The sequence below is a fragment of the Choloepus didactylus genome, chromosome 7 (assembly GCF_015220235.1).
Source record: "Choloepus didactylus isolate mChoDid1 chromosome 7, mChoDid1.pri, whole genome shotgun sequence".
Taxonomy (NCBI): domain Eukaryota; kingdom Metazoa; phylum Chordata; class Mammalia; order Pilosa; family Megalonychidae; genus Choloepus; species Choloepus didactylus.
In genome coordinates this window covers 15,057,181-15,201,359 of record NC_051313.1, presented here as the reverse complement: position 1 = coordinate 15,201,359, position 144,179 = coordinate 15,057,181, and the positions used below count along the sequence as shown (strand labels likewise).

The 144,179-nt window shown below is 38.0% G+C and overlaps 1 protein-coding gene across 1 annotated transcript; it reads right to left on the bottom strand.

Annotated features, from left to right (window-relative positions):
• Positions 1–28,635: 28,635 nt before the first annotated feature.
• On the bottom strand, positions 28,636–130,454 carry MOXD1 (monooxygenase DBH like 1). The gene is made up of 12 exons (XM_037843504.1): positions 130,191–130,454; positions 96,396–96,542; positions 94,609–94,776; positions 93,713–93,796; positions 57,533–57,712; positions 57,155–57,257; positions 53,852–54,018; positions 52,681–52,872; positions 50,485–50,544; positions 45,551–45,693; positions 29,547–29,715; positions 28,636–29,127 (listed from the first exon to the last, which is right to left on the bottom strand). Exons 1-12 carry the CDS (start codon positions 130,452–130,454, stop codon positions 28,963–28,965), a joined length of 1,842 nt encoding a protein of 613 aa, XP_037699432.1. The 3' UTR covers positions 28,636–28,962.
• Between the last annotated feature and the right edge of the window lie 13,725 nt (positions 130,455–144,179).

Below are 144,179 nucleotides of genomic sequence, written 5' to 3'. Positions count from 1 at the left end.
CGTCTTGAGAGAATCTCCCTCCAGAGCAGCCTCTCCTTATTCAGCCCAGGGTGATCTGCATAAATTGTTTTAGCAGCCAGGCTCCAAAAGCAAATATTGGCCTTTCTTCTTCCCGTCTTCCTGAGCTCTCCCTTGAGCCAAGTGCACCTGGTGACTCACCAAAGATGGAGGTGTGGCCTCCGTTGCTTTTAGAGCTCATTGCAGGTCAACACAGCTGATGCGCAACCAGCAGTCCAGCCCCCTGCCTTCCCCTTCCCAAGCGCAGGGTCCAGCTGACGACCCGAAGACCATGCCACAGAGATGTCGGGCAGCAAGTGCAGGACCTGTCAGACCTCCGAAAACAGAGGAAACATGCTTTACTATTACTCCTTTGTCACTTTTCATAGTTCCTAACACAAGCTTTACATTTTTTGCTTCTTGAACAGTTAACAGAAAGATGGAAAGTGACAATGGTTCCTTTTAGTCTTCTAATGATGATGCACGCTTGTGCACACACACATAAATACATGCACACTCACACATATACTCACACACATATACTCACACACAAGCGCACACAGACTCACACGTACAAATATACACACATACACTTAAATGCACACACAGTCACACATACATGCATACACTCACACACATGTGCACATAACTAAAGGCAACACACATGCAGTCTGACCCAAATGGCAGTTACTTGTGTTTCCGTGTTTGGAATGGGAAAGAGAAAGTAGGAGAGGAAGTTGCTTTAAGCCAAAAAAAAAAAAAAAAAAAAAAAAAAAAAAAGTGCATTAACTTGCAAAGATAGTATGGTATCAAAACAATTGGATAAAGTCATGTTTTCCTAAAAGATACATTTCTAATACAAGTGAAGTACAAGTAAAGGTGGTCAATCAGAAACAAACTTAAGCTGCTCTCTACAGCAATGTTAGTTCAGAAAAAACAGATTTTGGATGTAACATTTGCCACCAATTAGGGATAAGTAACTACCTACCTCATGCAACCAGTTTACCTGACATTCAGAAGCCAATCTAAAATAGTAGAGGAAATACTATTGATAGAAATATTTTTCCATTTTGACTAAACTGGAAGCTCTAATACATATATAAAACTTCCCAGTCACTAAGTAACATATAGCTGCGAATAAAATGTATGCATGTAAATGCTTTTGAATAAAATTTTGAATGAAATTCATACTATGCTAGTTTCTGAAAAACTTCATTGGATCATCTTTTCTTTTTCATATATCACATGGACACAAATTTCAACATTGTCCTCTCCTGTTTCTATTTCTTCTTCTAAGAATTTGCTGTGAACGTGTCATCAGGGCCATCCATTTATTTGAGCGCTCAGAGCCCATTTCTGTGATCTCAAAGTCTAGCCAAGCAGTGGGAAAGGCCTCTTCTCCATGGGTCAATGTAAGAGTAGGGTGCCAGTAAGCACAGCTGACATCACTCCACTAGCGTGATAGCCAGAGCAGATGTCATTAATTAAGGAAGCACTTTTCCTGAAGTATAGACAAGACTCAGAACCCTACAGAACACCAAGCTGCAGACAGATGGGGAGACCTATTTCTAGGCCTGGCTGTAGAGAGGGAGCAAGTTAATTCAGTCCACCAAAATCCCTGTCAATGTGTTAGAGTTGGGTTCTCCACTCTATCATGATCACCCTGGGAGTTCATAATGGCCATTTGAGACGCACAGCCATGGCATGATTACCTGCTGCTTCTCTGCAATTCCATAATAGAGAGAAAAACGTTTTGGACCGCACTGGTTTTATGATTCATAGAAATTTCCGGATTATTAGTAGTACTGGAAAAGACCCTGATCCTGCAATGGTTAGGGCACAATAGGAGGGTACAGTAGCAGAAGCAGCAGCACATTCTGTTCCTTTTCTTCATTGGCGAGCCAGACTAAATACGAGTGGAGCCCCTTCAGCCGTGTTTCAGCAGGGACTGGAGAGTTACACCCCCCCACACACACACACACACACAGTGTTTCCTACTCAGAAACGTGCTAAAATTAACCAGAAGTTCCTCCAGTCCTGGTGGAGAGTTACCTCACAGTCAGCATGACCCATTTTCCTCCCCAGCACACTGTTTTCCTTGCTATCTCTGGAGCAAGTTTTCCTTGGCATTTTGGAGGATTTATAATTGTCATGTCTTAAACTAATAACACTCTCTCTAGTAATGAACAAATCATGGAAATTTCAGGGAACAGAGCTTCTCTCTGTACTAATTCCAGGCATGAACTACAGACAGAAAGATTCCTTCTGTGGATTTTTCTTGTACAGACCCCTGGGTAAACTAAGGCAGAATTAGAACCTCCCAATGTTCGTGTATGCTATGGATTGGGCCCCCACCCAACACTTACTCTTTTCTATGAAGGTGCCTTCCTTTCTAATACACCATCTAGAAAAAAAAGATATTTAGCTTGCTTGCAGTCTAAATTGTATTTATTGCAAATCAGTTCTATAACATGAGAAGTTACTATGACTCAAAGCATAAATACACAAACACAATATACAACCCAAAACTGATGTATAGCATTCAGATTTGAAGCAAAAGGGAGTGTTCATTCACACACACAGTAGCTTGAGATTGGATGGATCTGGTTATTTCAGTGTAAGTTTCTAAAGATGGGGAAAAAATGACTGGCTGTCAAGACTACTGTGGCCATATTAGATCCGGGAATAATGAAGCATCAGCGTGTGACCATGCAAACAAAAACTTCATGGGGTGTCTATTTTTAAAAAGGTTTCTGTGCATTGAGACAGTAGTAAAAGATATACTTTCCAGAATCAAGCCGACTTTCGGCTAGGACTAAGTTCTAACTATCTAAAAATATTAACTGGTACAGGAAGTGTTCTAAATGTGGCTATTCTGATTCATAAAGTTAAAAAAAAATATTTACCAAAAGAGTATAAAAGTTTTTGCAGATTTAATGCAGGATAGGTTCCAGTCTTCACTTCCCAAATACTGGATTTACATTATTTTTGGCTCCCTCACATATGCCTTTTAAATTTCAAAACTTGTCAATTTTACTTTCAAAACAGATCACTTATTAAATTGTAAAAAGTATTCAACATGTGCAGAAACCAAAAAGAGAAGCATTTTAAAATTGGTTGAGGTCAATGCAGTTCTACCTCTTTGGAATCAGTTTAGCTAAATGAATCTGGAGCTGTTGGTGGATAGAAATGTGATGGGAAATGCCTGCCATTTGGTTTTATAAGTGTGTTTGCAATGTTTATTCACTGTGCTTGCATTGAGGGGTAGATTCCAATACATTATTGCACTGGCACATGGTAATTACTACAGAAAAAGTTAAATACAACGTCAAATCGAAAGCCTCAGAACTGAGTTCAGTTCCCAAGAGAACATAGCTAAACAATGTAAAACTTTTATCTAGAGTTTATAAGCATTAAATTAGTACTGGTGAAACAATACATGGAGAATTTACAGTAACATCTGGAGGCTCCTTCTAATGTACCTATAAATAGAAGCATGGAAGTTTTTATATTATCTAATCATATCATAGCTCTCTCTACTTAATGTACCAAATGAAAACTGAATCTCCATTCCATACCCCATTGTTTCTCTCTGGAAAAGATATAATCTATTTGTTTTTCAAGGGAGAGTTTACAGTATCCATATTTCTTAAGTCATATTTAAGGAAATCGTCTCTTCATTTTGGATGTTGTTTCTCTTCACCTTCTACATGAAACTCCAGCAGATTTAACATTGGCATTCATCATCTGGTTGAATCCTTTACATGTTCTTCAAACCAGTCAAATTTGGGATTTTCTCAACATTTTCTGCATTGGTCAGGTATGGAACCAGTAGATTCGATCAAGACCCATTTTCTCCCTGCCACACTGGACTTCAGATGCCATTTGGATGAGTTCAGAAGATGGGGAAGCAGAGATGTTTCTTGACCTGGGTCTCCTCACAGTAGAGATGTGAAAGGGAGAGCAAGACCATGAGGAGGCTGGCTGTAGACGGCAGGGCACCACAGCTGGACTTGGGGCAGCCAAGGTATTCTGGAAGGAGGTATTTGAAAGTGTTTTGATAGTTGTTGGATCTGAGTAAATCTGCATGAAGAGCAGCAGCTTTGCCCATGTCCTCTCCGTCGACACACTGCGCGTCTCGCTGGATGCCGGGTGCAGAACTGCTGGCTGGGGAAGGATATAGGAAAGGTTCTATTTTATTTTTAAGCAATTAAGAGGGAGTGGGTTGAGAAGCCTGATTCTCTGATTCTCTGAGACCAGTTTAGAGGCACCACACGTAGCTTACATAGCCGAGCCGGTGGGCAGGAAGCCTCCTCCCTCTGAAAGCAGCCGAGGTTCTGCCAGCACCCCAAGCTTTCTGAGGTCAATGTCTCTTTGCCTCCTAAGGGAGGTCCTCAAGGTCACATTGGGTTGCTGAGGCATTTTTCTCCCCTACACCGGCTGACTCCAAGCCCCAACACAAATCTTCAGTTTTGCACCATCTCACCTCACCTCCACCTGCTCCAGCTCTCGCCCTCAGCCCTCAGCCATGGTGCCCTCACCCCACCATGACTAGCCTCTCCTCTACATCCCTCCCACACCCACAGCCCTGCCTTCCTGCTGACAAAATGTACCTGTGCTCTCTGACCTTTTCTCTCCACATCGCTAGGGTTTCTCTGAAACATTTCAAGCAGAAATTCTACTTCCTAAAAAGCAGGAAGTGGGGCCAAAACCCAAAGAATGGCTGCTAGAGGAGAGGAGTGAGTGCTGGGTTAGAGCGTGGCTGGGGAGAGCTGCGGGTCACTTACTGTCCTGTCTTTATGCAAGCTCTTACCCTCCCTGACCCTTTGCTTCTTCATCCTACTAAGGCCAGAGAACTAACAGCCAAAGACGAATTAAATATTCTATTTGAAGTAGTTAGTCCTGGGCTGCCATTTCACACTCCTCAATATTCGTTTTTATTATCATAGTGGCCACAGTGGGTTCAATTGTATCCCCCCAAAAGACATGTTCAAGTGCTAACCCTGGTTACCTGTAAACATGACCTTATTTGGAAATAGAGTCTTTGCAGATGGGATCAAGTGAAGACGAGGCCACACTGGCTTAGGGTGGGCCCTAAATCCAACACCGAGAGGGACATTGGGACACAGACACAGAGGAGACACTCAGGGGAGACGGCCAGGCAGCGTGACGACAGAGGCCAGGGTGGGACTGACGCAGCTACAAGCCAAGCATTGCCAAGGATTGTGGCCACCACCAGAAGCTGGAAGAGGTAGGAAAGTTTATTCCCTGGAGCCTTCAGAGGGAGCACAGCCTGCCATCACCTTGATGTTAGACATCTGGCCTCCAGAACCGAGGGAGTAAATTTCTGTTATTTTAAGCCCCCCAGTCTGTGTTTGTTACAGCAGCCCTAGGAAACACCAACATTTATCAAATCTGTCCTGAATAAACTAATTTCATGCTTTGCAATATCAAAAAGGGTTCCAAGTTCAAATATTCCTGGGGAATGATGTGAACTGAAGCTTGCGCAGGAGCCCATGGAGATTGGTCATGTGCAGAGGCAGTGCTTCCCCACAGGAGCCTGGACGAGTTACTCAACCACGCCAAGTCTCCAATTTCTCATCCATAAAATGGCGCGTATCATAGCTTCTTCCTCTTGTTATTTTTGTGGGCACTAAATTAGATGCCATATATTACATGCTACCAAAATACCTGGTATATGGTATGTGCTCAATAAATGTTAGCTATTATTATTATAATTACTACTACGTTGATTACTTATTGACATTGAGACTTCCTGAAATAAAAGGAAAGACAAAAACCTTTTTAACGTTGCTGAACCAAGTGTTTCTCAAACTATGTGACCTTGGACATCCTTTCTGGAGAGAAACTCTGGCCAGAACATCAAATTCCTCAGAGACGTGTGGTGTTCAACAAGAAGCTCCTGGAAATGTTGTTTCTTAGCCCAAAGAACTTGTCAGGCTATAGCCGTGCTCACTGAACCCTCCTTGGCATGTATGGCCCATGCTCTGGGAGAAAAACCATTGAAGAGAACCCTGTAATGACGACGAGATGGGCTTCAGAGCCTAGACATAAGAGCATCACAGCAGGTTGCTGAGAGTAAAGGGTTACAACTCTGACGGAACTGAGTCTTAACTCCTCATGGAGCAATTCAATAAAAATAACTTTTGGGGAGTGAAGGGGAATTATTTAACCTCCCTAAACTTTGGTTTTCTCATCTACAAAATGAGGACGATTATGCTGACTTCATAGGATGGTTGTATGTATAGTATAGTAAATGACATATAGTTGAAACTCAAGAAATGATATCTCCTAGTTATTTTGAATGTAACATTATTATTATCTTTGTGATTATTACCTAACTACTATTTGACCTTTGGCATGATACACTTTTATCCCTGAAAATTCCTCATGGACTTTCAAGGATTGAATGAGCAAGTGCGCATAAGAGAGTGGTACTGAGAAGTTACTCAATGTAACTCCAGTGCCTTCCCCAGCCTGTACCCCACTATGACTTTGATTGTATTCCACTTTATACTCTTCCCCATTGTTTCTTATACTGAGACTTTTCCCTGATCAGACCATAAATTCCTGAAAAGCAGATTGTAAATTGTCTCCCTTCACTCTACCATATTCCAAGAACCTAGAATGAGCTAAGCATATAGGATTTGTTGTGTGAAAGGAATAGTGGAATATCGACTATAATAGCAGACAGTGTGGGAGATATTTTCAACCAAGCATCTTTCTGGAACCCTTCAAATGAAGACCCAAGAGAAAAACACATAAATAAATGCTCTTTTCGGTCTTGAGCTCCATAGAGTGAACAGGCACTGCCTCTCCTGAGGAAAAGGGCAAGCCTAAGTCTTGGCCTGCTTTATGCTACCTGTTAAAGAACTATGATGTCAGGTGAGCTCTAAGTTCAGTTGTAAAGCCCCCAAGTTGAGGAATCAAAAGCCCATGGGTATTTTATTCTGCAGAATCCAATCTTCCCAGAATTAGTCTGCTCATCTCCAGAACTTAAGAAGTCCCTTCCAGAAAGCTGTAGAATGGTTAACCTCAGCCCTTGAGGCAGAAGTCAAGGTCACCTACTTTGTTCTGAAGATTTTATGTTAAGTATAATTATATCAAGAAACGCTGCAAACAGTTTTGTGTTGTCAAAATTTCATTTATACTCTCTTTACTTCAGAAAGTTTAGATACAGAAAATTTATTCATAGAGGTATACCTCTGTTTGGGAAAAAAAACTAAATCAATTTGTAGTTTTTGTTTTTTTTTTTTTAGACAAGTCTACTTTGTTAACCACCAGACTCATTTTTAAAAAAATAAAATATAGCAGGTAATTTGCTTCATCAGTCAGGATGCTCACTGAAAGCAAGGATTTTGTCTTTTCTCTCTATTCATCCTATAGGCAAGACAGTATCTGATGTACAGTATGTGATAAATAATTCTATTAATATAATATGCTCTCCTCAAGTCTTCTTAAAATATAATAATTAATTTACACAGCTTTCATTATCTAATCCATCTATTTCAGGAGAAGGATCATATCTGAAGTCTAGCAGACGGGTAATATAATGTGACACTTTCTATTCATTCAACAAAATTCAATGCAAATGTGTTCATATTATGGCAACCATCTGCTAAACATCCAAGTTCTTGAGATAAAAGAAAACTAATAAATTTCTCACAAGCGGACATTGACAATAAATTTGGGGGATGTTTGTTTAAATTTCTATTCGAAGTGTATAGAAACATGGGGCCAGGTTATTATTTATGATCAATTCTACTCATGTACTCCATGGGTTCAAACCCAATACTTCATAACAAGCTTGCTTTAAAAGACTGTATTTTTTAAAGACCTCATTAAGAATAACTTTCTTGTCCATCTTCTGTAATACTAATAGGAAATATTGAATTATATTAATATTGTGCTCAAGATTTCCATGCAGATCCGTGAATGCCCTCTCAACCATATGTCAGGATGTAAGTCTGTATATTCTTCATTTGGATTCTATCAAGAAATTTAATTTTGCAAAGTGATAATACCACAAGAGGGCACTATGCTTCCTAACACACTCAAAAGCTAAAATATGCATCTGTTGCAGAAACAACAACCCAGAAAATTTTAGCTGTTTCGAAACAAATGTTTGCACCTGGCTATTGTATAGGATGGAGATGAAACTGAGAAGCCATTATGAGCTTAACAGCTCCAAAGGCAAGAAAACACACATAGTGAGCAGTATTGGTTTGTCAGCACTTTTCACCTGCACCACAAAACGGCGCTCTTCTTCAAGCATAGCCACCAACTGTCAATTTTTTCAAAAAAATTGTGGACCAACAATCAACACTGTCTTTTTTTCAAAATAATATTTATCAGAAGACTAAGAAACTTAATGAATCTTGTAACTGTTAGTTTTTGTTTCTGTTCTGGGTAGACTTGTGAAAACTTGCTATTTTTAGAGAGCATATTTCTGTTGAAGAAGATCAAACGTTAGAACAATGAAATGGAGAATTATTTTCACTGTATCTGAGGGATTTTCATCAGTCCCTGAGCATCAGCTCCATTCATTATAGATAATGCTGAGTTTTGCAGTGTCACTAGTTTCCAGTAGTAAGCTAAATCTCTCTCAAAAAAATGGGCAGAAATTCTTATTTTAAATAATCAATCAATAAAGTTTTCATCCATCCAAACCATGAAAAAAATATTTTTTTGAAGAATATGATTTCAATGCAGGGTGTTATGATTACATGTTTAGTTTGCTAAGCTTATTTGCTCTCATTTGGCTTTTTGACTTGCACAGTCCATTGTTAGAGTTCTCCAGCCTGAGGCATTTCTGGGTTGTATTACAGCACCCTGAAATGTGTTCTCTTGCTCACATAAGCGTGGTGCTTTCTCCTCTTTAGGGAGAGGAGACAGAGCAGCCTGATAGTGAATGGGTTTATACAAAGAATACAGGCTGATGTCTTGTAACAATAGGGATATTGATAACAAAAAAAATTCACCATTGCTCTAGGTAAGAAATTGCAAGTGTTCTAGACCCATCTCCAAAGATTAGTCTTCCTAAGCTATTAAGTGGGTCCTGGAAACATTTATTTTTGCAAATAATTTTTTTAAATGCCCCAGGTGATTCAGATACACAGCTAGGTTTTAGAATCACTGACAAGGAAACTATGGCAAAAGACCAGATGAGATAAGAAATAATAAGAACATAAATTAAACTCACATCAATGAGGATGCAAGAAAGGGAGAGAATATTTAAGGGACTAAAAACTGTAAGACATAGAGACAAACTAAAATCTTTAAGACATAAGAATGTGTAGATTAAAGAAACAGGTGAAATCTGATGAATCCAAATTTCTGTTTAGGTGAAAAATTCACTAGAAGAGAAAATACATAAGGCATAGAGGTTTTTGAGCAAGATGAGTTCTATTTGGGATATAACAAATTTGAAATAAGTACTTATATCCAAGTTGGCATGCCTAGTGTAGTATGTCTGGAGGTCAGCAATTATCAGAATGCAGAGACTGCTGGGTAAGAAGACAAGCCTTGGAAGGCACAAACACTTAAGCCTGGAAGCTGCTGGATCATGTAATACATTTTGCATAGCCTGCTCAGTACTTTTGAATTCAAAAATAACTGAAAATTTTATTTGAGAATTAGATTCTCCAATTTTGCCAGAAACTCCTTCTTTCTAAATTTTTAAAAAAATAAAACCAACAAGAATGTTTCTTTACATTACCTACCTAACCTCCATAGTTCCTGAGCTTTCCAGTTCAGCTATAAAGGGTGGGAAGGATTTAAGAAAGGATGAGAGATTGGGTAATAATGAAGGGAGAATTGCAGTGCATTGCCAAGAGGAAAGCATGAAGAAGAAAGAAGAAGACAGTGATCATCTGCGTTAAATGCAATAGAGAAGTTAGATGAGATTGGTCTCAGAAACACACTCATTTTTCTTCCAATAATTCATGAAAGAATGCATATATTCAACAAATATTTATTGAACACCCTCTTGGTACCTGGTGCTATGCTAGGAGTAAATGCTACAACAATAAGCAACAGAGATATAATTCTTGTCTTCATGGAATTTATAAGCCAGAGGATATAGAACAATATACAGGGAATATGGAGTAATAATCCTATGAAAAAGGGACTACATGATCATGTTGGATAAAATAAGTGGAAACTTCCTGCTCCTGTCCCTATCCCATCACCAGGTAGATAGGCATTTCCCCTCCCCTGTGTGAAAAGGAAGAATTCAAGCAGAAACCAACTTATTTCAGACATCAACCCATGATGGTATTTGTTGACAATTAGGTTATCAACTTCCTGAGTATTTGTCTAGTCAGTGGCTGCTTTCTATTGGTATCAAAGATACCCAGTAGTCTCTTTGAGTTAAGGAGACAGAGCTGGGATTATGGGGAAGCCAAGGCAGCTAGGGATACAGAGAAGAATATGAGAGAGGAGAGAGATACAGAGAGAGAGAGCTCTGGGAATCTGTAGGGTGTTTCTGTTAAGTATTCAGTTGATAACTGATCATCTCATGCAATTGGAAGCAGCTACCTGAGAGCAGGAATAGAAACACCTGAAAGAATTACAGAAAACAGTGACTGGAGGTCACACAGTGCTGGGAATAATGCTAGTTCTTGCTTCCAAAAGTCAGAGTGGAAAAATATCACAATTTGTGGGACATCAGTTAGAGTCCTAAGAAGGATCTTAAGTTAGTGTAGGGAAAAATCAAATCTAAAATAATGTTGCTCTGTTCCCATCAACAAAGCTCAAAACAAGATCTGAGGATCAAACTGTTTCCAAATCACTTAACAGTATTTCAGATCAAAGCTCAAGAATATTTATTGGAATGCAAAAATACCCAGCAACCAAGGTAAATTTCATAATGCCTGGCATCCAATAAAAAATTACCAGGCATGCAAAGAAGCAAGAGAATATGGCCCATATGAAGAGAAAAATCAATCAGTTGAAACTAACCTAGAGACATCAAGATGAGAGAATTAATAGACAAGGAAATTAAAACCATTATTATAATTGTATTACATATGTTAAAGAAGCAAGAGGAAAGGTTGAGCATATTAAGTAAAAACATGGAAGATGTAAAAAAAAATTCAAATGAAAATTCTGGAGGTGAAAACTACAATGCCTTTGATGAAAAATAGTCTGGATCAAAATAACAGTGTACAAGACATTGCTGAAGAAAAGATTAGTAAACTGAAGATATAGCAATAGAAATGATCTGAAATAAAATACAGGAAAAAAAGTGAAAATAATGAAGAGTTAACTGTAGGACAACTGTGAACTGTGAGATAAATTCAAAGGGCCAAATATACAGCTTAGCTGGAGTCTTGAGGAGATGGGGTGATAGAAAAATTTTTGGAAGAAATAATGGCCAAAAATTTTCCTCATTAATAAAACTATAAACCCTCAAATCCAAGAACCTCAACAAAAGCCAATTTACATTAAGGCACAGCATAATCAAATTGTTCAAAGCCCTTGTTAAAGAGAAAGCAATCAGAGCAAAAAACCATTCCATATAGAGGAATAAAGCTAAGGATGGCAGCTTATTTCTCATGAACAACTCTTTAAAATATTGGGAAAAAACCTGTTGATTTAGCATTCCTTACCCAGAGAGTATTAGTCAGGGTCTCCAGAGAAGCAGAATTGACAAGATGTGTTTGTGTGTGTACATTTTCAGAGATTAATTACACGGGTTGGCTCATGCAACCACAGAAGGGTGGGAAGTCGGAAATGCTGATGAAGGTGCGGTTGAATTCCCCAGGAGAAGCCGGCCGTTTGAAGTAGAGACAGAAATTCTTTTTTCTGACTTCTGAAATCCTCAGTTCTGACTTAGGAACATCCAACTGATTGGATGAGGAGACACCTCTCATTGCTGAGGGCAATCTCCCTGGTTGATTGTAGATCAACCTATACACGTGATCAACCAGCTGTTCATGCAAATTCATCTATGAAATATCCTCCCAATAACCATCAGGTCAGAGCTTGCTTGACCAAACAACTGAACACCTTAACCTAGCCAAGCTAACATATGTAATCAACAATCACACAGTGAAAATCTATCAAAAATGAAGGCAGAATAAAGACTTTATCAGCATAAAGAATTTAGTATGAGCAGACAGCAGACTTGTGCTGTGAAAAATGTTAAAGAGAGTCTAACAAATAGAAGGAGAATGAAACCAGATGAAAAACCTGTATCTACACAAAGGAATGAAGATCACTGGAAATTGTATTTACATGATTTTTGAAAAAAAAACAAAAAACTTTTTTCTTATTATTTAAATCTTGTTTAAAATTAAAATAATCATGTATCATGGGGTTTATAACACATGTAGAAGCAAAAATATATGACAATAATGACAAAAATGTCTGAAGGGAAGGAATGAAAGTACACTATTACAGTATTCTTATATTATCTGTGAAATAGGGAAGTATCACTTAAATGAAGATAGACTGTGATAAGTGCAAATCATATACTCTAAACAATTTAGTAACCAATAAAATAAGACAACAAGGAGTTAAAGCTAATAAGCCAACAAAGGATATAAAATGGAATAAACAGCACTCAATTCAAAGTAAGGCAGAAAATAAGGAAAGAGGGAATAAAGAACAATGTAACAAATAGAAAACATAAAAAAGATGGATTTAAAACCAACCATATCATATCAAATGTAATTGGCCTAAACACCCCAATTAAAAGACATATGTTATCAATTCAGATAAAAAAGCAAGATCCAACTATATTCTGTCTACAAGAAAATCACTTTAAGTAGAAAGATACAAATTGATTAAAAGTAAAAGGATGGAAAAATATATATTACATTAAACACTAATCAATATCCACCCCTTCATAAAAATTGTTTTGCTATGAGCAGTGTCAGCCTCTTGAGGAAATTTAGTTATACAAAAAGCAATACCAAGCATCAGTAATTATTTTTAAAATATCTTCTAGCTGTTAGGCACTTTGTGAAGTATTTGTCCTTTAAACATAATGTTTGTGTATTTCATAACTGTAGAACAGATGAAAGGAAAACTTTTTGTTAGGATGTAGTTACATTTTATAGCATGTATTAAAGGACAAGCTATTAAATGGGAGAGCAGACCTCAGCAACAGTGTTTGTATTGTTAATGTCCAGACATCATGAAGAGAAAACCGCATTGTTATTTTGTCCCAGTACATACTCTCTTAGCTTTCTAGGGATGCTGTTAACAAACTACCACAAATTGGGTAGCTTGAATGGATTGTCTCACAGTTCTGGAGGCCAAAAGTTTAACGTGTTGGCAGTGCCATGCTTCCCTCAAAGTCTGTGGGATCTGGAGGTGGCTTGCAGACAATCCATAGCATTCTTTGGCTTGTGGCATAACAATCTTTTTCTCTGCCATGTGGTTGTCTTCTCTGTCCATCTGTGTCCAAATTTCCACTCCTTGTAAGGACACCAGCCACATTGGATGACAGCCCACCCTAATCCAGTTTGACCTCATCTTTAATAACATCTCCAAGCATCCTATTTCCAAACAGGAGTACATTCACAGGACTGGAGCTTAGGACTTGAACATATCTTTTGGGGGACATAATTCTATCCACAACATGCACTGACATGTTTTTTAAAAATAATGTTTAAGTTGGTAATGGTGTTTGAAAAAGAAAAGACTATTTCTACAGAAAGTGAGAAGTTCTGGCCTTTTATTGGAAAAATTTTCATTAACGGTCACATCAACCCTAGCAGTAAAAATGAGATGTGGATCCAGACTCAAAGGCTCTGAGTGACCCCCACAAGTACACCCAAGGTGAGTCAAGGCATGAAGGCAGCACAAAGAGCTTCAACTGCAAAAATGGGAACTACAGTTTCTCTCTGAAGGGTAACTGCATCTGGTCCCAAACTGGAGCAGAGCAGATGTCCCAGATTCCTAGCTCCCACACTGAAATTAAACACCCTTGTAGCACCCTGCACTCTTCCATTAAAGTCATATCATAATTGCAATAGTTTATTTATTGGTGTAATTTTTTCAGCAAATACATACTGAATTGTTTTGGGTTCTACTATTTTTAAAATTTTCTTTTGTGCTTTTTATTTTGGAGTAGTTTAAGACTCACAGGAAGTTGCAAAACTAGTAGGTAGTTCCCTGGTTCCCTTCATGCTGCTTCCCCCAGTGATAACATCCTATATTAGTATAGTCCATTGTCAGAACCAGTAAATTGACTCCCATGCAATGCCATTTTTCATGTTCTTTTTTGGGGGTATATAATTCTATTAAATTTTATCATGTTTATAAATTCCTGTAACGATCTCCACAATCAGGATATAGGATTGTTCCATCACCACAAAGAAACTTTCCCACGTTACCCCTATATAGTTAAACACTATCCCAACTCTTATTCCTGGCAACCACTGATCTGTCATCACCATAATTGTATCACTTTGATGACATTATATAAATGGAGTCATACATTATGTAACCATCTGAGTTTGTCTTTATCACTCAGCATAATGCTGTTGAGAGCCATCCTAGTTGTTGTATGAATCAGTAGCTCATTCCTTTTTATGGCTGAGTACCATTTCATTGGTGGCATGTACCACAGTTTGTTTATCCACTTGTCTGTTGAAACACGTTTACCTTGTTTCTAATGTGTAGCTATTATAAACTAAGCTGCTATAAACATTCATGTACAGGATTTTGTGTGAACATGAGTTTTCATTTCTCTAGTTTAAATACCCAGGAGTGTGATGACTGGGTTGTAATGTAAATGTTTAACATTACAAGAACTGCAAGCTTTTCCAATGTGTCTACCCTTTTACATTCCCAGCAGCAATGCCTGAGAGATTTATTCATTATTGTTTTCCACCCTTGTTAGCACTTTTCCATTTTTTTTTTATTCTGGTCAATCTAATAAGTGTGTGGTTGCATTTGTGTGATTATTGAACATTGCATTTCTCTCCCACTAGACTGTCAATTCTAGAAGGTCAGGAAATGTGCCTTTATGGTCTGACAAAAGGTTAGTGCACTGAAAAAAATGCAAGAAACACAAAGAAAGGAAGGCAGAGATGGGGGGTATAAAGGAGGGAGGGGAGAAAACAAGGGAAAAAGGAGGAAGGAGAGAAGACCCTGTGGGGTCATGTTTGCTCAAACTCCAGACTGCTTCTCCACCTGCGACAGCTGACATCAGAACCCTCCAGGAGCGAACACCTTTCTGCAGCCATGGGCTTCTGCCCCAAAGTAGCCCCCACGTCCATTAAAACAAATGAGGACCACAGTGATGCACCCCCACCCCTCTTCTGTTCTTGGTAAGTTCTCACCTACCTACAAAAGGGGAGGGAGAACACCTCTTTTCCCGACCTCCCACCCCATAACCCTGTTCTTGACTAATCGAGTCCATTTCTACTTGCAGAAGATTGGAGGGAAATCTTTCTGTAGCGTACAGGGGTTTCCATTTTAGACTTTGCATTAGATTTTCCCTCTTTAATTTGTTAAACCACGGACTCCTGTTTTACACTGGAACAAATATTATGATACTTTTGTGGATGACAGGGTAGAATACAATAAATACAAATTATATTTAAAAATGTTGAGTGTATAGTTTATGCATAGAGGCCTAACTAATGACATTGGAGAGAAGGTTGTCTAAGACTCCCTTTTGCAGGTACTCTTGTTCACTCTTTCACCTTAAGACTGCACCCAGTTCATCTCCTCCAACTTTCTTACGTCGGCCACATTTTCATTAAATCTGGTTTCAAATTTCTTCTCTTTTAGGGAGGAGTAACAATAAGATTTTATATGTTATCTTACCTATTACCAAGTGACAATGATCTATTTTTGGAATTTTAGGCAGCAGCCACCTGGGCAGGGTTTTTTCATCCATCCTATCAGCTTCTGGATTCATGAAGCTAGATCACGTGCATGGTTATCCATTTTGCCTATTAACAAAGCAAACCCTGCCTATGAGACATGCCTTAAGCTGGTCTTATACTACTGTTCACCGTGTTTTTCTACCAATAACAGAATATCCCATGAAAGAATTTTGTATGGAAAAGCTTGATTTATTTAGTCTGACATTACATGCTCTATGGCACATTGGTACAAAACACTCTAAATTCAGATTTTTAAGTCTTTTAAATTCTAAACATATTTAGCCTATTGGGATGTGGCAGCCTATTAAAAAAACATTTAAAAAAGCATCTTGGGACAATCTAATACTACACATTTCAGAATGATTCAACTGATATTTATAATTAAATTACTACATACAATTCACTGTGCTAAATGCTCTGGGGATTCTGAAGAGAAATGATGAAATTGTTTCATTTAATTCATATAACACAGTCTAATGGAAATGGATGTTTAAATAATTATTTCAGGAGGATTTTAAAAATTCATTTATTGTCACCTTTTCATTGTCCTTGGGCCAAAATTAAAACAATCTTTTCTTCATAGCCATGAAGTAAAGCAAAGATTTAAGTTCAATTCCTCAAATCAGAATAGATACTAAAAGCTACACTCCCCTGGAAACCAAGCATTGCATGACAATTCCAAGTAAAAATGTTTTACTATAGATATGGAATATTAACCAAAGTGCAAAAACAGGCTCTCCTCCTCTGCAGGCCCTCTCCTTACTTCCCATCCTCTCAGTGCCCTCCTCACTCCTGCAGGTAGGGTGCCAAAAGTATAATTTGCAAATTAGATAGAATTGAATGGCCCCATATATACATTCTTATTGTAGGTACAGACATATTTTTCCTAAGTAAAGATCATTTAAACTGCTGAATTTAAATAAATTCATTTATAGAGGAAATAAGTAATAGATTAAAAAAGCCATTAACATTTTGAGCAAATGCAATCCTAGCTGAACACAATATATGTAAAAATATTATGGCACATAAATAGGTAGAAAGAAACTGTCTATGATCATCAAAATTAATGTTATATTAGCTATGCAAAGAGGATTCAAAAATAAGAGATTTTTAAAAATCATAGCTAGAATCTCTGTTTTCCTTCCCTAGATTTTAGCTTTGACTCTCTTATTCAGCACTGGATTTCCAGTATATAGCAGAGTGTCTTCCTCAAGGATGAATGACTGATTACAATTGAAAATTTGTTAAGACTGCATGCAGACTTCCTGCAAGGCCCTCTGTACAACTGCATCTCAAATAAGCAAAGGAGAAAAGGACAGAGTGCAGGAAATCTTTGTTAGCCATAGAAATGGGAGATATTAAAAGGAGGAAAGAGAAAATTTCTCTAGTGGCCAAAAGAAAATTGACAACCCAGGAGTATGCTTGGTATGCCACATTTTCTCAGTTCTTCCAGTACGCTGGTCATAGATAGCTCCCAGATGGGGGGACGTCATGGTCATAGTTTACCCTAAGTGGTGGTTTTCTAATTGGAGACTATGGAGGTGTAAAACAGACAGCTCTTCACATGAAGACCACCTGGTTTGCAGAAAACGACACAGTTTCTTGCAAATCCAGTGTACTGTGTGTGCAATGGGGTTTATGACTCCATTGTAGGATTAGCAAATGACTCTCCTAAATCTTTTAAGCAAATCCATTGGAGAATTATCCCCATCTCTCCCTGGACATTCTGTTGATGTAGCTGTAGAAACTTCTGGGGGGAGTGGGGGCGGGGTGGAATTCCTCCATTCTTCCTGAATTACAAGGTGTGTTCTCATCACTGCTCATGATTCTATGGAAGTGCTTCCTCAAGCTGTTATTATAGTAAAGAAGTATTTGTTAAACAGAGAACCAGTGGGCTAAATAATAAATAAACTGGTAAGTAATGATTAAGGTAATTAGTTCAGAATTAAAAGTAGAAATTAAATTGTGGGGGGAAAAAAAACGTGAGGGATAACAGAAGCAAGATTTAAAGCTAGATATAAAAAATTCCCAAAGTCAAAGTTGGGACAATTTCGAGTTGGGCCAAAATGAAAGACAATTTATGGAATAATCATTCAAGATGAGGCAAAGAGAAGTTAATAAAATGTGAAAGAAAAAGTCTCATAAAGCAACAAAATAAAAAGCAAAAATTTCCTTTCTCAGAATGTTTAAAGGGAAGGAAAAGAACTATTTACACCACATATAAAAGAAGAAACATGAATTAGATCATTTTAACTCTGAAGTTTCATTAGTTCCAATAAGAACAGATTATTTCCAAGAGGAAAAAGAAGAGGAAAATATGGATGCCATCCCTGTTCAGAAACATGAGACATAAACATTATTTTTTTGAGGGATTACCAAATTCACTGAGACCTAAGATTTCTATAAGTAGTAGTCACCCAACAAAACTGGTTCAGTTGAAGCCAAACTTCAATTAATTATGGCTGAAAGGCATTGTAGAAAATAGGGCCAGGTATTGTGCACCAGAAATGTAGGATCTTGCAAAGTAAGGAAGAAAATTGATGGAGCTCCATGTGCCAACTGCAATATCTTCATTATCATATTTAATCCCCAAGAAAATCTATAAGGTTAGACATTATTACTCCTACTTTATTGATGGGGAAACTGATGCTCAATAAACCTAAGCAATTTAGATCTATTTTATACACTTATAATTGGTAAAGCAACTGGAACTTAGGTCTCCCATGATTGTTGCAATACAATATACTGTCTACTCAGCATTTATGAACACAAGCATTCACTCGTAAAAGCAGCTGTAAGCATTAGAGGAGAAATGTGTGGAAGCACTTTGCAAATTCCAAAGCTGTATACAAACGTATGGCCTTATTTTGGTTGTCTATATTTAATAGGGTTATTTAAAAAGATCAAACGGGAAATGGGCCCAATTCAGGCTTGCATCCTACATTTCTAGATTATTTTCTCCCACTTCGAAGCTTTTTCACATTACATCAATTCCACAACATATATTTAAAAAATGGGATACAAATACCTTCACTAAATAAACCTTAGTTTGGAGCTTAGAGTCCTCATGCCATTGTTCAAAGGATGATGAATGGAACTCCAACAAATCAACTTTCATTTAGAGCTACGTTTTAGCATAAGGTCTCCCTGGTAGAAAAGCAATTCAGCTTCATGGTAATAACCAGACAAAGAACTGCAAATATTTTTCTCAGTGATAGAAGACATATAGAAGGTGAAAATTAGAAGCAACTCATGAAAGAATCACTTATAATTCATCTAATGACATTCGCCCCACTGTTGGCAGATAAGGCATCTTATATCTGTAAGTCTGAAAGTACCTATAAGTCTAAGACTTTCCAAAGGTATACAGTCTTATTTCCCAATATTTCTCAAATATTCATGCCATGAAGTTCATTTTAGTATATTTTTAAAGGTAATTTCCCTTCTCTTTTCTTTCTGTAAATGGTAACATTCTAGATTAACAAAAATTAGAATGCTTATTTGTTTGTTAGCAAAATAGAGCAGCAAGTAAGGAATGGACTGTGAACCCAAGTGGAAGGTCTCTGTCTATTGGGCTGCTGTGCAATTGCCCATGAGCAGCTTAAAAGCTCCAGAAAACTTGGTATAGAAACCTGGACATGCTCTGCTGGAAGAGATTTGTGCTCCACCCTCTAGGCTCATGTTTCCCAAAGTTTGTTCCTTGGGTTATGTTTCTCCGCCACATACGGTACAGGGGTCAATGAGTTTGGGAAATGTTTCATACTATATAACTTCTTTTGGACTTTCAAATGCCCATTCATATCAAAGACTGTGCAAAGTTCTGCAGTAAGCCTATTTAACTTTGTGACAATTTTCCATGACACTATATTTTTCATGGAACACAGGTATGGCCAGGGGAATAGTGGTTGCTACCATTAGACTATTCAACTCACTACTTGCTGCTCAAGAAGTGTGTGTTGTGATGATACATGATTTGGATACAACTGTTAATCAAGGTCTTACAGAGATAAGATCATCACAAATATTTGAACTAGGTTAAGGATCCAAATAGTCTATGGAGAAGTGATGGTCCATGGTGATGAGGAAAGCTTTTCATAGAACTAAATTTATTCAGTTGAAGGACTGACATTTATTATGAGTTCTTCCATTTTTCAAATGAAATGTTGGTGACAGATTTTAGTGTATCAGACAAGGAGCTTCATCACGAAACTATAATTTCTAACATGGCAGAGACAATATGTTTTTGCTCACAATTATAAGCCCAATACTCTAGTAAAGAGCCTGTCTCCAAGTAGGTATTCAATAAAATTTGCTAAATAAATAAATAGTAATTATTTTGTTTAATGCCCTAACAGACAAAATATATAGTTGGCAACACTATTTTCATCTAATAATTGTTTCTGAAACTCAAAATGTTGGAATCACTAGACTAGATGTCAATTTTGCTAAAAATCTATATTATAACAGAGATGGCTTCCTTTCTGTGGCATTGTCATCAGAAGGCAATTACACAAAGATTCATTCCCAGCCCTCTTGCACTTAGATGAGGCCATGTGAATAATTTATCCAACAGAGTGGAAGTAGAAGTGATTCATACCACTTCTAGGTCAGGCCTGAATTAGCTGCCAGAAGGCAGAGGATTCTCAGGCTCTAGGGATGGAGGAGCCACGGGTTTCTGGGTCCCTGAATCACCACAAGAAGAGAAGTCAATTACCGAGTGAAACACGTACATTCAACTATTAAATGAACACAAAATAAACTTTACTGTGCTAAATCACTGATATTTTGGGATTTGTTTCAGAAGTGAGGTTTACCTAACTAATATCTATATCCATGTCTTCTCTATATATGTATATACACACACACACACATACATTATAAAGTTTACTAGAGTTATATATATGCACCTGTTAAGAATAGTGTTCTCTGGGGGACAAGATGAACAGATTTTATTGCTTACTTTTTCCTAAATTACCACATTATCTAAATTTTCTTCAGTGACCAGGCATTATGTTCATAAACTCATAATAAATGTTATATTTTTTTTTAATGAGTCCCAGATGCAAGACTGCTTCGTTTTTTGGAGGAATCCACTCTCTGGATCCTTCAAACCCTTCGCTTGGTCGGGACCTCATTTTTCAGTCAGAGCTGGCAAACTGACAGTCATGCCTCCCCTCCCCTGGGCAGCTTCAGGTCTCAGCAGAAAGTCTTCAGTAGTATCTTAGCAGAAACGAGGTCTACCCCAAATGGGAAAATTTTATAAAATAAACATATCAAATTAATCCAAGTTAATCTATAGAGGTGATGCAATTCCCCTGGAATTTTAACTGGATATATTTGGAACTTAATGATGTGACTCTAAAGTTCATCTGCAAGAACAAATGTGTGAAACAGTTTGAACATTTTTGAAAAAAAAGTGATGAGGAAGTTTGGGATTATCAGAGATTCCAATTTATAACAATTATTCACTAAGACAGTATAATATTGGCCAGTTCATTGAATAAAAATAGAAGAAAGGGATTCAGAAATTGCACATGTGATACATTGGTATGCCATGAATAAATAATTCAGCAAATGTGTTGAGAATAACTAAGCTAACCATTTGGACAAAACACATTCATGTCCTTGACACTTACCACACGTAGCATTAAAGGCAATGGATCTCCAGAAAAAGACATAAAATTTCAGTATGGCAAAATATGTCATATGTTAAGAGAGAAAAAAAGTTAAGAGAGAAAAAAGTTATAAATTATGAATAAGAATTAATATCCTTAATATATATAATTTCAATTCAATAGTTGAAAAATAACTTTTTTAAATGGCTAAGGACATGAGCAGACAATCCTCCAGGAAATAAAAAAAAATTAAGAATATAAAAAAGAGGACACGACTTGTTTAGTAATCCAAAAGGTGTAAAATAACCGGTTATTTTCTGCTATGGAATTGATAAAGATTGGAAGATAAAAGATAAGTAAGAAGAGTTTGGTTAAGCAAGCTGTGCAGGGCTCTTTGCCACCCATTCTTGGCCTCCCGTAGCCATTGGGATAAAGCTCTCTGCTCTTACTATGGCCTGAGAGCCCTGCACTGTCTGCATCCTGCTTTCCTCTGCTGCATCATCTCTTTGCTCTCCCTGCACTCAGAGTGCCCCAGCCAAATTCCTCTTTCAGATTCTCAAATGTGTGGTGGTCTGAGCAGAGACAGTCTTCTGTGTTAAGCTGCCAGGACTAAGGGCCATTCCTTCCACCTAGACCAGTTTCCCTGCTGTCTTCGCCTACCTAAGGCCTCCTATTCATGCTTCTGATTACAGCCCAAGGGTCATCTCCCAGGGAAGTTTTCCTTGAAATAGCTGCCTAGAAGTAAGCCTTTGGGAAATGCTGGCCCAGGCTCATATAAGATGCTCCTTTTCCTTCACAGCACTCAACCTGGGTGGTGTTTTCACACTTCTCTGTGTTCCTCCCTGTGGGCTGCATCACTCTTATCACTGCCAGCATTCCCTTGGTCTTACCTGAGACACTTCAGAGGAGACAGTCTCCCAAGATGCCCTCTAGCTCACAGGGCCTTGAGGAATGCTGGCTTCATCTGCTCTGTCCCCCACCCTCCAGGGACATGGGGACTCCATCTCCCCCAGACCTCAGGACAACCTCCGATGGCCTGGGAAGCACGCAATGCTACCTGATCCGGAGCAGCCACAAAAACATTTCAACACTGAGCCATTCGGGAAGGTCTGCCCAGTGTCAGTCAGAGAGAACTAACCTAGAATATAATCAGAATTCTTCAGAATTTTCAATAGAAAATCTATCCTAATTTTAAATAAAGGATGAGTCAATTCCCCCAAACTATATATACGTATATGTGTGTGTGTGTGTGTATGTATATATATATATATATATTTATTTTTTCCCCCATGAGAATTCCTAGGAGCAGAAGAATGTCAACTTTCATCTTTGTAACAATCAACTGGAAAAATAAATTCTCCTGATTCTACAAATTTCCACAGGCTCCCAAAAGCTGTTTATCCTTTCTAGACCAAATGTTCACTTTCCATACCAAGAATAATGAAAACAAATCTAATACTACAAAATTTCCAAAGGAAATCATTTGACTTTGATATCTCAGATTCAGGAATTCTTGGGTAAAAATAAACATGAGATTTCAAATAGAGAGTATTTGGGATCACCATATTTCTCACACAGATATTTTGATAGAAAAATCATAGAATCTGATTTAGCAATTATAGAGTAAAAAAGAAAGGTTAACTATAAAATATGCCTCATGAATACCGAAAATATTTAATTAAATGGACAAATTCTAAAATTCCAGAGGGAAAACATGCCAAAACATAATATTATTTAAAAGATGTTCTATTCTATATTGAAGACATTGTCTACAGGGGAGAAAGGGCTTTAAAATGGAATAGAAAATGCAACACACTTAATTGATTTACCTGGCAACTTCGTACCTGAATCACTTGATTCTCTCGAGGAATGAACAAGCTACCACACACACACACAAATTGATTTCGTTTATTAATGTGATTCAAACAGAATGAGCTTAAGAAATGACGAAAGAACACAAAAGTGTTGGCTGAGCTATATACAAAGAGAACAACAAAAAGGTGACAGCATGTTTAATTGGTGACAATTTTATTATGGAAAGTCAGGTTAGTAGGTAATATAAAAATAAATCTACAGAGAGGACTGTGGGAAGATGGCAGAGTAGGAAGTTCCAGGTATCAGTCCCGCCACCTAAACAACTACTGAACTGGCAGGAACTGTCTCAATCAACTACTTTGAAACTCCGGAGTCTAGTGGAACACTGGGCAGCATCCAGGGACGAGTGGGAGGAAGAGTCTGGAAAACTGCAATAAATATCTAAACACACTACTTCAATCCCTGGGGGCAGGCCCTGAGGGCAGACGTTGTCCCAGCCCCTCTCAGGCAGAGGTGGCAGAAGAATCTTAAAGACAGCAAGCTTCCTCAAAACTATGGAAAAGAGTTAAAGGGCTGCATCAACCCGGCAAGTGCTGAACCAAGAAAATGCAGCTTTAAGAGCCTTGGAAGAAGCTCCCGGAACCCTTGCTGGCTCCCCCCCCACTCCCTCTACCACGCAGGGTGGAGCCAGTTTTCACTCCCATTTTGGGTCCCTGGCCCTGTGCCAGAGGGAGCAGAGTGGCCCCTGTGTGTACACTGGGTGCATGCATGTCAGTGCCAATCGATCAACTGGAAGTCTGAGAGACTGTGCAGGGGAACTTGTCCTGGGCTAGCCCTCCCAGAGTCTGCCCTGAGGACAGAGAAGCAGCTTGCACATAGCTGGGACAATGTGAGAAACAATTAAGTTTAAGTGACCTGAGGCAAAGACTACCTGCGTTAACCCACTCCAATGACTCAGGCTGAGGAACAGAAAGAAAAGTGAATAAAAAAAGAATGAACAGAGCCTAAGAGACCTGTGGGACATCATCAAGCATACCAATATATGGGAGTCCCAGAAGGAGAATGAGAGAAAGAGGCAAAAGGAATATTCAAAGAAATGATGGCAGAAAACTTCCCAAACTTAACAAAAGACAAGACTGTGCACATTCAAGAAGCCCAACAAACTCCAAATAGGATAAACTCAGAGAACCATGTCCAGTCACACCGTAACCAAATTGTCCAATGCCAAGGACAAGGAGAGAGTTCTGAAAGCTACAAGAGAAAAGCAATGAATTATGTTCATCCTAAGATTAGATGGTGATTTCTCATCAGAAACCATAGATGCAGGAAGGAAGTGGTACAAAATATTTAAAGTGCAGAAAGAAAACAATCATCAACCAAGAACTTTATATCCAGCAAGACTTTGTTTCAAAAACGAGGGGGAGACTGAGGCATTTCCAGATAAACAAAAGCTGAGGGAGTTCATTTTCAGGAGACCTGCCCTATGAGAAATGCTAAAGGGAGTTCTTTAGACTGAAGGGAAAGGACACTAGACAGTGGATCAAAGCAGCATAAAGAGACAAGGATCCCCAGCAAAGGTAGCCATATGGATAAGTATAAATGCCAGTACTGTTGTATCATACTTTTTATTATGTAGCTACACTCCTTACTCCTTACTTATGCTAAAATGCAAATACATAAGAAGTAATGATAAACCCATGGTTTTGACATACAATTTACAAAAATATAATTTGTAACAAGTACAAAAGAATGGTTAGGGGACAGGGGGTACAGAACAATGTATGTACATGCTATTGAATATAAGTTGGTATCAAATAAAATATGATTGTTACAGATTTAGGATGCTCAATTTTAACTCCATGGTAACCACAAAGAAAATACATGAGAAATACACTCAGAGAGAAATGAGAAGGGACACAAAAGGGCACAATACCAAAAAACTCAAATAAATATGGAAGAAGACATTAAAGGAAGAATTGAGGGACAAAAAAGGTTTTAGACTTACAAATTCAATACAGCAAAATGGCATAAAAAAAGTACTGCATCATCAGGAGTTACTTTAAATATAAATGAATTAAACTCTAGTCAAAACACAGATATTGGCAGAATGGATAAAAAAGCATGAACCAACTACATGCTCTTTACAATTCAAAAATATAACTAGATTGAAAGTGAAAGGATGGAAAAAATATATACCATGCAAGTAGTAACAAAAAGAAGGCTGGGATAGCTATACTAATATCAGATAAAATAGACTTTAAGTCAAAAACTGTTACAAGAGACAAAGAAGGTCATTATATACTGACAAAGGCGTCAATTCAATAAAAAGACCTAACAATTATAGATATACAAGCACCCAAGAGTAGAATATATGAAGCAAATATTGACAGATTTGAAGGGAGAAATAGATGGTTCTGTATTGATAGTAGGAGACTTCAATAGAGCACTTTTTCAGGATCTTCTGTATATAAGATCCTACCATCTGCAATAGGGAAAGTTTTACTTCCTCCTTTCCAATTTGGATGTCTTTTCTTTCTTTCTCTTGCCTAACTGCAGATGACATGATACTATATACAGTAAATCCTGAAACCTGCACAACTCCTGGACCTACTAAACTAATTCAGCAAAGTGATGGGATACAAGATAAACATGCAAAAATCAGTAGTGTTTCTATATACTAGTAATGAACAACTGGAAGAAGAAACCAAGAAAAAGAATTCCATTTACAAAAGCAGCTAAAATAATCAAATATCTAGGAATAAGCCTAACAAGGATGTAAAGGACTTATATAAAAAAAAAAAACTACAAAACATTGCTAAAAGAAATCAAAGAAAAGCTATATAAATGGAAGGACATTCCATGTTCATGGATTGGAAGGCTAAATATTGTTAATATGTCAATTATACTCAAAGCAATTTACAGATTCAATGCAATCCTAATAAAAATTCCAACAGCCTTCTTTGCAGAAATGGAAAAGCCAATTATCAAATTTATATGAAGGGTAAGTGGTCCAAATAGCCAAAGCCATGTTGGAAAAGAACAAAGTTGGAAAACTCACTTTTTCCCTTCTTAAAACATATTACAAAGCCACAGTAATCAAAATAGCATGGTGGTGGCAGAAAGATACATATAGATCAATAGAATCAAACTGAGAGTTCAGAAATCAACCCTGTCACTTATGGCCAAGTCCACTCAATTGAGAAAGAAGAGTCTCTTCAACAAATGTTGCTGGGAGAACTGGATGTCCATATGAAAAGAATGAAGGTGGACCCCTATCTCACACCATATACAGGAATCAACTCAAAATGGATCAAAGACCTAAATAGAAGAAACAGAACTATAAAACTCTTAGAAGAAAACATAAGGAAGAATCTTCAGGACCTTGTGTTATTCAATGGTTTCTGAGACTTTACATGCAAAGCACAAGCAACAAAAGAAAAAAATAGAAAAATGGGACCTCATCAAAATTAAAAACTTTTGTGCATCAAAGGATTCTATCATGAAAGTAAAAAGACAACGTACTCAGTGGGAGAAAATACTTGGAAACCACATATCTAATAAGGGTTTAATATACTGAATATATAAAGAAATCCTATAACTCAACAATAAAAAGACAAACAACCCAATTTTAAAAATGGACAAAAGACTTGAATAGACATTTCTCCAAAGAAAATATACAAAGGCCAAAAAGCACTCCATCAGCTTTCAGGGAATGCAAATCAAAATCTCAATGAGATACCACTTCAGACCCACCAGAATGGCTGCTATTTTAAAAAGCGCAGAAAATTACAAGTGTTGGACAGGATGTGGAGAAATAGGAACACTCATTCAATGTAAAATGGCGCAGCCCCGTGGAAGATGATTTAGTGTTTCCTCAGAAAGTTAAGTATAGAATTACCATATGACCCAAAAGATTTGAAAGTAGGGCCACAAACAGGTATTTGCACATTGATGTTCATAGTGGCATTGTTCACAATTAGCAAAAGATGGAAGCAATGATGAAAGTGTCCATCAACCGAAGAATGGATAAATAAAATGTGGTATATACATACAATGGAATATTATTCAACCATAACAAGGAATGAAGTTCTGATACATGCAACAACATGGATGAACCTTGACGACATCACATTGAGGAAAATAAGTCAGACGCAAAAGGCCAAATATTTTATGATCACACTGATATGAAATAATTAGAATAAGCAAATTCAAAGAGTCCAAAACTAGAATATAGGTTACCAAGGACTGGGACAGTGGTAGGGAATAGGGAATTAATGCTCAAATTGTACAGAGTTTGTATTTGATTTGATAGAAAAGTTTTGGTAATGGATGGTGGTAATGGTAGCACGACACTGTGAAATTAAAAAACAGCACGGAATTACATATTTGAATGTGGTTAAAAGGGGGAATTTTAGGTTGTATATATGTTACTAAAATACATTTTTTAAAAAAAACAACAAAAAACATAGGACTGTACAACATAAACAGGGAACCCTAATATAAACAATGGTCTATAGTTAATAGTACAATTATAAAAATGTTCTTTCATGAAATGTAACAAATGTACCACACTAATGCAATGTGTTAATAAAAAGGTGGTATACAGGGATTCTGTATTTTCTGCATGGTTTTTCTGTAAACCTACAACTTCCTTAAAAATAAAATAAATCTACAAGAGAAACTGTGGCTCCAATTGAGTCAGAATGCAGCATGGGTGGCACCTGCCCAGACTGCCCACTGTCTGACCTTTGACCTGGGCAGCATGGGTGGCACCTGCCCAGACTGCCCACTGTCTGACCTTTGACCTGGGCAGCACGGGTGGCACCTGCCCAAACCATCCACTGTCTGACCTTTGACCTGGGCTTGATGAAGGACCCCACACAGCCGAGGCCACCACATTTGCTCCTCAGCCTGCAATCAGCCCCTGTCCTATCTCTGTGTTCCCCTTCACCTCTTTCTTTTCAGGTAGTGAGAGAGCTCAGGAAAAACCTCACCTGGCCGGTGCTGAGTAGGGAAGGAAAACAGTGCACTCTGAGATAGATTTGGGGTAGTTTAGGGGAACTGAGAGACTCAGGTAATGAGGAGACTAGAGTGAGCATCACAGGCACTGAGGTAAAGTACCAGGATCATTCTCGGGAAAGGGAACTGGGTGACGCAGAAAGACGAGAGAGGACTCTACCCTTGAGAAATCACACCCAAAGAACAACAGAAGAAGGGAATTGGGATGGAGAGGGTTTCCTTTTATATTCTTTAAGATGAAAGCATTTTTTAAAAGGAATATAGAAGCCAAGGCAAAAAAAAAAAAAAAAAAAAAAAGTAAAAAGTAAAAGAGTAACAATGAATGTTTAAATAAAGCAATGTGGAAGGAAATTATCATTTCACTTCCTCTTGATCTTGTCCAATTTTCGTAAAAGGTGATGTCAAGCCAGGCCAGTTTTGCTTGATTGGCCATCCGTACATTACATCAGACATTCCTGAGGGAAAGAAGAGAGCTGATGGACATCTCTGGGGTAGACAAGAGGGAAGTAAGGAGAAGGGGGAGGGAGTGTGCGAAAGGAAAACCTCAACTCCCTTCAAGCCTGAAGTGGACACAGCCACTTAGCACTTTAAGTGATAAGTTCAGGTTCCAGAAAACATCATCACTCTGTACAACAGGAGCAGGATCACAAGCGCTTGCTGCTCAGCAGGCAACTGAGCCCCACAGTGCACACCAGCAACTTGAGGGAGAAGTTTCTGTGCAGAAAGGAGGCAGAGGATGTGCCGCACACCAGAGGCTCTGCTTTATATGGTCTTCCCACGTCTGGAGGCAAGCCTGTCATTCCCTGGATCTGAAAAGGCAAGAGCAGACAGTGCAAATGAGCAAGTGAGTTAAGCGCTGGGTGATGGCCAAGTTTGCTCAGCCCCCTACCCTTCAAGATGGGACAGAGGGGCAGAGAGCTGGCTGGGGAAGGACTCACACATCAGGGGAATCAGCAAGCTCAGGGTTTAAGGGGCAAGCAGAGAGGAGGAACTGAACTCCCTTTGGAAAAGAAAAAATACAAACGAGAGTCCATTGCTTTTTGAAACTCTATTTACATCCTCTTCCTGTTTCAACCCAACTTTAGTTTTAGAACAAATTTCCCTCTTCAAAGATAGTGGAATCACTCAGATTTATGGACATTTGTCTGCTCCTTAGATTTTCCTGTTGTGGATTCAGAAGAAAAGTGACCTCTGGGTTCTCGGGAGGTTAAAGCAAAGCAGAGCTTACCGACCACTCCGCATTGTCAGTCTTGGAACATCTCACGTTCACGGGCAGCCCAAGGACAAGCTTATTGAAGGCGAGACCTTCCTTTTTAGTCCATTTAAACTTATTCATTGCATCCATGAAAGAAAGGTTTTTATACTGCTTGGGGCTTTTGATTATGAAAGGCCAGGTCCTGAATTTAAAACAAATAACCACAATTAGTCATATTCAGAACAAAAGCATTACATGCTTCCTTTATTTTCAGCTTTCTAAAATAAACCTATTTGTTCAGTTTTACACACATAAATAACCAAATGAAAAAGCACTGCTGAATTCACTAAAAGAAACAAGTACCAAAGAAGGAGTCTTTTTAAATGATAATCTCTGTTTTAACAGCAGAAGAGTATTACTTGTAGATGAAAAAAATTGGCTGGGAAAGCTTCTCCAGAACTTCACATTGCTTCACTCATTTATTTGGGCCATTTAAACAATATAACTGGGCATTATTCATTTCTGAAAAGTCTGATGTTAACGGTGTGATAAAGAAACTTGTAGATTATATAAAATGTACGGAAACATGTAAAATTCAAATCCATAAAGTTGAAAAGCCTGACCCCTTCTGGCTGCCTTGTTTCAGTTTGCCTAAGAAGTGAGAAGATAAATACAAAAGATTTGAATTTGAACGAGGGCTGAACATTTTTTCTGAGAATTAAAAAAATACTCTGCAGTTGATATACTGTGCTTCCACTTGCCATGCAAAAAAAAAATGCCACACAAGGAAGGAAAGAAGAAATGATGTGCTTGAAAAGGTACTCTCAGCTGATGTCTTTCATTAAGTAAAAGTTTTTATAGTTAAGTCCTTAAAAAAAAAAAGAAAGAAAGGAAGGAAGGAAAAATATTGGCACATCACAAAAGTTTGCATTAAAGAAATTAATCCATGGACTTTTCTGGAGATTATCATGAGTTACCAATGGGTAGATGGTTCCCACGGCACCCCAAGAGAACGTTCTAGTGAGAGCAGCTCATTCCTTACCCTGAGAAAGAACACAAATGAGCAGAGAGAGGGAACCCCAGCCACACAGGAAGGAAAGGGGGCTACTCAGACGTGAGGCTTATAAGTACATTGTCCATCAAGGGAAGGAACATTTCTTCTGACTTGTCCTAAACCGTTCGTTCTCAAATTTCAAAGGGAGTGTACTTTTGACTTAATATTGTGACATTTGCTGAGAAATTCTTATTTTTTTTCATCCTCACCATTAAAATAATAAAAATTTAAAAAGAACAAACCTCAATTTATTATTATGCGGTCCATTTTTGGTGTTTCCTGAATATCATTTTACACTAATTTAGACTTAATCTTATTTTTCTGTTCACATAGCTGATAGCATAACTCTCTTGGCCCCTTTTATAAAAAATAATTCCTAATATCACAGTTTTTTATTATTTCTTATATTAAATCATATTTTAATATTATTGTTGTCCCTCACGTAATTGACAATGCCCTTTTCAGGTATCTCATCCCCATCCTTGTAGAATTTATCCAACCAGGCTAGTGAAGGAATAAAATTGTGGCTCTTCTATGTCTAAATTGTAAATTGCAACACATTTTGAAATTAATTGTGTGTGTGAAGTCATCAACGTTAGTTTCAACTCTTGGACAACCTCTGCATTTGTAATTAAGACAGTAATGGAATATTTCTAAAACTCAGAATGTGTGACACTTAAGATTACACTTTTTTCCAGGTCTCATTTTTAGGCCCTTTCTGCTCTGATAATTTTATATTATAGGCATTTTATTTTTTCTGCCTCAGAGTTCATATTTTTTATTACTACAGAAACAGAACATTTTTGTCAAAGCCCATCCTGCAGAGATTTTATTCATGATGAAATAAAAAAATCAGAAAACCCATATTCTTTCATTGGCCTTGACTAAAATTTTTATCTGAAGCTTCAGTTATCTGTTTAAATCTGGAATCTTGAAAAGAATGTTAACAAAATTGCTTTGAAAATACAATGCAACCAGTTAGCAATCTCACCTTGTTTAGCTAAGAGAGAAGATTGGGGCATATCTATAATCAGTTAGCAATATTTAAATCAAATCTACATTTTTTACCTGAGTTTTAATCAAAATCTATTTACAAAGGATACAAAAAACTCTTTCTTGTAATATTAATAGATTTGTTTTCTTAATTCCAAAAACTGTTGATTTTATTTTTGAGACCATAAATGTCTGCTATTGCAACCTACAACTGGAGTACAATATTGTGCTTATTTAATGTTGTAAACTATATTTGTTACGGAGGTTGATTTTTACCAGTTCATTGACTACTCCATAACTTCACTAATACGTAATTAATGCTTGACTTCACTTAATGTGCAGAAATCATGAAGGCCCCCTGTCTTGACTTTCTCCTTAAAAGACTGCTTGTTAATAAACCTTGAGATGCACAACATACTCATCTCTAAAAAGCAACATGGCCTAGAGTTTTCCTTTATACCATACTCCTGTTCAGAAAAAAGTGAACTATATACTTAATCTACACAAAATATAGACCATCTGATAATTCAGAACCCTAAAATGCATTTTATTTTACTGGTGTCTTTTCACAATATAATATAAATTAAAAATATTTGATACCTACATTATAATATAAATGACAATAACAATGATAATAATAGTTAATTTCAACTGAGCATTGTCCATATACTCGGCACTGTGCTAACCCCAACAAAATAGTATCTTATTCAGTCTACATGATAACTCTGTGAGGAAGGCTTGTATAATTATTTTCCCTATTTATATAAAATGAGGAAACAGATCTAGGGAGGTTGTGACTTGCCCAGGTCACACAGCTAATAAGTGGCAGAGCAAGGATTTGAACCCAGGAAGGTCTGACTCCATTTCCAAAGTGTTAACAAGTATTCTGTCTCTCAATTCCTAGGCAAAAGTTTTGTTAAAATATAATTTTTCTGCCTTTTAAAAATTGTTCTTTTTTTACTTAAAAATTTTTTATGTTAATGTATATATAACATGTATATAGCCTCCCATTTTTACCACATTTTTCACAATTCAGTGGTATTAATTTCATTCACAATATTGTACTACCACCACCACTGTCCATTATCAAAACACTTTCATCATCCCAAACACAAACTCTGTAACAATCTTTCTTACTTAAACAGTAAGTGTCTTCTTTCTGATGAGAAAATTGGTAGATATTGAGCTTGACGAGGCTGATCATTATACATTTCATGGAGATATCAAACTCATAACTAAAATGTTCAGCACAAACTCATATTCCTGAAATAATTAGATCAAAATAATCCATAGTTAAAAAGTCTATCTAAATCAGAGTTAAGGTGAGAGGAAAGGAAAAACTAATTTTCAATTTAACAAAAACAAAGAAGGGAACTCAGCATTCCTCCCTCAACAAGATCTGAGCTCACTCACTAAAGAACAGGATCCCCAGCATCGGAGCGTCCCCTCCCCTCTCTTACACCCCATATTCTTCCTCATATGCAGGCTCATTTTCTCTCTTTCACAAACACACAGAGAAGGAATGCATTCACTTTTGAAAGGAAAGAAAACTTTGTTTTTTTGGAGACTGTCTCCTGAGCTTTGACAGATAAGCTGACCCTGGCCAATACTTAAGGCAAAATGCTTAGTCTGTGGACGTTCAATAGCCTCTCAAACAAAGGTAACTTGGAAGGTATCACAACTTGTGATGTTCCTGTAAAGGATGAACCAAGATGGTGTCTCTCAAATAATTCCCCTGCCCAAATAGAAGACTAAAGAGGTCACTTTCCTGGAGATGGGAAGAGATGTAAGGGGTGTGAAGGAAGGCGAGTAAGGTAGTATCTGCAAGCACAAATTCCTTTTTCTATATTCTATATTCTGAAATTTGCTGACATAGATACAGAGTTCTGTTATTTTTACCTGTGCATATAAAACTTGTATTTAATTGCGTTATATACCACTGAAGAACTTAAAAAATCAAATGATATTTCCCCCAAATCTTTGAGAAAAGATGACACTCCAAGCCAATGCACCATATTTTTCCTGAGTCCTCATGTACCACCTGTCACCTGGTAAGTCAGGAGCCCCACAGGCATGTTTAGCTCTGACTGAGATACACAAAACTGAGCTCAGGAATAAATATCACCCAATTTCTTTTGCATGATGTAATGAGAGAAGTGTTTTTATAGCAATGGGGAACTCTAAGCATAAATAATCTGTGAAATTTGCTAGTTCCTAATTAATACCTGGGTAGAAAATAAAGGTAAAGTTAAATTAGTAATATTAGAAACTTTGAGGCTGTCTTCCCTTAATGACTAATTAACCTCCAGCTAAGGAATTTACATTTTTTAGTATCTAATCTTCACAATTTCTTTATTTACTTATGCCAATGTATATACTCTGTCTCTCCTACACACATACCCCACAGAGACATGAAATATTATCTTTTTAAGCAAATAAATTGAACATCCTTTATTATTTTATGTAGTTATAAACATAACTTTTTACGTCTAAGTTAAAATTAGGTAACCCATACTCTAATAAGTGAGACATGAGAAAAACAATGGGAAATATATGATACGGTCCTTTATATTCTTCAAACCTGACTGCCTTTTTAAAGTATATGTTAAAGTAAATATCTCTTTGTTGACTTTTAAATGCCTTATTTTATACAGACCTAAAGTTAAGTATAATAAAATAAGAGTAATCAACATCAAACTAAATTAAATCTATCTAACAATGACGTAAATTCTCTACAGTGTTTTAAGATTAAAGATGTGAGGACATGTAGAGATACAATGTAGAATTAGTATAAAACAAAACTTTACTTGAAAGAGGTCTATTATATATATATATATATATATATATATATATATATATATATATACACACACACACACACTAAAGCCTTTAAATATACTGAAAGCTACAGCTAGGTTTTATTAAAATTAAAATAATTTTAAAATCAAATATTAAAAATCAAATTTATTTTTCAAAAAGATAAGGTGCCAGTTTTGAAAAAAAGAAAATCAGCTTTATAACAAGGGAAATGCTTGAGGGGGAAATCATCAACCTGTAACCATTTAAAGTACCACAAGGTGGTGCTCGAATCTCTACTTCGGGAAGTGGAATGACTAAATTTTCTGCAGCCCTGCCGGTAATAGTGAATGGTGTAATCATTGTAAGAGAAGAAATCTTAAAAAGCTTTGCTGCTATATAAGTCAGTATATTTGCATTTATTGAGATTGCACAGTGTAAAGCGACAGAAGAGGTGTAACCACATTTGTTAACTTACTATCGATAAGTGGAGAAAAGGTATAGATGAAATCAAATCCAAGGATTCACATATAGGAGACAGAAACGCCTGCAGCTGGGGAACCTAGGGGCGTGCTCTCCATCTCTTTAAGACGGCATCTTTAATGTCTCATATTTCTTTCCCTTTCCATTCCTACTGACTGTGTTCAGGTCCCTACCCTAGAATAATACCACACCAAGAAACTTCCTTCTTGTCATCTCTACCCTCTCCAACCTAGCCTAAGTCATACTTCAGATTACACATGGTGAAAAAAAGGAGAACACAGAAAGGATAAAGCCTGAAACAGTGAATATTTATCCTGAGCATTTTTCTTAAAGAGACTAAGCTTTAACCCAGAAATAGGTAACTTTGAAGGAGAAACTTTTGCTATCACTGGGATTGGAGGTTACTACGAAATATTGAGAAATTTATTAGAAATTGAAACTACACTTCTACACATATGACATATGGTGTGAAAATGTCTACCCAGATACACAAGTAAGTAAAAGACATCATTTATATAACACTGTAGTTCATAAAAATAAATAGGGTTATATTATGATTTTATATTGATATAAAATTTATATTGAGTAATTTTCCTTTATAAATCCAATCTAAATTCAGAGATGTATTTTCCTAAAAGGTAGCAAAGGTTACTGCAATATACAATCATAGAGTACATTTCAATTTTCCAACAAAAATAAAGAAATTTATATTTGTAAGTTCAGACTGATCAATGGAAAGTTTAAAAAGTTCAATGATATTTATTCCTGGCCCTGCTGCTCTATAAAAATTGAAAAATGTGGCCACATTTCTTTTCTGAGCTTTCCTGAAAGTCCCACTCCATTTTAAAAGTCTTATTGCTAGTGTCTTGCTTGGGAGTAAACAGGGAAAGGGAAGGAAGAGAGAGATATGAAAGACTTAACAAAAAGAAACAGTGGCTAGATAAGCTACATCACAGATCCTCCCTCTACCAATAAAATAAGTTTATGATCAAAAATAAAAACTAGTAAAACCCAAAAAATTACCAGACTTCCACTTCTGACTATGTTGGAGTAACTGACACAAGATTTACCCTCATACCATAAATAACTCAAACACTTGACAAGCTATATGAAAGAGCCATGTGTGGACACTGGAAAAGAGACAGCATGGAACTATGACCCAAAAGAAAGGAAACAAATGAGGCAAACTCCATGTTCATCCTGGATTTCTGCTTGGAGGAACTTTCTGGACCATGATGCAGGAAGGGACATTCTCAAACAAGAACAGCCATCTTATGAGTTAAGGAGACAAAGTTCACAGTTGAGAGAGCCTGCGGCAGCTGAAATTTTCAAGGCACAGCACTAAAGAGGAAAAACTATGCAGAGAAGGCATATATAAGGATCCCCTAAATCTGTAACTGGGTAATAAGCCAACAATACACAGGGAGAAACTCCATGAATCTGAGCAAAGCAGAACCAAGAACCTGCAAGCCAAACAATTTCCAGAGCTCATGGAGAGCTGCCCCATTCAAGCATCAACAAGCCAGAACAGAGAGTTTGTGTTGAATACCTAGGCATTCAGTACGGACTGGAAAATAAGTCAGGCCTTAGCAGTAGAGCTAAAACAGGCCCAGAGTTAATGGCTATTTTAGATGCAACCTAACAAGGCTCTTTAAAGAAATAAAAACAATCTAGTATGCATGAACATAAAATTCACAATGTCCAGTATCCAGGTCTAAACAAAACTTACTAGTCATGTGAATAAACATTTAAATGTGACCCTTAACAAAGAGAAAAATTACTCAATACTCAGAGATCTGGAAATGACAAAGAATTAGAAGACAATATTAAAACAGAAACAAGAAATATTGTTAACAAAACAAGCACAAAACTTCTATACTAACACTACAAAACAGTACTGAGGAAAATTAAAGAATACCTAAATAAATGAAGATACATAGCATGTTCATGGATTAGAAGACTCAATATTGTCAGTTCTCACAAATTGATTCAATTAAAGAATACCTAAATAAATGAAGATATATACCATGTTCATGGATTAGAAGACTCAATATTGTCAGTTCTCACAAATTGATTCAGAGATTCAGCAAAATTCCAATCAAATCCCAACAGATTGCTTTTCTAAGAAATTTGCAAGGTGATTTTAAAATATATAAATACATATGGAAGTGGAATGAACCTAGAATAGACAAAACAATTAAGAAAAAAAAAAAAAAAGAATGACCAAGTTTGGGGACTATACCCTCTTATTTCAAGACTTACTATAAAACCCTAATAATCAAGTGATGGTAATAATCAAATGTGAGGCTAAACGTGTAGAGTAATAGAAGAGAATATTGGGTCCAGAAATAGTCAATACATGGTTAACTAATTGTCAACAAAGGCTCCAAGGTTATTCAATAGGAAAAGGACATACCTTTTCCATCAAATGATTCTTGAAGAAATTGATATCTGGATAAAAGAACCAACAAACCTCAACATTCACCTCAAACAAACAAACACAAATTAATTCAAAATGAATTATCAGCCTAAATTTAAAAGCTAAACTTTTAGGGAAAATATAGGAGAAAATCTTCACAACTTTGGGTAGGCAAAGATTTCTTAGGAGACCAAACATGAGCTTCAAAGAACACAGTTAAGAAAATGAAAGTCAAGACATAGACTGGGAGAAATTATTGACAAAAGGACATATCTAAAATATAAAGAACTCTTACAAAATACAAAGAATTCCTGCAACTCCATAATAAGACAGCAAATAGCTCAATTAAAGAATGGACAAAAATTTGAACCATTTAAAATGGAACATATATAAAGGACCAGTAAGTATGTGAAAAGATGCTCAACATCATTGGTCTTAAGAGAAATAGAAATTAAAACCACAATGAAATTCCATTATATACCCACTACAATGAATAAAATTTAAAAGATTAAAAATACAAACCATCAGCAAGAACGTGGAGCAACAGGAACTCTTATACATTAGTGGTGGGAATATAAACAGATACAACCAGTTTGCAAGACATTTTGGGAATCTTATAAAGTAAACATAAACTTAGTTCACAACCCAGTGAACTATACCACTAGGTTATCACCACTAGGTGTTAACCAAGAGAAATGAATGCATATGTCCATATAAAGACTAATATGAATGTTCACAGAAGCTTTCTTCAAATAGCTGGAAACTGGAAACAACCCACATGTCCTCCAGCTGGCAAATCTATAAAGAAATTGTGGTGTACACATAAAAGGGACCACTACTCAGCAATAACAATGGAATGGACTTTTGATATATGCACCAGCATAGACAAATCTCAGAAACATTATTCTGAGTAAAAGAAGCCAGACCAACAAGAATGCATACTATACAATCCCATTTATGTAAAATTCTAGAAAAGATCAAATTAATATATAGTGACAGAAAGCAAATCTGCAGTTTTCCGGGCTGGTTGTGTGTGGGAAGCGGGATTATCTCCAGATAGGCCTAGGAGAACTTTTTGGAGTGATGGAAATGTTTTCTTTCTTTTCTGTGATAGGGTTAAATAGGTGTGTGCATTTGACAAAACTCTTCCAGCAGTATGCTTAAAAGAGGTGCATTTTATTGTACGTAAATTGTATCAAACAATTTGACTTAACATGCATATACACACAAATAACAGAACTAAGAACGTATGTTCAACAAGCAGACAAATGAAAGAACACAACAGAATGCCATACACTTTGCAATCTAATTGCTCAAGAAGGAAACTAGGAAATGTGCTCAACATGGCACAACTCCCAATTCCCTTCATACTCCCTGACTAAGGAAATGAATGCTGGAGAATTCACAGTAAAGTTGAATCTCCCTAGAAGCAGAGGCTCCATGGCTGCCACAGACTGGATGACATGATATAAAGCCTGGGTCATCCCTCCCTGGAAAGGAATTCAGACCTGTTGAAGGTCGAGTCACATCCCCCATAAAGACACAGTCAAGTCTTAACTTCCCAGGACTGAGGGTATGAACCTACTTGAAATTAGGGCCTCTTTAGATGTTATTGTTAAAGTGTGGACTCATTTGTGAATAGGATCTTCGAAGATCCTTTTTGGATGAGGACAGATTGAATCAGGGTTGGCCTTTAATCCATATGACTGAAGTACTTATAAGCCAAGGAAATTGCACACAGAAGTAGAAGTCAGAAATCAGTGGAAATCAGAGAAGACGTAAGGAAAGAGACATCTCCACTTAAAGGAGAACTGTGGGAAAGCTACAGACTGGCAGAAAGCAGCCCTGCCGATTCCTGATGTTGGACAGAATTCCAGCCTCCGAAATCAAGAGACAATCAATTCCTGTTGTTAGGCCAACACATTGTGTGGTATTTTTCATAAGATCCCTGGCAAACTAAGACAAGCCCCAACCAGTTAGAAATCTTCCTCAAACAGGCATTTAATAACATCTCAAGCATTTTAATATAGAGTCCCACCCTTACACCTACAAGCCTTTATCCTCAAAACACACATAAAATAAATCATCCAATCCTCAAACTGTGATGTGGAGAGAAAGAAAACTAGTGTCAGATATGCTTGGAAGAAGTCAAGAATTCACCTACACTGTTCAGAGCAGAAAACAAGTTTTGGACAGAAGTGCCTCAGCATAAACAAAGATCACATAATCATGCAAAGATGGGGAAGAAAATAAATTATGTCACATTGCCTGTAAAGAGACAGAGAAACACTGATCCTGGAAGAAAATATAAACCAATTATTTGGGAGAGAATTCCACACATATAAGAACATGACTTCAGTTAAATAAGAGCTCAAATACAAGATAAAAGCAAGAGAATGAGATGAAAAGGGAGCCTGCAGTCCAAAAGAAATAAATTTAAGATGAAATAAATTGAGTACCAAATTAAGTTAGAAACAGCAAGAAGCAGATGAGAACCCCTAAAAAGTTAAAATTCTAAAGGAAATGCTTGAGAAAAATCCCAAATAGGTTTTTAACTCTTTGTAGATATAATACAAGAAAATTTCCCTGATACGAAAAACAGATGAATATATGTACTGAGAGGTCACCTTTTATTTCAGGAAAACTTGTTTCAGAATGCTAAACATTGAAATATGTTTGACTTAACTTATGAAACCTACAGGTAAAGGAAGAAATCTTCCATTCATCTAGGGAGATTTCCCTAGGGGAGGAAATATGGAAGGAAATGGAAATAGGACCCCAAAATATTATAGCCACCAAAATGTTGTACAAATATAAATGTGGAAATTCTTAAACACAAAAGAACTCAGGGCACAAAGCACCCAGCAGCCCCTTTTAATTAACTTGAAGATAAAATCCTGATGAATCAAATTAAAGAACTCAGAAATGCAGAAATCATATAAAAATTAGGAGTCATTGCTGAATCTACTTAAATATAAAAGTTGAATTAAATAGTATGGAAATTATGGTTTCAAAATTAAATGTAAATATTAAAAATATTGAAAATTCAAAATTATAATAAAAGTAATAAATATTTGGAGGCATAGAGACAATGTGAAAGTAGTGATGCCCTCATCTTTCATGACTCAGTATTGAAACATGTATTTAAAAAAAAAATTAAGTCCAAATTTTAGTCATTTATTACTTCTTTACTCAACACTTGAGAGCCCCTTTATAGAATAGTTAAAAACAACATTTACTTGAAGTTCAACAATTGCTTCAGTTTTACTTTACTTTATTTTTCTTCTGATACATCAAAGCAAAATTAAAATTCAGTGTTTTTGATCAAAACAGTCACACATATTATAATATTTATAATATTTAGTCTATTCATCTTTGTATCTATACCTATATACCTAGAAAGATATTTATAATAACATTTGATTAATATTAGCAATGTTTATTTCTAAGTAATGGAATTTTAGGTGATTGCTCTTGCCTTCACAATCTAATTTAAAATTTTCTGTAAGACCTGAATATTTAAAATAAATGTGTGATTTTTATACAATATGAAAACAAAGTGATTTTTCCTGCAAAGAAAAAGGAAACACCTTGCTTGCTTTTTCTTCAGAAATATAATAAATAATACAGGAACTTTGCATCACATAAATTGCACGTGAGCTGCATAGACAGAGTATTGAAGCTTGGTGCCACAGAGAGTGCACATTTATCTAAACTCACTATCTCTTCTGTTTTCCGATCTTTGTGAGTTTTTGTTTTTTCTTAAGCCTCACTAGATCTGGAGGAGGCAGAGAAAAATTGCACTCCCCAGAACAGACAATGAAATTGAGACAGGATGCGGTTGTCTTTATTTTTCTACCAACACATCCACTAATCCTAGGATTGCTACAGGATGTTTACAATAAAACACAGCACCTCATTTATCACTATACTGAAAGCACAGGATAGAAGATTTGGGGTCATACCCTATATATTTCTTTTTAGTACTGTACCCTGAAGCCAAAGTAGTAATATCTTTTTTTTTAATGCAATTTAGTTGAGATATATTCACACACCATATAATCCATCCAAAGTATACAATCAGTGGATCACAGTGTCATTATACAGTTGTGTACTCATCACTAAAATCAATTTTTTGAACATTTTCTTTACTCTCTCCAAAAAATAATTAAAAAGAAAAAGAAAAATGACACCCCAAATATCCCATACCACTTCTCCTCCCTATTATTTATATATATATTTTGTCTTTATTTTATTACTCATCTGCCCATACAGTGGATAAAGGGAGTGTTAGAAAACAAGCTTTTCACAATCACATGGTCACATGATAAAAATTACATAGTTATACAATCACCATCGAGAATCAAGGCTACTGCATTACAATTCAACAGTTTCAGTTATTTCCTTCTAGCTATTCTAATACACTAGAAACTAAAGAGGAATATCTGTATACTGCATTCGAATAACCTCCAGAATGACCTCTCAACTCTATTTGAAATCTCTTAGCCACTGAAACTTTATTTTGTTTCATTACTTTTATCCCTTTTGGTCAAGAAGACATTCTGAATCTCACAATGCCAGGGCCAGGCTCATCCCTGGGATCACGTCCCACATTGCCAAGGAGATTTATACCCCTGGGAGTCATGTCCCACGAAGAACGGAAGGTAGTGAATTAATTTGCAGAGTTGTCTTAGAGATACAGCCACATCTGAGCAACAAAAGAAGTTTTCTGGGGTTGGCTCTTAGGCATAGTTGTAAGTAGGCTTAGCTTTGCCATTGGAGAGATAAGCCTCTAGATAGAGGGTTTGGCTTATTAAATTGGGAACCCCTATTGCTTAAGAGAATAGCAGGAATTCTCCAGGTAGGGGAGTTTAATAGTTCCACATTTTTCCTGGTCCCTCAAGGGGATTTTGAAAATACTTTTTTATTTTCTGCCCAAAATATTCTGGGATGTACTGGGGTATTACATTAGCCTGTACAGAATAAGAACTCATCCCATATTCTAGGTTCCATGTAATTACATTGTTTAAATAAACTGACCAGACAAGTTAAATTAGATAGTGTGCTACAGAAAATACAAATTTTGTACCAAATAAATCTCTTTTCCTTTGGTCTCAACAGAAGTTGGAGTTTTAAAATACAGTCCATATCATCCTTTGTCCTGTATTTCAAGTTACCTTAGTCTTAACCAAGTCCATTTCATTCATATATCTAATTATAGTCTAATCCCTTTTTCATATTCTTTAACAGTTGCTATATGGAGTAATGCTGACTTACAGAGCTGCTGAACTCTAATTCTGAGTCTCAAGTGTCATACAGATACCCAAATTTCCAGCGAACTACCAGGTTATACACAAAGAATTTAGAAAAAACAGTTATAACTCAGGAATAGATGTGACTGCTGTAAGAGTTTACAATCTAGGAACCTTTGCAATAAGCCTTATTGAACATTCTGTGTCCTTCATCATTGATTGCTCAATCTCTGACCCCATTCTATCCCCAGATAACCTGTGTTCTCGAATTCAATTCTCAGTGTTTGCTCATTATGGTTAGTTTATATTAGTCAGGCCTTACAATATTTGTTCCTTCATTTTTGGCTTATTTCACTCAACATAATGTCCTCAAGATTCATTCACCTGGTTGCATGCCTCACAAAGCAATATCCTTTGGAGTAAGACAGAAAAAAAGCACCCCAACCATTTTCTGTCTTTCTGATCTTTTAGCCAGTACCTTGTTGGTTTGGCCTCCCACATCATTTATGTCACCATAATGATGAATGAGACTTGAAAGTCTGATTTAGAGTCTAACCATGTGTTTTAAAATAGAGGTTCCTTTTTACTTGTATTTTTGAAGAATAAATAAATTTAACCATGAAGTTAAATGGCTTATGTGGGCAAAGACATTTCAAAACTGGCCTTGTTCCACAGAGCAATTTTCCCTGTCTTTCCAAGGGATGAAAAATGCAACTTCCATGTCTTCCGGGGGAGACCAAAGGTTTGGACACTGGCAGAGTTTGCTGGGAAACGGGAACTGAGCATTTTAGAGGCTTCACATGGGCTAGAAAACAAAAGAAAATAATTGGGCCATAGAATGCATTTCATTTATCATGTAAACATATGGCTTTGTCCATTTGTTTTCAACATTTTTCAAATTAACCTTTGATGAGGAAAAGTTTCTATCAGTATGTAAAAAATAGTCCAAAAGAAAAAAAATAGCCACTTATGTATCAGTAAGGAATGATATAATATCAATATGTTAAAAACAAGGCTATATCTTAGTCTTATAGATTGACATTTTTAAGTATGGAGCTTTAATTTGCATTAATATTTTATTTATTTGTTTGCATATGTAATTATTTATTTTGTATTAAAAAAGCAGTACAATACGTGTATAATTCAGGAGATTAGAATATGAAGCACAGCTTCCCTATGTACTATGTGATTTTGAATAGTTTCTTAATCTAGTTTTTCTTTCGTCCTCTACAAAACTGGGGTTGCATGTATTGCTGTACCTACCACAGTTGTGTAAAAATAAACTAAATTTAATCATGCATGTGAAAATATCCAGTAAACCACAAGCTGGCCTTGTTCTGCAAAGCAATTCTCTCTGTCTTTCCAAAGGATGAAAAATGCCACTTCCATGACTTCTGAGGCAGATCGACGGTCTGGACACTTGCAGAGTTTGCTGGGAAATGGGAACTGAGCATTTTAGAGGCTTCACATGGGTTAGAAAACAAAAGAACATAATTGGGCCGTAGAATGCATTTCATTCATCAAAAAATCCTTTTTCTACATCAATCTTAATATCTCAATTTCTAGTTTAAACATGTTCATGTAACACCATTCATACATCACCACTGAACTTTTATTCTTCTCTTTCCCTCACCACCTCCCTGAGATGCAGTCAATCAACAAGTCCTGTGAGCACTACCTGCAAAAGGTAACCTGGATGTTATCAGCTGACAAACTCCTATGCCATCACCTTAGTCTGAGACATCATCACCTCTCAACCCAACAACCACAAGAGTCTCCTGATTGACATCCTTCTTTCCAATCTTCCCCTCCTAGAGTCCTGTCTCAAAACAGTAGCCAATTTTACTTTGATTATACCATATAATGGGTTCTCCTTGCACTCAAAACCCAAAGTCCTTAACTTGCCTGTAAAGCCCTACGTGATCCACTTGCTCTCTGACCTCCTCGCTTATTCTCTACCTCACATACTCTGCTCCAGCCAAACCCACCTTCTCATTATTCCTTGAACATGCCAGGTTCATGCCCAGCTTAGGGCCATTACACTGGCTTTTCTCTCTGCATAGAATATACTTGTGTATCTTTCCATAGCTGGCTCCTCATCATTTAGGTCTCCATGCATCACCTCCCCCAAGAGGCCTTCACCACTGTTATCAACAATAGCTGCACACTTCTTTCCCTGTCTTGATTGTCTTCATGATATCTACCACCATCTAAATTTTTTAAATTTATATGTATTTGTTTACCTCTCCACCCCTCTAGTGATATAATCTCAAGGACTACTACTTATCTTTTTTATTATTTTATCCTGAGTAGTTTTTATGACAAGGAACCATGTAGAAAAGAGTTAAGATAATAGGGCTGCAACAGTTAACCTTGGAAATGCCTGGTTCAAAGTTGACCTTTGGCTGACATCTGGAAACCTGACTAGCAAAAAGTTGCCTACACAGATACAAAACTTTCCATAAAAATGGCTCACTGTGCCTAGACTTTTGTACAAACAACATGGTTTATACTGAACACCTGCTTTCCTTCTGAGAAGCTGGAATTCCCATATGTGCAAGGCAGAGGGTACCTATGTGACCACACCCCAATAAAAATTCTAGGCACTGAGTCTTCAATGAGTTGCCCCAGAAAACACTTCACTCGTGTTGTCACAATCCAATGCTGGTGGAATTACATGTGAACTGTTTGACTCCACTGAGAGATGAATCTTGGAAGCTTGCACCTGTTTTCCCCTGGAATTTGCTGCATGTGCCTTTTACTTCTGTTTATTTTGCCTTGAATACTTTTACTGTAATAAATATTAGCCATGAGCACAACTATATACTGAGTCCTGTGGGTCCTCCTGGTGAATCACTGAACCTGAGACTGGTCTTGGGAACATTCAACACAGCAATCAAGAAGCTTACCTAGTCTCCCCAACTGAAAATAATCAAATAGAACAAAATCGCACAACATGCTAATGAACTCAGTATTAAAAATAAGGCCCATCCTTCTCTGAAGTGTATTACCCATACCATGAAATCCATCTACTACTTACGTGACTGGCCTGTAGATCTCCTTAACACCAATGAACTGAAGTTGTTCCATAATGTCTGGAATACTTGCACATCGAGTAAGATTAATTCTTGGATAATAAAGAAGGTATGAGAGACACATTTCATTCCTGGTGCTTAGTCCTCCCTGAAAATGGAGATATTTTATTCTAAAAGTATATGTTCCACTGACTATGACACTTCTAACATACAAGCCACCAATGTCACAAATTGAACATATGAATATTGATTCACAATAAATCTTAAAGCTGAAGAGTATTAATCTAAATGACAATCTGGTTTTTAAAGGGTAGCAACACATTTAACATTAATAAAATAATTTCTATCTCTGAAAAAAGTTACCTTTCTTAACTAACCTAATAATCTCCTTAAGCTTCTGTTAAAATTGTCAACACAGTGAATATTTCAGAGGATCATCATGGGAATGTTTGGTTAACATGATACCAATAAGTCTAGCAAGTTGACTCTAGATAAGTTAATTACCTACTAAAAAAAATAGACCCTCCCTCAGAAGAACAAAATCCAGAGTTGCTGCAACATATTATTTCAATGTCCAATTTTTAAGCAAAAATTACTGGACATTAAAAGAAACAGGAAACTATGACCTAAACTCAGGAGAAAAATATGTTGGTCAATATAAACTGTTTGTGAGAAGATCCAGATGCTGAATTTAGCAGGTAAAGAATTAAAAGGTAGATATAAATATATTCCAAGAGTTAAAGAAAACATGTTTAAATATTTAAAGGCAAATATGTTTAAAATGAGTGAACAAATAGGGAATGCCACCAGAGAAAAGAAAGCATACAAAAGATTCAAACAAAAATTCTAGAGCTGAAAAGTTCCATAATTGAATAAAAAAATTCATGAGATGAGATCATCAGATTTGAAATGGCAGAGGAAAGAATAAATGAACTTGAAGATATATCAATAGAAATTATCCACTCCATAAAACAGAGATACAAATATTGAAGAACAGTGAAAACATCTCAGAGTTCTGTAGGTCAATGTTAAATGTTCCAGTATATGCAACAGAAGTCCCAAAATGGGCAGGAAAAGAAAAGGGGGTAGAAAAAAAAAATTGTAGAAATAATGGCTGAAATCTTCACAAATTTAGTAAAAATCATTAATTTATAGATCCAAGAATCTCAACTAACCCCAAGATAAATACAAAGAGCCATACCTAGATACATCATAGTCATATTGCTGAAAGCCAAAGAAAAAGAGAAAATCTTGAAAGCAGCAAGAGAAAAACGACACATCACATAAAGGGGTACAATGATACAACTGACAATTAACATCTCATCCTAAATGATGGAAGTAATAAAACACAACAGAACTACATATTCAAGGGCTGAAAGGAAAAATAAACTATCAACCAAAAATTCTATAAACAGCCAATCTATCCTTCAAACACGAAGGTGAAAACTTAATAGAATTGTTCATAGCTATAAATTAATGTAGGCTAATATGTATTTATTTTACAAATTGCAAAAACATAATGTCTTGCACTTGATGATCAAGGCAGAATAGGGCAAAGGGAGATGCTGATACACAAATGAGGGTGCAACTGACGTCTAAGTAAATATCGTATTTAATCCTAGCACTGGGGAGGTCATTAGAGTTGTACCAAATTGTAGGGAGGGAACTGGGCCTTTGTATCCCAACACCATCCAGTAATCGGGTGCTGAATACCCTCTGGGAGGAATATAATTGCAGGTGAGGGATTTCCTGCTGTAAAGGGCAATCCCCAGTGAGGGACACAGTTGTGAGTGGCTATCATCGGACATTCCCAGCAGCTGGGTTTTGGCTCTGTTGGCCCTGAAAAGGGTGTCTCGGCAGAATTTCAAAATATCCACTACAATAGTAGTTAGTTTATTATGTCTTTAGTAAAATATTTCATGCAAACAAAAATTATATATAAGGCATGAGAAAAAATAAAACCAGCATCACTGTACTGACTACCCCACATTTGCCCATCCTCAATCCTTCTTCCTTACGCCAATCAAAGAAGATGACTATCTTGAGATTTTCTTTACCATTCTATTGCTTTTTCTTGAGGTTTTTATTCAATTTATATAAGTATGTCTCCTTAATGATACATTGATTAGTTTTGTATGGTTTTCAAACTTTTCAAACATGATATCATCCCATATTTTCTGCTATAAACTTGCTCTTTTCAATCAACATTATGTTCCTCAGATACATTCATGTTAATATATGTAGCTTTAGGTCATTAATTTTCATAACTGTATATTATTTCATTATCCAAATCTTTTATAATGGATTTACCTATTCTCATTTTGATGGATAACTGAGCTGTTCCCAGTTTTTTGTGTTTTTTTTCCTGTGTTGTTATATGTTACTATAAATACTTTTATTTATTTTTCTCCTGGAACACATTTTGCAAAAGCACTCCAGGTTTAAACATACATAGGAATAGAACTGGGTAGAGCATATCTGAATCTCCAACTTTACTAGATTGTGCCAATTTTTTTCCCAAAATGGTTTTAAAAATTTACATCCCCATTAGGAGGGTCTGAAGGTTTCAGTTTTAGTACATTGTAATTAACCTCTTAAATACTGCCACAGTGGTGGGTATAAAACATCTCATGCTTCCCATTGCATGTCCCTGGTTTAAATGAAACTGTGCATTTTTCATATGCTTATTATGTATTTTGGTTTGTATTTCTGTGAAATGTTTCTGCTCTTTTTCTATTGTATATTTGTCTTTTGTTACCAATATACGGAATTTCTTTTACATGCTGCATGCTAACGCCTTGTCAATCTATGTATTGCAAATATTTTCCCAATTTAAAGCTTGCCTTTTAACTTTTTAACAGTGCATTTTGGTGAACAAAAGCTTTAAGACAGCCAAATTCATCAATATTTTCCTTTATAATTTGTGCTTTTTATTTTTTGTTTAGGAAATCTTTTTCTACCTTCAGGTCATAAAGATATATTCAAATATTTTTCTTCTAAAGGATTTAAAATTTTTCTTTTCACATTTAAATTTTTAATCTACCTGGATTAGATTTTTGTGCTCTGTGTGAGATAATGACCCAATTTTTTTTCTGTCATGTGCATATCCAATTGTGCCAGCATCCTTTAATGAAAAGTCTATCCTTTCCTAATATATCCGAATGCCACATCTATAATAAACCAAGTATCCATCTATATTTTTTGTAGGTCCATTTCTGAGATCCCCCTTTGGTTCATTTGGTCTAATTCTTGACCCAAACCATACTGTGTTTACCACAGCTTTAAAATAAGTTTCCAAATCTGGTAGCTTGTTTACCATCTTGTTTTTTTCTTTTTAATTCTGTCTTGCCTAGTCTTACTTCTTTGCTCTTCCATGTAGATTTATAATCAACTTGCCCTGTGTAACCATCAAACTGTAACATTTTTAGAAAAAAAAACAAAGGATGGGAGGAAATATTTGCAAACTTGCCCCATGTAACCATCAAACTGTAACATTTTTAGAAAAAAAAAACAAAGGATGGGAGAAAATATTTGCAATCTTGGGTAGGTAGACAGATATTTCTTGGATAGGAGACCAAAAGCCTGAATCATAAAATCTCTTGAATTTTTTATTGGAATTACATCAAGCTTATAGATCAATTTGAATAGAAGTAATATTTTTATTTTTCTGTGCCCTGCTATCTATGAACATGGCATCTCTTAATCTCTTTAGGTGTGCTTTGATATCTTTGAATAAATATTTACAATTGTCCAACAGAGATCAAACATATGTTAAATTTTATTTGTGTAAACTTATAATTTTAAGTTACATTTTCTTGTAGATAGTTGCTTCTGCACTAAAATGCAATTTGTTCTATGTTATCAATTAGAGGAAGGGTTTTGATGTAGAAAAATCACAGTATCTGTGAATAATGTGTTTTGTTTCTCCCTCTCTGAATCCTTATATCTTGTTTTATTTTTCCTTTTCCATGAAAATGCTGAATAGAAGCAATGATAATAAATATCTTTTTCTGCTAACAAATAAATGTTTCTAAAAAGGAAGCATGCTTCTAATAAAGAAATGCTTTTAAAATTTCATTAAGCTTGATACTTGTTATATGTTGTTCATAGCTAAACTTTATTGGATTAAGGCAATTCCTTTCTATTTCCGGTTTGCTAAATGTCTTTTCTTTGTCTATGAATGACTTAAGCTTTATGAATGCTTTTTCTGCCCCTATTGAGATGACTGTATGTCTTTTTTCTTTATTTTTTTAAGTAGAATAGCATTAATATATTTTCTAATATAAAACCATTTTACCATCCTCAGCTAAATACAAATTGTTCCTGACATCACAATTTTAAATAATGCAAGATTTGGTTCATGACTATTTGTCTATTTTTCAAAGATAGTTCCATTGAGGTGCCTCTCTCATACTGTCCTTATCAAATTTTAGTATTAAGATTATGTTAGCTTCAAAGAATGAGTTGGTGGAAGGTACTTCCTCTTTCTGTATTCCTTGGAAGAGACTGAATTATCCATTACTTGAATGTTTGGCAGAAATCTCCAATAAATCTGTTGGGAACAGATTTCTCTTTGGGTCAGATGCCCCAAAAGTCATGGAACAAAATACAGTTTGTTCTTCCTTTAGAAGTCTTGATTTATCTAAGTCCAGTTTCAAAGTAGATGATCAGTTAATGACCCATGTCATTTGGTGAGAAAAAGACTAAAAACCAAAGAATAGTTTTTCATGAAAGAGTCAATGAATTGCACTTCAAATATTACCATGGTGTGCTCAGTTAATTTGAAGTCTGATAAAATTTTCTAAAAGAGCTGATTTCACTTCTATGGTGTTTCATGCTCAAGAATTTCATAAATTATTTTTACTTTTTTAAATCTAAATCAAGGTTTATTCCCCATACTCTGCAGTAAATTTTAATAAAAATAAAATATGTTTCTTACCCAAGTCATCCGTGCTCTATCTTTTGTGTTGTAGCGACACTCAGTAATTAAGTTATCTCCCTAAAACATAAAAGTAAAAGCTTTCAGATTAAAACTTCATGCTGTTTTATTCATCTAATACATTTGTAGGCCAACAATTAATATTTTCTGTATGAATGGATGCATCAGGTAATTGGATTCAAGAGAAAGCCTTTGATGTATTTAATCCAAGGATTGCGAGTGTAGTAAGAAAGTAAACAAACAAATAAAGCTCTCTGAGTTCAGGCCGGACTCCACCACTTGCTAACTGCATGATCTCAGGTAAGGAGCTGAACCATGAGGGTACAATGTGTTCATCTAAACGTTGATAAAAATAGCACCTACTTTGCACAGCTGTTGTGAGGAAGTTAAATGGTATAACACACATTTAGTCCTAAGCACAGATGAAGCACTTAATAAATGTTAGTAGTAGATACTAGTTTTTGTGGTTACCTCTTCATTTGTGTTATGTCCTTTAAAGCTCTTTAGTCATGCATTAGTCATGTCTTTGTTTTCTTACAACAGACTCATAAGACAAATTGATAGTCATTTGTGGTGCCAGTGTTTTCCCACCTTTTGAACATAACAGCACACATAGATAAGATAACACACTATGCAAGTGAATAGAGGAGGCTAGAGGCAGCAGCCCTGGGGTGCTAGTTACCTTAGCATTCACCCTTCTGGCCCACAGTATCTCCACTGATCTCCTGGCACACAAATAGGAATCTCTGAGACAACACAATACAACTGGTTGAAACACCCTGAGATAACACAGTAACAGAGAGGGGCCCTTAAGAATCTTGACAAGCTCAGTGTTTCAAAAACTGCATCTTTCCCCACTCTGTGTGTGTCAAAGAGTTTCAGAACAGAGTGTACATACTGAGGTGTGGATTTAAGGGACAATCCTGGGGGGGAAAGAAGGATCCTCTCTTCTTCCTAATCCTCTTTTGCTTTTTCACCTCCTCCCCTTCCACCATGTTGTAATATACCTTCTCCCTGCCAGGTCACCCCATCTAAAAATCCCATCCCTACCCTAGCATTTTGTAAAAAAGATAATGCTATGACTCTCATTTCACAAATAGTTTAAGAATCTGACTCTTAGGAGTGGAGTTGTGATGGTATCAACTTGGCTAGGATGGTGCCCTGTTGTTTGATCAAACACTGGCCAAGATGTTGCTGTGGATGTATTTATGTAGATGAAATCAGCATTTAAAATTAGTTGACTTTAAATAAAAGCAGTTACCCTCGGTAATGCTGATGGGCCTCATCCAATCAGTTGGACGCTTTAAAGACCTGAGGGTTCCAGAAAGAAGAAGAAATGCTGCCTCAAGACTGTACTATTTCTCTCTGAGATTCTAGCAGGATAGTTTCCCCTGCGGACACGGGACTCAAGCGTGCAGCACATTCTCACCAGACCTTCCAACATGCTGGCTGCCCTACAGCTGTCAGCCCCACAATCCTGCAAGCCAACCCCCTAGAATTAATCTATGTATACATATAGGTATAGATATAGGTATATCCTGATGGTTCTGTTTCTCTGGAAAACCATGACTGATACAGGGTTAAAGGTAGGAAATTGTTTGACTATTTATCTTGTATCATCATGGAATAAAAAATTTGACAAAATGATGTATCATAAAATTAAAGAAAAAAAGTCATTATTGTAAAACATCAGATTCTTTCTATCTACCATAACCCTAAGGACTGTTGCAAGTTAGATTACACAGTATAGTATAATTAACTATGCTGAATGCCTAGATCAAATGAATGAATTATCCTTACATTCATTTTTACTGAAATGAAACTTCTAAAAATTATTCTCATCTATTCAAGATGTATAAGAAAACATCTGATCTTTACTATTACTGGAAGTGCAACCAAAAGGATTCCTAATTGGAGAGTCCAATAGGAAGAGAACAATATCTAATGCTCAGAATCCGAGTCTATTTTTTTAAAAACAACTTGATTTGCCCCTGGGAACATGAAGAAAAACAAGTTTCAATTTTTGGAAAACAGATCAAACGCATTCCTTCTGGGTTGTGCAACATGCACAGTGGGTGGCTGTAAGACTGGAGACAAAGAGCAACTCCTTTCCCTAGTAGAAACCTTACTAAATCTTAGCAGATAAAGTCTTGTGACTTCTAACAGCCACTTAAAGGAAAACAATAAAATTCATACTGGTAAAATTGTTTGTTCTTCCTTCAGATACTGGAACTCCTGGAAATTGAAGTCAAAGTCATCATCATAGGCCAGCAATTTCATCTCTTCCCCTTTGCGAAAGTGCCGCAGCCGGATGCCTCTGCCTGCCAGGTGAGCGTGGAGAAGGACAGCAAACACGCGGATGCCACTGGGCTTCTCAGCTTCCAGGGCCTGCGGGGGACACCCAGGAAGACCCGATTAGCCCAAGCAAGTGCGTGTTCAGACAGTGTTGCTTAGAACATACTTGGAGCAACAACTGAGAAGGAGACCAAAAGAAATTGACGAGAACTCCTGAGCTGCCAAACATTTGGAATTTGGATTTTTCCTGATGTCCTAACAACATTATCTTTGTGGTGCAATATTTACTGGGAGACCAAAATAAAAGGAGTTGGGGGAACTCATTACTGGAGACCTAGCACACCACTTCCTAGGCGTTATCTTTCTTATTTCTTCTGTTAGGAGGTAAGACGGTCATCAAAACTCCTGGCAAAGGGATCCCAGTATACTAATAACCTGCAAATCCCAACTTGAATTGTGGTCTAAATAACTCAGAAGAGCATAATCTTTCCACTTCACCAGTTGACCATACTCTCTACACCACAGTATATTGTTACTCGTGGAGTATTACCATGTTGAAATAAGAAAAAAACTATAAATGGAAGCAGTCATTATTAAATACTTGTATATGATTTTCTCTTAACCAATATGTATTTTTATATTAGCTACTCTTGTTCTTTGGTTAAAGAATGGTAGAAAACTTTAAAGCAAAGGAAAAGGGAAAAAATGAAAATGAAGGAAGGAAAAAATGAATATGGGCAAAAGGTAAAGAAGGAAAAAGGGAAAAAAGTCTACACAAAGAAAGGCAGAAATTGTAAAAGTTACAGTGTCCAATACAGAGTAAACAAAGGAGGTAGGAGTAGGAAAGAAAGCACCCCAAAAAGTTACCCTCGTCTTCAGAATTCCACTCCTGCAGACTTCCATACTTAAAAAGGCAATCAGATGTCCAGCTAAAATTATAACAATGGTTTTGCAATGTGCCGAGAAGAAAAGGATCAACTATAAACAAGAACAAAGTTTTTTTCATAGCACAGTTTTCTAAAAACATGGATTAATCTGTAAATAGCAACTCATAGACTCGGACTCCGCATACCTCTTCCAGGCACTCCAGGGTGCAGTGGCCCTCAGACCGGAACTCAGGCATCCCTGGGGGGATGGTATGGAAGAGGCTGACCCAGAGGCCAGCCTCAATCACCCCGGCATCGTATTTCCTCAAATCGGTCGTGTGAAATAACCTCAGTCCAGAATTATCGATCAAGCCTGGGACAAGAGCACATCATTAAAAGTGATTTTGAGTTGTTAAAAAAAAAAAAAATAAATTAGTTATCTATAGCCAGTTGAAATGGGTTTATTAATTTTCCGTAAAATCTCACAAAAGTAAGAAATAGAAATCAAAGATTAATGGAAAAACGCAGCTTCACAAAAAGGAATTAAAAGGCAAATCGCCATGTTATGTGCAGCCATTTTTTATTCACACAACCTACCAAGGGCAAAGGGTTTGAGTTATCTAGCTATTATGTTCTATAAATTCTCTAACATGAAGACAGAATGAAAATTCTAAAGTCATTCATTTGAATAGAGAATAACTCAACACCATTTTTATTTTTATTGCTTTGAGATGAAGTCCAATAGCATGTATTTAGAGGTGAAAAACCCTTGGACTAGAAAACCACTTGTTGATGGAGAAAACTTCTTAAAGATTAACTTTCTCTCTTTATAGTTTGTCACCATTTCGTATTCATTCAGCAAACAGTCATTCAATCAACAAACAGTTGTTAAGAATCTAATATGTGAGCAGTACCACTTGAGGGGCTGTGGGGATAAAAGGTGAATAGGGCACACTCTTTGCTATCACATAAATTATCATAAGGAGGTAGAGTATGAGTCTCAAATACTTCATTAATCCATTGCACTTACTTTGAAATTACTGATTCCCTTCTGCTGTGGACTTTACCTACCTACAAATTGTCTTTGCCCCTCATCCCTCATTTTGCTTTTTCATCTCCTTTACCTCTGTTTGCTCAATCATGTCAATCACTCATAAACACCAAGACCCTTATACTGAATATTTCTTATTTTATGTTATATGCCCCCCTCGTTATACACACACACACATTTAGAAAATATCCATTACTTTGAATATTTTAGGGCACAATGAGTTGTTTTTATTGAGTATCCCAATAGTTATCCCAGGAAATATTTCTCTCTCAACCTCCTTGGCAGCCCTGAAAACTACAAGCTTCCTTTCCTGCCTAGCGAGTTTGTGATTCTCAACAGACGGTAATTTAGTGTGTGTTTGTGGACTCGGGTTTGCTCAGGCCTTCAGGATCACCACAAGGAAGCATCTGGTGGGACAATTAAGAACACAGGCTCTGGAGCTGACTGCCCCAGCTGCATGTCCCAGCTCTGCTCCTCTGGTTGGGTGATCTTGAGCAAGTTACCTAGTCCCTCTGTGCTCCAGGTTCCCAGTCTCTAGAATGGCCACAACAGTAGTATGGATGAGGTGAGGCTCAAATGCCAAGTGCTTAAAACAGTGTTTGGCACAAATTAAGGACACAGTAATAGCTGCTAGTCCACAAGCTTCTTGGGGCCAAGGGAAGTGTCTTTTTATCTCTGTATCTCTATTGTCCAGTGGTCAGACATCTATCAGGGACTCAATCACTTGGTAAACAAATAAATCATGACAATCAATTCTAATTTTAGATTATTACTGGTGCATACACAAATGTAAATAACAATGGGAAATAACAATGGGGAACATCTAAAGTGACCCAAGAATTCTCTTTGGACTTATCTTGGAGAATTTTCTTTTGTATTTTGTGTTTTGTGATCTTCATCCTTCTTAGAACAGTTAGAGGAGAAAAGATAAGAATTCCAGTTGGGTTTTACTGTAGTTATATTCACTCATTGCATTAGTTATTAGACCACTGATAGATCTTCTAATGAAACAAAGTAATACTAAGACATACTTACGAGTTATCCCTATTAGCATTACCACAAATAATAATCTATTTAAGTTTTATAGATGGGTACATTTTCATGGGAAATCTTTTATAATTGGTAAATATTTTATTTTTCAAATATTTCTTTGGTCTTACTATGTTTTTAACTTTAATTCTTATAGAGTCATGGTACAGAGTAAGGAACATGATTTATGGATGAAAAATTAAAGTGAATCCAGAGAAAGTATTTCTATTTGAACTACGTTAGGCAGAAGAAATAATTTACTGGCTTGCAAAGTAGCTTGACACCTACTTTTATTTTAGAGACACATCCTGCTTTAAAAATCGCACCATAAAATCCCTCTTCACAATTTATTTTTCAAGCTGCAACAGAACAGCAGTCTTTCAAAACACAAATCTCAATATTTGACGCCACTTTATCAAATTCTCCAATTGCTTCCCACTGCGTTTGGGATGAAGAACAAATCCTTACCACAGCCTGTAAGACGTTAGGTGGCCTGGTTCTACCTTCACCTCTGGGCTCCTGGGCTCCTTTCTTTCCTGGGGGTACAGTCCAGTCACCCAGATAAATAGTTTGCCTCCTCAAGGAAGACTTTCTGGACCACCCCAATGCACACATATCTAATTAGATCACCTACTTCATAGTCTCACAGTGCCAGGCGCCTCTACCTAGATCAGTTAGCTTATACGTTTTGCATTAATTGTTGTGATTATCTGACTGTTTTCTTCCCCACTAGAGTATAATTTCCATGATTGTGGGAACACTACCTGTTTTTCACTCACATTATAGCCTCAATCACACACTAGGCACATAGTTGATGTTCAATATTTGCTGAATAATTGCATAAATCAATGTAAAATAATAACTTTGATTTGCTTCAGTTTAACATTTCCTATTGAAGCAATCCAACTTTTGGGTTGTAGAATATTACATAAGCAACTTCAGAAATCAACTGTACATACCTCTTTACTTCAATGTTGTATTACACAGTGTTACTCCATAAATCTCTCTTGAGTATATTTATGGTTTGCCCATCACACAAGAAAATGCTTACTATTTTTAATGTGACAAATGGTAGCTTGTTCATCTGTTCCCTTGAAAGGGGAATGTTCCATAAGCACCATGTATTGGGGACTAATTTTTATCACAAAGGAAAAATCTGTTCCTACATCATGAGATATCATAGGCAAATGTTTTTAAAGATTAGTGACCACACATGCCCATTTGCCTGGTTCAGAGCTGCTTAATGTCTGTTGTGCCAGTGTAATTACTAATAGTATCCTCTTTCTCTCTAAAAAGTTTCCTATTTTGGATGATGAATGTATAGGTTAACTCTTCCTAACAAGGGGTGCTGTTTTGTTTCAACAGCGTTAAGATGAGGGTTACAAAACTTTTTAAAATCATAGGTAGACTATATGAAGAATAAACTCACCTTCCTTATAGTTTGGATTGTCATAATGGACTTCCAGGAGCACATAGCAAGGATCTAACGGAGTTCCGAAGGATAATCCCACATGAGCTGGATAGGAAAAACCCTAAATGTGGAGAATTCCATAAGTCAGTGTCTTATGAATGCCCTTGAGAGCCATACCCCACTCAAACACTAACCCTTCTTAAAGACATTTCAACATCCTGGAACTCAGTAAATCTATAACTGATAAAATGAAATGGCTTTGGGAGAGAATCACCTCCTATGAAAGAGAAGCCACCTTCATATACATATATTATGTGTATAGTTCTACTTGCAAGCATTTGTGGGGAAAGTCCTGATCATATAATTGTGCTACACTGCAGTAGTCGTTAGCCCCACCTCTCCACCGATGGCCCAGGCAAAAATAACGGTTTCGCAGGTGAGGAACGCGTCGGGCATGTTTGGGTGGTAGCACTCGTGGCCATAGTCCAGGACGCTGTCGTTAAAGCTGCTGCTGCACTGGTAGAGCAGGATGTGATGGATCAGACTCTCGTGGCCTCTCTGGATCACCGGCTCAACCTACACAAACACCCATGAGAGGGAGGATGCGATAAATAAAACCATCACACAACATCCCATAGCAGGCACCAAATGAGCATAAATGATTCTCGTTTTCTCAAAGGAATATTCTTCTCAAGTAGGTAAAAGTTATGGAGTTCAAGAATAATTTGTTCTGCACCCAGATATGAATAAAGCCTTTTCCTCTATCTCCCCAAACACCTGGAGACACCTTTCTCAAGTGTCACCTAGTTCTTGAAGAAAACAGGAGGTATCAAATTACTGAAGTGCTCCAAACCTGTTACATGTTAACTAAAATGATTAACTCCCTTTGTCTCCGATGGGTTTAGCCAATTAAAAAATCACTGGGAGATTGCCCCAAACCTCCCAGATATCTAAAGCCTTTTGTCCATCACTCTTGTTGCATGTTAATTAAACGATTCTCTCTGTCTCTGAACGTGGGTATAAAAACCAATCGAAGAAACACTTCAGGGAGGCAGATTTGGGAAATCTTCCCCTGTCCTCCCACCAGTGTAAATAATCTTTTCATCTTCAAAAAAAAAATAATAATAATAATTTGTTCTGGAGATGGAGATGATGATGATGACAATAGCAATAACGACAAAGACGATGACAAGCATCTAATCTACTTAGAAAATCATAGGATTTCACTAATCTATTGGAAATCATAGGATTTCACTAATCTATTGGAGGTATTTTTTAATCCCCTTTTGATTCCCTTACCTATTTTGCAAAGCAGTTTTTTGCAAACTTGCTTGCTCTCTTCTGGGCTTCACCTTGCCCTTGCTTCCCTTTTTTTTCCCACTAGAACAAAAAGTAAGGTTATAGACCCATACTCTCTGTCTCCTTCTCTTCTGCCTCAAAATGTTATTACCTTCACCCATCCTTACTGGAAGCAACAGACTATGTCTGATTCATTTTTATATACCTGGTGCTGAGCATATTGCTGGGCATAGAGTAAGACTCAGTAGTGGATTTTTTTTTATTTTATTTCAGGGATTAGGATTGAATTCTATTAACAATTTTGCTACTGGAATCTGGAAAAGAAAAAACAATGTAATGATGTGCTCCTATGACATTGCTCAAGTTAAAAGAAGCAGACTTGAAACCAGTTGATAGAATGGGCCCTGAAGTTGACATTGAAATTGGAAGCACATCCATGTGAACATGCTCTTTCCATCATCCCCTGTGCCAGTTCCCTTCACAGCACTTGCCCACTTCAGTCCAGGCACCTGGAAGCCACTTCAAATGAGCTAAGCACATCCTAGCATTCCAGAGAGCCTATATACAGAGGAAATAGGCGCTGTGTCCTTAGCCAAGATGGGCTGTGGGTGTTTCCATCAGTTACAGGGTCCTTTGAACATTCTGTTCAGCTGATACAGAAGCCCTAGTGCACCCCAACATTTCCAAGAGTTCAGCTGCCTTAGAGCTCATCCACATTTCTGCTTTGGACCCTAACTTCTGTTTTCAGACCTTGCAGTTTGAAATCCTGGCTGTCCTCTCTAGTCTTGACAAGTACATTAAGATGAAGAATTTTCAGCTCCATTCTCCTAGGGCTTTCCATTTCCCATTTTCTCCATGGATTTTCCTTTTGGTACACAGGAAAATCGAAGCAGCCCAAAGGGGGTGGGGTACATAGCAGATAGAGGTCTGAACGGACACACATGGGATCTGACTTTTTAAATCCATTCTTCCTTCATAAGTCACGCCACACCCAGCCCACATGCACATTTTTAATTTCATGTTCACTGAAATGGCATCACACATGGTTTAGTTTGCACTTGTCCTGTCTCTAAAAGGCTGTGTGCCCTGAAGGCAGAAGAGATTTTCCATTTTACTTGAAAATGGCATAGTTATTGTTCAAGCACTGTTGCATAACAAACAATTAGTGTTCAGAAGCATAACCCAGAATCTCTACTGGGGTTTAGCTTCTACATCTATTTAGAGGTTCTTGTGTAACTTGAATTTTGTGAGTACCTCAGTACTTTAAGGGGTGAGGGCAAGGCAATGCTCAAGTGTCAACAGTAAAATATTCAGGCAAAATATGGGATTTTGCGAAATCCCCTATAAATTCAGAAAGAACCTGCAGGTTCCATTGATCTCTACAAGGTCAGATCTGGAAAGGAGCCTTCAGGGCAAATGCAAGTTGGCTGTTGCCGGGGCAGCTGCAGAAACTAGGGGTCTTCACTAAGGCATAGCAGGAGGGAGCTGAGAGGTGGGTGCTGTGCAGGAGTGGCTGGGGGGGCCAGACATTGGGGATCTTCAAAAAAAAAAAGGAAACTTCAGAACAAGTGCTTTTTTTAATGGGCAGTGCTGAAAGTAACAGCAAGCTGCTAAGTTATCCAGGCATTCTAGGAATAATAATAGCACCAACTGCCTTTCATTTAGCAACTAATACCTGCCAGTCACTATTTTAGGTATTCTCCATATCTTGTTAACATTTACAACAAATCTATAAGGTAGATTTTATTGTCTCCATTTTACAGATAAGAAAACTGAGACTCAGAGATTTAGCAACGAGCCCAAAGTCCCACAGTTATTAAGTGGTAGATCAGGATTTGAAAGCAGGCTGGTCTGACCTCAGTCAGCATTCTTTTTAATTGCAATTCATTATTGCAAGAAGACGTGATGGAGATGCGCCATGGCCCCAGAAAGTTGTTGCCAGTGAAGAGGAGGAATGAAAAGGCTTCAACAAGGCAAGCTGCTGATAGCTGTCAGCAATCTCGGGGAACCTAAGGCCAGCCAGATGCTTTTGGGAACCCCAAAGAACACTGCCATTGGGGAGCAGTGCAGACTGGGGGCATTATGCCTGTGCTCCCCTGCCTTTCCCAGCCCAGTCCAAGCACTCCTAGATCTCTGGGAAGAAGAGGCAGACCTTTCACCTTCCAATGTGTTCCTCTCTAAGAAGGGCAAGTGGCAATGTATCTCTTCAAAACCCAGTGAGGACTTCTAGGAGAATGAAATTAATCTGACCTTCAGATAACAAATTGAAGTTACAGCCTAGAAAATGAGGATTTCATAAGAAAAAAAATACACTCATGAAACAATAAGAAACCTGTCTGCATGCAAAGCTGGGTACTGATCATAGGAGAAGCTAAGAAGGCTTGGAAGAAGCAAAGCCCTTGGCAAAATAGAAAGGACATGGAAGACGAGAGGGAAAAAGACAGAGAAGTATCTGGAAATTATATTTAAGGAGAATTCCTAAATGAAAGGGCCACTAATATGGGACAAAAATTACTGGTTTTAAAACTCCTGAAGAATAGAAGAATATCTGATGAGGGAATTTTAAAACCACCCTTCTGGATAAATCCAATAATATCCTTAAGGAGAGGCCATTGCTGCATGATGCCCCAATAGGACAGAATTTCCCACAACGCTTCATGCTCTCCCGGGCTGCAGCCATCTCACAAAGCCCTGAGGATACCAAGGCACTGTAGCCACCCCAAAAATGACCTCTGCTTGTTACCATCCAATTCCTAAGCCATTTCAAGCAGTCAAAACATGTGTGTTTCAAACCCTCTTGACATACTCTCCTGCTTGTTGGCTGAACGCAAGCACTGACCACTACTCTTTCCTGTGTGCTCAGTAACTGTCCATGGAAAGAGATTGTTCTTTTGAATCGCTGTATTGTTTGAAAGGACACTGGAGCTATGCATTTTTTGCATTTAAAATATTTCTGAGACAAACAAAGCTATAATGAATCAACGCTGTGAACCGCAACACTTAAAAAATATTTCCTATTTTGATTACTTTCCAGATGTCAAATTATTATCACCATCAAAATGGAAATGTCAAAAACTGCATCTGTTCAAAAAATATTAAATTACAGAAATGGCTAAAGAAGTTCATGGCAACACAAAGTCTATATAGATAACCTGGTATTTCTGAGACCAGAACGAAGATTTAATTTAATTTTGCTTTCAGTCTGGCTATGTGGTTGTGGCAAGAAGATATTAAAAGGACCATACAAAGTGGGTGGTGATGGCACAACATTGAGCTAAATCCACCTGATGACATTACAAAGAGCCATGGAATCACTCTGCCCTTGCACACAGGGGACCCAGAACAGATGACAGGCTCATAACCCATCTTCATGGGCAACCGAGGCCAGGCAAAGCTGGCCTGGTGGCTGTGGCTTATCTGTTAGCCTCGGTGCATAGGAAAGGAACAACGTGGGAACAAAAACACAGATGAGAAGGAGGGGGAAGGCATCGGTCTGGAGGATTCTTTTAAAGAAGAGTAAAATAATCCCTTCAGATAGATCAAGAAATCAGAGATTTGGAATATTCTAGAGAGTACTTAGAGAAAAGAAAAGAAAAGCCTGCTGATTAATGCCAAGACAGAGGTGGAAATGAAAATTGACCATACAGCTGAATCTCACAATTGAATAACCCCAAATATCCACACTGTTCCCCCGACCCCATCCTGTCCTCCTTCCCTCTTTAATCAGGTCAAATAGGCTGGCATAGCCCTCCCAACATACCCAGTGCTTCATAATCATTTATTGAATTGAAATGAAGTGAAACTATCCTTTCCACAAAGCCAACATCAATGAGGCTGATCAAATGTATCTGCCTCCTAGTTTCTTGGTTGCCTCAACTCAGGCCAACCCTGCACTGCACTTCAGCAAGCAAATCCCATCGTAACCTTGTAACCTCCCAGTTCGCTGCTCCCTCAGAAATGCTCTTTCTGCCCCTCTTTCCTGCTCTTCTAATTCTTTCACATCTTTCCAGTGACTAACTCAGCATTTTCACCTGGGAGACTACCAAACTACTTCCACACAAGCACCCTCACAACCGACCCAGAAGCTCATAATCCTGGAATCTGCCTTCTCATCCTCCACTTGGGCAGCTCAGAGTAATACTGAAGATACTTTCACAACATGCATATAGGACTGCTAAAGCCATAAATCATACTCAGCCTCTGCACATCGATCTGCCTTTATTTAGCACTGCATTCTGTTCCTGACCCTGAAGTGGCTATGCCAAACCTTTGCCAATCTATGCATAGCTCCTAATCAACTCTCAGCAAATGACTCAATTATTCGGTGAGAGAGGAAAGGATTTCTATCTACTCTGCAGTTGCATGAGTTGTGGGATGTAGAGCTTGATGCAAAGATTCAGTAGGATTGAAAAAATTTTAACTTCAACAACCCATTCTATATTTTCAGTTAAAAAAAAAGTATAAAGTACAGAAATGAGCCAAAGAATCTAAACTTGGTGTCATCTCATTTTAACCTGAATCACACAGAATGGGATGAAAAGCAGAGAACCAAGGACCAAGTGATTCAGTGCTAGGAGAAGACAAAGAAAATTCTAAGTGTCACAGAATTCCTGAGAACCTAGAATCAAGAAACTATTTCAGAACAGGAGGTAAGAAAATCTTAGGGGAAATGTCTCTCATTGTTCTGTCATTGAAAGGTTTATTAGTTTCCTCCGACTGCTGTACTGAATTACTATAAACTTGGTCGTTTAAAACAACAGAAATGTCTTCTCTCACAGCTCCCGAGGCTGGAAGTCTGAAATCAAGTTGTCAACTGGGCCACGCTCTACGAAGTCTCTAGGTGAGAATCCTCCCTGGCTCTTTCAGCTTCTGGTGGCCCACGTGTCCCCTGGCTGTGGCAGCACCCCTCCATTCTCTGCCTCCATCTTCACATGGCACCTTCTCCCTGTGTGCCTCCAACTTCACATGGCATTCTCCCCTCCATGCCTCTTCTCCTCATCTTATAAGGACACCCCTGCACTGTTAGATCAGGGCCCACCCTATTTCAGTCTGGCCTCATCTTAACTTATTCCAGCTGCAATGACCCTATCTCCAAACAAAGTCACAAGGGGGGACAAGAATCCATGCATGGCAGAAGGGGATACTTGACAAAACTGTGATGTGCCTGTCTGCTGGTCTCCTATCACCAACACCTACTGTGAAAACAGATAAGTTCAAGAGGGACTTCTCTTGAAAGCCATTGGGCATCAAAAAAACTGAGGATCTGCATGCTTTTGCAGATTCCAATAGCCATTCACCTTACAATAATACTCGCCAAAAGAAACATTTTTTTTTTTTTTGGCTAATTCCCCCACCCTTACTTTTCTATAATAAACTAACAATATGTAGATTTGTACATTTAGATCTAGGTCATGCTTGTCCCTGCATAACATGATTTTATCACAAATATGCATGTCCCCTTAACATGAAGGTTAAGTAGGTTTCATTATCTGTAGTGAATATTGGTGTATCTTGCTTTAATTGTGAATTTTTTGAGATAAAAAGGGAGAAAGTGCCCTTCTTGACTTGTCTAAGTGTACTGAGCTCTGTGTGAAAAAATAGGGAGGTTATTAGAGTACTTATGAGCAATTTTCCCATACTCATTTGCTCAAGTCTCCCCACTTGCTTGTTGAGACATGAGTGGAACCTGGCTCTCCAAAAACAACTTTCAACTCAATAAATTAAAATTTAAAACAAAAGGAGGGAGGTGAAGGGTGGGATCTGTAATGAGCTGGAAATTTTGTAAAAACCCCACTCCCTCCCCCACTTTTCCTCCTGCCCTTTCTTGTTCTTGGCACTCTGCTTCCTCTAACCGCCCCCCCCACTCAGGCTGCTGTCCAGGTGAAAGCACGTAAACAAACTCTGACAAAGTGACCCAAAGGTCAGCTGACTTAGAAGGTGATGCTTCCTTTGTATGCAACCATTTCCTCCAGAACTAGCAGCTTAAACATGATGATACGATCCTGCTGGGTGAATGGCCTGTTCTTTCTTTCTCTCCTCATCCTCACCCTAATGAGACGGGCTCTTTTAGCGCAACAATTTATCCAAATTATGAGAGGCAACCAAATTTAGCAAGAGAATGGTATCTTTGTCCTCAGGTACTTCACTCTGAAAACCATCAGGGTTCAGAGCAAAACCTGATTTGCTGATGTGCCTCTGAAAAGAGGCAGCACAGATGGACTTGCAGGCTGAGGCACAGGAGGTGACGGCACGAGGAGGTCAATGGGAGAGAGATGCAGAGAAGGAACGAAGGAAAGAGAAGAACTGAGAGGTGACTGTGGGGAAATAGTTCAACCCTTACTGCTGGGGAAGTCAGGGACACACCTAAAAAAAAACCCCAGCCCTCACCTAACCCCAGCTAACCCTGCCTCCTTTTCTATTGTGTGCATTTGTTTCCATAGGTTTTCATTCCGCAGCCCCAGCCCAGGGGAGATGCTAGGTTTAATGAAAAGGCCTGACCATATCTTAAACCCAGAAACCTGGAACTAGGAGTTCCAGCTGCTGATCAGGCCCCGAACTCTCCCCCTGGGTTGTATAAATACCTGCCCTTGGGCAACACAGATTGCTCTATCCTCTTCACCATGATGTGGGGGGAGCAGAGCTGCCATCCAACGACCCTGCATAACCAGTTGCCTCCCCATGCACTATTTAAACCTCTGTGCTGGGTAAGTAATAAAGTGGTCATTTCCTGGAAGTTTCTGTTGTGCCGAAGCTTGTGTTCCCGTAGCTCACCATACACCACACCATACACCAACTTGCTCCACTCCCTCTGCAACCCTGAATTCTCATCGGAGCTGCCATCTTCATCCGTGACTTTGCCCTGCCAGCCATAATTGATCTGTTCGGAGACGGGTGGGCACAGGATAGGCCAACAGTCTTTTCTTGAGATTTTTACAACTATGAAAATGAGTCAGTCCCCCATAAGAAGTTGGAGACTGAGGTTCCACAGCACCCATGGGTGGTGATTTTCAGCGCATAGACCAAACCAGTGTGCAGAGATATTCCATAAAACCCACACACAGAGATATACCAAAGATAAGGCAGCACAGCCTGCGGGGCACTGCATGCAACTAAAGGCACTCCTGGAACCAGCTGCATCTCTGCCATTCTGTGGTTTACTTAGTCAACCTTTCCTTTTATTTCATGAGCTGCTACATTCCTCTCTTTTTCCTAAGCTGGTTCAAGTTGGGTTTCTGTTATTTGCAATGAAGCATCCTGTTTAATAAACAAACATGTGACTATATATCATCAATTCATCAATGTATATATATTATTCATGCATGTACAACCTGAAATTCTTTTTTTTTCAGAACCTCGCTGCCAAAACTGCTTTGCTTCTTTGCTTTTGTTTTACTCTCGGTTGATTTATTATTCTTAACTGGATCGGAATAAGTAAGAGTTACTTCAGAGAAAAAAAAAATCATCCTTTCTAATATTCAAGAATGTCTTCTTTGCTCGTTTACTGATTCCTGAAATTCCCATAGGCATTTTGCATTTAGACTCTTACTCGATCAATATGCAAGTACTCTTGAGAGTGGTAGCACATTATGATTTACAGTCAATTATTTCTGAATGTGAATTTAGTAGATCCTTTTGCCAAACACCTCAAGAATATAAAAACAAAGCAAAACAGAAAATTACCTTTACAAAAGTTTATAATGTAGCATGCTTAGTGTATATATAGTTGTTTGACTTTTTAATAGACAATTCATGAACTCTAAGTAACTTCCAGCCCTGTATTAAATATATATGTTAATTTTCAGATAATGAGGATATTCAATAAACCAGAGACCACCTAACCTACTCTAACAAATTTTAAATTAACACATACAGGAGTAGAAGAGAGTAGTTGAAAGACACTGATCTGGAGGTCAAAAGGCCAAGTTCACTTCCTGGCTGTGCCACTAACCAGCTGTGTGACATGATCGAAGCGAGTCAGTGCCCACAAGAAGTGTCACTTTCTTCATCCAGAAAATGCATCTGGATCCAGAGTACAGACCCTGGAGTACAGTCCCCTAACCCTCCCCACCGACAGACCCGTGCATGTGTTGAGGGGTGATGACTGCACAGGGTTAATGCTCCACCAAGGTCCCTTCTGCTCCCTTTAACCATTCCTGTGCACCCCTCACCCAGGTTCAGGGCACCTCATTTCTAATAACTTGCACCTGTGACTTTCCCCAGGCGACTGCTCTTGGGCTCACTTTGAAGAGAGCAGGAAGTGCTGGAAAATGTACATTCCTCGGGGGCAGGTCCTAAACAAAAGTAAGGGAGTAGGAACGTCCAGCAGCCTTACTCCAAGGAGTAATTTTCGCTCCAGGGTCCCTAGGATTAAGTTGAGGCTGGGACTACAACACTATTCTGCCTGGCTGGGCTTCTTCCCCTTCCCTGGCCTCACTTCATCTCCGCCAGTACTTTCTCCTAGAACTTCCTTAATAAATTATTTGCACATAAATCTTTGTCTCAAGGCACTTGCATCTGGGAACCCCATCTAAGACAAGCTGCGTAACAGAAGAGCATTTTTGGAGCACATTTTCTTGAGTTTGAATTTTTCTTCATTACTTTCTATCTCTGTTTCCTAGATGCTTAGGAAACTTCTATCTCAATTTCCTTATCAGTAAATCATAGATAATGAAGCTTATTTATAAAGTTACTTGAGAAGTGGCTGACACCTGGAAAGCAGCACTCCTTGACGGTGCTCAGTGAATGCTGCCAGTATTATAAGTTGGATCCTGGGTTCTTAAATAAATTTTTAACTTTGTCCTACATAGACACCAAGCAAATCTACACAAGTAATCCATTCGCAATTTCCAGTATTTCAAAATCCATTTGTAAGCCTTGTATGTGACAAATATTCAGGCAAAAAAATATTGGCAAGGTCAAATGTTTTATGGCAAACATATATCTAATGAAATATCTATTTGTGTCTGTGCCATCTCATTTTATTTAGGATTTGATCTTTTAATTTGTATGTATAAAATTGGGTTGTATTTTCTTTACAGAGATATTTTCCTGAAATATGACCTCCCTCCTTTCTCCACATTATCACTTCCTATGTGTGTTTATGAATATTTGGGGGGGGGGGGGACTTTCCCTTACCATTTTTATCTAAAAATCTATTCTCTCAAGAAATGCCCCTAACTCATTCATTCATTCATTCATTCATGCATTCAACTAACCAACAAAATCCCTCCCCTAGATCCACCTACCATGTGCTCCTTGTTAGGTCAAGGGAAGAAACAAAGATAAATCACATATGAATCTGACAATCATATGGTTCATATGTTCTAGAACAGTAAAGAAGCTAAGATCAGGGAATGAGAATTGTTAGTTGTCTTTCAGCATTGATTCTCCCGTAAGACTCTCCTACAAGACCCTGAATTTCTTAGCTATCTGCCACTTGGCTAGGAGTGACCCCACCTCCCTGGGTGGCCTAAACTCATCTGTGTGACCCCATCCTTGACAGGAGCCTAAATTGCTCTCATCACAGGCAGTCCCAGGACACTTGTTTGGGAGCTGACAGAAAAGCTACTCTCTTCCCTTCCCATGGATGTGAAAGCCCTCAGGAGAGTGGGCTGCCTGGTAGGGAAGAAAGCAGCCTAAGGGTGAAGACAGTACAATGTACACGGCAGAGCCACAAAATGACGCTGCAGTTCTCGCAAGGTCATTTGCTTGAAATAAAGCCAAGCAACCATTTCAAATTCGGAGTTTGACCCAGATAGCAATTATCAATAATAATAGTTTTCTTCAATCACCTTTTGTTGGCTTCCTTCCTCTTTTCAGGCAAGCAGTGAAAGTGGAGATGACTACCCGTATCTGGATTAAGTTGGAAGATCTGTTAATTAAGACTTCTGAAAAGAGTTCTCAAGATAGCTAACAGCTGAGCCTGTTTCTAGAATGTTTTTGAAAACCATTTTTTTTTTCTTTTTTCCAGAAGAACCCTGAATATTTAGACCAGACCAAAGAAATATGACTCCTCCTATTTCCTACTTCTCATCTTCAAAATGTCCTTCAAGCTGCTTTCCGGTCTCAGCAATTGGTCTAGCCCATTCCTTGTGTCTCTCCTGCCCGGCTCACTTCAGTAGACCCCTACTTAGACGTTGAGGATCTTGCCTCCTGGTCAACACTGCATATTCCAGTCAGACAGATCTTCCCGCATCACAGTACTTTTCACCTTATCAATCTGACCAGTCATACTCAATGGCTCCACACCACGGATGCTGTAGCTGATCACGCCCCTCCTTTTCTACATTCAGGTCCCTTTGGGTCAGCAGCACCTGGCACACAAGTCCCACATGCAGGAAGTCCAGGTCACAGGGGCCCCTTCCCTTTATACGCCACGTTCATTCTCACTCCATGATTTCATCCATGTTGTTTGCCTGTCCTAAGTCCCATTTTTCAACTCTCTTATTTAAATCCTATTGATCCTTGGCAGACCGGTTTTTGTTTTTCCTGGATACCTTCTCTGATTATTTTGGCCCACACTTGTCTTGTTTCTCTGAACTTCTTTCAAGATGCAGTATTACTTGATGGCTTGAAGCCAAAGACCTGGTTGGAATCCAAGGTCTGCCACTTCGCTGTGTGACCTGAGCCAAATTATTTAATCTCACTGAAACTCAGTTTTCTTATTTGTAAAATGGAAACACAAATAAACTTTTAATCTATTTAAAATATTATAGAGGAAAATATGTCTAACATATTAGTAACCATTAGTTCAAAATTGTACTCAGGTCGGTACAATCTAGTACTTTTTATTGAATGCAATTATTTCATGGATGAATTTCTTCCCTTTTTTGGAGTAGCGACTGTTTTACCATTTGTTGCCAGTTCATTACATGGAGCAGACTTTTTCAAAATCTTTATTATATGTCTGTGTGTGTGTAATTATGAAAGCATAACATCAAGGCTAGAGCTTGCTAATTATTCCTTCACATGTTACTGCTTGTATCTTTTAAATGTGAGCTGTTTGTAAATGATAAACTGGAATGTGTTTTTAGGTTAACCTGCATTTTAAATTCTGGCTATTTATAAATGCACGCAGCTCATGGAAAGTAGATTTGACTTTGCTACTGCATACAGAATGTTTCAAAGAAATTTTCCAGCAGTTTTATTGGTCAACACATGCCCTTCAACATAGCAGTACCTCAAAGGGTTGAGTATATCTGGATTTCTGCCAATCCTACAAAAGCTAGGTAGATAAATGTGAACCAACATGTTTTACAGAGGATGAAAACAGAAGTGGGGAGCATCTTATAGGAAGACAGCTCCACATCACAGAATGACAAGAAAAAGAACTGCAATAAAATGTGTGGATACTCCAACTTCATTTCATGTGATGTATCTTTCCATCCTGCAGAAGAGACTTAATGGTTAATAGAGTCAAGAATTTGAAGCAACACTCAGCTGAGTAGAGACAGATGAATATTACCGAAACAATGGAGAAAATATGTGCAACATTTGTGTCAGGAAATGGCCTAAATCTCTTAAAATAAAAAAGCTTTGATAGAGAAAAAGAAAAACAACCTATGTTGAAAACAGGCAAAGCACATAAACAAAAACTTCATAGCAATGAGAAACAAGTGGTTACAAAATAGAGAAAAGAATGTTAGAACTCACAACCAAATAAATGAATAAATGGAAATTAAAACAACAATGGCATACTCTTTCCACCTATGAGATTGGCAACATTTTAAAGTTCATTAATAGGCAATGTTGGAGAGAATGTATTGGAAATAATTTAATGTTGCTGTTAATTAAATTATATTAAATTCAGATAATGGATATGACATAGTCATAAAAAAAGTAAGATAGATCTATGCATACTGGATTATGCATTTTCCAAGAGACACTGTTAAGTGTGAAAAGCAAGTGTCAAAAGGTATAGAGTAATTCTATCTGGGTCTAAAATAAAACCAATAAAAAACAGAGAGAGAAAGGTTAAAATGGAAAAAGAAATCGACATTTAGATTTGCATAGATAATTTCGAGAACACTCAAGAACATATTAATGATGGCTTATTATGAGAAATGGAGCTTGAGTTAGGGTCATTTACTTTTCATTTTACAGGTTTCTGTATTTGAATATTTTACAGTGAACAAATACTAATTTTAAAATATATTTTTAAAATTTGGTTTTATCACTTCCTAGTTGAATGGCTCATAAATTAACAAATTGAATAAGTCTCCATTTCCTCCCTTACAAGGTGGATGGGAAAATCATGTGAGATAGTAAACTCGGCATAGTGCATGGTATATACAAAGAATTCATCAAATTCATTAGTTCTCATATTTTCCATCCATAAGCTATCTCTGCTATTTCCCTGAAGATCACATGTATACCTGGTAGACTGAATTATGTTCCCCAATAAAAGACATGCTCTTAATCTTAATCCACGTAGATGTGAACCCATTTGTAAATTGGACACTTTGTATATGTATTATCAGTTAAGGTGTGAACTCATTTGTGCTTACAATCTTCTATGATGCCCTTTAGGTGTGGCCCAACTGAATCAGGGTGGGCCTTAATCCAGATTTCTGGGGTTCTTTATAAGCAGAAGAAATCTGAACGTACGGAAAACCACGCAGGAGGAAACTGAGGACATCACCATGCGTTAGAGGCAGAAATGCAACTCAAAGGACCCCGAGGCCTGCAGCAAGCCAGTGCCAGAAGGCTACAAACTTCAGGGAGAAGTCCGCAAGGCCTGAAGGATACCTTGATTTTGGACATCTAGCCTCCAAAACCATGAGACAATAAGTTCCTGTTTTTAAGCCAACCAATGCATGATATGTGTCACAGCAGCCCTGACAAAGACATATCCTATTTATGCTATGTTATTATACTTTATTAGGTAATAATTAAAACAGTCTCCCAAAAGCCTTAAAAATACTTATTTCCCTAATATGGAGTCAATGCAACATAATCTACATCCTCTCATATTTTTTTAGCTTAAAATCCAATTTTAGGTTAACAATCCACTAGGATAGATGTAGGGCTAGGTTTCTAGACAACATATTGTTCCTCTGAAAACCAAGCATATCGTCTGAGATTTTCCTTCTCCAACCCTGCCACCCAGGCTTCATGGCCCTGAGCCCTGGGACTTCCTTCTGGGGGGGCCCCTGCAGAGACATTGAGCCCTTTCTTTGGTTCTGCTCCAAACATTTTCTGTCCCTCTGGATTGTTTTTTCCTTTTGGTTCTTCTTTGAAGTTGCAGTTGTTAGTCTGTTGTTATTATTGTTGTTGTTGTTTTAACAATTTCAACTAATAATTCTATCCATGAAAGGACAGAACTTAACTACTAACAGATGATCTTCATGATAAAATGCCACAGCCCCAAATTAGGGAAAAGAAGAAAACTTAGTTTTTCATTTAGTTCAATGCAACTACACATATAAAAATAACCACTTTAATTCTGCAGATTTAAAACCTAACTTCCTATTTTAAAATTATTTTCACATCCGGAAACTTCTAGTACCTGTGTTTATATACAATTTATCTTAGTTATTCTGGCAGTTTTAAATAAAGTATATTATTGTAGCACTTCTTCATCATGATTTAAAGATTTTGCTTCCTGGAGAAATTTAATAAATGGGCCATCTTTTTTTCTTCTAGGAGTAGAGAAATGATCATTGAATGACATTTTTTATTTCTAGGGGCAGAGTTTAAAAATTAGATTTAATTGTAGGCAATACAAATTAATAATATTGCCTCATACAGAGTTCTGTTTGTTTTTATCCAAAAGTCCAGAATTCATTGCTCTTCAAATTGCCTGCAAAGTAAGTTCTGTTTTATCCCATAAAGTAAGAGAAACCAAGATTAACTGTGTTTATTCTGAGATTAAAAAAAAAAAAGTTTATTTAGAGCTGGTAATATATTTACATCTTCAATTCATAATTAACTTCATTGAATTTTGACCCCTTTTACGAAATGTCTAGAAGTAACACTGCAGAGCTGTTCAGCTCAGCCCTTACATTAATTGGATGCCTACTTCACTCTGTGACACATTCAGAGTTCATTTGTCCCAGGGATAAAATAGAGTTTTTGAACATTGTTAACAGCCCACCATCCAATGATGGTGTCTAGATGGTGTCTAGATTTGAATCACAAAACCAAGAAACATTCACTAATCCAAGAACTGCACCCAGGGTAGGCTTGGCATCATTTGCAGGAGGATGAAGTTCTAGGGTCTGGAATAAAGATGAGTCCCACAGAAAAATTCAGGTGCTTTGGCATCAAGACTAGGAACTGTTTGTGAGTAATTCTGTGAGCCAAGCACACTGCAGTTGAATTTCAGTTAAGCTCCATGGAACCCTGAGATAGGTATGACTAGCTTCATTTTACAAACAAGGAAACTGAGACACAGGTAAATAAATTGCACAAACCGACAGCTGCCGAGTAGCAGCTGGAATTGGCAGCCAGGGCCACTGGCTCAAGCTCGGTTCTCTTGGTGACTTTGCTTGACTATCAGTACAGGCTACAGCAGGGGCAGGAGGAGGAACAGTGGTCAGGAAAGGAAATAGAATAAGGCTCAAGATAATTTTGTACTTAAATGTTATAGCACTGCTTCGAAGAGTCATTTGATTTATTTTATGGAGAGTTGCCCTTTGGCTGGAAAATGGATAATAAAAAGTAGAAAAGACCTATGGCTGACCTACTCCCAGAATTTGTGATTTACCATTGCTATAAATTAGGAAACATATAGCCTTGTGCTCCAGGAAAGTAAAAGAAGCAACTACTTTTGTAATTCTGGCTCCTCTCTTAATTTATTTCTCTCTTATTTTCTATGTGCTTAAACACAAGGCTTCCATAAAAAGGAGTCCTCATTTCTAGGGCAATTTCATAATAAAGGGAAAATAACAAAGCAGACTGTGTCTCAGGCTGTGGCTGAGTTAAACACAGGTTTTCAAGCCTGTGGGCAAACAGATCATCCCTATTCAGCAAAGCCTTTACTTTCCTTAGCAAACAGGGTCACGCTGAATTTACCTTTTCAAATCCCTTGTAATTTCTGCTGCCTTCTGTCTATTTGAATAAATAAGTCTTCTCTAGATGTAGCTTTCTGGGGAGCAGGGCAATTGTCCTATTAACTTTGGGGTAAGTTATTTGCTTGCTTTTGGTTTAATTTGGAAAGTTTATTTAGAGTGAAAATAACATAACAGGATTCATATAACAATGATTTAGAATTAATTCACATTTTGTCATTTTTACTTTGCTATTCATTTTTGCCCCCACTGAATCCAACATTTCCATGTTTCCATTAGGGACTCAAATTGTGAACTAAATTGTTTAGAGAACAGATGGGTCTCAAGGGAAAACTCGGGAGTCTTTAATCTTACCAGGTCTGATCTGCCTTTCTTCCTAAACATGTCAGCCATTTCTTTTATAATAAGCCTAAAATAACTTTTTCAATTAATATCTTTTACTAGAGTTTGTATATTCTCAGGTATGTGGTCACAGTAATGCCATTAAAACTGGATCTACTTATGAAGCAAGCATAAAGCGCTTAGGTGATTTATTCCGTAAATTTCCCAATCAGATAAAGGCCACACTCCATCTAAACTTCATAATTCGAGGCCTGAAATTTGAATGATTTATTTCACCACCCGCACAGGTATTCAAAGATAAATCTGCAGTTTCAGAAACGTGGCCAATCTTTTTTCTTGGCAGTTGAAAGAAGAAACCTAGAAAAGATCTGATAAATTGAGTTACTGTAACAGTTCCAAAAGAGAACTCCAAATCTACTCTTCCCCATCAACCACCACTTCTCTTGAATTTTTATTCAAGTCCTAACTCCTACCATCAAATGAGCTGCCAAGTCTTTCAACTTCTACCTCCACAACACCCCTCATGTGCATTCTCTCCTTATTTCCAAGGCCACTTTCCCAGTTGAGGCTGCCCTTTCTCTCCCTTCACACTCCTAATCCAGATGTCCAGTCTATCATGGTTCAAATCTTCTGTATTCTAAAACCTCTTCAACAAACTATGGTATATTCTTGCAGCCAAAACACCTAACAGATCTACTTTGCCTCAAGAAAAACTCACTTCTTACCTACCTTTGTGATCCCAGTGCAGTCACCCCAAACACCTCAGGAATATCTTTTCTTCATGCATTTGGTCATGGCATTACAAACTCATTCATCCTTAATCTGACAAAAATTGCATCCATCAGAACTTCAGCATAGAGCAAAAGGATAACTAGATGTTCTGAACACCCCTCACATAGAAAACAGCTGCAATCCCAGAAATAACAGCAAACACAGCTTAAAATACTGAACTCATGAAGAACCTAAGGGAAATTTCCTAAAGGGGAGGGGGAGAAAGATAGAAAATTGAAGTCAAATTGATAAAAACGGAAGCTAAGGCTCCTCTGAGAACATATGCCCACACTATGATCCCAGAGTTTCCAAGAATAACAGCCACAGGATGGACCAACAGAATAATGGGGGAGACTGAACCTGAGATGCCCCTCTTCCCCCCTGCACATAGAACCCAGACCTTGCAAGGTGAGACATTCCAGTGAAACAGCAGGGTAGGAAGATCCAGCTGCTACCAAAGGCAGCCAATGAAAAAACCTATCTGTCTCTGCCACAATTCTGGTAAATTCTAATATTACTACCAATAATAAGATTCTCCCCTAGAAATGTGTAAACATACGTCCACTCTTGTGTGCCACTAGTGAATGTGCAGACCTGCATGGTTAGAAAAATTCCAAACCAAGAAAATAAAGGATCCCTCATGGGCTGTATCCTCTGGCATCTGGCAAAAGTAAATACTAATATTCTACTTCCTAGAGGAAAGATCTTCGGTCCAGCACCTCCTGAATCCCATGAATTAGGTTAAATTGGCAAAAGTTAACAAACACTAGGAAACGAGACAATCCACAACACATTTAGACACTCAAAGACCCCAGTTATTGGAATTTTCAGACATAAAACATAAAATAGTCACGTATATTTAATTTTTAAATGTTATTAATTATACTTAAATGTAAAGAAGTAAAAGACAGATTTGAAAAGATGAGCAAGAAACAAGGGAATATCAAGGTTGGCTCAGCAGATTTGAAAAATAACAAAATAGAATTTTTAGAAATAAAAAAATAATGTAGTAATTGAAATTTAAAACTCTATGGATGAGTTATGTCACTTAACATTAGAGTTCCAGTTACTCCACATCTTGCCAACATTTTCATTCTAGTCATTCTTATAGGTATGCAGTAATATCTCATTGTGGGTTCAATTCACACTTCCTTAATGAGTAATGATGTTAAGCAGTGTCTCAAGACATCGGACATCAGGCAAAAAAGGAAAGTGATCCCTGAACAAAGAGAAACAAACAAGGTCACGCCTATGATTCTAGAGAGAGTTTCCAGGCTGTTGCAAAGGAAGGGGGAAGCCAGGCAGAACACAGTGCTCTCCCTGAGTTGAGGAGATAGAGCTAGGAGTTCAGAGAGGCCACATGGGCAACAGTTTGCTGAGTAGAATAAGTGATAGGAGAGAGATGCACAAAGAGAGAATTCAGGACATCTGCAGAGGGTCTGCCTCAAGTACTCTGATGAGTACTGAGCCTTCCATGCATGTGAGGAAACTACCCACATCCAGGGAAAAATAACTCTACAGGACTAGAGGCAACAAGGACAGAGATATCACAACTCAGAAAATAGTGTCTTGTCCCAACAACCAGAGAGGAAAACCTCATAACTGGGTCATTAAGTAGAGTACATAAAAGGGTTTTGCCTTGCAGTAGGTAAAATTAGTACCTAACAAAGCTTGACCTGAAAACACTGATTCCAAGTAACCTAACTGCATATCAGAACAAAATTCAAGAATATTAATAGGAATAAAAGCATAACCAGGAGCTAGCAAGGTAAAATTCATAATGTCTGGCATCCAATCAAAAATTAGCAGGCATGAAAAGAAATAGGAAAATAAAACCCGTAATGAGAAGAGAATTCAATTAAACCAAACTAACTGAGAATTCACACAAATGATGGATACTGTAGACAAGTACATTAAAAGAGTTATTAATACCTGTATTCCATATGTTCAAGAAGATGGGACAAAGATTGAATATGTTATGTAGAGACATGGGAGATATTTTAAAAAACACCCAAATCTAACTTCTAGAGATTAAAACTATAATGTCTAAGATGAAAAAAAAAAAAAAATAGTGCACAGTATTAAGAGTAAATTAGACAATGAAGAAAAAAAGATTGGTGAGTTTGAAGATAAAGCAATAAACCTATCCAAAAATTAAAAAAAAAAAGACTGAAAAAAACAAACAGAATTTCAATGAGCTATGGGACAACCAGAAGTGACATAATATACATGTAATTAGCATTACCACAGGAGGGGAATAACAGAAAAATCTAGAGCTAGCATCATACCTAATGATAAAAGACTGAATTTTCACCCTTAGATCAGGAACAAGTAAAAAGTCCATTCTTCCCACTTCTATTCAATATTGTAGTGTTGGCAAACAGTGCAATAATGCAAAAAAGGAAAAAGAAAAATGAAAGGCATCAGATTGGAAAGGAAGAAGTAACACTGTTCTTTATCCACAGACCACATGAACATCCATGTAGAAAATCCAATGAAATCTATAATAGTGCTACCAGAACTCCTGAGTTTAATACCGTTAAAATAGCATCAAAAATATGAAATACTTTGGAATAAATCTGACAAAAGATGTACAAGAACTCTACACTGAAAACTAAAATCATTGCTTAGAGAAATTAAATAAGAAAATCTTCATGACTTTTTATTAGGCAAGAATTTCTTAGTTATGCCACCAAGAATGCAATCCACAAAAAATAAAAATAAAAAAAGATAAATTAGACTTCATTAAATTAAGAATTTCTGTTCTTCAAAAGACACTGTTAAGTGAATGAAAAGACAAACCACAGATTGCAAATCACATGTGTGATAATCAACTTGTACTAAGAATATTTAAGAACACTGAACTCAATAATAAGAAAAAACATTTAATTTTTAAAATGGACCAAGTTTGAAGAGATATTTCACCAAAAATAAATGAACAGCAAGTAAGCACATGAAAAGATGTTCAAGATCATAAGCCATTAGAGAAATGCAGATTAAAACCACAGTGAGAGACAATTGTTGGAAAGGCTAAAGTTAAAAGACAAACTATTCCAGGTATTAGTGAGAAGTTGAAACACCTAGAATGCTCATATTTTGTTGCTGGGAATGTGAAATGTTACAACTACTTTGGAAAACAGTTTGGCAATTCTTGAAACTGTTAAACATACCATCTACCATATGACCCAGTCATTCTGGTCTTTAGGTATATATCTAAAAGAAAAAAAAGCATATGTCCATACAAAGACTTGTGCACAAATGTCCACAGCAGCTCTATTTACTATAGCCTCAGACTGGAAAAAACCCAAATATCCATCAACAAGTGAGCATATAAATAAATTTGGTATATCCATACAATGGAATACTACTGAACAGTAAAAAGAATGAACTATTGATAACATGCAACAAGGTGGACAACTCCTAAAACAATTATACTGAGTAAAAGTAACCAAACAAAAAAGAGTTCATATACTATGATTCCATCTATATAAATTCTAGGAGATATAAACAAATATATAGTGACAGAAAGCAGATTCACAGTTGCCTAGGAATGGAGTGAGGTGAGAAGTGGGAAAGAGAGATTACAAAGAATAATGAAGAAATTTGGGGGATATGCTCATTATCTTTAATGTGACATAGATTAAAACTTATCAAATTACATACTTTTAATATGTATGATTTATAATCAAATATACCTCAATAAATATGTGGCAAAAATATCACACAATACTACTATACTCCTTCTAGAATGACTAAATTGAAAAATACTGAGAATACCCAGTAATGATGAGTTTATTTGGAGTAACTAGAACTGTGAAATACTTCGAGAAGTTGTTTGTTCTCTACCAAAGCTAAATATCTAGCTTTATGACATACCAATTCCATTCCTATGTATAAAACAACAGAATCACCAAAGAACATGAACAAGAATGTTTATAGCAGCATTAACTGCCATATCCAAAAACTCAAAATGATCCAAATACCATTAGCAGTAGCATGGTACATAGATTGATAGCAAAAATCTCCCCAGTTGATTACAATGAGCTCCCCAACTCTCCTGCCTCCCTATCTTCATGCCCATTGCAATGTAACCTTGCAGATCCTCCGATGAAGAAGTGGATGGAGTCTATTAACCAGCCCCATGGATCTAGGCCAGTCCTGAAACTCATGGCAAGGGTAAGAGTGTACAAACCCAAGCACAGGCCTCAAACAGCCAGACAAGATCTACTCTCTCTTTTGGAACCCAGCCACCACCATCTGAACAAGCCCAGACCAGACTTCCAGAAGACAAGAAACCGTAAAGGAGGGCCCACCTGTTCCAGCTGAGGCCTCCTAGACCAGCCCTCAGGGAGCTGATTCCCAGCCACACGAGAGCGTCCAGCGGCGATTCACAAACTGACCACCCAAATCACGCTGGTCACAGACCCCAAGGTAAGCCCAGCTGAGAAAAGAAGAACCGCCTGCTGACCTGGAAACTGTAACAAATGCTTATTCATTAAAAGTTTACTTGCAGGGACTGCATTTGAAGGTGGTTTGGTACACAGCAGTACCTAGCTGATACAAATGGATAAAAATGTCTGACATGTTCAAATCACGAAACACTATACAATTTTCTGCATAATTTTCTACACGCAACAACGTGGCTGACTTTCAAGTCATTTTGAGCAAAAGAAGGCAGAGAGTGCTACTATTTTTCCCATCTACGTTAAAGTTCGAAATAGGCACAATTAATAGACAGGGATAGAAGTTAAGTCGTGGTTACCTCTAAGGAGAGGTGGTACATGAGAGAGGGCTGGAGTGGCACTTCCAGGGGACTGGAAATGTTCTATTTCTTGTCCTAGATTCTAGTTTCATCAGTCTGTTCAACCTTATGAAAAGTCAATGGGTTGTATTCTAGTGTTTGTATACATTTATGCATACTATTCAACAAAAAAGATTGTAAAAAAAGAAATTGATAGGGGGTTAAACAGCAAATTCACTGAAGAGAAAATATAACTAATAAGAACATCAGTCTCATGAGGAGTCTGAGAAAAGCAAAGTCAAAACAATCATAAATTGCAATGGCTACAAAAATTGTGGTATATATGTAATAGGGAACTAAATTATATAAATATTAAAATGATTGTTTTTGAGTTTTTATATTTATATATTTTATTATATATTGTATTTTGACCTAGATAGATAGATAGATAGATAGATAGATAGATAGATAGATAATGATGGTAAGTTGTAAAAGCAAATTTCACAGTTATATATCTAGTGATATATATATATAGTGATCCTAATTTTGTTAAAAAATACAAAGTGTGATTAACACAATAAATTATATAATTTTGTAAATATTTGCTTGAACATAGAGAAAGTTACAGAAGGAGAAAAATAAATCTGTTAAAAATGGTTACCTCAGGGAATTGGTATTTGGAGGAAGGAGGGTATCAATTTTTGTTTTATACACTTTTCATTTTCTTACTTATTATAACATGTTACATTATATATGTTATATAATAATATATTATATTGAGAAATGGAACAAGTACATATGTCAGAAAACAGAAAAAAAATCTCGGTATTTAATCAAATGAAGTTTTAAATTTTTAATTATGTCAAATCAGTTCATGTAGACAGAGACTTCATACAAAATGATAAACAAAAAGGAAAAAAAAAGAAAAACCTGAAGCCTCCACTTAAGAAACAGTGCACAAAACACTTTAATTTTTCAAGTGATGAAGCATAAAGATTTAAAAGTTGTGATCTCTTTTTTCAAGAGTGTTAAAGGCCATTCCAGCAGCATATCATATATCATGTATAAATTTCATATTCCGGCAGAACAACAAATAAAATATCTTTTAACATTTGGAATAAATGTAGCTTGAAATAATGTGACCAGACCAACAATCTGTTCAAAATCTTTATTTGCTGTATGATTGCTAAATGTTACTTAAAGTACTGGCATTTCCACTTTATCATTAAAAAAATAACTTAGTTCTTTAACCTTGCAAATTTAATTCAATTGTGAATCATGCAATAAGAGCTTGCCATCCATAACAAAGAAGATGTATTTGGCAGGATAGTTCTTAAAAGAACTAAACTATCTTAAAAGTGAACATAACATTAAATGTTGACAGAGTACAGATGGTGAATTGCAAGTTACAAAGGATCTAACATAGTATATGAAACCCATTTGGATTTAATAAATATATTTCAATTTTTTCCTTCTTCTAAATCTCTCAGAAAAGTCAACAACATCAAAGTGAGTTTCACAATTGCTCTAAATTACTGGATAATCACATCCAAGTAATTTAGAGCTTTCTCAAAAGCTCTAAAAATTCTTTCATTGTGGAATGTTAAAAGATGACCTCGAGGAAAGGGATGTAAACTCTAGGTATATATTTTTTACCTTGATATTATTTTATGTGTCATACACTGAACAAGAAATATAGATAAATAATAGCAAGTTGGCATTATGACTTAAATTTTAATCCCAGTTTCAATTAGTTAACTGGATGGGAAAGGCAGTTTTCTCACTAGATGTCATTTTCTGCAACCATGAAATGAAATAATGACAAAAGCAAAGAGAAAATTTAGCAGGTTAGAGGAAAGAAACATCATATAAGAGGACAGTATTTAGCATCTGCCATGTCCCAGGTGCTTTATAAATATTTTCAAATAATATTCACAATAATCTTGTGAATAAGTAACATCTCCACTTTTCAGACAAGGAAAGTGAGATTCAGAGAATTTCTGTAAGTACCTGAGGCATTGTAAGTGGTAGGTAGTAGTGCAAGAATTTGAATCTAGTTCTATGTGACCATAAAGACAGGGCCCTTTAAACTAATGCTCAGACAATTTAAATAAATTGTTCACGTCCTCACAGCTAAACTAAACTAATGGTATTTTGTAATACTGTATCACCTGCATGGGTGGCACATTACATTAAAAAGAGTTCCCTCCAGTGGTTCAGAGCTTGGGCACTGGAATCAGACAAATCTAGGATCCTATCCTAGGTCTACCATTTTCTAGTTCTGTGACATTGGGGAAGATGTCTAACTTTTCTGAGCCTCAGTTTCCACATCTGCAAAATGGCGTAAATAGTAGATAAAACGTAGAGCCTCATTCATAGTGAGCAATGAATAAATGTATGTTTTCTAAAATTCAATCACGTTAGCACTTTCAGAATAATCTTGAGAAGCCAGGAGTTCTTAAGTATGAGTTTGTGGATACCAGGATCATAAAAGTGAGGAGACAAGCAAAGGTGCATACTCAGTGACGAGCCCGGATATTGACTGTGGTGACGAAACCCTGTGTTCAGTTTCCATTCAAAAGGCCTAATTTTACCTTGAAGATCACAAAGTAAAAATCAGCTATTACAGAGAAAATGCCCAATTTCATTAATAAAGATGATTTCAGAAAACCTATATAAAATGTCATAATTTTTTGGGAACAACAATTGTACATCTTTGGAAGATGGTTTGAAGGCAGTATTTTTCAAATCTTGAGCAATACACACAAAAATTATCCCTTGAGATCCTTCTTAGGCCCATGACTCAAGAAGAGAAAAGTGGCATAAACCTCTTCTGTAAAGAAGTCCACATACACTACGTACATTCAGGCTGCTAAGTCAACACCACTGACCTTGACAATGAAAATGGCCACGGCTATCAACAAACTCAACAGGCCAGTCCCTCATTCCATGAGAAGTGCACAGCCGTCAGCCCCTTCTGGAGGACTGTCTGCAGCTTTACTTTAGAGAACTGAAGTATTACATGCATATGTGTGCAAAGAAGAGGTGGCCTTGATTTCTGTTTTTGAGAGTATGACGCAATTTGCCAGCATTTTAACATTAAGCACAACTTGTACGTTCAGGCCTAGAGAAAAAAGCTACACAATGGTATCATTCAAGATGAAATCAGTGCCCCCAAAAGGCCACAGGCTGTAGGCCCTTTCCCTATTTCACACTGGGGACTTTGGTATGGTGAAGGCATTCCCTGATCAAAAAATGCAGTTTCCGTGACAACCAGTAACTGCAGGGATTCTGCATGCTAGAATGACATGACTAGACACCATAGATGGAAAGTCTGGCTCTCACACGAGCAGATGTTGGTTGCAGATTGGTTGCAGCATCGAATATTGTTTGCCCCAAGTGAGGCCAATTGGGGCTTCCGCACAGAATAATAAGTCACATGCCAGAATTCTAACTCGTAAGCAAGAGTCCAATATTTTTAGTCCACATTTCTTGTTTTTGGCAGACTTAAAACTCACACTTTGAGGCCAAACCAGCAAAAGTGATTATATGTGTTTATTTTTATAACAGACCATCTTCCTCAGGGAAAAGTGTCTTTTATATATAGGAAAGCTATCAGCAATGGAGAAGTCCCTTAACTCCATCTGTAAAATGAGGATAAGAATGCTCCCTAATTCACAGGTTTGTTTTGAGGCTTGCCAAGAAGACTTGCACAATGTGCAGTGAGCTCAAGAACTGTTGGTTCTCCTTTTCTAAGTTTATTTTGTCATTTAAGTACAAAAAAGTCATCTTCACCACATCCATAACTGATTCCCAAACTCAAGCCTCTGTTCATTCAACTTCCCCTGCCTAAAATCCATCTACTTTATACTTTGCCCCAAATTATCCTTTTTCCTTGGCTGTGCCAGAACCTTCACTGCTCTCACCTTTATCCCTGCCTATACTTGGCAGTTTTAATGCTGATGTTCATTTGCAGGCTTTGGGGGTTCCCTGTTCTTGATGTGCATCTCTCCCCATCTAGACCCGTGCGGTCCTCGGGATGAAGGGCTCTGTCTTGTATTGCCTTGTATCTGACAAACTACGTAGCACCTAGCACTGTCCAAAGCAGGCACTTGCTGGGCAGGCACTGATGGTGCTTCATGATTTACCATTTTACAGCATGATGAGCTGCTTTCCAGCTGATTAAGACACATAGTGGGCAGATCAAATAAACCTGATTTCCAAAACACACCACAAACCCAAGTGCCTCTCCTGTATTCTCAGGACTTCCTCAGGCTCTGGGAAACATTTAAAATACTCACTAATAGTCACTCACATGGCCTTGATTTTCTTACCATCTAAAATGCCCTATAGAGCAATTCAGTACAATTTCAGTGACGGAAAGCTCTCTCCTCCTTGGTAATGGGAAAGTCAGGGGGGTGACTTTCAACACACCATCTCTGAAATGCAACCACTTCATTATACATATCAATGTACAGAGTTAACTTCAATGTATGTATTTCACTAGAACCTGAATCCTTTTGCCTTCATAGAAAAAACTATTCTTTATATCTGAATTCATCCATGTTCACATTTTATAATGAAAGTCAGCTGTGGTTCTAGGAAACAGCTGGTGTTTTCCTCTCCCCTTCCACAAAGAAACATGCAATGCGTCAAGGAATAAAACATCTCAGAACCTTTCAATGCTTAAATCTCCATCATGAGCACAACTAACAGTGCATTTCAACATTAGGTGTTCAATGTTAGTTCAATATTAGTACAATTTGTACAATACGTATTGAATAATATAGTGATTACTATATTCACTATATTATTAATGCTGCTAATATGAAGGACACTTTACTAGGTGCTATAAAACATAATTTAACAAAGGGGGACTTCTGGGGAAGTTTACTAAATCTAAAACTATGATTCTCAACAGTGGATTTGTATCAGGATCACTTGGGGAGCTTTTTCCCTAAAGATTCTGATCCAGAAGAGTCTAATGTGCACCCTTGATTATGAATCAAGAAAAAAGCAATAACAATTCGATGAAGCAAGACATAACTACAATGTTTTTGATGTTAGTGTAGCATTGTTCTTTACAAAATATATTTTATAATTTTATTTTATATATATTTATGTATGATGCATATGATATAATATTGAACTCATATAATCTGAATTTACATGGTAGAAATACATTTATATTAAATGCACCAAAGGCTTATTACTTTAAAGAAAACAACTGTGCAGTCTTTTGTAAATTGGTGTAAAATTATCTCCTGATTTGAGTTTTATAAATTTGAATACTAAATATCTCATGTATTAAAAGTAAGTTTCCACTACATATATAATTTTTTCTACCAATTACTAAATTTAAAAAAACTTATTGTTGCATCACTAGGGAAATATGAATATTACCCTGTTTTTATAGGTATACAACTTTTTACTTTGAAAACGGACATCAAAATAAGTTTGTATGTTTTATGCCATGGAAATGTGCCCCCAAATTATCTCAATTCCTGTTACAAATTGTTTTCCAGATGATCTGCTTCATTGTTTATTTTATAAATTTCCAGTTTTGTCAATTGCAATATTTAGCTAAAGAACTCGTAAGATCTTAAGCTTTAGAAATCACATAGAAGGGTCTGTCAGTTACACTGTTAGTATCTTGAATTGTGTTAGTATCTTGAATTCAGTCTCTTGAGAAGCACCGTGATGCAACCCCATTAATTTTCAGCTGCCCAGAAGTGAAAGCAGGATTGGAATGGTTCCCAGGCCACTCTGAGATGCCACCCCATCCAGTTCTCTATCCAACTCCATGTATCATCTTGTTTTTAGGGTACCTTTCTCTAGGCATTTTGCCACAAATTTAACTGGAAAATGAAAACGCTGGTATTTCATCTCAAGTACCTTTGTACAGACAATTACAGTGAAGATGTATAAAAATTGGTCATTGCCATTGTTTTCACTTTACTGCAGAGGACTGTTAATTCAGCTTAAACAGAAGGGTGTTTCCAAAACTTGTCAAGCTACGGGATGCACCCAACAAGATTAACCGGCACACTACCTTCTTTCCAGTGAAATTATCTCCAATTGCTTTTCCTCCTAATATCATCTCCAAGAATTACCCGTTCTGTCCCTTTTCATAGCCATGTCCCATTACCTTCAGCCTAATCAGTTACCTTTCATTTTATTTAAATGACTTCCTAAATCACAACTGAGATTTTATATGTGTTATCCCTCATTAATGAGCATTTTCCAGCCTCCAAAGCTGAAAACATCACATGTCTGTGTGCTCACATGCCCATCCAACTAGGTCTAAGTCAATTCCCAAGGTCTTTGATCTCTGGAAGGTTCTGGTAAAGTCTGCTCATGTACCCTTGGGACTATGCACTGATCCTATAGGACTCAAAAATTAGCCCAGATACTGAGGAGCTGACTTCAAGGACCCATGGCTGGACATAAGCTAGGCTATCAGACATCTTTCACACTTGAAATATTTTTATTGTAGTCCATAGCATCCCGAAAAATCATAAAGCCTGGGCTAATAAAATGGTATCGAGAAAGGGTTACCAGTCCATTCAGGCAGATCTATGTTCAAATCTTGACTCTGCTTTACAAGATTTGTGTAATGCTAAGCAAGTTGTTCTGTCTCAGTGCTCTCCCCTGGAGAGTGGAAGTCATTTCAACTTACCTCCTGGAAGGCTGTGAAAGTCTAGTGAGGTACTGAAATTCAAGTAGCCAAAAATATTAGCCTTCCTTCCCTATGTGTAAGGAAAAGTCACACATATCTTACGTTACCATACCTCTTAATCCTATTGTGCTATCAACATCTGGAATCTGATGTAAATGTGTTATTAGTCTTTCAATAAATTGTATTAATTCAATTATTTACCAATTTTTACTGCCAATAATTACCAACAAATGTACTAATGCTTTTCAATCCAAACTTTTGGGCTACTTGAAAAAGGCATACTAGATTGGGTAGAGAAGAACTAAGAAAAATAAATATCTTTTTATGTCTGTTGAAAATTGGATTATTTAAGGCCACAGAATAGAAAGCCCACGGCTTAGGCTGACCTAAGAATGTGAAAGAATATTTCCCAGAGGATAGTCACCAGCTGGTTTTTATCCTTCCTTAGACAAGAACAGGAGGAAATTAGCTTAAATTTCATTCGGTTTGGAGTAATGGAAGCAAACTATGAAATCTAATTCCCAGGGAATCTTTCCTTCAAAATAAAATAGAGACTCACTGCCTACCATAGTTTTGGTGAAGCCCGGAGTCTAAGTATGAGAAAATACCAGAGGAAGTTTTAGTCATTTATCTCTCTAATCACCATCAAGAGATACTGACAAGCAATTACGAACCCATTAGACAACAGGTGTTTTCACTTGTATTCATTTAATTGTCATTAGAAAGTATTTTTCTTGCTTTGTAAGTGAGGATGCAAACTCTGAGAAGTTAGTTTGCCCGGGGCATGGAGCTAATGAAAAGCAGAATAAGAAAACAACCATTACTTCTCTCCAGAGCTCATCCTTGCTCACCGTCTCCTCAGTAAAGTCTGCCTTACCATGGCTTTACTGAGATAAAAGTATGTTATCTCCATTGGAAAGGAAACCAAAGTAAATTGGGAATATTAGTAGTACTTATTGAGCTATCTAATATATGCCAAACATATAAGCACCCTACACATATTATCTCATTTGATACTAAGGCTACCATTTGAGACAAGTGCATTATCATCCCCATTTACAGATAGAAATCTAAGACTCAGGGAGGTTAAATTGCTTCCCCTTGATTACATACCGGTAATACATAGAACCGAGATTTGCAGCACGTGATCTGACCTTGCTGACAACGTCATAGCTACTACACAGTATGGGCTCTGTAAAGATTTGTGGGTTTTGTTTGGTCTCTGTAAAGATTTGTGGTTTCACAGTGTGGTTTGATGTTAATGCTTTTACTTTCCTTTGTTTTTTTGGGTCCTTATGAAGCACTTGTTGTAGATACATATTAGACATTAACTAAATAGTATCAGTAACGAGCTCAGTTAAGTGCACGGGAATCAAAAGATTAAGAAGTAAGCTATTTCTCACCCAGGAATAAGAAAGTCCAGGTCTTTAAAAGAAATCACTTATTATGTTAATAAATAAATAATGAACTATGGGTGCCTCTGGATATGCTGGACTACCCAGAGGTTTCTGGGACATTCTGGCACACTCTAAAAAGGAGTGTGATGCTTCAGAACAGATACCAAGAGAGCCCATGCCCGAGGTGTCTAGAAAAGGGGGCCTTTTGACTTCACGGCTGACAGTGGGTCCTAAGCAGTTTCACCCCATCCACCCTAAAACTGTGAGACGCAAGCGTGTCACAAGCTGAGACCCAGGGGCATCCAAAACCACGGCACAGAATTTACATTTGGTTTCCATCAAGCCACAGCTATTTAGAAGTAGAAAGAGCCAATTGAGATCTTCTAGTCAATCCCTTTATTTTACAGAAGAGGAATTTGAAGACCAGGGTAAGGTCAAGAAGGGGCAGAAAGCTAATCAGTGACAGTTAACAATAAATCACTTTCGTGAAAAGACAAGCTTTCAAAGTGAATTCAATTACCGTGTGCTGTCAAATGATGACTAAGAACACCCATGTAGCTAGAGAATCCCCCATGATTCTGTGAAGTCGACAAAACCCAAGAGGATCTGAAATGAACTTTACAACATTGAGTAACCTAAGCCCCAAATCTTTAAATTCGTTATTTTGAAGCAAATTGTTAATGCTAGGGGCAAGAGTTCTTACCAACATCTTTTCTGTCCAAAGTTATAGTTTAAACCACAGTAAATGCCCAAATATTTCCATTTCCCCTCCAGTAGATAAAAGAAATATGAAACTTCAGATATCCTTGGATATGAGTTATAAAATTACGGTATTAATAAACTTTGTATGTCAAATTTCCAAGAAGGGGATTAAGTGACTCATAAATTTACAGCACAGATTCTTTTAGAAGATCCAGAATTACCCACTTTGTCAGTCAATGATAAAATCCACAGGTGCACTGGTATTAAGAATTTAATGACTGAATATAATGTTGCAAAGGATTTAAAACAGGGTGAAAAGTTTTTTCATATAGACATATTCTGAATATTAATTCCTCAACATGCAAAATAGATCTGCTTTTAGGAAATTTGATTAAATTAGTAAAGGCTAAAAGGGAATTAATGAAAAAAACAAATTCTAGAAATTCTACAATTTCTGCAAAAACATAATCAATCATTCTGTCAGTCAATAGTCAGCAACAAGCAGCAAACACCTACTGGGTTATGCAAAGCCTTCCAAATGATAAAGTGAAACAGAAGATGAACTCAAGAATAAAGAATGGGAAATGCATCCTGGTGACAAACCAAAATGCTATTTTCATCAGGGAAAAAAAACACATCGATTAAAAAATATTTTTGAAATATCATGTCAGAAAATAAAAGGAAGGAAATCTCTGACAGAGAAGAGATCATTCTAATAGTTGTAAAATCAGGTAGTTTACCAGAAAACTCAAATTCCCACAATTTACTAAATTTAATCTGAAGACTTATACATTTTCAGAAATAGAAACCCTTTCACACTTGACATTTCAGAAACATATTAATCCTAAAGTTCTCCATTTGAGGGTGTCCTTTTATTTAAAAAGAAGGAATGCGCAAAATAGGAAAACTGGGCCACAATATCCAATTACCATAGTATATAAAGCTAAATGTTCGTGTTATGAGCCTATTATAGGAAAACTGATTTTTGAGTAACAATTCCACATCTAAACAGTACTCAGTTTTCAAGAACATTACATGGATATTCAACGCCAATTATTATTAGGTTTTCTTGTTCTAGGAAACATTCCCCAAGCTCAGATTTATGAATGCAAAAATAGAAGAAAAGAGGAGCATCACATTTTATGGCAAGAAAGATGCTCTTTTCAGTAGCAAATAATAAAGGATAACATTTCCCTTCTTACATCCATCGATGAAGAAGAAAACGATGACAAGTGTTTTGTTCACATCAACTTCACAATTTCTCCAAAGCAGAAAGTTTTCAAGGTGACCTCCCTAAATGAAATAATTGAAACCCAGGATCATCTGGAACTCTGTCTAGGAAGGGTTGGCTGGTTTGGGGTCTGTTAGCAGCCCAGAAACCTAACAAGATCATCAACAGTTTAGCAACTGTGTATTGCTAGTGATCACCAGAATTGTAATTAATTAATTCACTTAACAAACATCATGTGCCGGATACTCTTCTAAATACTTTACAAACGTGAAACTCTTTTGATTCACTTAACAATTGTGAGAACTCCTTTGAGTGCTGCTTTTATCCCCATTCTTCAGTTGAGGAACTAGAGACACAGAGAGATCTAATAGCATGCCCAAGTTCAAGTAATCCTCTCTTAAATGTCACCAACAGTTACAGTTTGGACACACTGTACTATCCTGTTCTGACCCTCCTCACTAAATAATAGTTTTCAATGAAAAGCCAGTTGGAGAGGAATACGTTGGAAATAAAGGTCCTGATAACAATAATTGGTTTATTGAGTGTTTTTCTATATGTCAGATACTAGGCTTAGTGCAAACAAAACCTCCTGTTCAATCCTTGGTCTAAACGATCCCATAAGGAAGGTCTCATTCCCCTTTAAATGAGAAAATTGAGCTTGAGATGGATAGACAACTAATAAATGCAAAGAAAGGATTCAAACCTAGGACCCCTGGCTGCAGAATCACCAGCCATAGCCCAGGGCTCCCTGTTTTCCTGGTAGGAAGATGGTCTGTATCAGATGAAGATTGGGGAATGAGGATTCCTTATGGCTAGTTTTCTTGCTTTCTCCTCTGTAACATAATAGGGCCATCAATATTTATTAAAATAATAAGACACATCATGTTTAAATGGATGAATTAGGAGTTTATCTTATTAGGAGGATTCTCTGACAATAAACATTCTTCAAAAGGAGCTGTGCATTATACCAATTGCTAAGCCCAAATTCTAGTAGAATACCTCTAGTCATTACCAGTAGTTGTAATATGATATTACTATTGACTAAAGAGAGTAGAAAGAATAACCTTCTCTTAAAAAAATTTAAACTTAGGGTAAATGTACATATTTGGCAAAGCTCATACAGGGTCTTGCTTACAAATGGAGAGCTGGGTGAGAGGGTGGGTCTCAAGTGTAAAACAAAGATGGTCTCATGTGAGAAGAGTGGTTTTAATATAAATTACCAAGAATTCTCTTTTCTACAATCTCCAGATGCACCTGCAAATGTGACATGCTGTCATCTGACCACATAAATATTTTCAAGTCACTATTTTAAACACTTTTGTAAGAATCCAAATACAAATCAAAAAGCTGGAACCACAAGTGAATTGGAGCATCAATCTTTTTTATCGTAAGCACAACTTTCCTGCAGAAGAAATTGTTTAACACCCTTTGTCATTTTATAATTTTAGGAATTTTAGAAATTATTTACCTTTTTACTTTGCAATTATGGTAGTAAATAACTTTTATCATTTCATGATTATAACTGAAATTACTAATGTTATTATTTTAATTTTTAGTCATTCCCATTAAATATATTCATGAGCAAATCAATAATATATTTTATTTATCTGCTTAGTTTTATTGAGCAGTACTATCAACATTTAAACTGCAAATACAAACTATTTCTCTGTCTGAATGAGTTAAAGAAAAATACAAAGAATTTCTGTCTGAATATGCTATATATAATCTATATGTTCTTAAAATTTACTGCAAATGACATACAATATAATGCAATATTAAAACCACATTCTCTTTTCTGAGAAAGTACTTTTTATTTGTTTCACAGGAGGACTCAGGCTTTTTGATCCAGTGCTTTGTTGAATATAGAAAAAGGAATATGGAGAACCATTTAGCTGGATGGCTTTTCAAAACATGTAGGACTTTGATTTTATGAAATGAAGATATAATGTTCTTAAATTATTATAAATTATCTCCGCTAGGGAAAAGAGAATGGAAATTACATCTTTTAAAAGTAAATTCTGAAAAAAAAAAAGTAAATTCTAGACCAATGACTTCAACTTGCAAAGCTTATTAAAGTTTTATTGTAACCTGGCATGTGTTATAAATTAAAAACGATTTTGAAAGACTGTCTCACAGCAATTTGTAGAATCTAAATAGGTTAAATTTATTTTCCCAGTAGAGCTTTCTTTTTTTTTTTTTTTTTTGTTTTCATTTGTTTATTTGCATTTTCTATGTGAATTCATTTCAAGGATAAAGGAAAATTTTTCATACTCCTTAGTGAACTTTAAAATATTTTAGAGTTTAGCAACAAACTCAGGAATCTATACTAGAAGTAATAATAGAATTTAAAATTCTAACTACCAACCCCTTGTACCCCTACAACAAAAGTTTGGATAAGCACCCTCTCTAACCTACTGTCCCTCAAATCCCCTCTTGCTCAGGGTAAGAACTTTAGTCATCTGATAGACCTCCAAATACTGTGAAACATGCTCCAAGCCTTTCAAGTTCCTGAGATCCCTCTTGATATAAATACCCAGCTGAAGACAGCAACATGACTCCCAAAGTAGTTAATTCTAAGATATGTTTGTGATAGGAAAGCAGAAAACTCTTAGATGAGACACCCAGCAAAGTCCCCACATAGAAGATCAGAACATAGACCTCTATTTACCCTCTTAAATGTAAATAAATATTTTTATGTCACTCAACTCAACTATTCGCATTATGACATTAGTAATAATGACAAGAATAAAGTTCTCACATAGAGGTTCAGAACAGAGACTGCCTCTCTTAAATGTAAATAATTATTTTTATGTCATTCAACTCAACTATTCGCATTGTGACAGTACTAATAACAAGAATAAAAATACATGAAAGCAAGTGGTTAAGGACTTTAAATCCTATCAATGAATGTTTACTGAAAAATGAATAAAGGAAACATTTTGTGGAGCATTTGTTTTCATTTCTGATCCTGCAGTTTCACATTTGTCCCTGAAGCTGGTTCCAGTTAAATTTACTGCAAACACAAGTGGTAGAATATGATATAAACATGGCATTCTCTTTCCTGAGCCTTTTTGTTGGTGTAAGGGAAGGATTTGGTCACCATGTGAAATATAGAAGACTAGAATTTGCATCCCCCTTTCACAAGCAAAGTCTTTTGGTTGCAAAAACATCCTACAAATATGTAGGACTACATGTTCATTCAGCACACATGCCCTCAGCCTGGCCCTCTTGCCTCTAGGTAGTTGTGAATATTCTGCAAACAAAAGGCAGGTCTGTGCGACAGCACAAATGAAGTAGAATTAACCAATGCTAGTCACTTTATAGAACATGCTCAGCATTTGCATCTCTGCAAAATGCTAGGAGATTGGGAGGGAAGTGTTGTGACCATCAACCTCCTATGGATGAAGAAACAGGGACCCAAGGCATTACGCAAAGCCACTCAACCTGATAGCACACAGTTAACCCAACGGTGGACCTGTGATCAGAACCCATGTATTTTCCTCTAGTCTAGAGTCTAGAAGTTTACTCCTTTCTCACATCCACACTGCTTTATTACATAGTCTGGGGGTTGACAGGAAGATGGCACTCCCTGGCCTGGTTTTCTATTTCTCTGAATGTTGACAGTATTTCATTTCATTTAATTCTTGGCCACGTCTCCCACAGTCTCACTGTAAGCTCTTTGAGAGCAGAGATCATATCTCCAGCCTCTGTCAAACTGCCAACAATTCCTAGACAGAGCCACAGATCTGTACGTTGTTTCAAAAATCCTTGTTTCATTCACTAACTGGATGCAAAACTTTTGGTGGTCCACCTCCAAAAACTTTTTGGAGGTCCAACCTCCAAAGTTTGGGGTTGAGAGGGAATTATATGCCATAGACAAATTGGATTTATTATCCAACTCTGTAGTTTTTAATCCTGTAGAAATTCACTAATTTTCTTTTTTTCTATTTTCACAAAGATACTACAACAATTGTTTTTTATGACAATATCCAGAATTATCAATGAAACAGATATTCTCAAGCAACCTTAGTGGGGACTATATCATCCTGGATATAATTTATAAATATGTAAATATATCATTTAAAATTGCAAATCCAACCATTCCAGTTGCAGAAATGTTGCCTATACAAATAATAAGAGGCGTTCAGATGCATCCCAAAACTTTGACCTTTGACATGTAAAATTAGGAGATGAAAACCAAATACTAGCTACAATCCTTGTCTTCTCATTAAACTCAGTGACTCTTAAGACAGTGTGTGGGTCAGACAAACCTGCTGTGTTCTCTAAGTAACTTTCATAGAAATTAAAATCATTTCTACATGTTTTACCATTTTCATTTTAAGGGCAACAATTTCCTCCTTCACTCACATAAATTAAGTTTAGCCCGTGAGCAGGTCACATACCTTTATTACATGATGCTTTTCCTGGAAAACAGGAATCTTAAACATTTGGCACCAATATGTTGTCCCTTTGTTTGGGATGGGGACCTGTCTTAATAAAAAGGGGAGGGGGACATAAAGTCACATTCTTTTGACATGTTATTAAACACAATAATTTAAGCAACACCCCCCTTCCACATTGTCCCAGTTTGAATGTATTATATCCCCCAAAAGCTCATTATCTTTGATGCAGTCTTGTGTGGGCAGATGTATTAGTGTTGATTGGATTGCAATTGTTTGATTGAGTGTTTCCATGGAGATGTGACCAACTCAACTGAAGGTGATAGCTCTGATTACATTATTTCCATGGAGGAGTGGCCCCACCCATTCAGCATCGGCCTTGATTAGTTCACTGGAGCCCTATAAAAGCTCAGACAGTAGGAGCAAGCTTGCTACAGCCAAGAGGGACACTTTGAAGAATGCACAGGAGCTGAGAGAGGAGCTGCAGATGAGAGACAGTTTGAAGATGGCTGTTGAAAGCATACTCTTGCTCTAGAGAAGCTAAGAGAGGACAAATGCCCCAAGAGCAACTGAGAATGACATTTTGAAGAGGAGCTGTGGCCTAGAGAGGAACGTCCTAGGAGAAAGCCATTTTGAAACCAGAACTTGGAGCAGATGCCAGCCACATCCCTTCCCAGATAACAGAGGTTTTTCGGACGCCATTGGCCATCCTCCAGTGAAGGTACCTGATTGTTGATGCATTATCTTTAGACTGTAACTATGTAACCAAATAAACCCCCTTTTATAAAAGCCAATCCATCTCTGGTGTTTTGTAATCTGGCAGCACTGGCAAACTGGAACACACACTTTCAACAAACCCATCCCTACAATCAAAAAAAAAAAAACCAAAAACAACTTACGTCTTGATTTACCAGGTCAAAGAACTGTAAGGCTGTAGACAGCACATTGGTTTTCTCAGGATTCAAGAGGCGCAGGCTTTTGGTGCCCCTGTTGGATCCATGGTACTGGGGGCTGGCTGCCTCCAAGTCCTCATGGTGGAAGGCCCAGATCACCCTCACTGTGCTCTCCTGGAGGTGACACGACACAGGCACGATTAGTTCTCAGAAGAGCACCTTCCTTACCACTGAGTTGAGCTTCAAGAACTCTGTTTAAAGCAGGATATATTTGGTTCACAGTATGATCTCTAACATTGATTGTGTGAACTTGAGTAGATCATTAAATATCCAAATGGATGAATTACCTTTTGGAAGAAATCAGCTATCTCAGCCCTGGAGAGTATGCATTCCAAAACTGAGTAAAGGACAATTGACTTAGCAGTTATGTTTGATGCAGTTGACCACAGTAGGTTACTCTCATGCTAAAATACAAACTAGCAACTAGTGGTTACCAAGCAAACATTTTTGCTAAGAGGCAGGGGCTTTGAAAAAGTAAACCAGTTTTCATACCACGGAACAGTTTAGGGAAAATAAATAAATAGAATGAAAATTAATATTACCTTCCAGGGCAGGACTTTTTTTCCACAATAGATGTTTCCCAATCACATATATGAATTCACAGAAAGTGCAAACATGGAAGGAGTTTCTGATTCTAGGTTTGCTTATTACACAAGAGTCTACATGTAGTCATTTTTTTTATAAATCCTGGGAATTTCAAAGGTGCCAGAACAACCCAACCAGGGAAAATGCTGTCAGGTAAAATTAATTTCCATTGTGCAATTGGGGGGGCAAGGTAGAGTTGTGCTGTGGTATTAAAAAAACTGCCCAGTCCTCCCACAGACAAAGGTGTTTCTGCCATATCTTTGTAAAAAGAACTTTAAAAAGAAGCAATAAAGCAAAAAGCATCTATTTTAAATGTTCTCTTTGCTATGTTCTTTCTTAAGTCAAATGCTTGTAATTATTATTCCAGTTAAAATATAACTGTACTATGTATTACATAAAAATTGATCCACATCTTTGTATGTGTTTTTTTTCTTCCTCTTTTACTCTTTATGCTGAAGGTTAATCAGAACTGCTTCAGGTTTATATTCCCTCTTTTAAAACTTTAATTTACCAAATATGAAAACATAACTGTATAGAATAATATAAACATGAAAATGATCCAATCAATTCATAAAAACTTCCAAAGCAACCTGATGAATTATGTAACCTCTAAATATTGAATCTGTATATACGTAAAGGTACAGCATACTGATTTTTGCATGAAATCTGAAAACAAGAAACCTTATATAATATGTCAATTTTAGAAGGCAATTTTAATCAGCCTACTATTCATCTCAATTTTAGAAATTTACAAAAATGAATCAGTTACAAAACAGATGAATTATATCCTGATGTTCAGCATCCTAATTCTCTTTCATGTAATACATTTCCTCCAATTTTCACACACTGCCTATTTTCAAATTTTAAAGAGAATCAGCTAAAAGCCTTCTTCAGGCAAAAAACATACAAGCTTTAAAGAGCTCTGTAATTTTAGATTCACAAAAAAATTGCATTTATTGAAATCTATGGTCTTCAATTTTTTGTATATGTGGTTTCTCAAGAGATACCAAAAATAACTCTGTGACTTTGTCATCAAAGATATTTTTAAATACCTTAGTATCCAATTATTCGACCATTTATTCTATAAGGCGTTTCACAAGTGTGAATTACAGTTTACTCAAGCCTGCATCTGCCCGTCAGCTCCTTACCGATATACTCTTGTCATTGATGTCACAAGTATGCAGCTCTCTCGTAAACTCAATTACTGTGTGTGTACTATTTTCCATGGCATATTCTAAGTGGTAATCTTGCTGTGCATCCTTTTTCAACTCTCTATTTGAATCTGTAAAATAATCCTGTGGAAAACATGGGAAAGAAAAATCAGGATGTCTGTTACACATTGAATTATGTCCCCCATAAAGATATGTTCAAGAACCAACCCCTGGTCTCCTGAATGTGACCCTATTTGGAAATAGGATTTTTGAACATGTGATTAGTTAAAACATGACCAAACTGCATTAAGGTGGGCTCTAATCCAATATGATTGAAGTCCTTTTAAGGAGAGAAAATTCCAACACAATCAGACAGATGGAGTGAAAAGATGGCCATGTGAACAGAGAGAGTTTTGAGTTACGCCACAAGTCAAAGAATGCCATGGATTATTGACCATCACTAGAACCCTACAGACTCGGAGAAAGCACAGCCTTGCTCAAACCTACAGATTTCAAACTTCTAGCCTCCAAAACTGCGAGACAATAAATTCCTGTGGTTTTAAGTTATCCAGCTTGTAATACTTTGTACACCAGCCAGAGGCAACTAAGACTATATCCTCAATTCAGAATGAAAATAATTTAGATTTAGAATATTTATAGGAGCTAATGAAAACTGATTCTGGGTTTGCTTAATAAACAATTCAGTCTCTATAGTCATTTTACAGATTCTGGGAATTTCCAAGGTTCTGGGGTACCCCAACTAGGGAATCAGTTTTCTAGGAAAACGGTCCGTACTTGAACTTGTAGCTCTTCGGGAAAAATAAATTCCTGCCCAAGCCAGTGCAAAGCCAGAACCAGCCACCAAGTCAACTCTCTTTTCACTATCACAGTGGAGCTTCTCTTCACCACTTAGAAAAGCCAGGAGACATCCTGAGGTCAGAGGTTGTTTTATTACGAGGTTTTATGAACCCTGCTTATTAAGATTAAATGCAGAGAGGAACCTAAGATGGCGGCTAGGTGAGACAGAGGGAAAAACACCTCCATGGAAATCACTAGATAAAAAACCAGAAAGTGACCCAGAACACCACTTCCAGAGTAGCACCAGCCGGACAAGTTCTGCTAAAGCCACAGGGAACGTGCGTTTGGTGAAACCAGGTGTCTGCATTCTGAAACGAGTGAGTAAGTCGAAGGAGTCCCTCAGCCATGTGGCGGTGTGGTGAAATGGTGGGTTGGTGTTTTAAAAAAAAAAAAAAAAAAAAAGAAGCCCGGGAAAAGCTGCAGATAAGACGGGAGCAGTCTGGACTAATGCCTCGGTGTCTGGAGTGGAGGATACCCCTTCCCACACCCACTGCTGTTTGTCTCAGGTCCAGGGGAGCAAAGGGGAGATGCACGACTTGCAGCCGTCTCCCCAGCAGACGGGGCTACTCCTGCCCAGGGCCGAACACACAGCACAGAGCCAAGCCAAGAAACCCAGCCTGACAGGGAGTCTTTCCCGCAGCACCGCTCACATGACACAATATCGGCCGTGGACAGTGGCCTTGAATACACCCACGGCTGATTGTCCTGGAGCTGGGAGAGCAGAGCTGTGCAGAAAGGGGGAAGTTAATACGTCCCATTCAACCATCTCTGAAGTGGGCTGGGAACGCCCCTACACAGCCCGGCGGCCCAGGGCTTCCCTGGAGGCTGGGGCTCACTTGTGACGTGGCACGGCCCTCCCCCCCTCAGCAGAGGTCCTGGAAAAGCACAGCAGGGAGGGGGGAACCATTCGGAAATCCCAGGGAACCTACGCCAATACCAACGACTTTTATGTCAGCGGCAGAGAACAGCCTTAAATCTCTGGGAACACCTGAGAGGTTTGATTGTTAAACCTGCCCTTCCTCCCTAACTGCTCAGGCACACACCCCTCATTGAGGGCAGACAGCACCGACAACACACCCAAATTAAGTGCACCAATTGGACCCCAAAAGAATCAGATCCCCACACACCACAAAGTTGGGGAGAACTGACTTGAGGGGAATAGGTGACTCACGGACGCCATCTGCTGGTCAGTTAGAGAAAGTGCATGTCACCAAGCTGCAATTCTAACAAATTAAAGATCAAGTAAAGCAAATGCCAAGAAGCCAAAAACAACAGAAAATCTTAAAGCATATGATAAAACCAGACGACATGGAGAACCCGAACCCAAACACTCAAATCAAAAGATCCAAAGACACACAGTTCCTGGCAGAATTAATCAAAGAACTACAGACAGGCAATGAGAGCATGGCACGGGATATAACAGAAGACTTGAAGAAGAGCATGGCACAGAATATAAAAGACATAAAGAAAACCCTAGAAGAGCATAAAGAAGATATTGCAAGAGTAAATAAAAAAAATAGAAGATCTTATGTAAATTAAAGAAACTGTAGGTCAAATTAAAAAGACTCTGGATACTCATAATACAAGATTAGAGGAAGTTGAACAACAGCTCAGCCTCCTCAAGGAGCACAGAACAGAAAATGAAAGAACAAAAGAAAGAATGGAGAAAAAATTGAAAAAATTGAAATGGATCTCAGGGATATGATAGATACAATAAAACATCGAAATTTAAGACTCATTGGTGTCCCAGAAGGGGAAGAGAAGGGTAAAGGTCTAGAAAGAATATTCAAAGAAATTGTTGGGGAAAACTTCCCAAACCTTCTACACAATATAAATACACAAAGCATAAATGCCCAGCGAACTCCAAATAGAATAAATTCAAACAAACCCACTCCAAGACATATTCTGATCAGACTGTCAAATACTGAAGAGAAGGAGCAAGTTCTGAAAGCAGCAAGAGAAAAGCAGTTCACCACATACAAAGGAAACAACATAAGACTAAGTAATGACTACTCAGCGGCCACCATGGAGGCGAGAAGGCAGTGGCATGACATATTTAAAATTCTGAGAGAGAAAAATTTCCAACCAAGAATACTTTATCCAGCAAAACTCTCCTTCAAATTTGAGGGAGAGCTTAAATTTTTCACAGACAAACAAATGCTGAGAGAGTTTGCTAATAAAAGACCTGCCCTACTTCAGATACTAAAGCAAGCCCTACCGACAAAAGAAACAAAGAAAGGAGAGAGAGAGATAGAGACTTTTAACAGACATATATAGAATGTTACATTCCAGGTCACTGGAACACACATTCTTCACTAGTGATCACGGATCTTTCTCCAGAATGGACTGTATGCGGGGACATAAAAACAAGCCTCAATAAAAGAAAAAAGAAAAAAATGAATTTGTTTAAAGCACATTCTCTGACCACAATGGAATACAAATAGAAGTCAATAACCATCAGAGACGGAGAATTCACAAACACCTGAAGGATAAAAATGAGGGGGGGATAAAAACATTCCCAGATAATCAAAAGCTGAGGGACTTCATCACCAGTAGATCAGTCCTAAGCAGGCTGAAAGGAAGGGACACTAAACAATTGACTGAAACCACATGAAGAAATAAAGATTTCCAGTAAAGATCACATGGTAAATATAACGAGCAATACTATGGTATTGTTGATTTATAACTCTACTATTTACTTCCTACAGGATCTAAAATATATAAACTGTAATGGTAAATCAGTGGTTTTGGACTCAATGTAAAATATGTAATTTTTGACAAGAACTACATAAAGGTGGGGGAATGGAGGAGTATAGGAACACAGTTTACGTGTCCTATTGAAGTTAAGCTGTTATCAAAGAAAAACAAGACTGTTATAGATTTAAGATGTTAAATTTAAGCCCCATGGTAAACACAAAGAAAGTATCAGAGAATATGACCAAAGCGATGAAAAGTAGAGTAGGGGTTCCAAGAAGTGGGGGAAGGGGCAATGGGGAGTTAAGAAATGAGAGTAGGGTTTCTATTTGGGTTGAAGGGAAACTTCTAGAAATGGATGGTTGGAAGGTGATAGCATTGCAACATTCTAAATGTGATTAATCCCACTAATGGAATGCTAGGGAGGGGGTGGAATGGGAAGATTTAGGCTATATATATATCTTTCCACAATTGAAAAAAAAAATAAGACAGTTTAAATAGATGACAATTAAATGCCAAGGATGATCCTGGATGGGACCTGAGGTCAGAGGAGAGGAGGCTCAAAGGGACACAGATGGGACACAAGGAAAAAAAAAAAAGCAAAGGGAAATATAGAATGTAAGCTTTATATCAATGTTGAATTTCTTGGTCTTCTTAGCTGCGTTTAATGAGATTGCATAAAATAATGTTCTTGTCCATGGGAAAGGTACATGTGAATTATATTGTTTATTCAAAGATATGTGCAGCTTGCTCTCATATGTTCAGAGGACAGAGCAATAGATGATGGGGGTCAGGGAGGGAGGGAGAGAGGGAGGGAAAGAAAGAGACAGTGATGTGACAGGATCTTAAAGGTGATGGATTGGGGTATCGGGGGAGGGGGGTTGGGATATGATGGAGTTCTATGTATGGGGTTTGTACTTTTTTTGCAACTGTTCCTGTAAGATTGAACTTATTTCAAAATAAAATTTATTATTATAAATATTATTATAAATAATAAAATTTATTATTATAAAAAAGATTAAATGCAATGAAAAATATAGAAATAAAAATAGTTATGTTGAAAAATTAGGATAGTTTTACTTTTTTGGATTAGCTATAATTTCTATACTAAATTTGTAAATTGTTATAGCTCTCACTTCTGGGATCAGCCAGGATAATGGAAAGAGCAAGGGCTTTGAAATCAAATAGCCTGGATTTGCGCCCCAGCAGCACCCCTAAACAGCCCTGAAGAGCTGTTGAAGTCAACCCCTTCGAGCTTTAGTTTTAACATTAGTAAAATGAGGATAGAATTTTGTTGATTTTGAAAGATAAAAATTGTCCACCATAGTTAGTGTTAATTCAATACTAACTTCCTTCCCACCTTTGTGATAAGGTTTGGTGTCTTTCCAGAATATTGCCCTATGCCTTTTACCATTAGCTTACTATGTTGAGAGTTATGAGAATTATGCTGTTAATTTTCTTCACTTAGAGAAGATATAAAATTTCCCTTAATCATACTAGTTTTCAAGACATAGTGATATTTTATCAGTTAGTAGATAGAACATACATCTATGCTTGGCAGAGAAAATTCAATACACAAGAAAAAAGTTGTCTGTAACAGTCATACTCATATGGATGGCCTCTGGCATTTTTATTCCTACGACCCTTTTTAAGTTATTTATCAAGTATGTATAAATTTGACTCCCAGGGCCTAACTAACCCATCTTCGCCCTAGTAATAGTAACCACAAGTTACTGAGTACATACTATACATCAGACCTGTTTTAAGCCTGTTACATGTATTAATTCATTTATTCTTCACCTCAAGGATAAGAGATGAAACTGTACCCCTATTTTACAAAGAAACCGAAGCACAAAGAGGTTAAGCCACTTTCCTAGGATGGCACAGCTGGTAAGGAGTAAAGCTAATATTCAAAGCCGGCCAGTCTGACCCCTGGCCTTATACACTTCCTTGCTAGTCTACACCGTAATGGCCACTGCCAGAGAAGAATGAGTCCATTTATTATTCTTTTTTCTGTCTACAGAACCTATGAATCCACATCCATTTTTTTTTACAAAAAAAAAAAAGTTTCCTTTTCTACTGTTAACATTGAGTTTGTAACAAATTTACTCTGAGAACCAGGTTGTAACAATGAAAGGAATTCAAATGAAATATTCCTTTGATACTGTGATCTTCCCATTTTCATCACGTGGATTTTCACTATGGAAAGAAAATAAATATCAATGCCTGCAGGCAAGGAGGGATTTAGATCAACTAACTGTGCCTTCCCATTCAACTCACATTTCATTACAGGATTCAAGCAATCACAATTTTCCCCCCAAAAAAGAATGCAAAGCAAATTGTAATCAGTTCAAAGAGTGGAATAATTATCCTAGTCTTGCAAATATGTTTCCAGAACCATTAGTCCTGCAAAAATCCAACTGGCTTTCCAATTTTCCAATAGTTCTCAACAATATCAATTCCTTCCAGCTACTCTGACATGATTCTCAGGTACCTCAGCTGGGAGAAAATCATGGGAACTTCACTCAGCTCTGACTGATGACTCCCTCCATCTCATTTACTCTGGAAACTGCTGAGTGTTCAAACTTTAGAAAAAATATGATTGCCTAAAAAAGATGATTTCTTCAACCTTAGTGAGTGAAAAAATTACCAGAGTTTACTGAAACTTAAGATTGAAATGTGAACTGTCCTAAATACTCCTATAATTCCATTATGATTTTTTCACATTTTGAAACTTTTCAGGGCCAATTTTGGTGACATCTTCAGATTTGATCTTAGGATACCTTCGCTATCCAAACAGTGTTATTACTTATATATTTACTTCAGCTGAGCCCTCACTAAGGCTTGGAAATCCACAAAGTAATCTCATATTGGTTTTCCCAGAGACTCCTAGGGCAAATATTCTAAACCTTCTAGACACAAGATACCAGTGTTTCCCAGCTTCAGCTTATAAATCTCTCATATATACATATATATATATATTTCTTTATTAGAGAAGTTGTGGGTTTATAGAACAATCATGCATAAAATACAAGATTCCCACATACCACCCTATTAATAACACCTTGCATTAGTGCTAAATCTCACATCTCACTTTATTGATAATACATGAAAACACCCATCTTGGCTTCTTTCTATCCTAAAAGTACATATCCTATTTTATGGACTCATAAAAATTAGCCTAAAAGAAGGCAGGAAAAAGGAGAAAATAAACCCAAGGGCAGAAGGGACAAATGAAAAATAAACAGAAAGATGCAAATTAAATGAAAGAGAAACATCACAATAGATCCTACAGATATTAAAAGGCTGAAAATATTATGCACAACTTTATGCCCCCAAATTTGGATAATTTAGGTGATACAAAGTTCTTAAAAGGCAAAAACTAGCAAAGCTCACTCAGGAGAAAATAGATCATCTGAAGAGCTCCATATCTATTAACAGGTAAAAATCTTCTTATAAAGAAACCTCTAGGCCAACATGTTTTCACTTGGAATTTTTCCAAATATTTAAGGAAGGGAAGATGAGAGTCTTCCTAAAACTCTTAGAAAATAGAAGTATAGGGAATACTTTCCAACTCATTTATTGATGCCAGAATTACCCTCATCCAAAACCAGTCAAGGACATTAGAAGAAAATTATGACTGATAGCTTTCATGAAACTAGATGCAGATTTTCTTAAAAATGTATATTAGCAAATAGAACTCTGCAATTTAAAAAAGGACATGGTATATTTATCATGGCTAGGGCTTATTTCAGACAGGAAGAGTTGGCTCAACATTAGAAAATCAATCAATGCAATTTACCATATCAACGGATTAAAAAAGGAAACCATATGATTGTCTCAATAGACGTAGGGAAAAAATTTGAAAACATTCATTCATGATTAAATCTCTCAGTAATCTAGGAATAGAAGGGTATCTCCTCAACCTTATGAAAGACATCTGTGAAAAACCTACATCTAATATCATACTTCATGATGAAAGGCTGAATTCTTCTCCCCAAAGTTTGGGAACAAGTCTTGGGAACAAGACAAGGATGTCCCGCACTCCCCACTTCCAGAAAGCTACACTGTTAATTGTCTACCTCTGACAGTTGATCTCTGGTGATTTCTTGGCTCTATTTTCTCCTCCAGTTCCCTAAATGTGGCCTTAAAGTTCCATCATTAATACTTTACTCTTCCATCTTCGTATTTCATCTTTTCAGAACCACATCTACTCCACGAGTTTCAAATCATCAAGTTTATTCAGCACACTTCCAAAATCTATTGGCTACTTTCACTTGGAAGTCCTATTGTCATTTCAAATGCAGTATCTCCAAAATTTTACTCACCCTTCACCTGTAAGACTAGTTTTCCTCCTTTCTTTGAGTTCACCACCATTCTCCCAACCATCCCAATTCAAAACTGCCCTCTTCTTTAACTTCTTCTCTATTACTCACTTCTCTATAACACACCCTGTTCCTATTAGTTCTTCCCTTGAGAAAATAATCCACCTTTTTCTTCTACTCCATTACAACTTCCTCCTATCTCACTTCAGACCCTATCACCTGTCTGCTTCTGTCACAATCTTCCTTGAAAGTCACTCTCAATTTGTTATTATACTTCATTACATTGGGAAAAGCATTCTCAACATGCCATCACTTTTTATTCATCAGTGTATAGTATAAAGTCCTATAATTTGGATTCAATGTTCCTTATAATTTAGCCTCACCTGGCTTTCTAGGTTTTCTATCACTAATCTCGACACATGCCTCTATTATCTATTACCCCCTTCCCCCCAAATACTCTTCCCTTTTCCAGCTCTATCCCCCCTACCCTCTTCATTCCACTGAAATATCCCTTCCACTAACTCTACCCATTGACTGTCTTCCTTCTCTTCAAGGCTCACAATTCCATCTCCTCTTGTGAAGTCTTCTTTGATCATTCCAACAGGAAGTGATCACTCCCTCTCAGAATCCTATTCCTTTCTTTGCATCCTTGTGCAACCTGCAGTGTATCACATACACAGTATTATCTCCTCAACTATGTAGCAATTGCCTAGAAAATTGGTAGCTCATCATGTTAGTCAGTTATAAATGTGTACCTTTAGAATAGTCGTTTACATTGTAAATAGAACAGAAGGAGGAAGACAATAGATGATTGTCCCACTTGCCCTCCATTATGTTTACATGTGGTAAGACTTGGAGTTTCATGTGTTTCACCAGATGCTAGGATGAGTTTGGCTCTGCATGAAATGCCTTGCAGACACATCTGGCACTGAAATCTGGGAAGGTTGATATAACCTTTTAGCCTCTAAATGGTCATGTATCTTATGAGTCTGGCATGTATCTTTAGAATATAGTGTTTGTTTATGCATGCAACAACCCTTTGAAATCCTTTTACAGGACGTAGGGCATTCCCTAGCTCTTTTAAATAAATAAGAAAAAAAAAAAAAAAAAAAGCAGATCTGAGAGAGCCCATGTTTCAGAATGCTTCTGATGTTAATGCATAGTCCCAGTGCTGATCGCAGTGACTTAACCTCATGCAGATACTCAATAAATATGCAGACGTAATAAAGAAGCATCCTATCTTTCCTTTTTCTAAATCTAAATAAGGAGATAATTTTGAAAGCAAAAGATAAGAACACAAGAACCATCATTTGATTTTTCACATCTCTGTGGTAAGGGAATAATTTACTTTGATGGGATAAGCTATTCGCGTAGTAGTACTTTTTCTTCCTTTAGTCTTATTACAAAAATACATGGACTATCATCAAACACAGCCTTGATGGTATTGATATTATACAATAAAAACCACTTACTGGCAAACGTTAAAAGCACAATTAAGTGAGACAAACAGAGAGAAAAGGTCAAAAATATCCTTGGACCCATATTTCATAGAATTCAAACTATTCTTGCTGGGAGGGAAAAAAGGAGAGAGGGAGGGAAAGAATGAGGGAGGGAAAAAAAAGAAAGCGACTCAAGGAGCAGTCAGTTCTGAAATGCTTGATGCAGATTGGCTAAACCTAAAAAAATATTACAAGTTCAATGAGTTTAAGGGTTTCCCGACAGGTTGACAAAAGATAAAACTTTGTTCAAGTGGACAATCAAATAGATAGCTATTACTTCACTACTGTCCTCTAGGAAAAAAACTGGAGAAGGAAACTGATATAGTAATTAAGAGTTTGAGTACTGATAAAGTCACCCAAAAGTTTTTATGCACAAAGCCTTAGCACATAGTATACTTACAAGATATTTAAGGAAACTTTCCAGATCATTGTAAACTATATGTGATTATCACTTTAGAATTAGAATCTAATGGCCTCTGCCATGTCCACTCCCCATCCCATTTGGCATATGGAACCAGACGCAGCTCTACTGTACATCTTACAGCTGGGCCATTTTTCAGACTATCTTCCTACAGTGCTTGGCAATCTAGGATTTTTAGAATAAAAATTGGAATATTGATAACAGTGTACTCTCATTGTCATGGTCTGATGCCATCGCCATTATAAAACTTAATTGTATGGTATAGATACTAAATACATTGGTTATATTTAGTGTATAAACTACTGATAGATAAAAGTAAATTCCATTATAAAACTTAATTGTATGATATAGCTACCAAATATATTGGATATATTTAGTGTATAAAATACTAATAGATAAAAGTAAACTCCAATTAAGAAGCATTAAAACTAAACTTTCTGGGGGTAACAGGGTTGGTGAGGATTCAGAGAATCATGATTCTTAAAGATTTTGTAGGAGTTTAAGAATAAAAATATATAGATGTTTTAATATTATAAATATGAAAGCTGGTATGCAGAAGTCATTCTCCTTTGCACTAATTCAGTTTTAATTTTTTTAAAATGAAATGTGAAATAATGTCACCTCATATAAATGGCTTTATGTGGATCACAATCATATTCTTACTGAAATAGCTGCATCACATAAAATCAGCTTTAATATGAATTGCCACTGAGGACTTATTTTGTTTTATTGCAGTTTATGAAATTGATCATAGATTTAGCTTTATACATTTTCAGATAAAATATTACCTGTTACTCTTGAAAATCTGAGCTGATAATTAGACTCCACTAATGCAGCTAATCTTCCTGAAATATGTTCTCACAGGATATTTTTTCTTTTAAACATTTTAGGCTTTAAAAAAATTATGAAATATGTAACTGAGGTTTCAGAATGCTGTTTGGCAATAGCAAAGTCAGTCAGGGCCAGCAGAAGTCGGCAGGAAGTTGACACTGAACATGATAGCGTGCTTATCGTCTGCCACTGTTAATCGAAGTTATACCCAAAAAAACAAGCTTTGATAATCAACAAGATTGTTATGACTTCTTTTTTTAAAAAAAAAAAATGACTAAACGGACGCTAAATTGGTTCTCACTCATTGTGAGTCTTTTTTTCTCTTTTGAAAAAAATTTCTGCTACAGAAAAGAGCTTTGACTGGTGCTGTGTTAAACAGGATGAAGTGAAAACTCTTAGTGTGTAATAAAAGATGTGAATAGACTTTGGTTCCGCCTCGGAGAACAGAATATAAGCACAGCTGCAGGGGAACCTCGAGGAAAATGCTGCCATCTGTCATCATTTTCTTCAACAGGTGCTTGTAGTTTTTCTTCTTTTTGTAAATCTCAAAAGCCTTATCACTTCAGACATTTCTGTTCATAATATCAATTCCCACAATAAGTATTATGGTGGTTTAAAAACATTGATGGTATAATGACAAATATTCTCGTGTTAAAGAGAATCTTTGATCCTAAAAAAATCATAAAGCCTTATAAATACACAATATAAACACAATCTTCAGAATTCAATAAAATTGATTGTAATAAGTTATTTCTCCACTAATCCGAGAAATTCGCACAGCATGTCAAAACAGAAAAGGCTTGCCTTCCAGAAACCACTTCAGATAAATAAAGCTGAAACCCTCTAAGTCTGATAAGAGGTCCGTTACCTGCCTACAAGAGGCCAAACAAGGAACCGTGCAGCTGGCATTTCTGAGAGGACCCTCTGGGGCAACCTAACTGTTCTTTAAGTGCCTCCTCTGGAAACACACATTCTGAATTTTCTTCCACAGCAAATCACTGTGTCTTAAATTTCATGTACAGTAAATTAATACTTGGCTATAAATGATACAATCATCAGAGAAAGAATGTAAAATTAAAATTTTGCCTCTGTCTTTAAAAATAAGCTTCAGTACAAAAAAACAATTTCAGCTTCCACCATTGAAATAAGATATGATTTTACTTCATCCTATCCCATCATTTAATTTTTTTTTTTTAAGTTTTAGCTGACTTCTCTGAACTTTCCATTTAAGGAAGAAACTTTGAGGAGAAAGCTGACTCCTTCCTTCCTCCCTTCCTCTTACCTCCTCCTTCCCTCACCTCTTCTTCCTTTCTGACGTCAACAAGTATTTTATTGAGCCAACAACTCTACCCCAATCCAGTTGTAGGATACATAATTCTACAGGACAATGTTCCTACTGTAATGGAGCTTATAGTTTGAATTGGGGGGGCAATTTTTTAAAAGTTAAATAATAATTAACAAAAGAAGTTTGGATAATAAGTACCTAGATGAAAATGAAACATAGATTATAGAATAATTGGGAGGCTAATTCAATTTGGGTGATGAGAAAAGTCATCACCAAGGCAGTAATCCTAAAGTAGAGAAATAAACTACAATTAGGAGCCAGCCTCACAAAGATGTGGAGGAAGGAGATGCCAGGAACAGAGAGCAGCCATCAAAGGCCCTGAAGAGGGAACGGGTTTTTCTAGTTTCATGAAGCAAACAGTTTATCCAGTTTGGCTGAATGATAGAGCCCAGAGGGGTAAGTGGGGACGGGGGGATCAGACGAGGCCCCAGTCATCCTGGTCCCTAAAAATAAATTAATTTAAATTATTTAAAAATAAAAATTAAATTCAAACTGAATTTAATGCTGGGTTTATATGGAAGTCACCTGAGCTTTAAGCAGCAAGTGACATATTCTGAATTGACGTGAAAATGTAAACACTGGTGTGACAGCCATGTGGAGAACAAAGAGAAGAGGGGTAGGACTGGTGGGAGGGAGAGACTTAGAGTCTCATGCACGGGTCCCAGTGGCTCAGGTTGGAGTAGATTTAATTTGGAAGAAGAGTCAATAGAACCCGAATATGGGTTTTATATGTGGGGTGAAGGAAAGAGAAGAAACAAGGGTAACTCCTACATTTTTGACTTGTGCTACCAGGTGTGCCATTTGCTGAGAGCAGGGAGGCCAGAAGGAAGCAGATTGGGAGTAACTCAGGCTAAGTGTGAGATGCTGACCTAGATCCCGATGGGGAGGTCAGGAGGCAGAGAATATGAGGCTGTTCTTAGGTTTGTCAGAGTAACACAGCCACTGTGGTTTTTCCAGAATCCACCAACTTTACACTGAGCTTGGCTCTTGAAGCCCTCTGAATTCTTGCTTTTTCTTTTCTTTACTTTTTCAGATTTCAAAAGTAAAACATATCCATTATGCATAACTCCAATATACTGAAATAAATAACAGGGAAAGAGAAGAAATCCTCTCAGAACCATATTAAGAATTTATTGCAAAAAAAAAGAAAAAGAAAGAAAGAAGAGGAAAAAATTAAAAGAACAAAAGAATTTATTGCAGACCAAGCAACAGAGACCAGAACTTCTTAAGGCAGGTTGAAAAACTCTTTCTATAGTATAGACAGTTTTAAAGTTGCAAACAGCTTCCTTTCTATTCATTTCTGGAACAATCTAAAAGCACAAATGTGAAGTGAAGTGATTTTCAGCACCATACTCAAGTTGGAAGACAATCTGAAGGATACCTAATCCCAGCTCCACTGAAGGCAGATTTCTCCCAGAAGTACTTTTTCAAGAGCTGATCATACAGTGTTTGCTTTTACACTTCCAATGACAAGCTCATGACCTCATGACCCTACAAGGCAACTCTTTCAATTTTAACACCTCTGATAGTCAGAAATTTATTTTTTATGCTACGCCAAAATATTCAGTCCATTAATATATATTAATTGTTTTTTTTTTTTTCCCTTCTCTCTGAATCTAATGGATAGCATCTAACATCTAATCCACATGTCTTGGCAAAGACTGTCCACTATTTTTAACAGAATGATCACAGCTTTTTAAGTCATTCTTCCACAGGCAAAAGATTGGAATCTTTTCCCACTCTTTGGATACCCTGATTTCCAAAAGTTTCACCCTCCCAATAATCCTCCTTCAGAATGCTCTAGTTTATCCAGATGTCCTGTAAAAATCCTATTCCTAGGTGTCTCCAGTGGGGTCTTGCATGAAACTCAAACAGCACCATGAGGATTGCAGGAGTTTTTGAAAACACGTTCTGGAGAATTATCAAAAACACGCATAAGTGGAGGATCTAAGATGGTGGCATAGAGAAGAGTGGAATCTAGTTAGTCCCCCAAGAACAAGTAATAGACAACCAGGAACAACTAGTAAATAACCCAGAATTACTGTGGGGGGACAAACATGAACGTCCACTCATCAAACACCAACCTGAATTGGGAGGAATACTCGAGATTGCAGCATAAAATCTGTAAGTCAAAACTATGGATCCAAGCTGGGAGCCCCCTCCCCCCACAGCCCGAGCTGCAAAGCCTCGTGGTGCTAAAGAGAAGCTCTCACCCAGCAAGCAAATATAGCTCAGCTGAGCTCCAACTGGGGTTTTAATTAGTGGGTGTGAACTGCTCACTATGAGCTACGAATCCCCAGCAAGCAGACAGAGGCTTTGGGTGATGAGTGACCTTGGAGAGCTGGAGGGTAGCTGCGGACTGAAGGGGGCCTTCTGTCCCTGCTTTGGCTTAGTGTAAAAAGCCTCAGCCATTTTCAGTTCCCAGTGCTCTGACCCAGACAAGGGTGGAGATTGCACAGGCAGAGTCTATTCAAATGTTAATGACTTCTCCCTAGAGGGGTTATCTTCCCTAACAGAAAAGGGGTGGGGCCCAGCTCTACTACTTGCCCTCCATTCAGAACCAGACTCCAGAGCCTGGGGGAAAACAGCCACGGGCACACCTTCTTATACCAGTCTGGAATTACAGGCTGCCAGGCACCACCTGCTGGGCAGAAAAGCACAGTGACCTGAGGAATCACAGGGTGCACCAATCTTCTAAGACACACCCTCAGGGAAACTGGATACTGAATATTTCTTCCCTCTGGGACATGAGCCCATTCTGATCTGGGATAACCTGACTGGGGTAACCAAGGAAACCATGACTAGACAACAGAAAACTACAACCTACACTAACAAAAATGAAGTTATGGCCTAGTCAAAGGAAAAAACTTACACTTCAACTGAGATACAGGAATTGAAACAACTAATAATAAGTCAATTCCAAAAGTTTAGGGAAGATATGGTGAAAGAGATGAACCATATAATGAAAACACTGGGTGTACATAAGGGAGAAATTGAAAGTTCAAAAAACCAACTGGCAGAATCTATGGAAATGAAAGGCACAACACAAGAGTTGAAAGACACAATGGAAACATACAACAGCAGATCTCAAGAGGCAGAAGAAAACACTCAGGAACCGGAGAACAAGGCACCTGACAGCCTACACACAAAAGAACAGAAAGAGAAAAGAATGGAAAAATATGAGCAATGTCTCTGGGAACTTAATGACAAAATGAAAAGCAAGAATGTACGTATCATTGGTGTCCCAGAAGGAAAAGACCAGGGAAAGGGGGCAGAAGCAATAATAGAGGAAATAATCAATGAAAATTTCCCATCTCTTATGGAAGACATAAAATTACAGATCCAAGAAGCGCAGCATACCCCAAACAGAATAGATCTGAATAGGCCTACACCAAGACACTTAATAATCAGATTATCAAATGTCAAAGATAAAAAGAGAATCCTGAAAGCAGCAAGAGAAAAGTGATCTATCACATACAAAGGAAGCTTGATAAGGCTCTGTGCAGATTTCTCAATAGAAACCATGGAGGCAAGTAGGAAGTGGGGTGATATATTTAAGATACTGAAAGAGAAAAAGCACCAACCAAGAATCCTATAACCAGCAAAACTATCCCTCAAATATGAGGAAGAGCTTAAAATATTCTTTGACAAACAAACAATGACAGAGTTTGTGGACAAGATACCTGCTCTTCAGGAAACACTAACGGAAGCACTACAGATAGAAAGGAAAAGACAGAAGTGAGAGGTTTGGAAAACAATTTTGGGAGCTAGTAGCACAACAACATAAGTACACTGAACAAAGATGACTGTAAGCATGGTTGAAAGAGGAAGGTTGGGACCATGTAGGACACCAGAACAAAAGATGAAGGATAAAGACTGGGACTGTGTAACTCAGAAAACCTAGGGTGCTCAATGATTGTAACAAAAGCTACAAATATATTTTTACATGAGGTAGAACAAATGAATGTCAACATTGCAAGGTGTTAAAACTAAGGTGGGATTGGGGGGGAAATACAATCAATGCAAACTAGAGACTATAATTTATGGAAACATTGTATTATGCTTCCTTTAATATAACAAAGGTAATATACCAAAGCTAAATGCATATGGGCGGGTAGGGAATAGGGGAAGGGTATGGGACTCCAGGCATTGGTGATGTTGTCTGACTCTTTATTCTACTTTAGGTTGATGCTACCTTTCCTTTTGTCGCTTTCTAGCTGTCAAGTTTTGTTTTTTGTTTTGTTTTGTTTTTTTCTCTCTCTTTCTCTTTTCTTTTTCTTTTGTCTCTCTGCCTTCTTTGATTCTTCTTCCTTGTTTGTGGAAGAAATGGAGATGTCCTTCTATAAATAGTGGCAATGGTGCTGAATACATAAACACATGACTATACAGGGAACCAATGATTGTTTACTTAGGACGGAATGTATGGTGTGTGAACAAAACCATCTTAAAAGAAATGGGTTGATGAAGAAATCTTGAGGGCACTATATTGAGTGAAATAAGACAGACACATAAAGGTAAATATTGCAGGGTCTCACTGATATGAAGTAATTATAATATGTAAACTTATAAACATAAAATATAAGTTACCAGGATATAGAATAAAGCTAAAGAATGGGGAGCAGGTGCTTATTATGAGCAGAATGTTCAACTAGGGTGAACTTAAACGTTTGGAAATGGACAGGGGCGATGGTAGCATGTTGTGAGAATAACAAACAGTGCTGAAAGGTGTATGAATGTGGTGGAAAGGGTAAGCTCAGAGTCACATATGTCACCAGAAGGAAAGTTGAAGGTTAAAAGATGGTAATGTATAAAACAGTGAACCTTGTGGTGGACAATGTCTGTGATTAACTACACAAATATTAGAAATCTTTCTCACAAACTAGAACAAATGTATGACACTATAACTAGAAGTTAATAATAAAGAGGTACGTATGCAAAAAAACATATACCTATTGCAAACTATATACTACAGGTAGTAGTATTTTAACATTTTTTCATGAACAGTAACAAATATACTATACCAAAACTATGAATCAGTAATGGAGGGGGGTGTGGTTAGGGGTATGGGAGGATTTGAGTTTCCTTTTCTTGCCTTTATTTCTTTTCTGGAGTAATGAAAATATTTAAAAATTGAAAAAAATAATTGTGTTGATGGATGCACAGCTGTATGATGGTACCATGGGCAACAGATTGTATACTTTGGATCTTTGGATAGTTGTATGGTATGTGAACAATCTCAATAAATATATATATATATATGTGTGTGTGTGTATATATATATATATATATATATAACTGTACCCAAAAAAGGCATGGAAAAAAAATCCTATTCCTAGAAGGAATCCTCTGGTGTGATCAGACTAACACAGAGTACAGTGACAATATCACTGTCCTCAATGGGAACGATAGCATTTATAGGTTAATATTGCATTTGTGTGTCTGGCAGTCAAATCACACTATTGTCTCATGTTGAACTGAAAATGAACCAATACTTAGACCTTTTTCATATGAATTCCAATTAAGCCAAATTTTACACATTTCCTATATACACAGCTAATTTTTTAACCAAGTGTTGAAGTTTACTTGCAGTACCAATGAATTTTTAACTTTTAGTTTCCTTTCATTATTTTAATATATCACTATCGTTTGAGTCCTCATTCTGTAATCTAATGTAGCCAGTCTGTTAACAATATGTTTTGGGTATGAATGTTAAACATTTATTATTGCAACTAATTCAACCTTAGTATAGTCCTTATTCTACAGGGATATCATAAGAAACCTTGCAAAATAACTTACTATCATTCAGATGCACCATTTATTCAATATCCCAATCTGCAGGTCCAGCAAACCAAATGCAAAAGAAAATGCAGTCTCATTAATATAACATGTGTGTATTATAACCATGCTGGCCTATGGTCCTCAGTGATCACAAAATGCTCACAAACCATTTGCTTCAAGATTGTTCTTGAATTTTTCTCAAAACTGGTTATCAATCTCACCATCTATATTTAGCACACACCTTCTCCCCCACCCCGAAAAGTGGAACATTTGTCTTCATCTGGTGTTCTGACAATTCTGACATTTCTCTAAGTGATTGATTCATTATAATAATACCTTATTTATCAAGTACTTACAATGTGTCACATACTCTGCCAAGAGCTTTGTGTGCTTATATCACACAATCCTCACAAGCTGTTGATTAGATAGCATGAGTCCCTTCTTCACACAGAGGAGGTAAGGAGTTTGTCAAGGGCCACACAAGTAAGTAGTGAGCAGGACAGAGGCTCACGCTGAGTCTAGAAGACTTTAGAAGACTTCCTGCTTTGAACGCTCAGCAGGTATCGGGCAGGTATGCCTTAAGACCCTGCCAAGCACACGGAATTGTTCCTGGTACCTAGGGAAGACCCAGCAGCACTGGCACAGTCATCAACTTGTAAAAGTCCCACCCACCCACTAATAAAATACTAATTATCCACTACTCCTGTTACTCCTCGTCTCTGCAGCAGTTACAGCTATAGGGCATAGCACTGCTTATTAGGAACCTTGGAGAATGTGGGAAGGAAGGGAAAGGAAATCTATTCATACAACTGGAAAGATGCTTAAGAATTTTTCCAAATACCAAGGGAGTCCATTTTGTTACTGTTAATCCTAACAAAAGATTTCAGGAAGAAACACTTCCCTTGCCTTAAATGAAGGCTGAGAATCACCTGGGACTTTCATTTATTCATGTTCCTTTGACATGTGCATGTGTAACTATATTAGACACTGTGTGGGCAGATACTCCTATCGGTTAGACATACAGCAACTGGTATCCTGTTGACAAAAGATGTGTAGGAATGGTGGAGGGCTACGAAGAGAAGAAAAAGATTCCCGATCCAGCATTTTTTGAAACACACCGCTATCCTCAGTTTTCCAACTGCTGCTCCTGTTTCACCAAAGAACTTTGAGGAAATATGGGGTATTATCAACGAACTCATGAAATTCATCTCAGAATTGTTTCCATAACAGGAAAATCTATGTTAGTTTTCTGTTTTATAAAATAATCATAAATATCCAAGTATAAGGTAGCCCTTGCTTCAAATGTCAGTTGGTTACTCTGAACGGCTTTATATGGAATCCCTCTTTGTACCCTCAGGCCTGTGCCTGGACTCTCCCAGACTCCTGCAAGTTGGCCACAAGGAAGGCATCAGATACCTGTGAAAGGGCCTGACCACTTAAGGTCAATAGTTCCTGAAATCTCCCCCACACTGGAATCACCTGGAAAACTTGAAAAGCTCGTAACTGTGTCCAACCCTGGACATAGTGATTCAATTGTTCTGGAGTGTGGTCTGGATACAGGACTTTTTAAAAGATCCCCAAGTAATTCCAATGTGCAGACGATACAGGAAGTGGCTTTCACAGTTCCCAATTCCCTATTAGCTCTGCCGGCTCCTTACTGGGCTGCCATCCGCCATAGCGTGAATCTATCTGCCCTGTCCAAAGGGACATGGGTGCTGAGTCCCAGGAGGCCGACTTCCACAGGGCCTCATCTACCATGAGTTTCCTTGTATGAGAGGGGTTTCAGGGCAGGAACTTTGCAGGAAAAGAATTAGCAATTTAATTTGCCTAACAAAATGAGATTTCATAATTTTAGCTAAAAATTGAATGAAAGGTTTTTTGGGGTTTTTTTTGTTTTTTTTTTTTTTTCCTTTTTTCATCTTTCATTTTATTTCTTGTCTGGAGTAATGAAAAGGTTCTAAAAATTGAACAAAAATTAAGTGCACTGATGGATGCACAGCTGTATGAGGGTACCAGGGGCAACTGATTGCACACTTTGAATCTTTGGATAATTGTATGGTATATGAACAATCCCAATAAAAATTAAAAAGAAAAAGAAAAAAAATTTTGAATGAAAGGGAGGAATCTTCCCTAGGCTCATGTTGTTTTGTTGGCCTAGCTTCACAAAATCCTTTAGCTCTCTAATATTATCAAGGGTGAGACAGAACACAGAAAAAAATATTCACACCTACTACAAAGAAACTTCCACAATATCAACAAGTTTTTAGATCAGCACCTGAAAGACTAGTTGAGCTTACTGAATATCTGCATAACAGTGTCACAGAAATAGAAAGGAGAGCTCATGTGATTCAGACACACACGAAAAAAACATTACTTATTTTTCTTCCAGGTAAGCAGTTTGCTATAGTCAAGGTCTACTGAGTTCTTGGATACCCCTGCCCGATAATACTCTTCATAGTATATAATATTTTGAATTGTAAACACTATGTTGCAGTTAACCTTGAAAGACACTAGTTTTTCTTCATGTTTTGATAATAAGCATCTGAATCTGAAATAGCCAGATGGTTACTGCCTATCACATCACCCTCTTTAATTGCCTGCACAACACGTGTCACTCTCTGAGATCTGTCTTGTGTATTTATTTGTTTAAACCCCTGCCCAAACATGAGCTCTGTGATACCAATGATTTCAACTTGATCAATGCTGTGCCTTCAGCATCTAGAAATGTTCAGTAACCTTCAACTGAATGAATGAATATGCCAACATTCTCTGCCTATACATGAGTTTTTTACTGAAACAGGCACAGGAAAGTCACAAAGGATTTACTGTTGGATCTGGAGCCTCAAGTTTACCCATCCACAAAATGGGAGAAATAAGAGTATTGACCTCATAAGGCTATTGTGAGAATTAACATGAAATAATGCCCTTTATGGACTTACAATGCATGGCACATGTTAAGAGCTCAATGAATGAAAAATAATAAAAAATCATATCATATAAAAATATATATCTATGACATTTATAATGGAACAAAATAGTACCAAAAATATTGTGAATTTTATCAATGTTTTTTAAAACTATATTTTATAATACATGTTCTTTGACTATTTAGAAAGAAAATTGGAATATGTTTTTATGTAAGCTACAGCTTGCTTGCAGGGATAGAAAGAGCAACTAACCAGACTCAAAGGAAAGGAATGGAGGCTAATCTGTACATTAACTAAGGTTCAGTTTCCTCACCTGTAAAACTGGGGTGGGGGGGTAGGAAGGCAGTAGTGGGATGTTGGGAAGAATCAACCAGAGCCTGGGCATTTAAGAGACTGCCAATAAATATACAAAACCTCAAAATTTAACTCATAAAATCTAGAATTGTTTTAAGATTTTATTATAATTTTTAGCTACCTTAGATGAGTAATTAAGCATATTCTTCATAGTAAATTAAATTTTTCTATACATTCTTTGTATAGCACTGAGATACATAATTCCAATTTTAAAGTTACCAAAAATTATCCATTTGAAATTATTTTGCAGAAATTTCTGCATATATGCTATCCTTATGAGTAGCTCGCAGTTTTTGTTTTTTGTTTTTGTTGTTGTTGTTTTTGTTATTGTTGTTTTGTCTACTCCAGAATTTAAAAAGTTAAAAACACAAAGATCTGGAAGTGGGGCAAGATGGCAGACTGGTGAGGTGTGGGTTTTAGTTACTCCTCCAGGGCAGTAGGTAGAAAGCCAGGAACTGCGTGGACTGGACACCGCAGAGCAATTTGACTTTGGGCATACTTCATAGAACACTCATGAATGCATGGAACAGCTGAGATCAGCGAAATCTGTAAGTTCTCATGACCAAGGCACCTGTGCCCCTCCCTGCCAGGCTCAGTCCCACGGGAGGAGGGGCCGTTGGTGCTGGGAATGAGGAGGGAGAACTGCAGTTGCGGCTCTGATTGAAAACTCAAGACTGCTGATCGAAACTCCAAACATAGACAGACTGAGACTAGACACCAGAGAATCTGGGAGCAGTCAGCCTAGCAGAGAGGAGATAGGGCTAGCAAAAACAGCAAAAAAAAACAAAACAAAACAAAAATAAAAACAGAGACTTTTTGGAGTTCCGGGGAACATAAACTGTAGAAGGGCAGGGGTCAAACAGAATCAGGCTCACATGCAAATCCAGAGGGCAAGGACCCTTGTCTGAGGAGCTGGTCTCTCTGCTTTCTTGATTGTTCCTTAATGGCCCTAATTTCCTTGTCTCTTAGCATTTCAATAGCCCATCAGATCTGCAAGGAGGGCTCTTCTTTTTCTTTTTCTTTTTCTTTTCTTTTAATCTTTTTCTCTTTTTCTAAAACAATTACTCCAAGAAGCCTATTATAGAAAGCCTCAAAGATTTGCAATTTGGGCCCAGGCAGAGCTGTCTTAGCTCTGAGGGACAAAGCAGTAAGTCTAGTGGCTGAGGAAATTCGCTAAACACCATAACTTCCCAAGAAAAGGGGGGCATTCCCTTATAGCCATCTTCCTGGTGGGCTGCGAACACTCCTGCCCAGTACCAGCACCACAGCCCAGAGCTGCCCCAAACAACTCAGTGTGAAGGGAACTGTTGCCAGCAACGTGCACACATGCCACAATATCTGGCATGGACAATAGCCTTTTGTGCAACTGCAGCTAATTGTCCCAGAGCTGGGAAAGCAGAGCTGTGGGAAAAGGGAGAAATTAACACGCCCCATTCAGCCATCCTTTCAGCAGGCTGGGAACATCCCTACATGGCTCTATGGCCCAGAACTTCCCTTGGGGGATGGTGCATACCTGTGACATAGCACAGCCTTCCCTCAGCAGAAGCTCTAGGAGGGCACAGCTTGGAAGAGGGACCCACTCACAAGTCCCAGGGACCATATGCCAATACCAAGGACTTGTGGGTCAGTGGCAGAGACAAACTGTGGTGAGACCGAACTGAAGGATTAGACTATTGCAACAGCTTCAAATCTCCAGGAACAACTGGGAGATCTGATTATTAAAGCTGCTCTCCCTCCCTAACCACTCAGAAACACACCCCACATTTAGGGCGGGCAGCACCAACTACACATGTAAACTTGGTGCACCAATTGGACCCCCACAATACTCAGACCCCAACTCACCGCAAAGACAAAGTTGGGGAGAAAAGGCTTGAGGGGAATAGGTGGCTCACAGATGCCACCTGCTGGTTAGAGAAAGTGTACTCCACCAAGCTGTAGATCTGACAAATTAGAGATAAGTGTTTAAATCAGTCTACATATGCTTAAAGAACACTATCAAGTTAAGCAAATGCCAAGAGGCCAAAAACAACAGAAAATTTTAAAGCATATGAAAAAAACAGATGACATGATAACCCAAACCCAAACAACCAAATCAAAAGATCAGAGAAGATACAGTACTTGGAACAATTAATCAAAGAACTAAAGACAAACAATGAGAGCATGGCACAGAATATAAAGGACATGAAGAAGACCCTAGAAGAGCATAAAGAAGAAATTGCAAGAGTAAACAAAAAAATAGAGGATCTATGGAAATAAAGGAAATTGTTGACCAAATTAAAAAGATTCTGGATACTCACAGTACAAGACTAGAGGAAGCTAAACAGTGAATCAGTGACCTCGAGGACGACAGAATGGAAAATGAAAGAACAAAAGAAAGAATGGGGAAAAAATTGAACAAATCGAAATGGACCTCAGAGATATGATAGATAATATAAAACATCCAAAGATAAGACTCATTGGTGTTCCAGAAGGGGAAGAGAAGGGTAAATGTCTAGGAAGAGTATTCAAAGAAATTCTTGGGGGAAACTTTCCAAATCTTCTAAACACCATAAATACACAAACCATAAATGCCCAGCAAACTCCAAATAAAATAAATCCAAATAAACGCACTCCGAGACATATTCTGATCAGATTGTCAAATACTGAAGAGAAGGAGCAAGTTCTAAAGCAGTAAGAGAAAAGCAACTCACCACTTACAAAGGAAATAGCATAAGACTAAGTAATGACTACTCAGCAGCCACCATGGAGGTGAGAAGGCAGTGGCATGACATATTTAAAACTCTGAGAGAGAAAAATTGCCAACCAAGAATTCTTTATCCAGCAAAGCTCTCCTTCAAATTTGAGGGAGAGCTTAAATTTTTCACAGACAAACAAATGCTGAGAGAATTTGCTACTGCCCTACTTGAGATACTAAAGGAGCCCTACCAACAGAGAAACAAAGAAAGGAGAGAGAGATATGGAGAAAGGTTCAGTACTAAAGAGATTCAGTATGGGTACCTTAAAGGACATTAAGAAAGAGAGGTAAAAAATATATCTGACAAACATAAACCAAAGGATAGGATAGCTGATTCAAGAAATGTCTTCACAGTAATAACATTGAATGTAAATGGATTAAAATCCCGAATTAAAAGACATAGATTGGCAGAATGGATCAAAAAACGTGAACCATCAATATGTTGCATACAAGAGACTCACCTTAGACACAGGGACACAAAGAAATTGAAAGTGAAAGGATGGAAAAAAAATATTTCATGCAAGCTACAGCCAAAAGAAGGCAGGAGTAGCAATATTAAAATCAGATAAAATAGACTTTAAATGCAAGGATGTTATGAGAAACAAAGAAGGCCACTACATACTAATAAAAGGGGCAATTCAACAAGAAGAAATAACAATCATAAATGTTTATGCACCCAATCAAGGTGCCACAAAATACATGAGACAAACACTGATGTTTCCACAATAATTATTGGAAATTTCCACACATCACTCTCTCCTATAGATAGATCGACGAGACAGAAGACCAATAAGGAAATTGAAAACCTAAACAATCTGATAAATGAATTTTATTTAAGAGACATATATAGAACATACATCCCAAATCACCAGGATACACATTCTCTAGTGCTCACAGAACTTTCTCCAGAATAGATCATATGCTGGAACATAAAACAAGCCTCAATAAATTTAAAAAAAATTGAAATTATTCAAAGCACATTCTCTAACTGCAATGGAATACAATTAAAAGTCAATAACCATCAGAGACTTAGAAAATTAAAAAAAACACCTGGATGTTAAACAACACACTCCTAAACTATCAGTGGGTTAAAGAAGAAATAGCAAGAGAAATTGCTAAATATATAGAAAAGAATGAAAATGAGAACACAACATATCAAAACCTATGGGATGCAGCAAAAGCAGTACAGATGGGGAAATTTATAGCACTAAACACATACATCAAAAAGGAAGTGTGCCAGTTTGAATGTATTATGTCCCCCAAACGCCATTATCTTTGATGTAGTCTTGTATGGGTAGACGTTATCAGGGTTGATCAGATTGTAATTCTTTGAGTGCTTCTATAGAATGCGTCCCACCCAGCTGTGGGTGATGACTCTGATTGGATAATTTCCATGGAGGTGTTGCTCCACCCATCCAGGGTGGGTTTAAGTTGATCAGTGGAGCCATATAAATTAGCTGACTCAAAGAGAAGGAACTCAGTGCAGCTGTGAGTGATGTTTGAAGAGGCGCTACAACCAAGAGGGACCCTTTGAAGAATGCACTAGAACTGAGAGAGGAGCTTCAGCTTACAGAGACATTTTGGAGACTGCCTTTGAAAGCAGACTTTTGCTCTGGAGAAGCTAAGAGAGGACAAATGCCCCAAAAGCAACTGAGAGTGACATTTTGGAGAGAAGCTGAAGCCTAGAGAGGAACATCCTGGGAGAAAGCCATCTTGAAACCAGAACTTTGGAGCAGACGCCAGCCACGTGCCTTCCCAGTTAACAGAGGTTTTCCGGATGCCATTGGCCATCCTCCAGTGAAGGTACCTGTTTACTGATGTGTTACCTTGGACATTTTATGGCCTTAAGACTGTAACTGTGTAGCCAAATAAACCCCCTTTTTATAAAAGCCAATCCATCTCTGGTGTTTTGTATTCTGCAGCATTAGCAAACTAGAACAGGAAGAAAGAACTAAATCAGAGAACTAATGGAGCAACTGAAGAAGCTAGAAAATGGAGAGCAAACCAATCCTAAACCAAGTAGAAGAAAAGAAATAAGGATTAAAGCAGAAATAAATGACATAGAGAACAACAACAACAACAACAAAATAGAGAGAATGAATAACACCAAGAATTGGTTCTTTGAGAAGATCAACAAGATTGACAAGCCCCTAGCTAGACTGACAAAATCAGAAAGAGAGAAGACCCATATAAACAAAATAATGAATGAGAAAGATGACATTACTGTGGATCCTGAAGAAATTTAAAAAATTATAAGAGGATACTATGAACAACTGTATGCCAACAACCTGGATAATGCAGAGGAAATGGACAATTTCCAGGCATGCAAGGATGGTTCAACATAAGAAAATCAATCAATGTATTACAACACATTAACAAATCAAAAGAGAAAAATCAAATGATCATCTCAATAGATGCTGAAAAAGCATTCAACAAAATCCAACATCCCTTTTTGATAAAAACACTTCAAAAGGTAGGAATTGAAGGAAACTTCCTTAAGAGCATGTATGAAAAACCCACAGCCAGCATAGTATTCAATGGTGAGAGACTGAAAGCCTTCCCTCTGAGATCAGGAACAAGACAAGGATGTCTCCTGTCACCACTGTTATTCAACACTGTGCTAGAAGTGCTAGCCAGGGCAATCCGGCAAGACAAAGAAATAAAAGGCATCCAAATTGGAAAGGAAGAAGCAAAACTGTCATTATTTGCAGATGATATGATCTTATATCTGGAAAACTCTGAGAAATTGACGATACAGCTACTAGAGCTAATAAATTTAGCAAAGTAGTGGGATACAAGATTAATGCACATAAGTCAATAATGTTTCTTTATGCTAGAAATGAACAAAGTGAAGAAACACTCAAGAAAAAGATACTATTTTCAATAGCAACTAAAAAAATCAAGTACCTAGGAATAAACTTAACCAAAGATGTAAAAGACCTATACAAAGAAAACTACATAAGTCTACTAAAAGAAATAGAAGGGGACCTTAAAAAATGGAAAAATATTCCATGTTCATGGATAGGAAGGCTAAATGTCATTAAGATGTCAATTCTGCCCAAACTTATTTACAGACTCAATGGAATCCCAATCAAAATTCCAACAACCTACTTTGCAGACTTGGAAAAGCTAGTAATCAAAATTTATTTGGAAAGGGAAGATGCCTCGAATTGCTAAAAACATTCTAAAAAAGAAAAATGAAGTGGGAGGACTTACACTCTCTGACTTTGGAGCGTATTATAAAGCCACAGTAGTCAAAACAGCATGGTACTGGCACAAAGATAGACATATTGAGCAATGGAATTGAATTGAGAATTCAGAGATAGACCCCCAGATCTATGGCCAACTGATCTTTGATAAGACCCCCAAAGCCAATGAACTGGGACATAACAGTCTTTTCAACAAATGGGGCTGGGAAAGTTGGGTATCTATATCCGAAAGAATGAAAGAGGACCCCTACCTCACACTCTACACAAAAATTAACTCAATATGGATCAAAGATCTCAATATAAAAGACAGTACCATAAAACTCCTAGAAGATAATGTAGGGAAACATCTTTAAGACCTTGTATTAGATGGCCACTTCCTTGACCTTATACCCAAAGCACAAGCAACAAAAGAAAAAATAGATAAATGGGAACTCCTCAAGCTGAGAAGTTTCTGTACTTCAAAGGAATTTGTCAAAAAAAGTGAGGAGGCAACCAACTCAAAGGGAAAAGATTTTTGGAAACCATGTATCTGACAAAAGACTGATATCTTGCATATATAAAGAAATCCTACAACTCAATGACAATAGTACAGACAGCCCAATTATAAAATGGGCAAAAGATATGAAAAGACAGTTCTCTGAAGAGAAAATACAAATGGCAAAGAAACACATGAAAAAATGTTCAGCTTCACTAGCTATTAGAGAGATGCAAATTAAGAATACAACAAGATACCATCTCACACCAATTAGAATGGCTGCCATTAAACAAACAGGAAAATACAAATGCTATAGAGGATGTGGAGAAATTGGAACTCTTATTCATTGTTAGTGGGACTGTATAATGGTTTAGCCACTCTGGAAGTCAGTCTGGCAGTTCCTCAGAAAACTAGATATAAAGTTACCCTTCGATCCAGCAATTGCACTTCTTGGTATATACCTGGAAGATCGGAAAGCAGTGACAGGAACAGATATCTGCATGCCAATGTTCATAGCAGCATTATTCACAATTGCTAAGACATGGAAACAACCCAAATGTCCTTCAGCAGATGAGTGGGTAAATAAAATGTGGTATATACACACGATGGAATACTACAAGGCAGTAAGAAGGAACGATCTCGTGAAACATATGACAACATGGATGAACCTTGAAGACATAATGCTGAGCGAAATAAGCCAGGTACAAAAAGAGAAATAGTATATGCTACCCCTAATGTGAACATTGAAAAATGTAAAATAAATGGTTCATAATGTAGAATGTAGGGAAACTAGCAACAGAGAGCAATTAACAAAGGGGGAACGATAACCCAATAAGAACGGATAAACTATCATGGGTAAATTTAACATTCTGGGAATGCCCAGGAAAGACTATGGTTTCAGGACTTTGCTATGTGATTTCCCCTTATTTGGGCACACTGTCCCCTTTCTGTCACTACCCACCACTCTTTATTTGGCTGAAAGCTGGTCATCCCAATCCCAAATCTAGTGCCCCCTTCAGGCCTTGTTCTCAGCCTCTGCAGCACCAGACACTTGGGACCACCTCCTCCTCAAATTCCTCTGCTTCTAAGGTATCTCCTGTCTGTCCTCAGACCTCTGTCTGCCTTTACCCCACAGTGCGGCCCCTGCCTGTACTCTCCTTGCCAGCCTCCAGGGGCTCGCATCTGTCTGCAGGACTGTGAGCTTGGCAGGGAGACTCTTGACTCTCTTCTACAAGAAACCTGGTGCTTGGTTTTTCCACATTAATAACAGTAAAAATTAGTAGAGAACCTTCCTGAAACATGGGTAGTGCTCAAAGTGTTGAACAGTGAATAAATAAATGCATTCAGTTATCAGAAAGAAAAAAAAACAAAACACATAGATCTGGAAGATGCTCCTTGGAAATAAGCTGTTTTAAGTTCTCTACTAGATTTTAAAAGTTGCAATAAACAGCATTGTGGGGCATCCATGTACTTATTTTTTATTACATGTGGATCAAACATCTTCCAAAAGCCCAATGATGTAGAATGTATTCATGTATTCATCCCTTTTGCTAGCAACTTTATTTTAATAGGTCTCTATCATAAACAACGAACCATAAAATCACTATTGACTTTCTGTGAAGTAGCCCTTTGCCTCTCCTTTCAAGACTCCAGAAATAAGCCATTGGTTGCCTGAAGCCTTGCACACTGTTTATCAGTTCAGGTGCACTGTTCCCTTGGCTCCTAGAGCTAGCATTACAAAATCTTCCACTATGCCGGAGACAACCACACAGCTGAACAGTATCATCAGGCACTGGAGCCCTACGCAGAGCATGTGTCCTCATTACTAACGCACCAAAGCACGAAGGTTGAAGAGATCACTTTGTCATCTGGAAATCCGGGGGCATAATCTGAAGACTTGTAAATACCTCTTAACAAAGCACTAGCTGAGCTGCATCAGGGTTGCACACTCTTCCTCCTTCCCTCGCAGCTTCTCAGTTTGCTTTCCAAACATTTCTTTGTTGCCAGCGGTGCACTTAAAAGCAGCACATCATTATCAGAAAAGAATGCTCACTGTTTTCTGTGATTTCAAATCAGTTCCAAGCACTTCCTCACTGAACAGCCTAGCAGCAATTACCCTGCTGCTGACTTACTTCTGGGGATCACAGAAAGGCCTCAGTTTCAGAGAAAGCCACCGAGCAAGGCTGTAACAAATGATGACATGTTTCAGCCTCCATTCACTAGCAGTCTATACTTCCAGAGGAAGGGGGGATCTGTTTTTGCACAAATTCAACAGGCACATCCGACAATGGTGCTCTCTTCTCTGACTCACACAAACTAGGCATTCATCAATCCCGATTACTGGTCTCAAATGAGGACTCAGAGTTGCTAAGTGGTCTGGGTGGGGGTGGGGTTACTCTGTGTCAAAAAGGGGCAAAGAACAAGGAAAGGACACGAATCCATCAGGGAAGTGAGAGCTGAGCTGATTCATTCAGACAAAATTGTGAGGTTTTCAAAAGCCAATGCACAAGACTGCCTCCAACCCCCACCCCTGGTGCTTCTGTGAAAGTGTAGAAACTGCCCTCGGAGCGTGGCAGGGGTGGCGTTTCCACAAGTGTAAGCCACTTCAGAACATTCTATCCAATAGTTAACACTGAGACAGGATCCACCTCGCAGCCACAACGCTTCTCTCTTTTCCCATTTTGATGGTACCTGGTTATACACCCTTTGAGAAGACAATTCCAGACAGGGTCAGAAGAGTGAAAAAATGGGCAAGGAGATTTCCACAGAGACAGGTCTCTGGTGTTCTTTTAAGGGTGGCTAAGCCCCTTGCCTTGAGGCGAGGAAATTCATAGTCTGCTCTTTTACTCCAGATGGCTGCAGGCAAATGCCACACTGCCTTCTCCGGGACTTACCGTGATTTAGCAACTGGAAACCATCTGAGTCTCTGATGGTCACCCTTGGGACCCAGCTACTCTGCTGTGAGGAAACCCAGCCGCCCCCACATTCCCACACAGCACTGGCTCAAGAACCCCCAACACCGTCAGCAACCAGAGAAGTGAGTGGGTGGGCCTTCAGATGGCTCCAACCACCCACTTCTGCCAAGTGAAGCCACAAAAAGCTGTCCCCAACAAGCCCTGCTCAAATCTCAGATATGTGAGCAAAGTAAGTTATGTCATTGAAGCCACCACGGTTCGGGGGTGGTTTGTCACAGAACAATAGATAACCAACCATGGGCAAGGGCCCCTGCTGCAGTTTCGGGAAGCACCACCATTCACGTGGTATCCTGACTCCAGTCCCAGATCCTAGCACGGAATACCCCGGGCCTGGAAAAACTGGGACCTGCCTCTCTGCCTCTCACTGATTTTTGTAACTTGGGTTGATTCTTGATTAACTTTAGAGTTTTCCTCTTGAAAAGTACTTTCAAATATAAATGGAAAAAATACACCTTGACAATTAAATGGCTCCAGCCCTCCCACAAAATGCTTAAATTGCCCGTGGGATATATTCCATCTGAAAGTGTGTACGGGTTGGTGTGTTGGTAATTTGCACAAACTCGAATTTGTACCTTGCCAGGATTTAGTGATAAGATTTTTACACACACACAGAGTCTAAATTTCTGTCTTCTCTCAAAACAAAATAAAACAAAACAAAAAAACAGAAACTGGATTTGCACGCTCACATAACATAACTGACTCACAAAAACTCTTGCTGCCTTAATCCTCGGGCTCTCTGTCACATTCCATGTTGCCTGCTGCACTCATGCCCAGTGACTCCTTTTCATTTCCTGCCTGACACCCAGAGGCATTTGAGTTTGTAATATCTGTTTGGCCAACAATTCTCAACTTGGTTGGAATTCACTCCTATATTGTATCATATATGGTTCACGCCCTATTGAAAAGAAGAATAAAAAAAATCAGAAAAATAAAAGTCAGCATCAGAGACAAAGAAAAATACCTAAAGATAAAATTTTAAATTAAATAAGAAAAAACTAAATAAAATATATTTTAAAAGTCCACAAGAGAAGATGACTTGGATATCAGCTTAGGTTATCATCACAGAGCCAGATACCATTCTCCACCATCAGTGGCTGCTGCATGAACAACCAATAACCCAGAAACTAAAGCTTGTTGTCTGATTGTTCATGTAAAGTTTGTTCTCACTGGGAGCAAAATTACATAAAATCCAAAGTCTACTAGTAGAATCACATACACTATTCTAAGAGCCCTATTTATCATTTGATATAAATCCTGAGGATACCCTTATCACATTAGTGTATAAAGACTCTGAAATAAGTAGTTTCAAGGGAGAAGATTGATTCAACTTCAAGGGTTGGAAAACGAAATTGCCAAGCCTGGATAATCCAGCTGAAACTGATACATTTCTGATATATAGTTGTTGGTGTCTTTCATCTCATTAAAAGGACGCTTAAAAAAATGTCTTTCCAATTAACTGATCAACATAATTTAATTGTATTCTCTATGTTCTAAAATGAGTAAAATGCTTAAGGAAATGGATGGTAAAGGATTTCAGTCAACTAAGAAAATGATTACCCATTAATTAAGAAAATAAGGAATGAAAATGGAGGAGAAAATCCTGTTTCTTGTTCATTAAATATATTGGGTAAGTGTTCATTTCTAAGGTTTATCTCCTAGTGATATGTAGTCATTAATTATTTTAAGAAAAGTTCTATGTTTCAATACCAATCTAAAGAAAAGGTAATTAATTCTTAAGCAATCTTTATACTACCAGCAGTATGAAAGCACTTTATAGTTTAACAAAGCCTATGTTTGTGGTAGACCCATTATGGCATGTTGAAACAAGATTCTACTCTTGGCCTTTCATTTGATATCAAATTAGGTGAGCTTTCTAGAAATGCTACTCTTATAGAGGGAAAACAATTGAGCTAACTTTTAGAGTGCATCCTGGTTTTTAATGTTACCCTAGTAAGATTTCTGATGCTCTCTTCTACAAAGTATCAGGGACAATTATGGGGCAGGTTACACTCGAGGTCCTAAAAAAAAAAAAAAAACAACCAAACAAAAAGCACTTGGCTGGGACAGGCATTTAAATAAGGCATTGTCTACTTTATACCCCAGGGGAGTAAGTCAGCCAGCTAGTGAGGTCTGAGTTTGAGGTCAAATACTTGGATCACAAATTTAATATATGAGATAGTGCAACAAGAGAAAATTTATACATCTGCCATCCACTTGGCAGAGTGTAATCCTCACAAAACTTTATTAGAGTTTTAGAGCATTTATTTGGGAAGGAAAGGATTTATTCATGAAAAAAAAAAGATAATAGTTTCAAAATTTATCACTGGCACTTTATTTCCATCCAAAGTTAATGCCCAGTGTCAGAATCAGAGTGGAAATCTAATGGTATCCATCAGAAATGGAACATTGAAGTCAGGAATAAAATTACTGAGAAACACACTGTGAAATCCATCAGGTACTTTGATTTTAACTTATTGAAGCTTTAACAAAATGCCAAAACAACTGTGAGTTTTCATATGGATCAAGAGACGTTTAGCACAGTGCAGTATTTGGTGATGAATTTTGATAGATAACAAAGAACGTATATCCACGATGATGTTTTCTCACCGTGAAAAGGTGTTCATATGTAGGTCACGATAAACTAAAGAAAGGTGTCCAGGAGACCTAACCAGCTAATCACTCTGGCCGTCCCACAAGGACTCTCTTTTTCCCATTCATAAAGCCATCTGTGAACCGACAAGGTCGCTGCTTCCTTTAAAGCAAAGCGGCAGCCGTCCAAGTCGGTCGGCTGTTTGAATAAGTGAAAAGTTCTGCCACCTATTAGGGGATTTTGTCTGGGGTCTGTGGGTTGTGGAGGGTTGTTGTGGCAAAGTTGCTAAGCGAATCTTGCGGACCCTCGAGGATTCGGTGGCCGACAGCAGCCCCGCGTGCGCCCAGGGGCTCCAAAAGAGCCAATAGCCGTGATCGGAGAAGTGGTCAGACCCCCAATCCCAGACAGCAAGGCAGCAGAGAGCTCTCTGGATCCCCAACTCTGAGAGCGGTTCCTTTAGACTCCCAAAGCCTTTCGACCAAGGATGAAGGAGGATGCAGGGCAGGTGTGTCCGTGGGGGATCTGTTAAGGGGCGCGGGGTGCAGCACAGCGTTCAAAGTTGGAAAACCTGGGGTCCTCCGAGCTCAGCGGCCGCACGCGGTGGAAGCTTCGGGGGAGCAGGAGCTGACAGAGAGGGTGAAGGGGTGCTAGGCTGGGGGCGGGGCTGCTGGGCCCGAGGGTGTCCCCGTTGGCCAAGGAGAGAAAGCTGGGTTGCCCCCGGAGTCGTCCCGCTCGGCGCCCCCTCTCCTGGCGTCTTCCCAGGCCCGGAGCGCTTACCTGGAGGTAGGACCGCCCGTGGGCAACCCCGCCCACGACGATGTCCGCCGCGGCCATGCCCCCGGTGGGCGAGAAGCCGAAGCCCACGTAGCCGGCCGTGCGCACCTCGAGGCGGACGGCGAGCCGGGTGCCCCGGCGGCCCCAGCTCAGCCAGTACTTGTCCTCCGAGTCCAGCGCGGTGCGGTGCGGGAAGGGCCTGCCCGAGCCCCCCGCGGCCGCCCCGCGGAGCAGCCCCCACAGCAGGAGCAGCGGCCAGCGGCACATCCTGGGCGCCTCTCGCACACGGACACCTGGACCCCGGGAAGGAGCGCGCTGGAAACTGCACGAGGGGCGGTGGAGGCGGCCTGGCCCCGCCCCCGGCCCCGCCCCGCGCTCCTCCCCCAAGCCGGCCCCGAATGTCCACCACGGACCCCGGGCGCCCCCATCCCCTGTCCCGCGCTATCCCCGACTAGGTGCTGCACTCATTCAACCGCTCAGCGCTTCTGGCCTCTGCCGCGCGCCCCTGCACCACCGGTCCCGCGCCCCCCTCCATTCAGCCCCTCGCACCCGACGTGTCCCAACGCGTCCCTTAGGGCCCAGGTCCAGGCCTCTCTCTACTGGCCAGGTCCGCCTCTTCCCGCCGATCTACCTGCCGCCCCAATCCAGACTGAGTCCCCCAGGGCTGTTCCGTGGGAAGGAAAGTGCGGCTTCCTGAGAAGGAGAGTAGGGGAGTGTAGAAGGGGCACCTCCCAAATCCGGGTTCCTGGCTCTGTCTGGCCAACAGAAGTCACAGCTAACCAGGCTGAAGAGGAAAAGAGGGTTTATTCACGCTGGCAGAAGCCAGGGGAAGCTTTCCCAAATCTGCCTCCCCATGATATGAGATGGGAAGGCCATTTCAGGGGAAATTCAAAGGCATCCCTGTGCTGTGCTCCTCTGCATTCTCCCAATAAGGTGGGGGAGAAGAGGAGACTACTGAGGTGGTGGTCTCTGGTGGGAAAGGTTGTGGGGCGGAGTAGACACAACAGACTGGCTGAAAGGGTTGGGGAAATGCCAAGTTCACAGACCCTACAGAAACCATAGACCCTGGCTGAGGCAGTTGGGAAAATGTGAAGTTCACAGACCCTACAGAAACAATAGACGCTGACTACGGGGGTTGGGGAAATGTAGAGGCTGTGGGCATTTGTACAGAGGAAAAGGGTACCCCCTCTTGATTCTAGAGGTGACTGCAGCATCTGTAAGTTCATCAGGCTGAGCAGAATCCAGGAGGTGTTTTCTGTAACACTCAGCGTTGATTATTCCCTTGTTTAGTTCCTACTTGTACTATTTCTTTCACTGTAATTTGCGCCAAGCGACTAATATTAGTGTTCTTATCTTGGGGATCAGTTGGTCCAGTTGCCAGTTCCTTGGTCGGAAGCTCCGAGTGTCCCACAACCTGGGGCACAGGGGCCTCAGCTACTATTTCCTTAACCTGGGACTCCTGAGTCCCAATTGGGATCTCAGGGTATTCTTTTATTTGGGGTTTAGGAAGTTTGGCTGCTGTGTCTTTAGACTGGACCTCAGAAGCTTCAGTCTTTTTATTTTTCACCTGGGAACTAGGACCCTCCTTTACTTCTCCTGGAGCAATAAACTCCGGAGCTTTGAAGGAGAGGCTAGGGGCTTGGCTGACACGTAAGATGCCATGCCTGAAATCTTCTCTCTGAAGCTTTTCATTCTGAGCTACAGCCATAAAACACTGTCCATACAGAGTTTCACCCCATTTGCCCATTCTCTTACAGAATGATTCTGGCTGCAAAATAGCATTATATTCTATTGATTCTTGGCTTGGCCACTTGTGGCCATCTTCTAATTCATGCTGAGGCTAAATTGCTTCACATAAATGTTTCATGCTTTTTTTGGTCATGGGCTCATACTCGAATTGCTTTCAATGCTTAAGAATGCAATTGAAAGGTTCCTCTTTCTTAATTTTCTTAGATTTCTCATTTATGCTATTTCCCATTTTAAAAAATACTTTTTAGATAACTTGAGACAAAACAGGACAAAACAAAACACAGAGCAAAACTTAACCAAACCACAAGCAAAAACAAGACCAAGAATTAAAGCCAAGTCCTAGATGACCAAGTCCCAATGGCTATTCCTCTATGCCTGGGGCTGCACCCCCCAAAAACAGCTTTGGCCTAAATTTATCTGCCACCAAGCACCCAAACAACCAAAACCTAGGCACCCCAAATCAGTGATCTCCCTTAATGCCAGGGGCTGCTCCCTTCCAACTTAAGTCTCAATGGCTATTCCTCCGTGCCTGGGGCTGCACCCTCCAGAAACATCGTTGGCATGAATTTATGGCCACTGAGCACCCAAACCAAGTGTTGTCTCCCACTTACAGCTTTGGCAGGTGTCTATGTGTTGCTGAAAAAGAAACCAAACAGGATCATAGACAAAAAGAAGACAAGACCAAGAAAATAAAGCCAAGTCCTAGGCAACCAAGTCCCAATGGCTATTTCTCTATGCCTGGGGCTGCACCCCCCAAACACAGCTTTGACATAAATTTATGCCAGATAAACCCAGTCACCGAATTCAGTGACCTCCCTTAATGGCAGGGGCTGCTTCCTTCCAAACCAAGTCTCAGTGGCTATTCCTCCATGCCTGGGGCTGCACCCTCCAGAAAGAGTTTGGCATGAATTTATGGCTACGGAGAGCACAAACCAAGTGTGGTTTCCTGCTGAGAGCTCTGGCAGGAGTTTATGTGTCACAGAAGAAGAAATAAACAGAGCCCACAAAGGAAGACAAGACCAAGAACCAGAGATACTAAAGACCAAGGACTCTACAAGCACACGAGACATCCACACTCACTCACCAAACCTGTTTTCCTCCACAGCCAACCGCTGTTGGGGTACTGGATGCCTGGGGCAAGAAACTCTCCAGCTCTCAGAGAAAAATGTCTCTGGCAGCCGTAGAGCTGAGTCTCATGATTGTCTTACCTCGAGAGTCCAGGAATCCACGGAGCAGCACGTGGTTCCGACGTTGGACCCCATGTTGGGCACCAAAGCTGTAGGAGGGGCACTTCCCAAATCCGGGTTCATCACTTGGTGTGGCCAGTAGAAGTCACACCGAACCAGGCTGAAGAGGAAAAGAGTGTTTATTTATGCTGGTGGGAGACAGGAGAAGCTTTCCCAAATATGCCTCCCCGAAATATTTCTTCAGTTGGTTTTTATGCAGGTTCAGAGACAAAGAGAGAGAATCATTTAATTGACATGCAATAACAGTGATAGAAGAAAGGCTTATCTATATCTGGGAGGTTTGCAGTAATCTCCTGGAAGTGATTTTTTAATTGGCTAAACCCATTGCAGACAAGGAGAGTTATCTTTTTAGTTAATGTGAAAAAGGTTTGGAGAACTTTAGTAATTTAGTTATTTCCTTTTTTCTTCAGGAACTAGGTGACACTTGTTGAAGGTGCAAACTTTACATTTACATATTCCTGCAGATTTTACATCTTGCTCTTTTGTGAGACTAAATTTTCAACCCCTGCATACTTCCTGTTTTTAAGATTACATCTAAAAGCTGCTTTAGGTTACATTTTAAGGCTACTTTACAATTCCCTGCGCTTGCTTACAGTTTTAAGTTTATATTTAAAAAATCACTGTTAAAGGAGGAGGCAGAAACCCAGGACAGGGGGGCAAGGGCCGAGGGAAGGGTGGAGGGCAGAGTCCTGGTGGGGGAGAGCCCAGGTACTTGTTGGGAATATCTGAGAGGGCTGGGGGTTGGGGAATGAGAAATCGATGGGAGATCAGAGTGAATGTAGAGGAGCAGAGTGGAGTGAGCAGAGCGGAGTGAGCAGAAGGGACGATCCCGGGCTGCAGTGGAGAGAGAGGCTGTGTCCCTTGTCCCTGGTGGTGTCCCTTCCCCCAGGAGGAGCATGGTACACGTCTCCACCCCTGCCCCAAGAATTCGTCCCACCCTTTCACCCTGTGGAGCCCCAGATCTTCTTTCCTGTCCACAGGAGCTAGTGCTGTGATGCTTGCCTTCCACATGTTTTTTGTTTGGTTTGGTTCCGTCTGGGTTTTGAGGGATCAGATTCTGCTAGACTACTTTGCCATGGGCAGAGTGGCTTGAAGCATCATTTAGGAGTTAGACTTTAATCTGAAGTCCTCTTTTCCTGCTATTCCAAGTTTTGGCCTTGGTTATGTTGGTCACAAATTTTGTGTCTGAACTTTTGACCACATCATTCCTGTTTCCAGAATGCTAATTACTCAACATGTCAGCTATACATTAGCCTCTTTATTCATTTATTTGTATCCTGAGTTCTAAGGTGGCTTACAAAAATACAAACAATACAGAAGAGAAAAATGGGCAGAAATCAGATGAAAAAATACATGGGTAAGAAGAGCACTACAGATTTGTACTTTTTCCTCTGGATTTGAAAGCTTTACATAAACCATGCATGCTTCTTATCTCTATCCTCCAACCTGTTTCATCCTGTTTGCTCACGTCTTCCCATTTCTTTCCACATAGCAAAATTACAAGCATGCATTTAAACTGTGTTCTCCCAAGGAGTCAGATCTGCTTACCAGGGGTTTCAAGGAGTTTTCTGGGAAGGGACACGTCCCAGGGAGGAAAGGAGTCAGGTCTACAGATGTAGCCAATGACAATAGGCCAGCATCAGGGAACAGAGATGTTGAGACCCGGGCACAGTTTGAGCGTTAAAGGAGCTTGTAAAGCCTTAAATGAACTGAAGCACTGACACATGAAATGCACCAGCAGGGTGCCTTTCACAGCAGCACCCTATGAGTTGCAGCTCTAGCTCTGGCCTAGCAGGGGCCCTGTACAAGCACCTGGTTTTAGCTTCCATGGTGAAGGGGGCAGAAAGGTAAGAGTCGTGGATATGGAGAGAAAGAGGAGCAAAGTGGCAGATTTGGAGGACAAGAGGGTGGGGCATGGCACCATGGGAGGCACCTGTAGCCTCTCACTATTCCGGACAGAGATTTCAGGGGAATTAAATTCCTGTGTATGACCAAAGGCAGACCTCCTGCTTTGTGATCCTGATTTTATTCCCAGGAAGCAGTGGCCTGGAACATGTGGCTGTATCTGCTTTCTGGGTTGCCTTATATAAATCCCCAGTTCACATCTGCCAGGACATGTTCTGTCTCCTTATGAAAGCAAAGCAATGCAATGTCTTCTAGAATCGGACCTCATTTTCTGCTCTAGCCTTACTTTCCACCATGTCCATCTCGCCCATTGCCCTCTAGATACATGAAAATTTCCTCTAGGGTCCTCAATAGAGAGCCACCGTGCTGCTTCACTCCATCCTTTGAAGTGTTTCTGATCCACTTTCGCTTCAGTGATCAGGTGGGCACTGACCCCTCTGTGTGGTGCTGTGGAATGTTCTGGAATGCTCTGTACAGACCTTCCCTGACTGTAAGTTTGTTTCTCTTCAGTGAACTGTAAGCCCCTTTAGGCCAGGGAGGTATCTGATCCCTTGTTTTAACCCCATTGCCTAGAATACAGACCAGCATGCAGTAGGTGCTTAATAAATGCTCGGTGCATGTCCAGATCCTTCTGGAAATATCCTCTTAACAAGGTTGGGCTGCCAGGGGAAAGCTTGCCCCAGATTGGTTGAATGTTCTGCCTTGCAATAAGATTGAGGCAAAAATAGAAAAGATCACATGAGATTACACAAAAGAGGAAGTCCTAAATTGTTTTTATTCTGTCATTAAGTAAGTTCACTGAGTGTGAAGTATTGTCTTTTGTGTGTCTTTGACTGGCATTGCATTCAAAACACCCTGAGTGCTCAAGAAATACTAAAGCTAACATAATCGTCCTGCAATTAGGTCAACAAAAAGAACATTCTTAGCATGATTTATACTCTAGAGACCACTCTGGTTTGGCTTGAATTACCCCAGTAACTGAGGACAAATAGAAAACTCGATTTAAATCCACATTGTAAGCTACCTGAATTCCCTGGATGAAAACCACATCACTTTCATAGAGGCCTCAGTTTCTCAATTTGGAAATCAATTACATCATACTGCTTGTCTTAAATTTGTAAGGAAAGCAGGAAGAAAGCATAGGCCCATTAATACTCAGGGTATATAGTAGAGAGGAGAATGAAATCAATGGGAAGGGATTTCAAACTATTTTTGAAAACGCCTGTTGTTTTTGTAAAAAAAATGACACATGCTACTAGTTTAAAGAAAAAAGTCAGAAAATGCAGAAAAGTATGAACAAGAAAGTAAACCAAAAAATGTTGCCTGAAATTCCATCATCCAAAAATAATTCTTGCATGCATTCTGGGAACATCATTCCAGAAACCAGTCCCATTAGAGTCTTGGAGAAGCAGCCTGTTGGACAAGAATTTGCAAAGAAACAGGTGAAGTAATTGCAAGACTTCATTTGAAATAAACAGAGTGACTCTAAGCAAACAAGTTACAATCATGTTTTTTTTATGTTTCTATCTAAACATGTATCCAATTAAAGGAACAGAATAGATACAATTAGAGATTCAGTGAGGTCTTAAATCCAGGATATTTCATGAAATCACTCATTCTTGTAGTGAATAATTTTCTCATACTTTTCAATCAGAGATCGTAAATGTTATGTTTATTTTGAATTCTCACCCATTCTGAAACAGCTTGTGATCAGCCGTGTGACTGCAGCCCTGCTGGACTTCCTCACTTCCAAACCGTCTGCTGCTGAAGTTTATTTATATTTCCACATTAGGCAAGAGAGGGAAAAGGGAAATAAAGAAAGCCCAGTGGACTATAGCAAGCCAATGCAAAGTCACTTGATACAGACCAGGATTGTCCAAAATAGATAATGCCGTTTTTTGGATACCATAATTTCCCTGTCTACTTATACCTAAGGTGCAACAGTAGTTAATATTTATAAAGTTCCTGCCTTGTAGGGAGCATGAAGAAAAATATTTATATAAGTGATCTCAGCAGTTCTCCAACACTCCAACAGGGAGGCTGATGCTTTTTCACACTTCAGTCTATAAACTAAGGCCCTTGTGTGGATGGGTGACTGGTTCAAGGGAATATGGTGAGTCAGTGGCAGCAAAGCCAAAAATAGAATTCTGGTTTCTTTCTTTCTTCCTTCCTTTTTTAACTGCATACTTTCTCTGGCTCTTGCCTCTTCACTAATAAAAAATAATAATTTTGAATGCCAATTGATATTTCTCACCAGAGCAAGATGCCATGATCCACTAATAGCTCACTGTTGTACTCATCATTTTGATAAAGGGTGATGTGATGATGATAATGATGATGATGATGTGTTGGAGAAGATGAGGATATTGTGCATTTACTTGTAATTAAGGGCTTCAGGAAACTAAGATTCCATTAACTGGGTTCTTGTGGTTACTCTGAAAGTGAGGTCATTTGGCCCTGGAAATCACTTTTAGGCTCTTCCTTATAAAATCACAGCAAGCAAACCACTTTCTCCAGGCAAAACCTACACTTTAGTATCATCTATAAACTATGCTCTAATATAAAACTGTTTTGATGAAAAACAGTCTGTGAAAGAAGAAAGCAATCCCCTTTTCATCACTAATGACCATGTGCATCAATAGAAACTGACTTACACTGAGTACTTTGCTGTGTGTGTGAAGCCAGGTTTCTGAAGCTTTTTCGGTATTGATGGGAGTAATGGGCCCTGGAATTGTGCTCATTATCAGAGTCATCTTTAGCACAAGAAAATAGCCGTGTCCTCCTATTTTTGCTTATCTCACTTCCATGGGACCAGGCAACTGAAGTTGTCAGTGATTATGGGAGGGGAGAGGAGGGTGATAAAATATTCTGAGTTAGTCATAGGAAAGTCAGCCTCAGAAGGAGACTTAGAGACCCTCTAGATCAATACTTTCATCTTGCAGATAAGGAAAGCGAGTCCTAGGCAGAAATGAATTGTTCAGATTATGGGTTTTTTTAAGCCGTATCAGCAGGAAGGCTGGTTCCTGCCACAACTGACACCACGATTGATAAAACAATGCCTCACTCCTTCCAGGTTCTCCCTCTTTACTGTCCGTTCGTTTTGGCGTCTCTCTGATTCTTGACATTTCAAGTTCGCTGTTCTTATTTGTTTTACCTAGTTTTAACTTCCATAAACTTGTTGGGAAGAGAACACGTAGTGAGGAAGAAGGGGAAAAGATGTGAATATAGCGATATTCTCCCCAAACCTAGGGATCCCTAGAAATTACCCTTCTGGCTATGCTTCTTTGGGAATGATTATTCAGGACATTTGCAGGAATTCACATTTTGATCCAAACAGAAATTTTGCTGTTACAACATTTTTGTTTCTACCATAGAAGTGGTTTAGTAAATCTATAGTAATTGTGTTAATATTTTCCATGTTACACTTCCCACAGGCTTCATAATATTCTAGTAATTTTACTTCTCAAAGTTATATCCAGTATATAATTAATTTTAAGGACTAGGTGCAGGGAATTTAAGTAATTTACATAGAAAGCTAAAGTATTTCTAAAATTTGTATTCTTGGAAATTTGATCTTTTTTCCATTGTGATGTTTGTTCTCCAAGTATCCCATTTTGATATTAAGTTGGAGAAAAACAACAAAAAAAACTACTAATCACCTATGACTAAAAGAGACAATTAAACAGTATGAAAATTGTTTAACAAATAACAATCATCTCAAGTTGGAGTCAAAGGAAAATGAGAAAATTTTCTCAGCAACATATTTTTAAAAATTCACGATGATTAATTATTGCTAAACTGAAAAAAATTTAAAATAGAACCTGTAAACCTGTAAGTACTTCTAAATTTCCATTCATTTCAATGTTTCTCCACCTGTAGTACTCCCCATCAAGATCTACAGCCTACCTAAGATGGCAGCTAGGTGAGACAGGGCAAAAAAACACCTCCGTGAAAAATACTAGATAAAAAACAGACAGTGACCCAGAATACCACTTCCAGCGATGCACCAGCTGGACAAGGTCTGCTAAAACCACAGGGACCATGCACTTGGTGAAACCGGGTGTCTGCATTCTGAAACGAGTGAGTAAGCCAGCTGAAAGTCCCACGGCTGTGCTGCGGTGTGGGGAAACTGTGGGTTGGCGTTTGGAGAAGGACTACTTCTTTTTAAAAAAAGAAAAAAAAACCCAGGAGCGGCTGCAGATACAGCAGTGAGAACCGCACAGTGAAGCACTGCAGGAGTGGGCTGTAGCCAATGCCTCTGTGTCTGGTGTGGAGGACAGCCCTCCCCACACCCGCTCCTGATTGTCCCGGGGCCAGAGGGACAGAGGGGAGAGCCGAAAGGAGAAAGAAACTGCTCCCCTTGCAGCTGGCTTCCTGGAGTGCTGGCAACACTCCTGCCCGGGGCCATAACCACAGCCCAGAGCTGTGCCAGGAAACCCAGTCTGACAGGGAGTGTATCCCAAAGCACCGCGCACATGCCACAATATCGACCGTAGACAGTGGCCTTGGGTGCACCCACAGCTAGTTGTCCCGGAGTTGGGAAGGTGGAGCTGTGCAAAAAAGGGGGGTGGGGTTGAGACGTCCCATTCAGCCATTTTTGCATCAGGCTGGGAGTGCCCCTGCACAGCCCAGCAGCCCGAGGCTTCCCTTGAGGGAAGGCACGCACTTGTGAAATAGCACAGCCTTCCCTCAGCAGAGGTCCTGGAAGATCACAGCTATCAAGCAAAGCAAATGCCAAAAGGCCAAAAACAACAGAAAATCTTAAAGCATTTGCTAAAACCAGACAATTTGGAGAAACCAATCTCAAATACCCAAGTCAAACTATCAGAAGAGACACAGTACTTGGCACAATTAATCAAAGGACTACAGTCAAAGAATGAGAGCATGGCACAGGATATAAAGGACATGAAGAAGAGCATGGCACAGGATATAAAGGACATAAAGAAGACCCTAGAAGAGCATAAAGGAGAAATTGCAAGAGTAAATAAAAAAATAGAAGATCTTATGGAAATAAAAGAAACTGTTGGCCAAATTAAAAAGACTCTGGATACTCATAATACAAGATTAGAGGAAGTTGAACAACAACTCAGCATCCTAGAGGACCACAGAACAGAAAATGAAAGAACAAAAGAAAGAATGGAGAAAAAAATTGAAAAAATTAAAATGGATCTCAGGGATATGATAGATAAAATAAAACATCCAAATTTAAGACTTATTGGTGTCCCAGAAGGGGAAGAGAAGGGTAAAGGTCTGGAAAGAATATTCAAAGAAATTGTTGGGGAAAACTTCCCAAACCTTCTACACAATATAAATACACAAAGCCTAAATGCCCGGAGAACTCCAAATAGAATAAATCCAAATAAACCCACTCCAAGACATATTCTGATCAGACTGTCAAATACTGAAGAGAAGGAGCAAGTTCTGAAAGCAGCAAGAGAAAAGCAATTCACCACATACAAAGGAAACAACATGAGACTAAGTAATGACTACTCAGTGGCTACCATGGAGGCGAGAAGGCAGTGGCATGACATATTTAAAATTCTGAGAGAGAAAAATTTTCAACCAAGAATACTTTATCCAGCAAAACTCTCCTTCAAATTTGAGGGAGAGCTTAAATTTTTCACAGACAAACAAATGCTGAGAGATTTTGCCAATAAAAGACCTGCCCTACTTCAGATACTAAAGGGAGCCCTACCAACAGAGAAACAAAGAAAGGAGAGAGAGATATAGAGACATTTAACAGACATATATAGAACATTACATCCTAAATCATCAGGACACACGTTCTTCTCTAGTGATCACGGATCTTTCTCCAGAATAGACCATATGCTGGGACATAAAACAAGCCTCAACAAATTAAAAAAAAACAACAACAATTGAAGATATTCAAAGCACATTCTCTGACCACAATGGAATACAAACAGAAGTCAATAATTTTTAATTTGTAACTCCACTGTTTACTTCCTACATGATATAAAATACATAAACTCTAATGAGTAATCAGTGGTTTTGGACCCAATGTAAAATATGTAATTTTTGACAAGAACTATATAAAGGTGGGGGGATGGAGGAGTATAGGAACATAGTTTATGCGTCCTATTGAAGTTAACTTGGTATCAAAGAAAATCAAGATTTTTATGGATTTAAGAGGTTAAATTTAAGCCCCACAGTAAACACAAAGAAATTATCAGAGTATATGACCATAGAGATGAAAAGTAGAGTATGGGTTATGAGAAGTGGGGGAAGGGGCAATGGGGAGTTAAGAAATGAGTGTAGGGTTGCTGTTTGAGGTGAAGGGAAATTTCTAGTAATGGATGGTGGGAAGGTGATAGCATTACAACATTCTAAATGTGATTAATACCACTAATGGAATGCTAGGGAGGGGGTGGAATGGGAAGATTTAGGCTGTATATATGTTTCCACAATCAGAAAAAAAAAAAAAGACAGCCTAAATAGATGACAACTGAATGCCAAGGATGATCCTGGATGGGATCTAAGGATGGAGGCTGAAAGGGATACAGTTGGAACATAAGAAAAAAAGAAAAGGAAATATAGAATGTAAGCTTTGTATCAATGTTGAATTTCTTAAACTTCTTAGCTGCGCTTAATGGGATTGCATAAAAGAATGTTCTTGTTCATGTGAATTGTATATGTGAATTACAGTGTTTGTTCAAGGATGTGTGCAGCTTGCTCTCGTATGTTGAGAAGACAGAGCAATAGATGATGGGTGATAGGGAGGGAGGGAGGGAGGGAGGGAAAGAAAGAAATGGCGGTGTGACAGCATGTTAAAGTTGATGGAGTGGGGTATCAGGGGAGGGGGGTCAGGGTATGCTGTGTATGGGGTTTGTATTGTTTTTCCAACTGTTCCTGTAACCCTGAATTTATTTCAAAATAAAAATTAAAAAAAAAAAAAAGATCTATAGCCTAATGAGATAGCATTAGGATGAGAAGTCCTTGAAAATCTAACTATGACTCAGTGGATATTATGGATTCTTGTCAAGCTTCTCTGAATGCTGTTCTGAAAGACCCATATTGCTTCAAAATCACTGCTGGTGTGTTGACATATGAGTGTTTATATTGCATTTATATTGTCAGTTCTCTCCAGTCCACTCTGCAAAATTCACCTCAGATCTGCTCTCCACCTCCATCCCTTTCTCCATTTGTTACACACACACACACACACACACACACACACACACACACTTCTATATACATTGTTGCAGCTTCTGTTAACACCAAAGGTGATGCCAAAACGAAATTATATTAGAAAATAGCTCTCTCTATTCTCTCATATCTAATATATGAGATGTTCCAAATATTCTCCAAAATTAACATCCTCACTAGAACAAGTAATGCACATTTAGTTTTACATTGCAAAATCCTAGATGACAACCATGATTTTGTGAGTTCTGGTGAATTTATATTTCATCAGAACAGTCTGAGTTTAAATGGATTGAACTGTAGGTTAAAAGAAAGGGTGCGTTAACTTTTATGAAACCTAAGGACATTTAAATACTTATGCTTCTATATTTTTATACTTCTGTGCCCCAAAGCCTGGTGCTTAGTCAAAACGAACAACCAGGATTGAGTCAAAACTGACTACAGATTTAACTCCGCACTGAGAATGATGAGCGGCTGTGGTATTACTCACTGATTCCAAAACTCCGAACATAGTTTTGGAAAAGATTGAAAGACATCTGTACTATATTGAAAGGCCTCAAGAGCTAAAAATATAAACATGAAAATTTGGTCATTGAAAACCTTAATTAAAATCATTACCATCATTACTAGAAATAATAAATAAGCAATGGATAGAGGTTCACTTAGATGAAAAGCTGGACTAATTAGTGACTATTTTTCCTTATGAAAAATGGCAAATATAAGACTTATTCTGGTTATGACTGTTAAACAAGGTTTTGAAGCTCTCTACTCAATACTTGGATAAAGAGGGAAAATGTGTGTGTTTGTTTCCTTGCTGCAAGATTTTGGTTCTTCTTGTTTCTAAATCTAAGTGCTAATCTGAACTCTTTGGAAAGCTCCACATTTGAAAATTCAAATGAGATCACTAACTTAGCTGTATATAAATGCAGTTTAGTTTTCAAAAGCCATCTTTTCCCTTACTTAGATAATGAAATAACAGTCTGCAAATTTTAAACCAAATAATCAGGTTGACGGTCACTACTATAATTGACCAGGTAATTGCTGTCACTTCACTGCAGTGTTTGCCCGGATAGGGTTTATCAAAATCCCATCCCATCTCAAAATTAGCCTTACATGTAAAACCATCAATAATAATAATGGTAATAATAATAATAAAAATAATAATAATAATAACACATGCAATGAGTGCTGCAGCTATAATATATGGAGTGTCTCATTTAACCCTCACAGCAATTTCTGAGGTCAGTGTTACTCTTCTCCCCTGTGAGGAAACTGAGAACCTTGTTTTACAATTTATGTAAGAGCACAGGCAACAGGACCTTCCCTCCATGGTGAAGCAAAAATGTATCATAATATTAAAAATGTATCAATACCATAAACTATTACATAGCCTACAAATATCTTTGCAAATAAATTTTTTTAGCAAATTTATTGGTAGTGTTTACGTTGAATACAAATCAAGGAAACCAAAACGCACACACACACACAACCTATTTGCTACAGATGTAACTTGGAGCTTTTCTTAATGCAAGTTTCTAAAACTTATGTGGTTACTGAGTTTCCAGAGCAATGGCTACATACTGAAGATATAAAAATGTAATTTATGTGGGGGCAGGGACGATGTGGAGAGGGGAAATGAGTTTGAGTGAAATTGAAGGAAACCATATTTTTTCTTTATTTTTCTCCTCCCTTATGCTCTCTCTCTTTCTCTCTCACGCACACACATACACACACAAACAGATGTTAAAGTAATTAAATTCTTTTTGTTGGGGGGGGATGGTAATTCTCAAATCCGTTTTTATCTTCTTTTCAGATGTTACAGAAGGCAAATTGGCATGTTGGAAATTTAAACTTTATACAAGATAAAACGAGAGTGAATATTTTCTAAGGAACAACTTAGAACAAAAATAAATAAGCAATCTAGCTAGCT

Bases quoted from the DNA above. Each gene is read 5' to 3' on its own strand.
- MOXD1 (XM_037843504.1), bottom strand. From the start codon at position 130,454: ATGTGCCGCTGGCCGCTGCTCCTGCTGTGGGGGCTGCTCCGCGGGGCG. The intron at 96,543-130,190 runs GTAAGCGCTCCG...TGTTTTCCACAG, and splicing joins ACGGGCGGTCCTACCTCCAG to GATTATTTTACAGATTCAAA. The intron at 93,797-94,608 runs GTAAGTTGTTTT...TTATTAAGACAG, and splicing joins TTGACCTGGTAAATCAAGAC to GTCCCCATCCCAAACAAAGG.